The sequence below is a fragment of the Fundulus heteroclitus genome, chromosome 23 (assembly GCF_011125445.2).
Source record: "Fundulus heteroclitus isolate FHET01 chromosome 23, MU-UCD_Fhet_4.1, whole genome shotgun sequence".
NCBI lineage: Eukaryota > Metazoa > Chordata > Actinopteri > Cyprinodontiformes > Fundulidae > Fundulus > Fundulus heteroclitus.
In genome coordinates, this window is record NC_046383.1 from 498,767 (window position 1) to 611,351 (window position 112,585).

The 112,585-nt window shown below is 37.3% G+C and overlaps 8 protein-coding genes and 1 long non-coding RNA gene across 9 annotated transcripts; all 9 read right to left on the reverse strand.

The window, feature by feature from the left end:
* Positions 1-7,104: 7,104 nt before the first annotated feature.
* LOC105924020 lies at positions 7,105-11,633 on the reverse strand. The gene is made up of 7 exons (XM_036127630.1): positions 11,396-11,633; positions 9,592-9,708; positions 8,339-8,487; positions 8,134-8,251; positions 7,891-8,016; positions 7,510-7,571; positions 7,105-7,402 (listed from the first exon to the last, which is right to left on the reverse strand). Exons 1-7 carry the CDS (start codon positions 11,631-11,633, stop codon positions 7,280-7,282), a joined length of 933 nt encoding a protein of 310 aa, XP_035983523.1. The 3' UTR covers positions 7,105-7,279.
* A 10,702-nt stretch (positions 11,634-22,335) lies between these two features.
* Positions 22,336-24,979, reverse strand: LOC118557337. The gene is made up of 6 exons (XM_036127234.1): positions 24,955-24,979; positions 24,475-24,798; positions 23,330-23,677; positions 23,110-23,235; positions 22,631-22,686; positions 22,336-22,551 (listed from the first exon to the last, which is right to left on the reverse strand). The coding sequence occupies exons 2-6, from the start codon at positions 24,584-24,586 to the stop codon at positions 22,435-22,437; spliced, it is 759 nt and encodes a 252-aa protein (XP_035983127.1). The 5' UTR covers positions 24,587-24,798; positions 24,955-24,979; the 3' UTR covers positions 22,336-22,434.
* Positions 24,980-28,767: 3,788 nt separating this feature from the next.
* Positions 28,768-35,582, reverse strand: LOC118557500. The gene is made up of 6 exons (XM_036127631.1): positions 35,477-35,582; positions 35,043-35,369; positions 33,710-34,054; positions 33,491-33,616; positions 29,648-29,783; positions 28,768-28,993 (listed from the first exon to the last, which is right to left on the reverse strand). The coding sequence occupies exons 1-6, from the start codon at positions 35,580-35,582 to the stop codon at positions 28,768-28,770; spliced, it is 1,266 nt and encodes a 421-aa protein (XP_035983524.1).
* A 3,781-nt stretch (positions 35,583-39,363) lies between these two features.
* On the reverse strand, positions 39,364-41,372 carry LOC118557501. The gene is made up of 6 exons (XM_036127632.1): positions 41,347-41,372; positions 40,886-41,212; positions 40,010-40,360; positions 39,709-39,834; positions 39,588-39,631; positions 39,364-39,480 (listed from the first exon to the last, which is right to left on the reverse strand). The coding sequence occupies exons 2-6, from the start codon at positions 41,163-41,165 to the stop codon at positions 39,364-39,366; spliced, it is 918 nt and encodes a 305-aa protein (XP_035983525.1). The 5' UTR covers positions 41,166-41,212; positions 41,347-41,372.
* A 7,382-nt stretch (positions 41,373-48,754) lies between these two features.
* On the reverse strand, positions 48,755-51,565 carry LOC118557502. The gene is made up of 6 exons (XM_036127633.1): positions 51,460-51,565; positions 51,002-51,328; positions 49,592-49,942; positions 49,371-49,496; positions 48,953-49,014; positions 48,755-48,873 (listed from the first exon to the last, which is right to left on the reverse strand). The coding sequence occupies exons 1-6, from the start codon at positions 51,563-51,565 to the stop codon at positions 48,757-48,759; spliced, it is 1,089 nt and encodes a 362-aa protein (XP_035983526.1). The 3' UTR covers positions 48,755-48,756.
* Positions 51,566-59,945: 8,380 nt separating this feature from the next.
* On the reverse strand, positions 59,946-63,006 carry LOC118557339. The gene is made up of 6 exons (XM_036127236.1): positions 62,964-63,006; positions 62,533-62,859; positions 61,290-61,634; positions 61,069-61,194; positions 60,491-60,546; positions 59,946-60,411 (listed from the first exon to the last, which is right to left on the reverse strand). The coding sequence occupies exons 1-6, from the start codon at positions 63,004-63,006 to the stop codon at positions 60,295-60,297; spliced, it is 1,014 nt and encodes a 337-aa protein (XP_035983129.1). The 3' UTR covers positions 59,946-60,294.
* Positions 63,007-68,106: 5,100 nt separating this feature from the next.
* LOC118557503 lies at positions 68,107-71,198 on the reverse strand. The gene is made up of 6 exons (XM_036127634.1): positions 71,156-71,198; positions 70,666-70,992; positions 69,180-69,527; positions 68,960-69,085; positions 68,368-68,429; positions 68,107-68,288 (listed from the first exon to the last, which is right to left on the reverse strand). Exons 1-6 carry the CDS (start codon positions 71,196-71,198, stop codon positions 68,172-68,174), a joined length of 1,023 nt encoding a protein of 340 aa, XP_035983527.1. The 3' UTR covers positions 68,107-68,171.
* Positions 71,199-107,066: 35,868 nt separating this feature from the next.
* Positions 107,067-107,589, reverse strand: LOC118557347. The gene is made up of 3 exons (XR_004927822.1): positions 107,557-107,589; positions 107,428-107,465; positions 107,067-107,321 (listed from the first exon to the last, which is right to left on the reverse strand). It is a non-coding gene; the product is annotated as an uncharacterized LOC118557347 (long non-coding RNA).
* A 13-nt stretch (positions 107,590-107,602) lies between these two features.
* LOC118557505 lies at positions 107,603-108,736 on the reverse strand (the record flags this gene model as incomplete). Its single annotated transcript, XM_036127635.1, has 4 exons — positions 108,658-108,736; positions 108,226-108,555; positions 107,777-108,124; positions 107,603-107,679 (listed from the first exon to the last, which is right to left on the reverse strand). Coding segments are annotated over exons 1-4 (798 nt in total), but the record flags the coding sequence as incomplete, so codon positions are not given.
* Between the last annotated feature and the right edge of the window lie 3,849 nt (positions 108,737-112,585).

The following is a 112,585-nucleotide window of genomic DNA, read 5'->3' on the forward strand; positions in this document are numbered from 1 at the left end:
ATGGAATGTGCATGGAGCTAGCAACATAGAGAAAAAGTTTAACATTTTTAACCAGCTTAAAAGATTAAAGGCAGATATTGTCTTATTACAAGAAATTCATAAATCAGCAACAACTATGAATGATCTTAACTCACCTGAGTACACTTTGTTTTCTTCCTGCTGTAACTCTAGACAAAGAGTAACAATTGTAATCCACAAAACATTAGTTTCATTCATACATAGTCAGGGTTTGTTTATCGATGAACTCAGGACGCACACACGGAACTAAAAGTTTGAGTATTTATTGAAGGAAGTATGCTGGGTGGTGAGTGATGAAGACCGGAGGTTCAGGACTGCAGAAGGTCAGGGATGTAGATGATGGCAGGAGCTGACGACCCGAAGTGAAAGAGAGTCACGACTTTCCAGGCAGCCGGGAATGCTCAGAACTGCTCGGCTAGCAGGCCCCGTAGCCACAACAGGTTAGCAGTTCGTTGGAGACACCAGGGCACAGAGCTGAGCTTCTCCAGGGCGGCTAGTCAGGTTAGCAGAACTTGGGAGACACCAGGGCACAGAGCTGAGCTTCTCCAGGGCGGCTAGTCAGGTTAGCAGAACTTGGGAGACACCAGGGCACAGAGCTGAGCTTCTCCAGGGCAGCTAGTCAGGTTAGCAGAACCTTGGAGACACCAGGACACAGAGCAGAACTTCTCCAGGGACAAACAGCAGAGTATCAGTCTAGAGAAACTGGCAGGACTAACCTTAAACAAGAAAAACAATTCTTCTGAGGCAAAACCGGGGACTGGCATGGAGAGGTGTGGAATGATGACGGCCCAGTGCTGAACTGAAGGCAGAGGGAGGTTTAAATAGAGCACTTCACAGGTGGAACAAGGGTCTGGCTAATTGACTGGTAAATTGTTAACAGGTGTGACTGACTGCTGAGGAGGTGAAGTGAAGATGACAGAAAATAACTGATGACAATGAAAACTAACAATAAATAAAGTCAAACCTAACCCACATGAGATGAAAAAATGAAAATAACAGAAAAATGAAGTTAAACCAGAACTCAACCATGACATATATATATATATATATATATATATATATATATATATATATATATATATATATATATATATATATATATATATTTTATATATATATATATTTTATATATATATATATATATATATATATATATATATATATATATATATATATATATATATATATAAAACCTGGGGGCAAATTTGTAATAGTAAAAGTATTTATTCATAACCAAAATTTATTTATTGCCAGTACACGGCCTAAATATGGATGACCCCTCATTTATTCATAAACTATTCCATATACTTTCAAAACAACTGGATTTCTCTCTATTTTTAGGTGGGGACTTCAACTTTGGTCTAAATGAAAAAATAGACAGATTGAATACAACAGGGACTCAGCACAGTTGGCACTCATTAAATGTAGTCAAACTATACATGAGTCATTATGGTCTTTGCGATGCATGGTGATCTCTTCATAATAACAATAAGAAATATACTTTCTTTTCAAATGACCATCATTTCTACTCTCATTTGGACTATTTCTAAATCAGCAGCTATGCCATGGTTTACACAGTTATGTGATTTTATATGTGTTTGTTTAGTTACATTATGCCTGCTTTCCTTTGTTGCTCTCTCTCGCCCCCTGTTGCTACTAGCTCTCTCTCTCCTCAGTTTCTCTCCCAGCTCCTTCTCCACACCTGGGGCCCATTCTTCGTACGTTGCTTAAAACATCCGAGATCAAATGACACATCCAAGAAGACTTCATCCGGCTAATCATGATCCAGCTAATTGGGTTCTTCAAACACACCTGTTGTTTATGATTAGTATGGCTGGATTGAGTTATCTGAGATAACTGTGCGTTAATGCGTTTGTTTAAAAGGGGAAATGTATCGATAGTAGAAACAATGATCAGCAACGCTGCTATTGGCTGTTCAGCATGGCCAAAGAACACCAACAGTTTTTCTCCCAAGCAGAAGAAGAGCTTTTAATGGAAGGTTATGCCGAATTTGAACAACAGGGAACACCTCAAAATCTGTTAAAGCCAGGAGAGAGGGCTGGCAAAAAGTAGCAGACAAATTATTGCGTAAATACTGTCCATGGTAGATGTTTCTATCACTTTCTAGATTATGAATTTTTGCATTTTAATAATTTCATATTTACTTTGTTCTTTTATATCAGAGCCTCCACGGGACCCACTAGAACATGGGGACAAGTAAAAGTGAAATACAAAAATATTCTACAAAATGGTAGCCTTTAATTATTATACTTTATTTTAAAAAGGCACTTGTTTTGTCAAGAGATCCAAATTTCAGTGTTCATTCCTTAAACACTGAAAGCAAAGGACGCGTGCAAACTGGGAATTTTAACAAAAAAAAATTCCTTATCTATAGAAAATTAAGTTTTTCCTTTTCCAAGTCATACACAGTTTACACGGTAAAACTGTATTGCTCTATGTCTAGATAATCCATCCATAGTTTTTTCTAATACAATATGCGGCTCGACAGGAAGCAAGCCTTTCAAAGTAAAACTAAACTTCACAATAAAATGGCCTGAACAAATCTTCTTACTGAATATGATAAAATAAAGCAAACCATTATACAAATAACTTAAATATTTTCTATTTATGGCTCTAACACAACTTTTTCCTCTTTGAAAAACACTGTTAAATGATGTGCTTGTCTGTTTATAACAGCCACCAAGAAAAATATCTCTACAATTACACTGTGGCGCTGCGCTAAAGGATCCTGTCTTTTGCACAATACGCGATTAATTCGAATAACTCTGCAAATTATTCTTGCACCTTCCGCAATGGGTTGCTGTTGTAAAAATGGACAAGACATGGTTACGACAGACTACCCTATCTCCTCCGCTTATACAGCTGCGATCTAATCCTGTTTACATGATTAAGCTGCTCGAGAGCAGTTTAAGCCTGCTCGAGAGCAGGCTTAAGCTGGCGCCCATGTTGCTATGACAGCAAGTCCAAGATGAGGTTCGAAGAACCAAACGATCCAAGATCATGCCAAATCTTCAACAATCAAATACAGCTAACTGAGTTGGCGACTTACGAAGAACGGGCCCCAGTGCTTAATTTACGAATCTTCCCCTGCCTTTGTTCCTGTTCCTCTCCTCACAGTATTTAAGCTCCTCTCGTTTCTCCACTCACTGCTGGTTTCCCTGTTCTGCTTTGCTCCGCACTGCTTCACCTGTTTCAACTGCACTACCTCCTGTTACTACTCCTGTACCCACTGCTGCTGCCTGCCACCTTGCCTCATCGCTTCCCCGTGTTCCACCCCAGGTTTACGTTTTGGTTTTTTGCTCCTGAGTTCTCCCGTGTTTTTGTAAGTTTTTGGATTTTGTTCATTAAATTCTCTCATAACCACTCCCTGCCTTGGTGTCTGCGTTTAAGTCCAATCACCAACCTCACCTCCAAATATGACAAGCTAGCTGTTGTCTGACATTTCAGACCCTGTGATATGTTGTGCAATCAAGCCATGCGGAAAAATCAGTCTGAGTCATAAGCAAAGAAATATGAGACTTTTACAGGCATCAAGGAACTGTCCCCCTCAGAAATGTGCCATTGCTATGAAGCCAAGCAACACCACTACTTCCTCTTTGCCAGTGGACCCTCGAGGAGAGAGGAGTCCATGCTGGGGAGACCAGCCACTGATGTGGGCCACATGGGGCTCAGAGACTCTCAAGCATCTACAGGGTCGACCAAACTAAGTAATCTGCTTTCTGATAAACCGACAGTGTAACTCAACAGCCAACTGTCCTGGAGACGGTCTGCTTGTAACCTTTCTCAGCTGTTGCAGGAAAGCTGAGTCAAGGCAGAGCGGTCTCCTCTCCTGTGGCCAGGCCAAGCTAAGAGGAAGGCTGAACTTAAGTCACCCGCTGCAACCTGAACAGGCCCTCACAAGAGGCCGCTACGCCAGGAAAGCCGAGCAGAGGTCCACAGCCTGGATGCACAACCTCCACAGAGCTGTGCACAACTTGCCCAGGACTGGTTTCCCAAACGACACCTGTCTTCACATTTCGGGCTAGCCACCTATTGCTGCTCAGACAACCAGCCTTCACCCTGCTTCAACTGTTTCCAACTGGATGCCCCAAAGTGAACCGAACTGACACAGAGCCACAGACTGGTTTGGCAGAGTTATGCAGGGAAACTCAACTGGTTTATTTAAACTAGTTTTACTGTTTTGCTTTAAGGTTTGACTTAGTAAATAATAATAATAAATTTAAATTAATTGATCTCACAATGGAGAAATTCACTTCTGCATCTTAACCCATCCCCTTGGGGAGCAGTGGGCTGCCACTGTGCGGCGCCTGGGGAGCAATCAGGAGTTAAGGGTCTTGCTCAGGGACCCAGAGTGCAGGCAGTGGGGATCGAACTGGGACCTTCTCAGAGTGCAAGCGCACTGCTCTAACCACTAGGCCAACACTCACCCAGGAGCTTACAGGATAGCTCCTGCATGCTTTTTTGAAACCATGCAATGCTGGTGATGTAGTGTGAGTCCATAAGGGTTTTATATATTCATGGGATAATGATGTTTGTGCTTTCCGGTTCACTCATTACGACTAAATGGAGCTTAAGGTCTTTTTAAATTAGTGGCACATAACGTTATAATGTTACTACTATACCCCGAGTCAAAGCAACTACAGTTCCTTTTAAACATATGTTTTGTGTTCGTCTCGCTCCGCCATCGTTCAATACTATTAATACCACATTAATATGGAACCTTAATACCGACTTAATGGTGTTCTGTATAACTTTAGGATTCGACCCCTAGCTTCCCAGAGGAATAATTGCATTAATAAATAATAAAATATCCTAAATGTTACTAATTTTACTCAGCAAATTATTCTTTAAAATGTTATTTTCTCAAATAATGTTTTGTTTAACTCAGGATTTTCATTGTGAATGGGTTGAAACGGATACCAAATGTTGTTCTAAATTAGTTAAGCTAATTTGATCTCAATCCATATTCCTTAAGATGAACTTTGGTTCATTAACTTTGATCTGCAGTGAACCAGGACTCACTGAATCATCCTGATGGTGGTGATCAACCATTTGATTTTGTCTTTGTGTTTCTTTTGTGTGTACATAGTTCCTTAGCTTCTTTTAATCTTACTTTTGCTTAGTAGATTGTTTCCCCTGGGCCTCGGGTCTCTGGGCCCATGGCTGGATCCACTCTGGCGTAAATGTCTGCCAGTGGATTCAGCTGCTTACTTATTCACTTCTATACAGAATAAACCCTATCATTAGCTTTAGCAGTCACTCTCTACATCTCGTATTAAATAATACTGTGTATTTTTTAGTGACGTTATCAAGAATTTGGTTTCTTGTACCTGTGACACCTTATCATTTGGTTTTGCTTTTCTTTTAATATCTCTTACTGCAGGTGTAGTAGCAGACTCTCAGGATGTTATCTTGTACCCTCTTCTTCCTCTGCTCTATTTCTGTCAACCTTTTTTCAGTTTTATCCATTTCTGTGTCCACTGATCTTGAAATGATCCCAAAATTAAGGTTTTCGCATATATATATATATATATATATATATATATATATATATATATATATATATATATATATCAAGCACAGCACTATAGTGAAAGCTTGTGAGAGAAAATTGGTTGGGCTCTCTTTCACACTAAGACAGCAATTGTTAGTGCTACACAGCCTGACAGAACATGTTTTGGTCATGAAATCCCCAGAGGATGTTATCTCTGCTCTGTTTTCTCTAAGTCACTTGTTGGTCGAGGTGAATGATAATTCACACTGAGCCTGGTTCTGCTGGAGGTTTTCCTTCCTGTTAAATGGGAAGTTTTTCTCTCCACTGTCGCTTCATGCACGCTTAGTATGAGGGATTGCTGTAAAGCCATCGACAAGGCAGACGACTTTCCACTGTGGCTCTGCGATCTTTCAGGAGGTGTGAATGCTGCTTGTCAAGACTCAATGCAATCTGCTGGGTTTCTTAAGATAGGAACATTTTTGACCAATCTGTATGATTTGATTAAATTCGATTTTGTAAATTCCCTTGTGATGACTTGTATTGTGTTAAGTGTGGTGGAGTGAATCTTATCTCTGTGGATGGAGTATGTGGGATGAAAGCTGTATGCCTGACCTGTTAAATGCTTAATAAACAAATTGCAGAATGGCTTAAATGATTGGAAATTATTTATACAACCATAGCACAAAAAACACAGATCTGTATAGATAGGAAATAGAGAAATCAAACTTGTGTGTGCTTGTTACATGTTTATTCAGTTTTGTGGATCTTTATGTTAAATGTGTGGGTTGATGGTCTATAAAACATGTTTGTCTGTGTGAGTAAATTGTGTGCTGTTATTGTTGTGAGAAGGATTGACGCCACAAATTCGAACAGAGTTCCTTAATGCCGGAAATAAGCGGCTTTGACATACATACAATTTCTGAGGTTGCCTGGCTGGATAGCTGAAAGATTTAGATAAAATTTAAAAAAGGTGGAATTTGTCTTTTAAACAAGGCTGAGCCAGATCAGTTGTCATCTGAAAAATTCACTCCATTTTACATTAGTTCTACAGTTGGGTACAAAAATTAAATTGGCTTTTCATGAACCTCCCTGCTTTAGAATTTTACAACATTTTGCATATTTAGATATTTATTCTGGGAATCACACTCTAATATTGCAATAGTGTGCTTTTACTAAGCAGAGGGAAAGCAAGAATGTGGCAGCTACACGAGAAGTGACTCTAGCAGTCAGACTGAGCCTGGAAGTTTTAAACATGACATGTTGTAATCAGATTTGATGTAAAACATTGTTTAATATGGTAGCTGGTATCTCTATGTATTTAATTTGTATCATAAAAGATACACTTTATGAGGCTTATGTGTTATCAAAGCTAATTAGATAAATAAAGATATCTCATAAAGATGTTTAGACACACTTCTAATTAGCCATTATTATATCAGCTTTTAAACAAAATATAATCACAACTGCCTTCATTTTATTTTTAATATTCAGTGGTTCTAAAAAAACAACAACAAATGTCATAATCTTTCATTTTAAACAGATTTTTTTGAACAAAATATCCATCTGGGAAATGTTTTCAATGATTACAGAATAAAACCAAGAAACTTTACATTCTTTTAAAACACTTATAAGACTATAGACATATTTTTCTTTATTTTTCAACACAACAAATAAAACATCAACATCTTATTCACTCCCACTGTGAGCTAATGGTGCAGGAAAAGATTCCAAGAAGATATTAAGAATTTAGAGGTTAATTTGGGAATACACACTTTCTTCATTCTTTGTCGTTCTTTTAGCCTTTCCTCTTGTGTTTTTAGCTCCAGAGAAATGTAAAGCAGCATAGTTAAGGTCAGTGTCCTCTTCCTTCTGTGAAATAAATGAAAGGCTTATCAAAAACCTTGTTACTGAATCAGTTTGCCGAGTAATGTTTTAATATATTCCAACAGTTAATTTGGTTTTGTAATTTTACTTACAGTAAACACTGCAGACTGACTGAAGGTAGCTTGTTTTGCTTGAGAAAATGAAGCCTCTTTCCCTGAGTATCGGCAGAAAAGACAAAAGGTTACGTATAAAATTTTACATTTTAAAGAGCATCCACAGTTAAATTCATGAGCTGAATATAAGAATTTTAACATTGAAAGCTAAGCAGCTAAGTATGTTAAAATTCTTAGATTCTGCTATTACATTTCTGTTAAATTATATTCCGATGTGATAACTCAAGACTGGGAGTGAGAATATGTTAAAGCGTACGTTCAACACAAAGTAATAAATGTTTGTCCAAACACACTATTAGAAAATTTTAATAAAGAAATGCATTTAAAATTTGATTCTAACATGAATTGTTTTGCACTTACCTTTAAGGAGTTTACATAATGATCTTGGGGTTTGGCAGCAGATGAAAGTGATATTTATAATCACAGAAATGACCAAACAGGTAATTGTTATCACCAGTTCAATAAATTTAGACTCCCATGTAGACTCTGTAATTAAAAGATAAAAAAAAGACCATGTCAAATTTTCTGAGAAAAGAGAAATCATGGTACATCAAATTGTATTATCTGTTCAGATTAATATTATATTTAAACATAAAATCATACCAACATCCACTTTTGTTCCATTCCCAAATATTATGTTTCCAAATATGGCCACAGCGCAGTAGTAAGTCCCAGCATCAGATGTGTTGATCGTCTTAGAGAATTTACAAACGCACCTCTGCTGAGAGTCCACTGTCTCTTCACATTTGTTCTGTCCCTTTCCATCGGTATAGATAATACCAGGAGGAGATTTATCTCTGGCTCTTACCCAGAACAAATTCAGATGTCCTGAACATGTCTTATTGTCAGCGTCAGAGAGGACCAAACACTGAAGAGTCAACAAATCCCCTACATGGACTGGATCTCGTATCGCTGGCCTCTGAATAACTGTGTAGTTTGAAGTTCCAACAGTGTTTCCTGTGCAATAAAATTCTTAGTTAAACATGTTTAATAAATATAAGCATTATTAAACTTATAAGAAGGTTTTATAGATCTAATCCAGTTAGATAATGTGGGTTACCATTATGACTGATACCTTCATATCTGGTTAGACTAAGCGTTTTTTTAAAACACAGATTTGTCTGTGGAGACAGTGCCGCAGGAGTTGACTACATAGTAGCTCACTACCATCAGCATTTGAACGAATCATCACACTTGACAAAGCGCCGTACAAGTAAAGATCATATATCATTTCAAAAGGTTGAGTGTTCCTTATTAAATTGACTTATTTTTAATTAACTTTCGATTAGAAATCCTTCCATTAAATTAGCTAATTTTAAAAATTAGGTTTTATAATTTATTACTGACTGAAGTTAACTTTATAAAAATTAGACCTCTGATTTAAAGTAAAAAAAAAAATTGCCATAGGCATAATCTCTAAACCATGAAGGTTATTTCCAGTCCGAAGAAACACACTGCTCAAAAAAAAAAAAACTATAAAATTTAATTTACCTGTTGTGCAAATAATTGTCAGTTAAACTGTATTCTCAACATGATTTAAAATAAAATGTTCACACATACATTCAAAGTGTTGTGATGGACGTCTACATTTAATTATCACGGCTGTCTTCTCACATTGGTATTTATTTCTGCAAAACTCAACAAAAGGCTTCTGATTAATCTCATCCATCTGCCCTGTTGTCAGTTCCTCTCTGGCAGATCAGGGTGGTCTATTAAGACCTGCTAAACGGTTTATATACTGTTGCTATGCATTGCCTGAACTCTTGATTAATCCCTGTGCCACCATACAACAGTTTTACGTTTCAAAGTTTTGCTATTTGTTTAGTTCTTTTTTCTCCCTCAATAGTTTTATTTTGTACTTTTGTGAAGTGAATAATTTCTAGCAATTCACCCAAGATTTGAAAGAATAATATTTGTGACAAAATGTGTGTTTGAAATAATAAGTGTACTGGATTATTTATTAATATGTTGTTCTGTATTATATATATAATACCAAATCAAACAAAAAAATACGCTTTGTAAGGATTTTCCTTGCTGTAATAATTCTAAGAAATAAATTACCTTTTATAAGCAAATAGGTCCCTCGCCAAGTGTTCTTGTTCCAGGTAATGAGAGCACAGTGATATGTGCCTTCATCTTCTTGAATCGTCTTCCAAATGGTCAGATTGCTAAACCTCCCTTTGTATGTGACGTTTAATCTTGAGGCCAAATATTTAGATCCAAAACTAGGCTTTTCATTTTCTAATAACTTCACAATTATTTTCAGCGAATTTCCTGTAGTTTGTTTGTACCAGTGGAGTTCATCACTGGTCTTTTCATCACTTTCTAAGGAACATTTCATAGTTGCAGTGTCTCCAAGCTGAACGATTGTCACTGGAACCAATGTATCTGCATTATAAAGAACAACAAATGTTATTCAGAAAAGACAAACAAGATATAACCCAAAGAAATAAGTAAAATTTGAGAATAAACCTTATTTTCACAAAAGCGCAAAAGTAATTTTCGTTGTATATAAAACTTACATCCTTGGTGCAGGAGAAGCAGTGTGAGCCATAAAGGAGACATCTTTAAACTGTTTTCAATGAAACACTTGCTTTTTATTATTTTTTTTTCCAGTGACAGACGGAGGCGTGGTTACCAGATTCTCTGATTGGTTATCTCAAAATGTGTGATCAAAGAGCATTTCCTGCTGCAGACGTTTTTTTTGTTTTAAAGGGGCAGTTCTTGTAGCCATAGTCTAACAATAACCAATAACCTTTTTAAAGATCTCATCTTACAGAAAATAATCGTTCTAAAAGATGATCATGTTGATGCCAATTAGTATAACAATAAATTAAATTGTATTACTTTAAGTGTGCTCTGTTTAAGTTCAACTTAGATATGGAAATCTTTTTTTAAGCACATAATTGGCAGTAACCCCAGGGTACTTGTATCTGGTGATGTAAAAACGAATTTATTATTTTTATCATTTAATTACGCAGAAGTAACATTCTAATGATTTAATTTAGCTTTCTACTTTTTTCAGACATCGTCTGCAACTCCAGAATGTTGTTGAAGGTATAAATGCAGGTATTCATCAGAAATCCTTTTAAATCAAAGAGTGTGACACAAATGCAACAGTAAATCATGCTTGGTTTATGGCATCCTAAAGCGATGTCTCAAAAGGCTGTGAACTCCAAATTCCCCCCTTGTCTTATTTGCTTTTTTGTTACTTTCACAAGTGCTTGATTTATGCATGTAAATAGTTTTTTTTTATAATTCATGCAGGGAATATTTCAAAATATATGGACACCTCATTGAAAAAGTAGAAGAGGAAAGTAAAAACAAGAAAAAAAGGAGAAAAGGTGAAAGAAAGAGGAGATAAAAGGGAGAGAATGATAAAACGTCTTCAGTCTGCTTCATCACCTGCAAAGAGAGATGTAAAAAGAACAGCACAACCAACGGATATAGCAAAACAGATACAATAAAGTAACACTTTGATACCATCGCTGAAGTGTATGTAGTATTATTTAATTCGATATGTGTAATGTGGTAGCTGATGACAAAAATACGGGCTTTCTTTGTGGAAGTGAATCTCTAAATACCTGGAACCCAGCACCTGTAATTGTGAAGTTTATCCAAAAGAATAATGCTCAATAGTGGTTGTGAAGAGCAAAAGACCCACCCCTCCCCACCCCAGAGCACCGACGCAGGCGTCGGGGGACCCAAAACCCGAGACCCGAACCGGACAAGTAAACAGAAAAAAAAAAAAAGAAAAGACATACACAGTCTCATTCACACCTTCCCACCCTAGTGGCCCCACTCGAAATGCACAGACTCTTAAAAAAAAAACAACGGTTTACACACATTCACATATACCACTCACATCCAATAATCCTTGGTCCGGGCACCGGCACCCCAAAGGGGGTACCAGGCCCCCGGACCCAGTAGGTGAACCCTGAAGTCCAGATGGGGGTCGGGGGTCGGTGTAACCACCACAATCCAATCCATCTGGTTCCTGCTTCGATCCCAAAGCCCCCATCCCCGTACCCAGAACAGACGACCCCCAGCACAAGCCCCCCGGGAACGGGGCCAACATGACCGGTACGGGCCACCCCGTACATTTTGTGCATCATAGTAAACATTTTCCATTTCCTGTAAGCTGCTCTTAACATCTTCTTGTTGGTTTTAAATTTTTATAATTGGTTGCAGGAGTCAATAAAAGTTTTATGGTCCTGTTTGCACTTTTATAACCACTGTGATAAAACATTGCAATCTCCACTGTAATCATCATAAATCATGTTCTCTGGAGTGTGCCCAATCTATCTCCCTGGTATGTCCTGTTTTAAGAAAGACTGAAAATGTTAGCAAATCTCTTGCTTTGAACTGTAGTGTGAACAACAGCAGTAAATGATATCTTTGGATTTACAGAACACAATGTTATATAAGATTTAATTAATAATAAGAAAATGAAATGTGGAGTGAAAGTATAAATTAAATATATAATTGTTTAATGTGTCTTACTGCTCTTTTATTCACATGTATTGTCACCTAATGCTGTTGTAAAGTAGATGCTGTTCAGATAAACATTAGTACAACTTAGTACACCGCAGGTTTGATAAAATGGTCCCCCACATTGGTTGGTAAGTGGTGTATTGGATGTGGCTTTGTAGCTTATCTGAGACATTCACCATTCAGAAAAACTGCCATCACACTACCTTACAGTTACAATATCCAAAAATCCCTCTTATGTGCGTCTAAAGAAGAAGAAATAAAACAATATTTTGACTTACATCTTTGAAGAATGTGTTTGCTTGTTTGTGTGTATTATTCAAGGTTTGAGCATATACAGTATTTTGCATAAGAAGGATGGGGATAGGCTATTTTTTAAATAATTGCACTTATTTTACCAATTGTCTTATTTAATTTATGTGTTATATATTTAAAGGCACAATAAGTAAGATATTTACTGTAAAATTCTAAATCATTCTCATTTATCACCTGGGATGGAAGTAACATTTTCTATAAACAATCGGTCCTCTCTCAAACAATGTCTTAGTGAGGATTTTCTCTTTTCAAACCTACCGGTATGGTCTGGAATGACTTTGGTGCAGTGTGTAGCCTGTGTTCACTTCCTGGTTCCTTGGGATCCCACAAAAGGGTGCAGCATTTGGTATTTTATGTTGACAAAAAGAGCAGCAGCTTGCAAACATGGCAGCCAATAGGAGAAGTGGACCAGAAACAGAACAGAATACAAAACTGGCTAGCAAAAGAGTAAGTAACTATGTTAATAACTAACTATGGTGTTATTTGAGTAGTACTTGCACTAATACTTTAGCAATGGTGAGGAATTTGTCACACTCAAGAAGCTGAATTTTGTCATAAAATGCATGGCACTATGACTAAACTAGTGTACAGATTCTGTAAGTTACAGTACCAGATGCATAGTAAAGCAGTGCTAGTGTGTTATTTATCGAAATGCATGGCAGAGAACCAATAGTGTTATTGGGTGGTAAAGTTTTTTTCTATTAATATCAACCCAAAAAGTGCATGCAATGTTTTATGCACTCTTAAGATCACATAAACTAAACCCCATCATGGTTTCTTTTGATGTGAGCCAAATGGTAGAGTGTGGTAGTGGAAAAAAACAAAGGTTTAATGATAAGAAACTTGTTAAACAAGGTCAAGGAACAACTGGTGGAAAAAAAAACACAGGTGGTGAAAACAACAGGGTCATGACAGCTAAACATCATCCAGAAAAGCCACGGCGAGGCAGATTTATTTATATAATACATTTCAGTAACAAGGCTTGAAAGTGCTGTACATGAACAGAACATAAGAAAAGAAAACATATATAATAAGTACAGGAAAGTACATAATAAAACCAGCAGGTCAGGATAAGCTGAACAACAGACTTTATAGTTTAATTAACTTCAAAAGTTTGAATTGAACGTTAACATTTAAAGGCAACTCTAAAGAAATAGGTTTTTAGCCTTGATTTAAAGAAAACGCTGGGTTTCAGCACTTTTAGTACGAGTGGAGCATATTAAAGGTATACTATGCAACCGGGGTTGATTTTCCAGCGAGGCTCCCCTCAGAGGGCGAAAGTAAAAGTGCACTGTCGTAAAGATGCTCAGCTGTTCTGGCTTCTCCGTCAAGCCAGGCGCTGTTGTTTTGAGCTTAGCAGACAGGCGAACGCAACGAAAAGTGGAAAAAACGGCAGTACAAACAATGACTAACACAGTGAAAGTATGAACATCAGGCTTCCCGCAGCCTTGGCGAGGCGGTGGCCGCGGCCGCCGCCTCGCCAGTTTTATTATTATTATTATTATTATTATTATTATTATTATTATTATTATTATTATTTTATGTTGGCGAGACGCTACCGCCACCGCCTTGCCAAGCCGCGGCAGCCGCCACCGCCGCCGCCGCGGTAGCGTCTCGCCAACATAAAAAAAATAAATAAATAAATAAATAATAATAATAATAATAATAATAATAATAATAATAATAATAATAATAAAACTTGATATGCTTGCATGTTTATTTGACGTTAACACGCGGTTCTTTGTTGTTGCGCATATAGTGAATGGCAGGGCAAAAACACATGGAGTTCTCGCCGTAAAGCGAGAGTTCTGAGCCTGTGTGTGCGGGCCGAGAGCTCTTGCAATTGCATGTGCGGTATTTCCCCCACAGACCACCAGGGCGGCCGAGAAAACCTTTGTTCAACCTGAAATGACTCATTTAATCGTCCAAAACGGTATGGAACACATTAATTAACTGAAAAATGTTGCATAGTATGCCTTTAACTGAATGCAGCTTCTCCATGTTTAGCTCTTGTTCTGTGTATGCAGACTACACTTGACTACACTTGAGACCTAAGTAGTCTGGAGGGTTGATACACAGATAGGTTTGTAATGTATTTTGTTGCTAAGCCATTAGGTGAATTATAGACTAGGAAGTATTTTAAAGTCTATTTTGTGAGATGCAGGGAGCCAGTGTAAGGCAAGGTAAGGCAAGTTTATTTATTTAGCACTTTTCAGTAACGATTCAAAGTGCTGTAATTGAACAGAAAAACGTTACATAGGGACATATTACATAGGAAAAGAAAAAAACATTACAGTAACAAAGAAATAAGCTAAATACATTTTTAACTAGAGTTCTTTCATACATTAACAAACATACAGAAAGCATAAAATCACAGTACTTAAAACGTCAAAAAGCTAATATCTGCTGTAGCTATTAGTTTCACAACGTACACTTGGTCCACAAGTGTTAATCAAACTAGCATGCTGAGCTTGACAGTGCAATGGCTAGATCCTGATTTTGAGCTAAACTATTACATGCGCATTTGAAAGCATGTTTGAAAGCTGGAAAATCTCCAAGGAAAAGGTCCATGTTGTCATCAGGGACAATGCACGCAGCATGGCTAAAGCTACGTCAGAGTTTGGTGTGCCTAGTTTGCCCTGCATGGCACACACTTTTCAGCTGGCAGTGAATGGAAAGGCCCTGTCTCAACGCAACATAGCAGACGCAGTTGCTGTGGGGAGGCGAGTGGTTGGACACTTCAAACACTCACCACTTGCATGCAGTCGTTTTGAGAACATACAAAAATAACTAAACATGCCGGTGAAAAGGCTGCAACAGGACATGGCTACCAGGTGGAATTTTACATGTTGCAAAGCCTGATAAAGCAAAAAAGGTACCCAAGTGCATATGTTGCTGATTATGAGCTCCCAGCAACATTGACTGCAACTCAGTGGGGAATTTTAGAAAAGATGACCTCTACTGGAACCCTTTGAACAACTTACCAAAAACATCAGCTTTCCAGCCACTGCTGCAGATGTCATTCCCGCTGTGATGTCCCTCAATCAGCTGCTGGCCATGGTTAATGAAACAGACAAAGGTGTGCAAACAGCCAAGTGCACTCTAATGGAACTAAAGTGAAAGTTCAACTGAAGAAACTCTGCTTACTTCCATCCAATTGGAGGCCGGTCCGCTTCTGTCACATCCAATCTGCTCCGGGCCACACCTCCACGAAGTCCAATCAGCATCCAGCGTTCTACTTAAAAACTGCTCCATATCATCCCTCAGCCTGCTTCTCAGCAATTGCGAGAAGACTGATCATGTCGGACTTCGATTCGGATGACCCTCAACCCACCTCCATCCCCTTCTCCACCATAGTAGCAAGCTCTACCAGGCTTCGTCAATGCACCTTCATCCTCGTTCCTAACAGACTGCTGTTCCTCCTGGACTCTCCGGAGTTTTTCCGCAACTCCCTCGGTCCGGCAGAGACCGCCATGTTGAGCCCGGTTCTGCCAGAGGTTTCTTCCCAAAGGGGAGTTTTTCCTCTCCACAGTCGCTTCACGCTTGCTTAGCATGGACAGCTCTCAATCTAAGTTATCCTAGCGGGACCAGCTAAAGCTATCGCCTCTCAACCAACTCTTGGACTACCTACTTTATCTATCTCCACTCCACCACCAGTTTCAGACCCGGGGGAAATATCCCTACTCTCATACATCTGTTTTGTATATTAAAATATAAATCAACATTCATGTTTCCTGCCGAGGTCTGAGTGCCAAACTGAATTTGTATCAATAAAACTCTTCTAATTGATTCCCTTTTTCTCTGTGAGTTTTTCAGATTGAAAAAGAAGCTGTTTGCAATCGCTTTAACGGTGTGTGAGATGAACCACTGTATGTCATTGCAACAATGGTTGATGCTTGATACAAAGAACGTTATTTTGACTCTTGCAAGAAGGGGGATGTCAGGACTATGCTGCAGTGTGTTGTGGATGAAATGGTTGGTGGGGGTATTGATCAACAGGAAGAGGCTGCTGATGCAACCCAAGCCAGGAGGATGTGAACCCACTATCAAAGAAGGTCAGAAATGAGAGCCTGCAGGACAGGTACCAAGAAATCCTCACAGAGAATGATGTTGTACAACAAGCTGCAACAGGTGTAACTGCTTCACAGGTGAGTTAACAATTTATAAACAATTAAGTAAAAAGGGAAACAAATAATTATATTATTATTTACTTCCAGTAAATGTAAAGTGAACATTTGGGTGTATTTTGAATGTTTACAGAATTCCATTTTTTGTCATATAAACTAGTAAATATAAAATAAATATTCTGGTGTGCTTTGAAGGTTAACAGAAATCTGTTTTTGCTTTCATTTTTTGTCAAGTGCAGACATACTTGGCAGAGATACACCACCCTGAATACAGCAAGCCCATTGATGTACTGGAATTCCAACAGAACCCGCTTCCCTGTTCTGGCCTGTGTTGCACATTGTGACAATGATGCTGATTTTCATCCAGAAAAACCTTCCTCTCGCACATTGGTACAACGGTATAACTTAAAGGCAAAGAGCCCAAAGAAGGACTGTCTTAATACTCATTTGTTGCGCTTCATAGGAAGGACTGTTTACTTAAGTTTTTTTCTAGAAAAAAGAACATTTCATCCATCCATTCTTATGGATCTTATCCGGATCAGGTTGCAGGGGTAGCAGCTTCAGGAGGGAGGCCCAGACATCCCTCTCCCCAGCCCGGAACACCTTACCACCAAATTAAGCTGTTTTTATTTGTGGTGCTGTCATGATTGGTCTTTGGATAAACCCAAACACAGCACGCACACACAGAGTTGGTTTAAGAGAGTTTATTGCAGACGGTGGATGATGATGATGACATGAACCAGAGTCAGTTACCGGACGGAGTTGTAGGGTGCAGGAGCTGACTGACAGGAACGGAGCAGAGAGACTGTCCAGAAAACAGAGGAGTTAGCTGCTGCAGAACCGGGAGTGAAGCCAGAGACCATGAAGACAGGAACGGAGGTACAGAGTCCAGCAGCGCAGCAAACAGGAACATAACAGGACAGAGGGGAACCAAGACAGGAGGACAGGAATGGACAGGCGTGGTGTTGGTTTGACTGAATACGAGCTGGCGACAAGGAACAGACTGAGGTGAGCTTATGTAGGGGTGTGAACAGGTGGAACCAATCATTAGATGATTGCAGCCTAACAGGTGCTTCCAATCACAGCTGCGCACAGACAGGAGGAGGCAGGAACTGCTAAGAGTGCAGCCTTCAGGCTGCATCCTGACAGGTGCCTTTTTAACATGCCTGTTCTTTTTTTATATATACAAGGCAGGATGAGCCCAGTTTACACTTTACAATAACAGGTAATGGGCTAAGGACTCTGACTTTGCACTTTAATGTTTTGTACCTTAATGTAGAGGTTTTGATTTAATCAGCGATCCTACACTTTACTTCATTTTTGTTTACTTTTAATTCTGTGCAACACAGCTGTACTGGAGAGGTAATTTATTTTTATTTTTTGCTATTTGTGAAGAAAACAGATGTATCTCTTGTTTGAATAGGCATTGTCAGGTTAAGCTCAGAAAGAGCACATTCCAAAATGTTGTTTGAGACAGAGTGTTGAAAATAAATGTTAAATTTTTGATTTACCTGAAGTTGAAATGCTGTTCTTATCTTCTACAATGGTAGTTATTTGTGGAATATACAGCATCTAGTGGGGTGTCATTGTGAACAATATACTCATTCGCCATACATACTTTTTCTTACTCAGGGTCAAAGATAAGCAGGTGTTTATCTCCAGAAGAAGATTTGAATGAAGCAGATCAAAATGTATAATATTCGTGACCAACTTTGCATTTTGTATAACCCTATACTGGATTAGTTGTTAAATATATTATTATATAATATACACATAGTTACCTTTCATCAATAATTGGGTCCGTTGCCAACTGTTCTTGCTCCAGTTGAATCTTCTTGAGTCATCTTCTAAATGTTCCAATTGCTAAATTTCTCTTCAATCTTAAGGCAAAAAATCCAGATTCATAAGTAGGCTTGCTATTTTCCAACAGAATAATAATTAGTTTCAGCGGTTTTCCTGCACTTTGTAGCAGTGGAGTTCATCACTGTTTTTTTTATTTTTTATAACACGTAACATTTCAAAGTTGCAGTCTCTTCGACCTAAATCATGGTTAGTGGAACCAACATAACTGCATTATAATGAACAAAAAAATTTGTTAATATGTTATTTAGAAAAGGCAAAAAAAGGCAACTTAAAGAAATAAGTTAAATTTGAGAATAAATCATGTTTTCCAAAAAGCACAAAAGATATGTTTGTTGTATGTATTGTATACTTGGTTTGGGAGAAACAGTGAGAGCCATAACAGAGTGATCTTTTAACAGGTTTAACAGGTTCAATGAAACACTTGTTTAAGCTTTATCTGTGAAAGAAAGACGCGTGGTTACTGGACCCGCTGATTGGTTTTCTCAAAATGTGTGATCAAAGGGCATTTCCTGCTACAGAGGTAGCTCTCTTCTAGGGGGGTAGTTCTTGTACTCATAGTTTAATAACTAATACATTTTTAAAAGCTCTCATCTTATAGAAAATAATCATTGTAAAAGTCTGTTATGTTGATACCAATTAGTATTACAATAATTCAGATTGTATTGTTTTAATCAGGCCCTGTTTTGTTAATTATTTTGCTTAAACACATAATTAGAAATAACACCAGGGTACCTGTGTGTAGCAAAGTAAAAGCTAATTTATTTATTTAGCTAATATATAATATAATTTTAGTTAATTCAATGTAGCTTTTTAAGTAATTTTACACGTCCTGTGCAATTTGTCAGAAAACCCTTTAAATCCATATATACATACATACATTTTCTTACACACTTCTCCCTCATATGGGCGCGAGGGGTGCTGGTGCCTATCTCCACCTATCAATGGGCAAGAGGCGGGGTACACTCTGGACAGGTCGCCAGTCAATCGCAGGGCAACCTTTAAAATCAAAACGTGCAAAATAAATTTAACAGCAAAACATGGCTGGATTACATCATCCAGAAGTGATGTCTCAAAAGGCTGTAAAGACCTAAACTACCCCTTAAATTGCTTTTACCTTTTAGAAGGTGCAGACGCTGAGGATAATAAAGATCACATTAAGCAAGCTCCTCTCCAAAAGACGGAAGACGTTTTATTGGACATCATAGTATACATTTCTCCTTTCCTGTAAGCTGCTCTCAATTTCTTCTTGTATATTTTAAATATATGTACAATTAATTAAAGTCTTGACACTCCTATGTGTGTTTTTATGAGCATTGTGATAAAACACTTCAGTCTCTACGTTCTCTGCAGTGTGCCCGATCCAACTCACTGGTATATTCTGTTTTAAGAAAGCTTGAAATCTTGCAAATCACTTGCTTTGAACTCCAGTGTGGTCAAGAATTCTAAAAAAGTTAAATAGTACATATTATTTTAAATTATTTCAATTTGTACATATTATTTCAAATTATTTATTACTTCAAAAATTCTAGCAAACAAAGCTTTACAACTCCCAAGCTCAGTCACCTGGGTTTTTCCTTGAGGAAACTAAAATGATAGCCTTGGATTTAAAGAATCAGAATCAACTTTATTCGGCAAGTTTGTGGGTACAAACCACAAATTTACTTGAGGGTCCAACGCTTGCATCATTCAACTTGGTATACCACATTAGTTGGTATATGGTGTATATTGGATGTGGTTTTAGCTTCCACGAGACATGCCCCAAAACGACAAGTATATTCATCAAACAATCTTACCCCGTATATTACAGTATCTAAAAATGCTTCTTATGTGCGTCTAAACAAGAAATGAAAGGGTATTTTGTCAATAATTAAGACTTACATCTTTGAAGATTACGTGTGTACTTGTACTTGCAGCTGAGTGAGAACATGTTTTGCATATTTTACTAGTAAAGTGAGGACTTTGACCTTTTTCGGTCCTCACTTTTTTATGGGGGCTAGGGGATAGGTTTAGAACTAAAGTGTCAATTAGGTTTAGGTTAGGGTTGGGTATACAGTGGCAATGGTTAGGCTTAGGGTTCACGAGAGAGCTTGCTGTGGTCCTGCATGGGGGAAGCTGTGACAGACAAGATCAACATTAGCCTGCCCACTGTTTAAAGTTCTCTCACAAACTTTTTAGAGCTATTTCAGTCCAAACAAGGACCATAGAAGCTGTGGTAAACCAATTGCAACATGTTATTGAAGTTAGCTCTGCATTTTCCTGTGGAAATATTGACTTCAGTCAATATCAAACAAGGAAGAAGTTATCAGTGTGAAGCAGCCAATCAGGTGTCAGGATCTCCATAATCCCGCCCACTGAGTTTGATGGGTGAAGGTGACAGTTTAAATGATTTCAAGATAAGTCTGCTGCTCAACACCATAAAATAAATACCTCCAGAGTGAAATAATTAAATGTATATTAAAATATCATTGAAACAAAAATTACCATTGTTTAATGTCATAATTTAAAAGGCATATTAAATTATTTAATAGCACTTTTAAATATTTCATTTTACATGTCATAATTTAATTGCACACCCAATGATTCAATGGAAAATGTAATGGTACATTTTTTTATTATAGTTTACACTGCATTATTTATTTTTACATTTCATTATTTCATGGTATATTTACATTTTATTTATTTCATGACACATTTATTTATTAAATATTCTCCTCTTTAACCCTCCATAGCTCTGCAGTATGTGAAGATGGTTAAAGGTTTTCTTTAGTCTAAACCCTGAGCTGACGAGATTATCCTGAATTTGTGCTCAAAATAACATGCTTAAATCTAATTACATTTACTTCAACAATTAGAAACTCCATTTTAAGATAGACATGTGGAATCCAAAAAAATGTCAAGTTGTTGAAAAACATAATCAATCATTATGTATATTGTTTTTATTTGCTGAAAAGTTACATTCCTCCCCCTGTACTGAGGGCTTTGGCGGGCTTGCGTTTAAGTAAACCAATTAGATTACTCCTGAAAAAGGATGTGTTGGGATCTCCAAATCCTTCCTTTGAAAGTAAAATTCTAAGCTCAGCTTCTTAGCTTCAAATGTTTCAACTGAAGCTGGATGACTGGAGAAGATTTGCAGTGGTCCCTTTAGTCCAAATACCTGTGCTGAGGTGGATCCAAAATCAAAAGACAGCATATAGATCCTATTATGTTTAAATTCTAGAAGTACAATTGTTATACTTGAGTCATTTACATGTGTTTTATAGTAAGTTTATGTTTATTGTGATCATGTGTTGTAACTGAGTCTCTGTATGCTGCAAGTCTTGCCCAGCTATCTCTTGTAAAAGGGATCTTTTGATCTCAATGGGACAAACATGGTTAAATAAAGACTTTTATTATTATTATTATTATTTCTTATTATTAAAAATAATAAAAGTCATAATTATTGTTATTATTATTATCCATCCATCCATCTTCTGATACGCTTATCCCTCATGGGGTTGCGAGGGGTGCTGGTGCCTACCTCCAACTGTCAATGGGGAGAAGTGGGGTTCACCCTGGACAGAATGCCAGTCTGTCGCAGGGCAACAGAGAGACAAACAGGACAAACAATCATTCACGCACACACTCACACCTAAGGAGAATTTAGAGAGACCAATTAACCTAACATTATTATTATTATCATTATTTTTATTATCATTATAATAATAATAATAATTATTATTATTATTATTATTATTAGTAGTAGTAGTAGTAGTAGTAGTAGAAGTTTGAGAGCAGGGTGCTTGTATACTGAAGGTTCTGTGTTTGAGTCCCACAGACTCCGTTCAGGGTTGCCGTTCAGGGTCCTTGAGCAAGACCCGTAGTCCCAGAATACTCCCCAGACACCACATAGTGGCAGCCCACTGCCACCTAAGGGTTGTCTTAAATGCAGAGGACAAATTTCATTGCAATGTTGAACTGACTAAGATAATTACAAAAACAGAAGTTAGTCTTTAAGGGTTTATTCTAAAAGTAAAAAAGTTTATCAGATTAAAACAAAATTTTAATCCAAAATGTATGCTTTCATTTTCAGTGGTTAGCTCCTTAACCCATCCCACACCTGAGTACAGTTTCAGATTTTAATATGGGAGTACACACTGTCCTCCGCTGCATTCATTTTCTTCCCTCTTCTAGCTTTTCCAGCAGACAAGTGCAGCGCAGCATAGTTTAGATCCTGCCCATCTTCATTCTGCACAGTACATAAAATGTTCATTACATTGTATACTGATCAGAGTCAACCATTCACCTGAGTTTATAACTTTACTTACAGTATTATTATCTTGCTGACTGAAGTTCATCCTTCTTTCTTGTGACGAGGTGCCTTCTATTATTAAATATAAAGAGAGAAACAACAATAGCATGTGCTTCATGTAACTTTGCATCTGAATTTTCACACCTATTTGCACTTGTTAAATCTTTTTGCACAAAGATTTAAATGGTATAAACGTAAACCACATGTTTGTTTTGGTATATAGCATGTATTAAAATTTGCTCTGCTTTTTGCAGATAATTAACCTGTTGTAAAGTATTATTTGGAATAAATGTTTGGCAACACAAAGTGGTCAGTGGTCAGGCTTTTGTAGTTGTATTAACCACTTTCAAGTTAAACGGAAAATTGTATTTATCTACTATCAAAAATCCTTATATAGCACAGTTTCAGTCTCGGTATGTAAAGATTAAACCATCGACTAAGGGTAAAATTTCTAGTATTTTTCTAAATTCACTAATTTTAGTGAGAAACACCCACCTTCAGAATCTTTGCATGATGCTCTTGGAGTTTTTAAACACATGAAAACAATATTTATGATCAGAGATATAATCAAACAGGATACAGTTATCACTAATACAGGAAGTTCAGCATCTGCTGTTGGCTCTGTGAAGAAAAGACAAAATTAGCTAAAAACTTTGTTTCTGCAAAACATTAGGTTTGTAAATGTATTTTATCAGTGATAAACATAAAATCATACCAGCTTCAAGCTTGGTTCCATTTCCAAATAAAATCTCTCCACATGCGGCCACGGCACAGTAGTAAGTCCCAGCATCAGAGGAGCTGACGTTCTTAGAGAAGTTATATACACATCTAGTCTGATCAGTTTTCTTCTGACATCTGTCCGTTTTGTTCCCATCAATGAAGATGATATCTGTGTCAGAGTTATTTGATCTGAACCAGAAGACACTGATATCTTCTGAACACTTCTTGCTGTATAAGTCCGAGAGGACAGAACACTGTAGAGTCACATAATCCTTTGCACGTAGGGAATCTGAAGCCGTCAAACTCTGAACGACTCTGTAGTTTGATTTTCCAACATTGTGTCCTGCAAATTATTGTGCCAAATGTTAGGAGATTTTATGTTAGAAAAAATACAATGTCATTACTCAACTTCTTTTAAAATTTGCATTGGCGATGTTTAAAATGTATGAATTTTAGGAATCACTAATGAGGTAGCATATATAAGGTACTTGTTGAAAAAGGTACAGACATTCACAGAAAACTTTCCAAAAAACTTTCCAAAGAATGTAGGTACTCTCTCAAGGACCAAGCGCTCCAAAAACAAACAAATACAATAGATTGTATCAAATTTAAATTTCTGACCTTTCTTTTCTTTCTTTGCTGTCTTCTGAAAGATACTGCAATTCCAATCAAATATTCAAAAAAAGCTAAAAGAGCTAGTTCTTAGCGTATCCAATTACAGTGAAGTTTTATTACTCCAAATCTCAGTGAAATATTTATTTTCTCTGGCTAGAGTGAAATATGGAAGGTGTGTTTTGCCAAATTTAACATTTATAACAACACTTTATTATATGCACATTTTTCATTTTACCGTCTCAAAATCTGCTACAGATTACGTTTTAATTTTAAATATGAATGCCATTGGTTTTTGTAAAGTTGAATAAATGAACTGGCATGTGACAACAAAAATTTTTTTTTGCATTCTAAAGCAAACATAAAACTATTAATGTTTCTTACTTTATTTTAGCAGTGCAAAAAATAATAACTGACCCCAATTGCTATATGTAAATATAAATATTTCTTAAAATCCCTTTCGAAATTTGCAGTTCTATGAAGCTTTTCATATAAAAGCTAAATATCTAAACATGTGAAAGACATTACCTCGTATTAACAAGTAGGTGCCTTGCCAAACATTTTCATTCCAGTCGGTGAGAGCACAGTGATACATTCCTTCATCTTCTTGTATGGTTTTCAAAATGGTCAGGTTGCTCATCTTGTCAGTACGTACAATTTTAATTCTTGAGTCAGAATAACCTGGTCCATACGTGGGGTTCGTACTCACAAATGTTCCAACAAGTTCAAGAGTATTTCCCACAGTTTGCCTGTACCAGAAGAGTTTACCACGTCTGTATCCACCATCTTGCAAATCACATGTAAGGGTTGCTTCTTCACCAAGAGGAACTGTGATCACTGGAACCAAAGCACCTGCATGAGATCAAACAGGAGAAAGTGAACAAATTTGTAGGTTTATGAAGAGCACCCCACACTGTGAAGTAAAAAGGAAATGTTAGCATGAGCAGGCACAAATCTGGTAGACATGCAAACACTTAAATTACACAGTTAAATTAATGGGTAACTCACATCCTTGATCAAGGAGAAAAAGCAAGATCAACAACAGGATCATTTTGAGACTGTTTTCACGTGAGCACTTGTTCACATTTAAGTAGGATGTGGTGTTCTGATTCATGGCGTCTGATTGGCTGTCTCAAAATACACCACCCTGGAACGTCTCTGCAACTCTAGCATTTCCCCTGTTTAGATATATTCAATTAAATTTGAATTTTTAGGTAATTTTTATGTTACACAATTATCATATGATTGTATATAATTGTCATCATATTTTATACAGTTATTTCATGCAACTTCATCTTATGGAAAAATGCTGAGAATGAAGGTAGAGATAGGTAGACTCAACGTGATAAAACAGGTTTGATTTAGTACACATTTTAATACAAATTTATCTGCACATGAACAACACAACAGGGGAAATGTGGGGTTTAACATAGCCCAAGAACAACCTTAGTGTCAATGTTTTAGTTATACAACTTGAATTTTGTTTTATTACAAATACTAAATTGTTATAATGCAAGACAAGTTTAACTGTATATTACAGTTCAGTGACAAGAATACTCAAAGTGCTGTACATTAATTGAATATAAGGAAGGAAAAACTGAGAAAACTGCATTGCAGTGATAAAGTCAATGCAGGTAAAGAAAAGTTGGATTACAAACTTAAACAATATTTAATTTAAGTTTAAATATATTCAAAATCAGTGGTCTTTCAAAGAGCCTGGATGCTTTTAAGCTCATACTTAGTCCTTAACATGAAATCGAACATTGGTTTTGTTATGTTAAAAGTTTTTTTTAATTTAACGGAGTGGGTAGGCAAACCTCTGCAGGAGTCTGTCAAGCCTGAGAGAAGACAAACAGACAGGGCTGGGGCTTAAAGCAGGTCTGCAAGGCAGGCTTAATGGCTAACAGGCAGACAGAAATAAGTTAATGTGATTTGTAGACCACAACATTGAGGGCATTTTAGAACACAACTTTGTCTTTGAACAGGTTGAATTTTACTTATTGAACTGCCATTTTTTTCTGCTGACATACATTGAGAAATCCCACTGTTAAAATAGATTATTAATAGAAATTGAGCTTAACAGTCTACTTCTCAGCATAAATGAAAATACAAGAACTGTCTGCTTGAAAGTTACTTTTCACACATACTTACAAATTATTGTTGTGATGGACGTCGATATTTATTTATCACAGCTGCCCTCCTATATTGTCATGTATTTCTGCAAAACTCCACAGCAAGTTTATGATTAATCTCTGTAATGATTTGTTTGGAGAAAACCCGACAGCATTCGCTTTAAAAGGTTTTATTTACGGACGAGGCAGGCAGACAGAAACAGAACAGAGTCCAGGCTAGACCAGGCAGACTGAGCTGCAAAGAGCAGACACTGGCGGAGGGCAGGTCTGAGGAGGGAAGGCAGAGCTCCAGCAGCAGTTTTGACGGAGTGGTATGAGCAGCAAGTCCAGTCCAGGTCCGGGTAGCTGGCAGGGCCCCAAAAGCACCAGAGAGTTCGTCAGGCTCAGCTACTCACGGACAGGCAGGTTCTGGGTCCAGAAACCAATCAGGCAGGTTTTAGGCAGTCAAACAGAAATCAGACTGGGATCAGGCAGGCTCGGAAACAGAGAACAGAGAAACAGATAGGCTTGAAAAACTGAGGTGGAGATGAGCAGGTGTGCTGAGTTGAGGATTAGATCAGCACCAGTGCTGAGACACAGACCCCCCCCAAGGGCGGATTCCAGACGCCCTTCAATGTCTTCGGGAGTCCAAAGCACAAAAGCAATCCAGACCGGGTGGGTGGAGGTAGGCTATGGACGGAGGGCCAGAGTCAAAACAGAAAACAACCCAGACAGGGCCGCCGGAGGGGGGCCTAGGGCGGAGGGAATGAGTCCAAAAATGTCCAACCAAAAAAAAAAATCTAAACCAAAAACAACCCCAACAGGGTGAACTAAATCTGTGGGAACATCCCGGGTAACGTCTCAGGATGTCCAGCGGGTGTCCCGGAGGACGGCCCCGGCGAATCAGGCAGTCTGGCGGGCGGCGACAGAGCAGGACCCTTGGAGACCGGCAACTGACTAAAGATGGCGTCTGGCTATAGGCCATTGATGGCACCTGGCTAAGCGGTGCCAGACTACAAACCTCAAAGGATGCCAGACCACAGGCAAAAAAACATGCGGAGCTACAGGGTTTAGGAGGCGCTGAGCTACAGGCTACAGAGGGTGCCAAATGTAATTAATAATAAACTAATAAAATGTGCAAAGTCATAATTAAATACATAACCATTTAGTGTGTCTTACTGCTCTCCTATTTAAAAGTGCTGGCACCTAATGCTGTTGTAAAGTAGGCAAATACCTCAATTCTCCTGCAAAATGAACTTTACATTTAAAACAATGTTGTTTCTTCCCAAAATTGTATTTTGTTTTCAAATGAAACACACAAACCTTCATATGATTAGACATTCATAAGATCCAGTTGAACACTGATGAGCTCAATGTAAAACGCTATGATGAATGTCCTCTTCTTACGCTCACTCCTCTGGCTCTGCCTCTGTTTCCAAAGTTGCCATCCATTGCTCCATTGCACCTGTTGCCCTTTTATGCTAAAGCTCTGATTGCCAAATGGAAAACTGTGTGACGGGTGTTTGCTCTTGTGATGAGTCAGTGTGCATATTTGAATGGCTGTGTGTTCCTTGCGAAAACTGAATATTTTCTGCATGAAACTTGTGCCAAAAGCAGGGAATTGTGTGTAGTGTTTTGGAAAAAGCGTGTTGCAGGAAAAAGCGTGTTTTAGAACTGCAATTTGAGTGTAAAGCAGGAATTGTGCTTGTGGTTCAGCAGAAATGGTTCAGGGGGTTGGTGAATGAGTTACATGTTGTGGTCATTTTGTCTCGAGTACCAGAATTTCTGTGTAAACAATTGAGAAAAATGGTCCACCAAGTTATTTGGTATGTGGTACCATTTCTTTCTTCTATCAAAGTATCCTTTGGGTATCCGGTAAATGTTCCCTAAGGCTGCTGGTTTTGGTCCTGAAATGGTTGATAGTCAACTCTCCCTAGTGGCCTGGAGCCATTCGTTATGCGGAGCTAGTTTGCAGCTTTTCTTAACTTGCAGTTGTTTTTGCTACTTGCAGCATTTTGCCTTAGCATGTGTTTGGTTTGTCAACATTATTTGTGTTTGCAGCATGGTGGCAGTTTGTGTGTCTAATTTCTGTGATGGCAGTGTTTCTCTTTTGCTGCATTGTTCCATTGCCGGTGCTTTATGTGTTGGTATGTTAGCATCAATTTTGTGTTTTAAGTACTTTTTGTGTTTGCAGCGCATTTATATAAATGCAGTGCATTTGCACCTCTCGGCCAGTGTTGGAATGTAGCAAATACAGTACAGTGGGGGAAATAAGTATTTGACCCCTTGCTGATTTTGCAGGTTTGCCCACTTACAAAGAATGTAACAATCTATCATTTTAATCATATGTACATTCTAACAGTGAGAGACAGAATCCCAAAGAAAATTCCAGAATAATTCCAGAATAATTTATAAAAAGTGATAACCATCTGATGAGGAAAAACAAGTATTTGACCCCCTGGTCAAACAGCATGTTAATATTTTGTAGAAAAGCCATTATTGGCCAGCACAGATGTCAAACGGTTTTTATAGTTGGTGACAAGGTTTGTGCACATTTCGGCAGGAATGTTGGCCTACTCCTCCCTGCAGACAGCCTCCAAAACACTCAGGTTTCGAGGTTGTCGCCTGGCAACTCGAATTTTAAGCTCCCTCCAAAGATTTTCAATTGGATTCAGGTCTGGAGACTCCAGAACCTTGATGTGCTTCTTCTTCAGCCACCACCATGCTTGACGGTGGGAATGGTGTTCTTTGGGTTGTACTCAGTGTTCTTTGCCCTCCAAACACGACGAGTTGAGTTGAGGCCAAAAAGTTCTATTTTGGTCTCATCTGACCACATCACCTTCTTCAAGGCCTCTTCTGAGTCGTCCAGGTGGTAAATGGCGAACTTCATGCGGGCCTGTACATGTTTCTTCTGGAGCAGGGGGACCTTGCGTGAGCTGCAAGATTTCAATCCATGTCGGCGTAGTGTGTTACCAACCGTTTCTTTTGTAACTGTGGTCCCAGCTGCCTTCAGTTGATTCATCAGTTCCCCCCTTGTGGTTTTCGGATGATTCCTCACCATTTGCATGATCAGGGACACCCCACGAGGCGAGATCTTGTGTGGAGGCCCAGACCGAGGGAGGTTGGCGGTGGTGTGTGATAGAGTTAAGTTTAATAACCCCTTAGGGTTAGGGTGTGTTTGTTTCTTCTAGAAAGAAACAAACACAAGTTTTGACTCTTCTTAAAGAAAGAGGGCAGAAGGGCCAGAAAAGTGAGGCTTGTTCCATCACAGTCTCGGCTCCCATCTGCGCTGGTTACCTCTGCCTCTTTGCCTTTATTATCAGACATCAAAGAAGGGGCAGGAGGAGTCACACAGAAGTCTGTTCACACCATGGTTAAGAAACAAAAGGCAAGGGGGTTTTACAACATAGGGTTGGCACACAAAGAGGTGTAGGATTAACATATACAGTAAGACATTCCTTGTCTGGGAGAAACATCTGTTTCTTCCTGTGTGAAGTTAAAACAGTAGAACATTCCTTAATAAAAAGAAAATGATTACATTCATATTTCTTTAACAGTGTGGTGATTCTTCCATTTCCTGATAACTGCACCGACAGTTGATTTTTTTCTCTCCAAGTTGCTTTCCGATTCTCTTGTAGCCCATCCCAGCCTTGTGCAGATCAACAATCTTGTCCCTGATGTCCGTAGAAAGCTCTTTGGTCTTGCCCATGGTGGTGATGTTGGATGCTGGTTGTTTGGGTGTAGACAGGTGTCTTTTCTACAGGTAACGAGGTGAGGCAGGTGTATTTGATGTAGATAATTGGTTGTATTTGGGGCTGACAGACTAACTGGCTTGTAGGAGCCAGAATACTTGCTGTTTGGTAGGGGGTCATATACTTGTTTTTCCTCATCAGATGGTTATCAATTTTTATAAATTCATACGATGTGAATTTCTGGAATTTTCTTTGGGATTCTGTCTCTCACTGTTAGAATGTACATATGATTGAAATTATAGATTGTTGCATTGTTTGTAAGTGGGCAAACCTGCAAAATCAGCAAGGGGTCAAATACTTATTTCCCCCACTGTAAAAAAAACATCAACAAAAAACTAAAACCTCAAACACCTCAGGATCATGACAGAAACACTCTTAAGGAACTATTGAAAGACAATAAAATTGAAAACAATTATTTTATGTTTTTTGTATTTCTTGAATCTGTCACTCAGTCACCAGTCAATTGCTCTAGATCAGCTCCACCTGTTGTCACTAACTGGTAAACTCAGCTCACATATGCATCTGTCTACTTATACCTGCTTCAGCCATCTGTCTACTTATACCTGCTTCAGCCAACTCATCCCTGCCAGAACGTTTCTTCTCTTCCAGTGTGATGTACCTTGCCTCTACCAGATCTTGTGTGCTCAACCAGATGGACTCTTCAGATAAAAGTTGTTTGTGTCTGCTTACTGCAGTTCTACATGTTCCTTGTGAGTTCCAGCTGTTTGTTCTGTCCGTTCTGGTGGTTCCCCGGTCCACATCGCCTGTTCTTGTCTTTCACTACCTGCATCCTCTGGTCTCCTGGTCATCCCTGCCTGCCTGTATCATTAGCCATAATGCATCTGTTCAAGTCTGGTTCTGCTTGTCTGCCTCATCCCCTCACAATAAACCTTTTAAAGAAACATAACTGTGTCTGGCTGAATATCGGGTTCACCTGCATCATTGATTACAGGCAAACTATAAAGTAACACAGAAAAGCTAAAATACATAAAACTTAGCAATTAACAGCCAAAGAATGGTCTTATTTAGCTAAAAGTCTGTTTAAAAAGAAAAGTTGGCATCTGCATATCAAAGGGGCAAATAAAACTAGGCAGTAAAGTGACAAAGACAGGGTATTCCATTATTTGCTACTAATTGGAAAACAAGTCTGTAGTTTTCAAGCTGATCAGAATGTAATAGCTAAAAATATTTGCTGCGTTGCTCTGAATCACATGGAAATGGATAAATGCTTTCTTCTTTAGTGTTAAACCCCACCCACCAGAAGATTATCCTGACTTTGTGCTCAAAATAACATGCTTAAATCTAACTATGTTTACTTCAGCAATTACAAACTCCACTTAAAATGTAACCAAATGTAAAGGAATAACTCCACCCCCAGACACATTTTGAACATCATTGAGTTGGAGCATTTTTCACCCTCTTCATCACTGGAGTTTAAGGGGGCCCAGCGGGGCTCTGCTTAGCAGCACACTGTCTGGTAGATATATAACTAAATGCTGTGCTATGGTGATGAAACTGAAAGCATGTACCATTTCAATCAATAGGAAAATTCAACTGCAACAGGCACCCTTCAATCCTAAAAGGGCGGCACTAAGATAATTTTAAGACAAATATTGAAAAACTAAACACGTTTATACAAAGATGTAAAAAAAAAAAAAGAACTGTAACATTAAAGTTGCACCTTTAAGTCCAGTTTATACAGTTGGTCTGCAGAAAAGTTTTGATTTTGGGGTGAGTTACAATTTATACACAGAATTCACAGAAATGTAAATATTTTTGAAAAACAATAATTATTAATATAATGCTTACTTAAATAGTTTGTAATTGTTGAAAAGGGCTGGGTCTTAATTAAATAATTAAATGTGTTGGAATCTCCAAATCCTGCCTTTGCAAGATGCAAAAATCAACAATTTCCTCTTATAGATGGTACAGCTGGAACTGTCTCTCAGAGTGTAACTGTTTATATCCTATGCATAGCCATTGGCTAAGCTTATACTGCAAATAACTGTAATCTCTTTCATTCTCCTGACTTGAAAACCGGCTCTGAGCTTATCTGTTTAACTGTGTTTATATACTAGACTCAACCACTTATGGAGCTCCTGAAGACGTGGTTTGATTACTTCTTTTTTCACTTTTTGTATTGTCTCTGCATGGATCCTTGTTCCTGTCATTAGTTTAGTTTTCTGTTCAGTATTTATGTTATTAATGTATTCTTGTATCTATTAGATTAGTTGATTTATTAGTCAGCTTCTGTTAATTATTTTTAGTAGTTCAGTTACATGTTTATTTTCCGCTTGTTTTTCGTTAGTTTAATCAGTTCAGCCGTTGGCAGTTGTCAGGTCCTCTGTGCTGTGCTTCTCGTTCCTGTCATCCTTGTTATTTCGTAAGCCTTCTCTATTTAATAAATCATTTATTTATCATTCAATATTCAACTCCGAAGCTCTTGTTAGTTCTTCGGTCCGATGTCTACAAACTTGACACCTCTCTATAGAACTTATTCCTAGATCGGTTCTGTGTTTGTTTTGTGTCTGTTGTGTCTTCTCAAACCCTCAGTCACTTGTGAGATTGCCGTTCATACTGAACCCGGTTCTGCTTATTTCTTTCAAACACTGCATGCTTGGTATGAGGGATTGCTGTAAATTCATCATCACATTGTAAGCGACTGTCCACTGTGGCAATTTTCTCTTTAATGAGGAGGGAATGCTGTAAGTCAATGACTTGATGCAATATGTTTGGTTATCTTAGATACACTTTAACCAATCTGGCTGTATGATATGATTAAATTGGCTTTGTAAAAAAGCCTTAACAAGATGTATTGTGGTTTTATTCTGAAAGTAAAGAAAACAAAACAGATTTTCTAATCCAAATTTATTTACTCTCATTTTTTAGTGGTTTGCTCTTTAACCCATCCCACACATGAGTACAGTTTCAGAGTTTAATATGGGAATACACACTGTCCTCCGTCACATAAATTTTTTTTCCTCTTCTAGCTTTTCCATCAGAGAAGTGTAATGCTGCATAGTTCAGATCCCGCCCATCTTCATTCTGCACAGCAAAAAAAATGTTTGTTGCATTGCATACTAGACAGAGTCAACCATTCACCTGAATTTATAACTTTACTTACAGAATGACCATCTTGATGACTCAAGTTCATCCTTCTTTCTTGTGAAGAGGTGCCTTCTAGTATTAAATATAAAGAGAGAAACAAGAATAGCATGTGCTTTATCTGATTTTGCTACTTCATTTTCATACCCATTTGCACTAAAATTTTAAAGATTTAAAAGAAATTAACAAACCACATGTTTGTTTTAGTATATAGTATATACAAAAAAATTGCTCTTGTTTTTGCAGGTGATTGAACTGTTATAAAATTGTTATTTGGAAAAAATGTTTGGCAATACAAGGGGGTCAAGGGAATATAAGTGCTATAGAGGGCTTTTTCAGTCTGAAAAAATTGCAAATAATTTTTACATACGTTCAAAAATCCTTCAAACATACGATTTATTTTCTCAGCCTGTGGAATGCTTTTCCCATGTTCTTTTAAACAGCCACACAGTAATAAATGCGCCTTTGGTTATTTCAGTCTCAGTATGCCGATATTATGACATCGACTTAGAGTATCAGATAACTAATATTTCTAGTAGATTTCTCAATCTCCAAAATTCAATGAGAAACACTTACCTTCAGATTGTTTGCATGCTGCTCTTGGAGTTTTGAAACAGATGAAAACAATATTTATGATCAGTGATATAATCAAACAAGATACAGTTATCACTAGTACAGGAAATTCAGCATCTGCTGTTGGCTCTGCGGAGCAAAGACAAAATTAGCCAAAAATCAAATTTTCTGCAAAACATTAGATTTGTAAATGTATTTTTTCAGTGATAAACAAAATCATACCAGCTTCTAGCTTGGTTCCATTTCCAAATAAAATCTGTCCACATGCGGCCACGGCACAGTAGTAAGTCCCAGCATCAGAGGAGCTGATGTTCTTAGAGAAGTTATATACACATCTAGTCTGATAATCTGTTTTCTTCTGACATCTGTCCGTTTTGTTTCCATCAACGAAGATGATATCTGTGTCAGAGTTATTTGACATGAACCAGAAGATACCATCTTCTGAACATGTCCTGTCAAAGTTTGAGAGGACTGAACACTGTAGAGTCACATATTCCTCTGCACGCAGGGAATCTGAAGTCGTCAAGCTCTGAACGACTCTGTAGTTTGATGTCCCCACAGTGTTTCCTGCAGATTATTGTACAACATTTTAGAAGATCTTTGTGTTGGAAAATGCAGTTTAAACACTTGATTTATTTTAGAACTGTAAGAGAGGCTTGGAGACATTTAAAATGTATGAATTTTAAGGATCACACTAATAAGGCAGGGTAGTGACATCTGTGTGTGTTAAAAGAAAAGTAAGTATCAATTAGTTTTCAAAAGGGCAGATTAATATTAGGAAAAAAAACAACTTTGATGAATGACATTTGTTAAGTGAACCTATGAAAAAGTGACGGACAGACATTCACACAACACTTCGTTTTTGTTGAGTTTTTTTAAAAATATAGTTCAAATCAGTCCTTATTTAAAATAATAAGTTATCTAGAAACCCAAAAGTACCAGTAAATTTGAAAGGCTAAAAAGTATTATTTTTTGCTTAGCCTCCTAAGGACTACAATTAATAAATGGGCACAGGGCCCATTTATTTAAGCATCTAGGTCTCTCAAGGTCCAATCGCTCCAAAAAGAAAGAATAAAATGTATAAAATTATTATCTTCTGAGATAATGCAGTTCCGATTAGTGTTTAAACAGTTTAAAAAGCTGTATTTTAGTCTTTAGCATATCCAATTACACTCAAAGTAAAGGTTTTGCTATTCCAAACCTCAGTGAAATATGTTTTGCAATGGCTAGTTTTATGTTTTATTTTTGCGAGAATTCACAAAAACACTTTATTATATGCATATTTTTTATTTTATTTGTCTCAAAATTCTTCTTCTAGAATTTACATTTACATTTTAAATATGAATGTAATGGGCTTTTGTAAAGTTGAGAAAACAAACTGACATGTGACAACAATGCTATTTTACTTCATTCTAAAGTGGACATAAGTCGTTATTTTTCTTAGTTTACTTTAGCATTACAGGAATAAATATAACTGATCACTGAAAATCATTTTTGAAATGTGTACTGGTAGTTCTATAAAGCTTTTCGTAAAATGGTTTTGAAAAGCCATTACCTTTTATTAACAAGTAGGTGCCATGCCAAACAGTTTGGGTCCAGTCGGTGAAAGCACAGTGATACATTCCTTCATCTTCTTGAACTGTTTTTAAAATGGTCAGGTTGCTCATTGTTTCAGTATGTGAAATTTTCATTCTTGAGTCAGTATAGCGTGGTCCGTACGTGGGGTTTGCATAATTCATAAATGTTACAACTAGTTCCAGAGTGTCTCCAATAGTTTGCCTGTACCAGAAAAGTTCACCACTTCCATATTTATCATGTGGTAAATCACATGTAAATGTTGTTGCTTCACCAAGATGAACTGTGATCACTGGAACCGAAGCACCTGCATTAGAGGGAAAAGGAAGAAAATGGTAAACAATTTAGGTAAAGGAAGAACATTGTGGTGTAAGAGGAAAATAGATAAAACAGTTAAATTACTGGGTAACTCACATCCTCGATGAAGGAGAAGAAGTGTGACCCACAACAGGATCATCTTAAGACTGTCCTCGTTTGAGCACTTGTTCACCTTTAAGTAGGACATGGTGTTCTGATTCATGGCGTCTGATTGGTTGTCTCAAAATACACCACCCGGGGCTTCTCTGCTACACTAGCATTTCCCTAATTTAGATGTCTTTCACTAAATGGCATTATTTAAGTAACTATGATGTTACACAATTATCAAATCATTGTTTATAATATTCATAATGTTATTATATTTCATACATTTTCCTCTCATGCAAACGCTCTGAGACTAAAGGTACAGACAAAATAGGTTTGATTTAACATGCACAGAAATACAAATTTAATTGCACACCAACACACCAGGGGCATGTTGCCCAAGAAGAATATTAGTGTAAATGTTTTAATTAAGTTATCACAATTTTGTTTTCTGAGTTAATAAAAAAAATTTAATAAGGCAAGGTTATTTGAGTACCATATTTTAGTGACAATACAATTTAAAGTGCTGTACAAAGTACAACATAAGAAAAGAAAAACAGAAAACATCTTTGGTGTGACGTAATCAATGCAGGTAAAGAAAACGAGTAATGTTTCAAGTAACATTTTAAATAAATTTAAAACGGTGCTTTTTCAAACCTGGATGCTTTTCAGCTCATATTTAGTCCTTGATATAAAATCAGACATTGCTTTTAGGCCTATATATTAATGCACCACAAAATCAGAATAATTTTGTGTTTAAACCCCTTAAGTCCAGAGGGTTTCAGGGGCAATTTTCCCCTTAAATTAAAAATATGATTTAAATAAAGTACACCTCCAAAATCATAAAGATTGTAAATGTAAATGTTAGTTTTTCTATTACTCAAAGCCATTAAAGAATATTTTTCAGGTTGAACACTACTGCAAATGTCACCATGTCACCTATAAATGTCAGATTTATAGGTGATTAAACAAAGAAAAATAATTTGAGCCTCTTCTAAATTTTATCCTAAACAAACACTGCAACACACCATGAAAACCCCTCAGAAAAATCTAAGAGAAGCCCCAGACTTTATAGATCAACATCTTGACAATAACAGCAAAAGAATCTGGACTAAATCAGTTGAAGCATATTTGTTCCACAAAGGTTTTATTGAGTAGTGTGCCAGGCGGACATGTGTTTTGACATAGTTGTGCCAAAATGGGCCAAAACTGTGCCCATTTTGTGTTGTTCTCCCCATAAAAGGGAATCTGATCAGATAAAAATGCAGATTTCCATCGTAGGACACCTTCTGCATATGACAAAGCCTTTGGTCATAAGATTTACCCTGTGTTTCATCAAAATGTACCGTTGTGCACAGCGTTATATAAATAAAATTAATACAAAATGAGATGAATTGTAGAATTGTGTCTCCAAACAGAGGTATGTTATTGAAAACAAGAATTATCAATCCTAATTTGACAAAAACATAAACGTAGGTACAAGTGGCTCAGTGCCAGGGTCACCTGGACTGTGCCACATGTCCTTGTTGTCATCAGACAGTGGTGTAGCCTGACTAACTTGCTTTGAAGCTATTTTCCCTCATTTTGTTGGTCTGGATAAGCTTCTCCTTTGTCTTGGGGCAGACGGAACCTTGAGCTTCCCAGGTCTTGAGACAGATCTTAGCTGCCAGGAAGGTTCTTGATATGACTCATCTTCTTCACAACTGTCACTGTAAAACCAGTAACCCTAACTCTAAACCCACCCTAACCCCACCTGTGGACGTTGGGCCCTCATACCACCCTCATGGAGTCTGTTTCTAAATGTTTGAGCAGTCACATGCACATTTGTGGCCTGCTAGAGATCATTGTGTAGGGATCTGGCAGTGCTCCTCCTGTTCCTCCTTGCACAAAGTGGAGGTAGCAGTCTTGCTGTAGCGTTGCCCTCCTACGGCCTCATCCACGTCTCCTGATGTTCTGGCCTTTCTTCTGGTAGCACTTCCATGCTCTCGACACTACGCTGACAGACACAGCAAACCTTCTTGCCACAGCTCGCGTTGATGTGCCATCTTGGATGAGCTGCACTACCTGAGTCACTTGTGTGGGTTACAGACTCCGTCTCATGCTACCACTAAAGTGAAAGCATCGCCAGCATTTAAAAGTGGCCAAAACATCAGCCAGAAAGCAGAGGAACTGAGAAGTGGTTTGTGGTCACCACCCGCAGAACCACTCCTTTATTGGGGTGTCTTGCTAATGGCCTCTAGTTTCCACCTGTTGTCTATTCCATTTGCACAACCACAGGTGAAATTGATTGTCAGTCAGTGTTGCTTCTTAAGTGGACAATTTGATTTCACAGAATTGATAAAAAATGTGCCCCTCCAGGTGGAAGTAGCCCCATCAGATGTGGTGGAGCAGCAGCCTGCTGCTGCCAGTGAGGAGGCGGGGATCCAGCCAGGCTGGAGTATCTGCCACGGTGGGGGAGTCTGGTGAGGCTCTCATCTTGTTCTGGTTATATCCAGATGGGTATTTTTATGGTTATTAACCTACACGCCTAGAATGCATAAGGAAGGACCATCATTGATGTATATGTGTTTTTTACATCATGTCTGCAGTTTCTCTCATGGGTTTACTTTGCGACTTTTAACCCCACCCCTGAAAAAGGCCTCTTTGGGAGCAGTTCCAGTCTAACATCAGCCGTATCGAAAAGAGGCAAAAGTTAGTCTGGCTGGCCAGACTATGGATGATCCACTCGGATTCAATTGCACACTTCCATCAACTTCCACCTGCCTGCCCACCCTCGAACGCTCACTACTGCTTGGAAGCCTTCCAGCCTTCAGGCCACAGCCACTTCATTGCAATGGACAAGTAATCTATTGTAACTGATGCTGTACTAAGCCGGCAATTGTGAAAAAATATGCAAAAACATATTTGTATTTTCTGTCAAACAAACTGCTTTACTATTGCTGCAAAAATTGGCAACTTTAAAGATTAGCATTTCCAAACAAAATAAGTATTATTTTAAAGATGTATCTCTAGTGTCAGGAAATAAAACATTTATTTATGTATTTATTTACTTAATGTACTTTGGAGTAGTATTGACTTATAAGTAAAAAGGAATCAAAAAGGTTTCTGGTGTTAATACCTATAGTATGAAGAAGGGGTATGATTAAATAACTTTCCCTTCTTCAGTTCCCTTTTCATGTCTGAAAATGTGTATGACTAAATCGTACATTTAATATGATTAATTCATATATCATTAATTATTCATCTTTGCATGTATTATATTTATAATTTTTCTGACTATTCTCAAAAAGACAAGCATTAACACAAAGAGATACAATAAAATAACCATAAAAGCAAAGAGATAAAATATGTCAGAGTTTTGAATTGAAATATATATTTATAGCTGATTAATTGATGAAATATTGGAATGTCTTCTTTTTATGTCTTGCATTTAATGTTACACACATTTTAATTTGGCCCGGTGTTTTATTGCTTAATTTATTAATGAATATATTCTTAATTAAGGCCAGATTGGTTCTTCATAATTCTGACACTAACCCTGGATCTTTTTAATAACAGGCTGAGGTGTGGTGATCCAGACAGTCAAATGCATCTGCTTGGTTACCATCAAAGGGCATTTCCTGTTTGTACAATGAACTTCTGTTTTGGGAGTTGTGTTTTTAAGCATCCAAAACACCAAATATTCAAATTACTGAATAAAGTTAAGAATATTGTGTGTATACAACACAAGCTTGATTTCAGTAATGTTCATATCAACAAAATGAAAATATGTCTATATTAAGTAAGAGCAATTGGTAATCATGTTTATTAAAAGTGTTCCAATACATTTAATGCACATTATAATATATAGTTCAAAACAGCCGTGAATTGAATCAACACCAAGGTTGAAGAAGATTTTCTTAAAGGCCAAAGGCTTTAACTGCAGCAAACATCATCTTTCTCTCTGCTGGTTTCTTGTTGTCAATTTTCATCATGGTGAAGATGGCAGCAGAATACATCGCTCTGTCTTCATCCCTCTGAGGAGATCAGTTGAAAAATAATGAGGCAAATAAGAATTGATGAAACTCATTTGTTACTTAAAAATGCAATAATACATCTGACAAGAGAACCCTTTATACTTTACCTGTTGCCTGTTCTGACCACAGTTTCCCTGCACCTTACCAGACTCTGGATTTAAAAAAATAGACAAATAAAGATGTAATAATTTACTATAAGCAAAGTACAAGAAAAGCATTTTAAATTACCTTGACAATGTCCACATTTGATCCCATTGATGGAGCTCATGAGGACAGCCATACCAATCAGACTTATGACTAAGACTGCAGAAAGTGAATAAATAACTTTGATGGGCTCCGGTGACCAGGATAACCCTGGAACATTATAAAAGAAAAAACAATAAACATCAGATGTAAAAAACATTTTTAGTCACGTTTGGATTGGCTAAAATCTGACTAAGGGATTTTAGTTGGAATTCTAATAGCTAAGATTACATCTTTATTCAATCGCATACTAAAAATATATAATTATATCATTTGATATATTTACCATGAATTCCCAGGTTAGTTCCATTTCCAAATAGAATCTCTCCACATGTGGCCACAGCACAATAATATGTCCCAGCATCAGAGGAGCTGATCTTCTTAGTGAAGTTAAATACACTTCTGGTCTGATCAATTGTCTTCTGATATTTTTCCGTTTTGTTTCCATCAATGTAGATGATATCTGTGTCAGGCGTATTTGATCTGAACCAGAAGACACTGATATCACCTGAACAAGTCTTGCTCTCAAAGTTTGAGAGGACCGAACATTGTAGAGTGACATATTCCACTGGATGGAGGGAATCTGATACCGTGGAGCTCTGAACTACTCTGTAGTTTGATGTTCCCACGTTGTTTCCTGTAGATACAAAATGTTAGAAATTGCAATTTAAACATTTTACTTTGCATTAGAATTGTAAGTGAGGCTTTGAGACGTTTAAAATGTATAAATTTTAAATATTTTTAAGAAAGTTTACATACTGTTGCTATGCCTTACCTGAACTCTTGGTTAATCCCTGTGCCATCAAACAACAGTTTTACATTTCAATGTTTTACAATTTGTTTAGTTCTTTTTGCTTACTCGATAGTTTTATTTTGTGTTTTGTACTTTTGTGAAGTGAATCAATTCTAGCAAATCACCCAGCAATCCATTCATTCTCAACACACATGCATTCGTACTCTGGGTCGAAGTTTAGCTGGTGTTTATATCAAGGGGAAGATTTGAAAGAATAATATTTGTGACAAAATTTGTGTTTGAAATAATAATTGTACTGGAATTATTTATTGACATATTGTTCTGTATTATATACATAATACCAAATCAAACAAAAAATACACTTTGTAAGGATTTTCCTTGCTGTAATAATTCTAAGAAATAAATTACCTTTTATAAGCAAATAGGTCCCTCGCCAAGTGTTCTTGTTCCAGTTAATGAGAGCACAGTGATATATGCCTTCATCTTCTTGAGTCGTCTTCCAAATGGTCAGATTGCTAAACCTCCCTTTGTATGTGACGTTTAATCTTGAGGCCAAAAATTCAGATCCAAAACTAGGCTTTTCATTTTCTAATAACTTCACAATTATTTTCAGCGAATTTCCTGTAGTTTGTTTGTACCAGTGGAGTTCATCACTGGTCTTTTCATCACTTTCTAAGGAACATTTCATAGTTGCAGTGTCTCCAAGCTGAACGATTGTCACTGGAACCAACGTATCTGCATTATAAAGAACAACAAATGTTATTCAGAAAAGACAAACAAGATATAACCCAAAGAAATAAGTAAAATCTGAGAATAAACCTTATTTTCACAAAAGCGCAAAAGTCATTTTCATTGTATATAAAACTTACATCCTTGGTGCAGGAGAAGCAGTATGAGCCATAACAGAGTCATCTTTAAACTGTTTTCAATGAAACACTTGCTTTTTATTAGTTTTTTTCCAGTGACAGACGGAGGCGTGGTTACCAGATTCTCTGATTGGTTATCTCAAAATGTGTGATCAAAGAGTATTTCCTGCTGCAGAGGGGTTTTTTTTGTTTTAAAGGGGCAGTTCTTGTAGCCATAGTCTAACAATAACCAATAACCTTTTTAAAGATCTTACAGAAAATAATCGTTCTAAAAGATGTTCATGTTGATGCCAATTGGTATAACAATCAATTAAATTGTATTACTTTAAGTGGGCTCTGTTTAAGTTCAACTTAGATATGGAATTTTTTAGCACATAATTGGCAATAACCCCAGGGTACTTGTATCTGGTGATGTAAAAACTAATTTATTATTTTTATCATTTATTTACGCAGAAGTAACATTCTAATAATTTAATTTAGCTTTCTGCTTTCTAAACAAATAAAATAGATTCTATCAAATTTAAGTTTCTGACCTTTATTTACTTTCTTTGCTGTCTTCTGAAAGATACTGCAATTCCAATTAAATATTTAACACAAGCTAAAAGAGCTAGTTCTTAGTGTATCCAGTTACAGTGAAGTTTTACAACTCCAAATCTCAACTGAAATATTTATTTTCTCTGGCTAGAGTGAAATGTGGAAGTTGTGTTATTTTGTCAACGTTACAGTTTATAACAACACTTTATTATATGCACATTTTTCATTTTCTCTGTCTCAAAATCTGCTAGAGATTACGTTTTCATTTAAAATATGAATGCCATTGTTTTTTGTAAAGTTGAATAAATCAACTGGCATGTGACAACAAAAAATATTTTTTTCATTCTAAAACGAACATAAAACTATTAATGTTTCTTACTTTATTTTAGCAGTGCAAAAATTAATAACTGTATATAACTTATATATACCAAATACCCATTTGGTATATATAAATATAAATATTTCCGAAAATTTATTTTGAAATTTGCAGTTCTATGAAGCTTTTCATATAAAAGCTAAATATCTAATCATGTGAAAGACATTACCTCTTATTAACAAGGAGGTGCCATGCCAAATATTTTCATTCCAGTCAGTGAGAACACAGTGATAGATACATTCCTTCATCTTCTTGTACGGTTTTTAAAATGGTCAGGTTGCTCATCTTGTCAGTACATACAATTTTAATTCTTGAGTCAGAATAATCTGGTCCGTACGTAGGGTCTGTACTCACAAATGTTCCAACAAGTTTGAGAGTATTTCGAATATGCACTGTTCTGGTGCAGTATGCCTGCAGTATGCCTGCACCAGAAAAGTTTACCACATCTGTATCTAGCATCATGCAAATCACATGTAAGGGTTACAGCTTCATCAAGGTGAACTGTGATCACTGAAACCAAAGTGCTTCAAATTTGTAGGTATATGAAGAGCACCCCACACTGTGAAGTAAGAAGGAAATGTTAGCATGAGCAGGCACAAATCTGGTAGACATGCAAACACTTAAATTACACAGTTGAATTAATGTGTAACTCACATCCTTGATCAAGGAGAAAAAGCAAGATCAACAACAGGATCATTTTCACACTGTTTTCATGTGAGCACTTGTTCACATTTAAGTAGGATGTGGTGTTCTGATTCATGGCATCTGATTGGCTGTCTCAGAATACATCACCCTGAAGCTTCTTTGCTACACTGGCATTTCCCCTGTTTAGATGTATTCAATTAAATTTGAATTTTTAGGTAATTCTTATGTTACACAATTATCATATTATTGTATATAATATTTATAATATTGTATGCAGTTATTTCATGCAACTTCATCTTGTGAAAAAATGCTGAGAATAAAGGTAGAGATAGGTAGAGACGACATGGTAAAATAGGTTTGATTTATTGCACATTTTAATACAAATTTATCTGCACATGCTTTATCTGCAATGCAAGACAAGTTAAAATGTATAGCACAGTTCAGTGACAAGACTACTCAAAGTGCTGTACATGAATTGAATATAAGGAAGGACAAACTTAGAAAACTGCATTGCAGTGGCATTGTCAATGCAGGTAAAAAAAAAATTGGACTATAAACTTAAACAAACAATTTTTCATTTAAGTTTAAATAAATTCAAAAACAGTGGTCTTTCAAAGAACCTGGATGCTTTTAGTTTCATAGTTAGTCCTTAACATGAAATCAAACGTTGGTTTTGGGCCTATATTTTAATGCGACCGAAAATCTGAGAACCTGATATTCATCTGGACACGATATTGCGTTTTAAAAGGTTTTTAATTACTTATATCAACTATAAGTACTTATATCAACTAAAAAGGTCCTTCGGTGCTGTAGCACTATCAGAAACCTGACTCAACTCTGAAAAGGGAGCAGATTTCCCTCTGAGGGTTTAAGAGTTAAATTATTTAAACAGAAAGAATAAAAAAGGACAGACCGGCGACCTGTCCAGGGTGTACCCCGCCTCTCGCCCAGTGAACGCTGGAGATAGGCACCAGAAACCCCCGCGACCCCATGAGGGATTAAGCAGGTCAGAAAATGGATGGATGGATGAATTAAAAAGGGGGAGGTGTAGCTTTGTACATAAATAATGTAGTCAAATACAAGGTTGTAGAAAATATGTCAATGTCAATAGATGATGTAATGGAATGCATTACTATTGAGATTCAGCTTAAGGAGCAGAAAAATATCATCATTAGCTAGACGTACAGAGCACCATCACCTGGCACTAAAGTTTAGAAATTACATGAAAACAATATTTCCTAAGATTTACCAAAAGGTCATTTTCATCTGTGATGACTTTAAAATAGATGTGTTGTATTCCAACAAGGTTAAAAGGACAGAAGAGTTTATTGATACCCTGCACAGTTTAGGGTGACATCCACATATTACAAAACCAAGCAGAATAGTGACACACAGTTCAACTCTGATTGATATATTTATGGAAAATAAGTTCAAGAGTGGACTTCTTATAAATGCTATCAGCGACCATCTGCCAAGCTGTGTGATCCTTGAAGGGGTCTGCAGAAAAGTAAATGAGGGCACTAACATTATATAAAAAAGTATGTCAGAATGTTTTTTAATGTCATTAAAAAACATAAGTAAATAAACAAAACATTAAAGGAATATGGAAAGCATTATAGAGCTTGATGATAGATAATTCCTCTAAAACTACCCACTCTGAATATGTTGTATATAATGACAAAACCCTGAATGAAATGGCTGAGATAGTGAATGAATTTCCATCCATCCATCCATCGTCTTCCGCTTATTCGGGGTCGAGTCGCAGGGGTAGCAGCTTCAGTAGGGAGGGCCAGATGTGGTTTTCGTCTTGGCCGTGGAACACTGGACCAGCTCTACACCCTCAGCAGGATCCTGGAGGGGGCATGGGAGTTTGCCCAACCAGTCTACATGTGTTTTGTGGATCTGGAGAAGGCATTCGACCGTGTCCCCCGAGGGGTCCTGTGGGGGGGGGTACTCCGGGAGTATGGAGTACCGGGCCCTTTAATAAGGGCTGTCAAGTCTCTGTATGACCGGTGTCAGAGTCTGGTCCGCATTGCCGGCAGTAAGTCGGACTTGTTTCCGGTGAGAGTTGGACTCCACCAAGGTTGCCCTTTGTCATCAATTCTGTTCATACCTTTTATGGACAGAATTTCTAGGCACAGCCAAGGTGTTTAGGGGATCCGTTTTGGTGGCCTTAGGATTGCGTCTCTGCTATTCGCGGATCACGTGGTTTTATTGGCTTAATCAGGGCGTGATCTACAGCTCTCACCAGAGCGGTTCGCAGCCGAGTGAGAAGCGGCCGGGATGAGAATCAGTGCCTCCAAATCCGAGACCATGGTCTTGAACCTAAAAAGGTTAGAGTGCCTTCTCCGGGTTGGGGAGGATGTGCTGCCCTTAATGGAGAAGTTTGAGTGCCTTGGGGTTTTCTTCACTAATGGAAGGGAATATGGAGCGGGAGATCAATAGGCAAATTGGTGCTGCGTCTGCTGTGAAGCGGACGCTGTACAGGTCCGTTGTGGTGAAGAAAGAGCTGAGCCAAAAGGCAAAGTTCTCGATTTACCGGTCGATCTACGTTCCTACCCTCATCTATGGTCATGAGCTTTGGGTCGTGACCGAAAGAACGAGATCCCGGATACAAGCGGCTGAAATGAGTTTTCTCTGTAGTGTGTCTGGGCTCTCCCTTAGAGATAGGGTGAGGAGCTCAGTCATCCGGGGAGGACTCAGAGTAGAGCCGCTGCTCCTCCACGTCGAGAGGAGCCAGTTGAGGTGGCTCGGGCATCTGGTTAGGATATCTCCTGCAGTTGTGGGGTGTTTTTAAAGGGCTTCTGACAAAGCTCCTTTTCTCTGCTGCTTCTGCAAGATCTCAATACAGACTGTACCTGGAAAATGAAAGTAAAAAAGAGTATGCAACACAGGATGTGAAGAGGAAGGCAGCAGAGGAGGAGCTGTTGGACCTAAAAACCCAGCATCAGGTACTATGCAGTGGGAAGAAGTAAACTTATTCTCTTAGAGCTCATTCTTCATCCCACCTGTTTCCCCCTCCCTGTCCATGGTAGATACATAAGTACTATGCTATCCATCACTCCCCCAAAATAGGCTGCTGCTCAATTTTATGTTGGCAGTAAAAATATTGTAGGGGTAGGAAAATAGGTAGTAAATTCAACTCTGGAATTCCTGTATAAACCCAGTCAATGTTCTTTTGATAATTTTCTACGAAGCATTTCCAAGTTGCAGTGTCTAATAACTAATCTTTTTTTTTACAAACCATCATCTTATGGAAAATAATTCTAAAAGTCTGTAATGTTGATACCGATTAGTATAACAATATTTTAGATTGTATTGTTTCAACTGTATTGTTTAATTAATAATACGGCAATAAAATGTGCAAAGTCAAAATTAAATACATAACTGTTTTGTGTGTCTTACTGGTCTCCTATTCAAAGGTGCTGCCACCTAATGCTGTTTTAAAGCGGATGCTGTTCAGGTAGGCAGCCTGACAACTTACAGCACCAAAGGTTTGATTAAATGGTCCACCACATTCTTCTATCCAAGTCTCCTTTGGATATCCCATTAATGTTTACTAAAGCCAGTGGGTCTGGTCCCGAAATGGTTGGTGGTCAACTCCCCCTAGGTGTCTGGAGCCCTTCCGTTATGTGGGGCTCGGGCTGCAGTCAGGACGAGGGAAGGTGACTTGTTGAAACATAGGGACAAATACGACACTGGGTGGTTTAGTCATGGAACAGTCTTTTGAGGTGGAGGATTTTTCACCCCCCTCGTCACTGCTGGGCTCGAGTTCGAGCCACTGGCTAAATTTAGGTCCAGTTCCACTGGCTTGTAATAGACTGCACCGCACAGCTCTGCTCACTTTCAAGTGTTCCAGGAGCAATTGTTTTTCTTTCAGGGCCAGCGCGGGTTTCTGCAGGTCTGCTGAGGAGTAAAGCCAATGCGAGCCGACTCGAGAGGAGTTTTGAGTGAACGCAGTTCACTTCAGTGACTGGGTCCAAGGCAAGGAGAAAATAGAAGGTTTTTTCCGAGGCAGTCCAGAAAAACTGAAGAGTGATGACATTAATAAAGAACACAATGAACAGAGTCAGTCATACCAAAATATTATTTTATTATTTTCAAACCATGACTTACGCCAGAAGGGTAAAAGAAAAAGAAAACTGAAACTTCAGCTTTCTATACCCAGACGAGCAGTATCAGATCCGTGGATTTATCAAGACTTTCTCTAATTTGACACTGAAACCTGTTATGTTTTGTCCCGGAAATGTCCATCCATCCACCTCATGTGGTACAAGGCAGCGGCTGTATGCCTTTTCCTGCTGCCGGCTCATCTTTCTGTATAAAGCACCAGGGATATGGTGAGGAAAGCATTTACCGTTTCAACCAATAGGAAAATTCAACTGCAGTAGCCACCCTTCAATCCTAAAAGGGCAGCACTAAGATGGTTTTAAGACAGATATTGAAGAATTAAACAAGTTTATACAAAGATGTAAAAAAGGAATAGTAACATTAAAGTTGCACCCTTAGGTCCAGTTTATACCGATGATCTGCAGAAAAAATTTTTTTTAGGGTGAGTTGCATTTTAAACACAGACGTATGGAATCCACAGAAATGTCAAATGTGTGAAAAGCATAATTATTAATATAATGATTACTTGAATTGTTTGTAATTGTTAAAAAGGGCTAGAGCTTAATTAAATAATTGTGATTACTCTTTAAAAGAAAAGAAAGCATGTTTTGGTATCTCTAAATCCTGCCTTTGAAAGCAAAATTCTAAGCTGACCTATTTTTGTAGCTGAAAATGGTAACTAGTATCTGAACTAAACTTCAATGACTGGAGAAGAAGACAATGACCCAATTTGTCGATATAAAATACAAGATATAAAAATCAACAACTTCCTTTTATAGATGGTACAGCTGAAACTGTCTCTCAGAGTGTAACTCTTTTCCTATCCTATGCTTAGCTATTGGCTTACCTTTTACTGCAAATAACTTTAATCTCTTTCATTCTCCTCACCTGAAAATTGGCTCCGAGCTTATCTATTTAACTGTGTTTCTATACTAGACTCAACCACTTATGGACCTAGTTGGCCATTATCCTCTGCAGGATCCCCACAGGTTTGATTACTTCTTGTATATCCCTGGGGATCCTGCAGTCTATTTACGTTTTGCACCTTTATATTGTCTCTGCATGGATCCTTCTTTATGTCATTAGTTTAGTTTTCTGTTCAGTATTTATGTTATTAGTGTATTATTGTATCTATTAGATTCAGTTCCTTTTTTTAGTCAGTTTCTGTTCATTATTTCAGTAGTTCAGTTAGATGTTAATTTTCCGCTTGTTTTTCGTTAGTTTAATCAGTTCAGCCGTTGTCAGTTGTCAGGTCCTCTGTGCTGTACTCCTGGTTCCTGTCATCCTTGTTATTTTGTAAGCCTTCTTCATTTAATAAATAATTCATTCATCATTGAATATTTGATTGCCCGATGTCTACAAACTTGACACCCCTCTATAGAAAGTATTCCTAGATCGGTTCTGTGTTTGTTTTGTTTCTCTGCTGTGTCTTCTCAAACCCCCAGTCAGCTGTGGCCGATGGCCGTTCATACTGAGCCTGCTTCTGCTTGTTTTAAGATCCTTAGCCCCAGAATGATCCCAGGGCTCTGCACAGTGCCAGCCCATTGGTCCCTAAGGGATGTGTTAAATGCAGAGGATATATTTCATTGGAATTCATGTTGCAATGATAAATAAAGATAAATATAAAAACAAACAATGGCCTTTAAGGGTTTATTCTGAAAGTAAAGAAAACAAAAACAGATTTTTAATCCAAAATTTATTTACTCTCATTTTCAGTGGTTAAATCTTTAAAACATATATGTACAGTTTCAAGGTTTAATATAGGAATACACACTGTCCTCCTTCACGTTAATTTTTTTCCCTCTTCTAGCTTTACCAGCTGAGAAGTGTAATGCTGCATAGTTCAGATCCTTCCCGTTTTCATTCTGCACAGTAAATAAAATGTTTGTTATATTGCATACTAGTCAGAGTCAACCATTCACCTGAATTTATAACTTTACTTACAGTATGATCATCTTGCTGACTCAAGTTCATACTTATTTCTTGTGAAGAGGTGCCTTCTATTGCTAAATATAAAGAGAAACAAAAATAGCAGGTGCTTCATTTGCCTTTGATCTTTATTTTCACACCCATTTGCACTTTTAAAGAATTAAAAGAATATATGTACTATAGAGGGCTTTTGCAGTCTTATTGACCAGTTTCGTGGTATACTGCAAATCATATTTACCTATGTTAAAAAATCCTTTGATTGCACAATTTATTTTCTCAGCATGTTCTTTTAAACAGTCACACACAGCAATAAATATTCAATTGGTTGTTTTCAATATCAGTATGCAGAGATTATAACATTGACTTAGGGTAGCAGATAACTAATATTTCTGGTAGATTTCTCAATCTCCAAAATTCTGTGAGAAACACTTACCTTCAGATTGTTTGCATGCTGCTCTTGGAGTTTTGAAACAGATGAAAACAATATTTATGATCAGTGATATAATCAAACAAGATATAGTTATCACTTGTACAGGAATTTCACCATCTGCTGTTGACTCTGTGAAGCAAAGACAAAATTTGCCAAAAATCATTGTTTCTGCAAAACATTAGGTTTGTAAATGTATTTTTTCAGTGATAAACATAAAATCATACCAGCTTCTAGCTTGGTTGCATTTCCAAATAAAATCTCTCCACATGTGGCCACGGCACAGTAGTAAGTCCCAGCATCAGAGGAGCTGATGTCCTTTGAGAAGTTATATACACATCTAGTCTGATAGTCTGTTTTCTTCTGACATCTGTCTGTCTTGTTCCCATCAATGAACATTATATGTGGGTCAGGTGTATTTGATCTGAACCAGAAGACACTGAGATCTTCTGAACACGTTGTCCTGTCAAAGTCCGAGAGGACAGAACACTGTAGAGTCACATATTCCTCTGCACGTACGGAATCTGAAGCCGTCAAGCTCTGAACGACTCTGTAGTTTAATGTTCCCACAGTGTTTCCTGTAGATTATTGCACAACATTTTAGAATTTTGTTAGAAAATGCTATTTAAACGCTTAACTGCTTTTAGAATTGTAAGAGAGGCTTGGAGACATTTAAAATGTATGCATTATATGAATCACTCTAATAAGGTAAGGTAGTTACACTTGTGTGCGTCAAAAGGAAAGCAACAGTGAATTAGTTTTCAAACTGGCTGATATGTGTTAATATTAGAAAACAAAGTGTCCAATTCTCACTAACATCTAGGACAGTTTGAACTTACTGCCATCTCTTTTGTCAAGGTCCACTCATCTTAAAGTTTGTCAGATAGGTCTTATTATTTAATGTATGTTAAATTAAGCACTTTATTGAATTACATCTTTAAGTGAACCTATTAAATGTTACTAACAGACATTCACACAACGTCCATTTTTATGGCTTTTAAAAACAATCCAAATTATTAAATGGTACAGGGCATACAAAGCATGTAAAAACTCTCTTAAGGAACAATCTTTCCTCAAAACAAAACAAAAACAAAAAAAAAAAACAGAATAGAAGCTAGAAGTTTCTGGCATTTCTTTATTGTCTTCTGAAAGATATTGTAGTTCCAGTTAGATGTTCAATACCGGATGAAAAAGTTAGTTGTTAGCATATCCATTTACACTGAAAATAAAAGCTTTGCTACTCCAAGTCTTGGTGATTTTCTTTCCATGGCTAGTGCAAAATGTAGAAAATGCATCGTTTTATTAACATTACAATTTACAACACTTTATGTTATAAATTTTTTAAATATTTTCTTTGTCTCTAAATATTTTTAAGATAACATTTTCATCTTAAATGGGAATGCCATGGGTTTTTGTAGGTTTTAGTTGAGAAAATCAACTGCCATATGATAACGATGCCATTTTTCTTTAATCTAAAGTGGACATAAAACTTCTCGTCTTTTCTTAGTTTACTTTAGAATTGCAGAATTAAATATAACTAATCCCAATTCCTATATCTACAAAACATTCTTAGAAATGTTCAGTATTACAATGCTTGTCATATAAAATCTAAGTATCTAATTAGTGAAAGACATTACCTTTTATTAACAAGTAGGTGCCACGCCAAACAGTTTGGCTCCAGTCGGGAAAAGCACAGTGATACATTCCTTCATCTTCTTGAACTGTTTTTAAAATGGTCAGGTTGCTCATTTTGTCAGTAACTACAATTGTCATTCTTGAGTCAGAATAACTTGGTCCGTAATTGAGGTTTGCATACTTCCAAAATGTTCCAATTAGTTCCAGAGTATGTCCCACGGTTTGCCTGTACCATAAAAGTTTACCACCTCTATATTCATCACTGGGCAAATCACATGTAACTGTTGTTGCTTCACCAACGTGAACTGTGATCACTGGCACCAAAGCATCTGCATTAGACAGAAAAAAGAGGAACATATTAAACAATTGTGTAAGTAAAGGAAGAGCAGTCTACACTGTGAAGTAAGAGGAACATGTTACAAAAACTGAAATAACACAGTTAGATTAATGGGTAACTCACATCCTTGATGAAGGAGAAAAAGCAAAACCAACAACAGGATCATTTTGAGACTGTCATCCTGTGAGCACTTGTTCACATTTAAGTAGGACGTGGTGTTCTGATTCATGTGTCTGATTGGTTGTCTCAAAATATATCACCCTGGGGCTTCTCTGCTACGCTAGCATTTCTCTGATTTAGATGTCTTTGAATTCAATTTAAATTTTTTGTCATAGTTTGAGTTCCTGCCTTAGTTTTAATTTCTGTTTTTAGGTTATTGTTTTCTATTTTAGCTTGTGTCCTGTTTCAGTCTTGGTTTGAGTTCCATCTTAGGTTGGGTCTTGTAATTTATTTTGTGTTTCAGATTGGTTCTTGAACTGTTTTAGTTTAACCTGTTTTCACATGGTAGTTGTTCAGTTCCACCTCCAGCCACATCCCTGATCAGCTCCACTTAGTCTGGTAATTAGTTTGATTCCTTTCACCTGCTCACTCCCCTACTTATGCCTGCCTCTGTTCCTTGCACTCTGCCCGATCATTGTGTTTGTGTTTCCTGCCTGGGGTAAGTCTGATCCTGTCTGCCTGTACCCAACCTGATTCTGTTAGTTTTTACCTGGATTATTTGACCTGTTCTGCTCTTTTTGTTAATAGACCAGCCTGACTTCTGACCAGTTTATTTTAGGTTGTTGGCTGTGGACTGTTTAAGTTTTTTGGACACTGCCTCTTTGCTTTTTGGCTTGGTGCCCTCTTTTGGTTTTTTGCTTTGTTAATAAATCACCTTTTTATTACAACCTTTTGCTTGTCTGGCTGAATTCAGGGTCCTCTGTTTCTGATTCTTGACATTTTTAGGTAATTCTTATTTTAATTCTCATCGTATACAATATTTATAATATTCTACGCAGTTATTTCATGCAACTTTATCTTGTGGAAAACTGCTGAGAGTAAAGGTAGAGATAGGTAAACACGTGATAAAACAGGTTTGATTTATTACACACTTGAGTACAAATTTATTTGCACATGAACAACACACCAAGGGAAATGTGGGGTTTAACACATAGCCCCAGAACAATCTTTGTGTCAGTGTTTTAGTTAAGCAATCTGAATTTTGTTTTCTGACCTATGAAACAAAATGTTGACAACAAACTGAAATGGGGGAATGCTATTAACACTTTAAATTGATTAAAAAAAAAATGAGATTAAACAGTCTCAATGTTCTCAGGTTCATATTTTGTTTTTAACATAAAATTTTAACTTTTCAGGCTTATATTGTAATGTGCCGGATAATCACTGAACGGCATATTTATCTCAACACTGTTCTGCAATTTAAAAGGTTTATTTAAATTAATCAAGCCCTGGTGCAGGAAGGCAAACCTCTGCAGGAATCTACCGATCCCGAAAGCAGAAAGGCAGACAGGGTTGAGGCTTGAAGCCGGTCTGCAAGGCAGGCTTGATGCTAATGTGGTTTGTAGGTCACAAAATTGAGAGCATTTTCAAGCGCAAATTTGTCTTTCAACAGTTTGAGTGCTAATTATTGAATTGCAATGTTTTCTGCTAACATGCACTCAGAAGTCCCTCCATTAAAATAGGGGTCACCAACATGGTGCCTGTGGGCACCAAGTAGCCCCCCCGAGGACCACATGTGGTGCCCATGAGTCTGTCCTACAAAAAAGCATAATCCACCAGTGTGCTGCATGTAAAAGTTTATTTTATTCCATCACTCTTCCTGTTTATTCACATTTGCATTTATATAGATTTAAAAAGGACAATATGTAAAGCAAAAGATTTGCTTTTTTTACATAAATTTAAGGGGACCTCTGAATTTTCTAGTTCAAAGGTCAGTACTGGTAGCCCTTCGTATGACACAACACCAATGATGTAGCTCTCAGTTTCAAAAAGGTTGATGACCCCTGGTTTATATCCTGTAGCTATGCATTACCTGAACTGTTTACAAATTCACTGGAAAACAATTTATTAACCAATGGAGGTCTGAATTTGGAGCCACACACTAGAAAAAATGCTACAGGCGGATCCAACTTTGATTAAATGTCCTTAAAATAAGTCAAAATGAGGTTCAGTAGCCTGTATTACCTCCCTGCAACGCCTGGGCATGCTCCCGATGAGGTGGCAGATGATCTTCTGAGGGATCTCCTTCCAGACTTGAACTAACGCAACCACCAACTCCTGGACAGTCTGGTGCAACGTGGTGTTGGTGGATGGAGCAGGACATGATGTCCCAGATGTGCTCAATTGGATTCAGGTCTGGGGAGCAGACGGCCCAGTCCATAGCATCAATGCCTTCATCTTGCAGGAACTGCTGACACACTCCAGCCACATGGAGTCTAGCATTTAGGAGGAACCCAGGGCCAACCGCACCAGCATCTGGTCTCACAATGGGTCCGAGGATCTCATCTCTGTACCTAAGGGCAGTCAGACTACCTCTGGCGAGCACATGGAGGGCTGTGTGGCCTCCCAAAGAAATGCCACCCCACACCATTAATAACCGAGTACCAAACAAGTCATGCTGGAGGATGTTGCAGGCAGCAGAACATTCTGTTTTCATCTGTGAAGAGCACAGGGCGCCAGTGGCGAATTTCTGTTCTCTGGCAAATGCCAAACATCCTGCAAGTGTTGGCCTGTATGCACAGGCCCTACACATATGTGGATGTCAGGCACTCATACCACCCTCATGGAGTCTGTTTCTGATTGTATGAGAAGACACATGTACATTTGTGGCCTGCTGGAGGTAATTTTGCAGGGCTCTGGCAGTGCTCCTCCTGTTCCACCTTGCACAAAGTGGAGGTAGCGGTCCTCCTGCTGCGTTGTTACCCTCCTCCATGTCTCCTGATGTGCTGGTCTGTCTCCTGGTGGCACCTCCATGCTCTGGACACTAAGCTGACAGACACAACAAACCGTTTTGCCACAGCTCGCATTGATGTGCCATCCTGGATGAGCTGCACTCCCTGAGCCTCTTGTGTGTTGTAGACTCAGTCTCATGCTACCACTAGAGTGAAACCGCCGGCTTCACTCTAGTGGTATATATATATATATATATATATATATATATATATATATATATATATATATATATATATATATATATATATATATATATATCAGTGACGTGCGGTAGGGTTCATAGCTGGTGAGGCACTGATGTCATCAGAGTCAGATTTACAAATATATACACTCTACAGAGTAGACTCATTGGAAAGTGCTGAAGAAGACTGATTGAGCCAAATCAAATCACCAAGAGACATGGAAAAAATATTGTTTCTTTGATGAAAAAAAATAAAACTAAATTATTTGTCATTTGATGGGTAAGTTTATGAGTTATGATGGATTTCTGCATTTGTAACACATTTAAAAACTATAACCCACATTACGCACATTTCATTACAAAAACAAAACATGAATAATTATCGCTGTCTTACCTCTACTTAGAAATGAAGTTCAGCTGCGCTCTTTCTGAACATAAATATTGGTCACTTTCCGGTAAAAGTTCTCTTTATCTTCTTCAGATTTAAAAGTCTCTCAGTCTCAATGGAGATCACTGCCAGGGAGGAAAGCTCTCCTTGATCAGTCCTGTTCCAGCTGTATGTTCAGAGTCTTTTTAGTGCTTTACTTGTTTAGCAAAACTCGCTAATAAAACATCCATAACTTGCTGTCACTCTACAGTTTTGGGATCTGGAATGGTGCTTCTTGAGCGCCCCCTGCCTAGAGGCCAAGGAACTGCCAGCCTCACCTACAACCAGTTCTTTGCCTTTTATGATCGCCCAGCAGCATGAAAACATGTTACCTGCACACAGTTTGATGACCAAAACACAATATGTAATTCACATAGGCCTACATAAAATTATAGAAAATCAGTTCATAACTGTTTGAACAATTGAATTTATGATCTAGTGACAGGAAGATGCATCACAGAATGGAAGTCAGCGCAGTTAACATGGGATTGCAAAATCCCAGGGGAGGCCAAGCTCGCTGCGGCCTCACTAGCTTCGCTATCAAACGCCACCAAGGATTTACATGAAAAATAGCGAAAGGTCTGCGATTTTAAATACAATATGATCAAAAAATTAGGAAATTAGATAAAACGATACTTATTACAAATGACTGAGTGAATCAAAATTTATATTATGTTATTATATATTTTCTTTCTTTCCATAATGACAAGTGAGGCCTGGCCTCACTTGCCTCCCCTGACTGCACGTCACTGATATATATATATATATATATATATATATATATATATATATATATATATATATATATATATATATATATATATATATATAATATATATATAGAGAGAGAGAGAGAGAGAGAGAGAGAGAGAGAGAGAGAGAGAGAGAGAGAGAGAGATAGATAGATAGATAGATAGATAGATAGATAGATATACACTGCTCAAAAAAAGGCTTGACAGAAGCAAGGCTGCAGAGTATCATATGCTTGTGCTGAGTGTCATTGCACAAAATGTAAATAGTTTAATGTAAATGAAAATTTAACTATGTACATATCTCTCAGTTCTTCCTTAGCAGGGTCCCTACTGTGACATAAAACATAGTATACTGTACAGCTCATAAAAAATTCTAAGATTTGTGTCTATTTCATGTTAAATCAGTTGTATGTAAAGTAAGTGATGTAAAAGAAAGTATTGCTGTAATTTGATTATTTTAGTAAGCCAGGCGTACTTGGACAGGCGTAATACTGGTGTAGCCTCAGTTTGCACGTTTGATTTTTCAGGCTCTCTTCTCATCTTATTTTGAAATTTTAGCAACCGGAAGTCTGTCAGTGGGTAAATATGGGTGCATATTTGTACTGGTAAGGTACCAATACTCGGTACCTGGGAATACATACCGGTACTTAATGGTTCCTATTTTCAGTACTTTGGCATGTTTATGTAGTAATAAATGTCAGTTTATTAATACATTCTCTAAATATTTTAATTTAACATATTTATTTCTCAAAAGATAATCTTGTTTAGAAATACAAATGAACGTTATTAAATAATTTATTAATCTTATACAAAACCTGGAAAATAATAAAAGCAATTTAATAATAAAACAGTTATCAGAACCAGTTATCGGAACCAGGCGAATAAGGGATTGAAGCTGTGTATGAATAAAATTCAGGGAATTGTTTTTGTGCAACAGTTTCAGACAAGAAAAAACATATTAAAAACATATTTTATCTCTCTTTGTAAATCAGGGCAGCATACATTTACAATGAGGGTAGAAGCTTTCCTCTTTGCTTTCTTTGCTCTGACTCCAGGTGAGTTTCAGAACGAGGCAGATGTCTGTCTGGGAGACAGTGCTTGGGGAAACTTGTTGAAGTGCTTGGCTGTCCTAAGACAATAACTCCAGTACGGTTGTTATTTTCACGGTAAGTTAATTCAGAAGAAGTCGCTAGATTTTTCGCTGGTAGCTTTTTTGAAAAATGGTCACTGGATTGGTCTGAAAAGTCGGTAAATATGCAAGAAATTCACAAAAATGGCAGCAGTCACTAGATGTTTCCTCAGATTACAAGCATTCCCACGGCTGGGCTTGTACTTTGCCTCACAAATATTGCAGCAATCTGAATCTGCAGCAATTTTTGAAAATTTCTTTTTATCAGCCATGCTTTGTTGACTGGACCAGTAGCTACTGACGTCATTATGCTTTTGTGCGTGCAATGCTGTGTTCATGTTCAGCATGGAATATCGCCCACTCTTCTTCTCCCTCAATGTCACAGTGATGTGTTTATGTACTGAAACATGGTACTGTTTAAATTTTACATGAATCGGTACCTGGTGTCGACGGGACTCGGCTGGTACCCATCCCTAGTCAGCTCAGATTGAAAAAGGAAAAAACAGATTTTAAAGTACAACTTTGCGCATAAACTTTGTTTTCAAAAAAGTGCAAAAGTGATGTTTGTTATATATATCACACTTAATTACTTGGTGCATGAAAAGCAGTATGAAGCAAAGCAGAGTCATCTAACTGGTTTTTTTTTGTGCATATTCCTTTTTTTTTACCAGACTTGCTGATTGGTTAACTCAAAATGTGTGATTAAAGGGCATTTCCTGCTACAGAGGTTGTTATATTCTAGGGAAGAAATTTGTGTACCCATAGTCCAACAATGACTACGATAATGTTTTTTTTTACAAGATCTAATCTTATAAACAAACAGGGAGGGCGGAGTGCAGGTTTCCTCACTACCACTAATTAGTGACAATATGTATTGTGCTGCTTGGAGCTAACGATGGAAGCAGATCATCAGGGCCAGAGCAGGCATGAACAAAACACACACAGAGCTGTAGCATTACAATATCCAGTGAGTGTCATCATGTGGTCCAATAATTATTGGCTAAATTATTAACAAATAAGGTAAATATGTGTCACGATCTGGGCTTTTTGTTTATGTTTTTGGTCTGTTTCCCTCCATTCTCTACTCCACTCTCATCAGCCATCTTGATTGGTTCCACCTGTTGCAGTAATCAGACTCAATGCAGCTCATCTGTCACTCCACCAACTCATACCTGCCCTCCACAGACACTCACTCCCAGAACGTCTTGTTTGCACAGCCTATATGCCTCTCCCAGGTCTTGTGTGCTCAGCTTGCCGGACCTTGGGCTTCTGCAAATAACCTGCCCTCAGTGAAAAGGGTTTTCCAGTTTCTGTGTGCTAGTCAAAACCGCTCTGTGTTCCTGTGTGGTTCTGCTGTTAGCTCTGCCCTTTCTGGTGAGCCATTGGCCTGTGATTATGTTCATATCTGGACAGTTTCCACATGCCCATTCTCCACGACCACCAGTTATCTTTATTTGTTCCAACCTGCCATCACCATCGTCAGCCTGTTCAAACATCTCCGGTCTACACTGCCATTTCCTGTCTGTCATCTACTCCATCTTTTTTAATAAACTTTTAAAACGTACTCTGTGTCTGGTTTGAATATCAGGTTCACCATTTCACTCATTACAAATAAGATCCAGCAACTTTGACCATTCAGCATCACATAGTGAGTTCTTCAGGTTTAACTCACTTGCTTAGAGGTTGTGTCTCATCCATAGTCCAAAAGTCTTTAATGACCCTAAACTCCATTTCTTTGTACCTGAGGTATATCTGATATATAAAAAAAGGGCTTTTCTGTTTAAGCCTCTAGAAGTTAGAATAAAAACTTTCAGACTGATTTCAATGCAGTGATGCACAACCTCGAGTGATGCAAGTTCTTTTCATGGAAAATATAAATAAAAACTTTTCTGCATAGCTCTGTAACATGTGGAGAAGGTCAAATGCTTTCTTCCTTAAACAACTACAATTACTCCAGTAAATTAAATAAATCATGCGCTGCCATCTCAAAATCCTACCACTCTAAACAAAATTCTAATCTTGGCTACTTCCTTAGCTGAAAATGGAAACAGTTACCTAGTTGAAACAGATACTTGTTTCAACCCTAGTTTAAAACAAGTATCTGTTTCAACTAGGGTTAAAGAACTGGAGAAGTTTTCCAGGTGTCACTGTAATCCAAATAGCTTTGTTGAGGTGGATTCGAAATGTAAAGAAAGAGTATGAACAAAATATTTTCTTTATCTCACTGATGTCCGTAAAATACAATAACAAAAATGGTAAAAAAATACTTGGTGATAATCACATTTTAAAAAAGTTATCTTTATTTAAATAGCATATTTCACAGATAGAAATCACAGAGAAAGTCAGAAATGAAGTATAAACAGGAATAGCAGGTAAAATTAAAAAACACAATGGCCAAAATGAAAGAAAACAAATGCAAAATTTAAAAATCAACAACTTTATCTGTAAGAAGTTGTCTGGCCTCGTCTCTCAGAGTCCATACCTTTCTTTCCTATGCATAGCTTTTGGTTGAGCATTTACTGTAACTATATGTCTGTGCTCTTTTTCATCCTCTTGACCAAAAACTGGCTTAGAGCTTTTCTGTTTAACTGTGTTTCTTTTCTAGACTTGACCACCGATGAAGCTTTTATCTTCTTTAACATAGAAAGTATTCCTTGGATCAGTGCTTCTGTGTTCTTTTTGTGTGTATGCTGTCTTCTCAAACCCCAGTCATTCATGGTAGATGGCCGTTCATACTGAGCCTGGTTCTGCTTGCTTCTTCCTGTTAAAGTTTTTTTTCCCCTCTCCACTGCATGCTCAGCATGACAGACTGCTGCAAAGTCAACGACACATTGCAAGTGACTTCACACTGTCGCTAGGCACGCTTGTAGTAGGAATGAATACTGCAAGTCAATGACTCCATGCAAAATGCTGGGTTTACTTAGAAAATCTTTTAACCAATCTGTCTGTATGATTTGATTTGATTTTTTTCAATTCAATTCAATTTTATTTATATAGCGCCAATTCATGAAACATGTCAAATCAAGGCACTTTACAAAGTCAAATTCAACCATATTGTACAGAATTGGGTCAGATTATACAGATTGGTCAAAAATTTCCTATATAAGGGAACCCAGTTGATTGCATCAAAGTCCCGACAAGCATTTCCTTTTCAAAGTGCCTTGAGAGGACAAGTAATTGTGAATGGACTCTATACTGTAAAAATAAGTTTGCAGAGGCTACAAGGCTATAGCTTTGAATCCCACAAACTGACACTCAGGGTCCCTGAGCAAGCCCCAGAATGCTCTCAGGGCGTTTAGTGGCAACCCACTACTACCTAAGGGATGGGTTAAATGCCGAGGACACATTTCATCGGAATCTATGTTGTAATGACAAATGAAGCTAATTATAAGAACAGAAGCTTATTTTTAAGGGTTTATTCTGAAAGTAAATATAACAAAAACAAATGTTTTTTAATCAAAAATCTATTTACTTTCATTTTCAGTGCTAAACTAAAACATCCCACACAAGTACAGATTCAATGTTTAATATGGGAATACACACTGTCCTCAGTCAAATTATTTTTTTTTCCTCTTCTAGCTTTTCCATCAGAGAAGTGTAATGCTGCATAGTTCAGATCCCAACCATCTTCATTCTGCACAGTAAATAAAAAGTTTGTTACATTGCATACTGGTCAGAGTCAACCATTGACCTGAGTTTATAACTTTACTTACAGTATGATCATCTTGCTGGCTCAAGTTCATCCTTCTTTCTTGTGACGAGGTGCCTTCTATTATTAAATATAAAGAGAGAAACAAGGATAGCATGTGCTTCGTCTGATTTTGTATCTTAATTTTATACCCATTTACACTTGTTAAAACTTTTTGCACAAAGATTTAAAAGGAATTAACATAAACCACGTTTGTTTTAGTTTATAGTATATACTAAAAGTTGCGCTTCTTTTTGCAGGTGATTGAACTGTTATAAAATTGTTATTTGGAAAAAATGTTTGGCAATGCAAGGGGGTCAAGGGAATATAAGTGCTATAGAGGGCTTTTGCAGTCTTATTAACCAGTTTAGTTGTAAACTGCAAATCATATTTGCATACGTTCAAAAATCCTTCGATATTTATTTTCTCAGCCTGTGGTATGCTTTCCCCATGTTCTTTTAAACAGTCACAAACACAACAATAAATGCACCACTGGTTATTTCAGTCTCAGTATGCCGATATTATAACATCGACTTAGAGTACCAGATAACTAATATTTCTGGTAGATTTCTCAATCTCCAAAATTCTGTGAGAAACACTTACCTTTAGATTGTTTGCATGCTGCTCTTGGCGTTTTTAAACAGATGAAAACAATATTTATGATCAGAGAAATAATCAAACAGGATACAGTTATCACTAGTACTGGAAATTCAGCATCTGCTGTTGGCTCTGTGAAGCAAAGGCAAAATTAGCCAAAATAATTGTTTCTGCAAAACATTAGGTTTGTAAATATATTTTTCTCAGTGATAAACATAAAATCATACCAGCTTCTAGCTTGGTTCCATTTCCAAATAAAATCTCTCCACATGCGGCCACAGCACAGTAGTAAGTCCCAGCATCAGAGGAGCTGATGTTCTTAGAGAAGTTATATACACATCTAGTTTGATAATCTGTTTTCTTCTGACATCTGTCCGTTTTGTTCACATCAATGAAGATGATTTCTGGGTCAGATGTATTTGATCTAAACCAGAACATACTATCTCCTGAACATGTCCTGTCAAGGTTTGAGAGGACTGAACACTGTAGAGTCACATATTCCTCTGCACGCAGGGAATCTGAAGCCGTCAAGCTCTGAACGACTCTGTAGTTTGATGTCCCCACAGTGTTTCCTGCAGATTATTGGACAACATTTTAGAAGATCTTTGTGTTGGAAAATGCAGTTTAAACACTTGATTTATTTTAGAATTGTAAGAGAGACTTGGAGACGTTTAAAATGTATGAATTTTAAGGATCACACTAATAAGGTAGGGTGGTGAAATCTGTGTACGTTAGAAGAAAAGTAAGTATCAAAAGTTATCTAGAATTCCTAAATCACCAGTAAGTCTGAAAGGCTAAAAATTATAATTTTTTTACTTAGCCTTTTGAGGACTACAATTAATAAATGGACACAGGGCTTCCCAAAGCGTCTAGGTCTGTCAAGGTCCAATCGCTCCAAGAAGAAAGGATAAAATGTATAAAATTCAAGATTCTGATTTTGCTTTCTTCGTTGTCTTCTGAAAGATAATACAGTTCCAATTACTTATTCAACACCACATAAAAAATATGTTTTTTAGTTTTTAGCATATCCAGTTACACTCAAAGTAAAGGTTTTGCTATTCCAAATCTCAGTTAAATATGTTTTGCAATGGCTATTGTGAAATTTGGAATTAGTGTTTTATTTTTGGTAGAATTCACAAAAACTCTTTATTATATACACATTTTTATTTTCTATATCTCAAAATTATTATTCTAGAATTTACATCTTAAATATGAATGCAATGGGCTTTTGCAAAGTTTAGAAAACAAACTGACATGTGGCAACAATGCTATTTTCCTTCATTCTAAAGTGGACATAAGTCATTATGTTTCCTAGTTTAGTTTAGCATTGTAGGAATAAATATAACTGATCTCAATTGCTATATCTTCTTGTTTTAAATGTGTCTTAAAATCATTTGTGAAATGTGTACCAGTAGATCTATAAAACTTTCCATAAAAATCTTGAATATTTAAACACGTGAAAGCCATTACCTTTTATTAACAAGTAGGTGCCCTGCCAAACAGTTTGGCTCCAGTCGGTGAAAGCACAGTGATACATTCCTTCATCTTCTTGAACTGTTTTTAAAATGGTCAGGTTGCTCATTTTTTTAGTATGTGAAATTTTCATTCTTGAGTCAGTATAGCGTGGTCCGTACGTGGGGTTTGTATAACTCACAGATGTTACAACTAGTTCCAGAGTGTCTCCAATAGTTTGCCTGTACCAGAAAAGTGCGCCATTTCCATATTTATCCTCTGGTAAATCACATGTAAATGTTGTTGCTTCACCAAGATGAACTGTGATCACTGGAACCAAAGCACCTGCATTAGAGGGAAAAGGAAGAAAATGGTTAACAATTTTAGGTAAAGGAAGAACATTGTGGTGTAAGAGGAAAATAAATAAAACAAATTACTGGGTAACTCACATCCTTGATGAAGGAGAAGAAGTGTGACCCACAACAGAATCATTTTAAGACTGTCTTCGTTTGAGCACTTGTTCACATTTAAGTAGGACGTGGTGTTCTGATTCATGGCGTCTGATTGGTTGTCTCAAAATACACCACCCTGGGGCTTCTCTCCTACACTAGCATTTCCCTAATTTAGATGTCTTTCATTAAATTAGATTATTTACGTAACTATTACGCTACACAATTGTCAAATCATTGTTTATAATATTCATAATGTTATTATATTTCATACTTTTCCTCTCATGCAAAAACTCTGAGAATAAAGGTACAGACAAAGTGGTAAAATAGGTTTAATTTAACATGCACAGTAATACAAATTTAATTGCACACCAACACATCAGTGTGCAACACAAAATGCTTTACATAGTACAACATAAGAAAAGGAAAAACAGAAAACGTCTATGTTATGTTTGCCATTTTAGAGGGAACACTGTAGTTAAAATGTTTGTGACTGCTTTGCTGTAGTTTCTTTTCAACCTATGGACCGTTTCTTTGGCAAAAAATACTGGCAGAATTCATTCTGTTTGCAGGCGTGAGGACTGGAGGATGGGCTCTTGAAGGGAAGGAGAATGTTGTGCCGCTGTACTCAGACATTGGACTGAAAATGGACAATGGCAGGAATATGACTTTGGCATCAGACAACCTTCGACAACAAACACAGATGAGTTCTGCAGACACGACTTCATGCAATATTGTTTAGAATTCCATCCACACTGTGGCATAATTATTAATGCACCAGAAAATCAGAGAACGCAATATAGAGCTGAAAATCACTTTGTGTTTTAACCGCTTAAGTCACCTGAATTTAAATATGTGATTTAAATCAAGTTCCAAAGTCAAAAAGTGGAGATGTAAATTTTTGTTTTTGTATGACACAAAGGCATTAAAGAATATTTTTCAGGTGGAACACTACTGCAAATGTCATCATGTATGACATGTAGGTGATTAAACAAAAAAAATCTAAGGTTTTGAGCCTTGTATAATTTTTATCCCATAGAAACACTGCAACACACCATGGCAGCCCCTTAGAAAATATAAGAGAAGCCTCAGACTTTATAGATCAACATCTTGACTATAATGGCAACAAATCTGGACTGCATCAGTTGAAGCTTATTTGTTCCACAAAGGTTTTAGTGGGTAGTGTGCCTGGCTGACATGTGATTTTGGCACAGTTGTGCCAAAATTGCCCAAAACCCATAAAAAGGGGTTCTGGTCAGATAAAAGTGCAGATTTCCATTGTAAGACACCTTCTGCATATGACAAAGCCTTTGGTCATAAGAGTTACCCTGTGTTTCATCGAAATATACCATTATGCACAGCATAATGTCAATCAAATGAATATAAAATAAGACAAATTGTAGAATTTTGTCTCCAAACAGAGTTAACTTTTATTGAAAACAAGAATTATTAATCCTAAACTGTCTTAAAATGTACCTTTGTGGCCAAAGAATGTAGATCTGCAGCCTACCATCCAGCATTCTTGAATCTGATCACAGATTTCAGAAGGAGATGGTATTCCTTCCCTTGAAAGTCGACTAAAAGTGGCTAACGTTTCGTTTTTTCCCCCAAGGAGACAAAGCAGGCTGCAGACTAAAAGACAGAGCAACACAAGGACAAATCAACCTCCCACAGGACAACCCAAGGGAAACTTTCCCTTTTCTTTTTTGTCTAGGCAAGATTATTATCTAGGTTTAGATGAACAGTTTAGGATCGTAATTGTGTCGTTTGTATATGTTTTCTCCACACAGCAATGAGCCAAAGGTGCATTCACACCAAATTGCATTGGTCGCTTGAGATTATGTCCCTCTCTCTTGCAACAATCTATGGCAACAACATGTTGACAACACAGCCAATTTCCCCCAGCCCACTACACCACGTCATCAAATAGGAGAAGCATCTATCTATAGAGTTAAAGGTAAATTTTGCCTTATATATGGCACCTTTGCATAGTGGATCAACAACAACAGTCTTTGCATTCTGGGTACTGATTTTTTTACTGTTCTTTATCCATCTTTCTCTTCCTCTCCTATCTTTTCCTACACACAAAGGCCCCTCCTGAGTTTATGACCCATTGTTCCAAGTTGGTGCCAGTTCCAGAGTAGAAGCTTATTTGACTTATATGGCTTTGTTGTTGTGATCAGCAACTGGTCTCTGCTGCTGACTGAGCCCATTGGCCAATACTTAGCTTAAACATTGATATTGAAAAACTGTGGTTAAAAAAACTGACAATGACTCCTTCATCCTGTTAGCTTTTGTTAAAAAGCTGAATTATGTTTTTTCTTTAACCTTAGAGATGTTTTGCTTTTTAACCAATTTTGTAAATGCTTATAAATGATAAAGGGTTATCCTCTTCTGTCTTTTTTTTGTTTTCCTCTGGATGTAACATTCTGCAGCCTTAGAGAAACTTCATCTCTTTCAGCAAGACGAGGCTTCCTGTGGTTCTGCACAGCTCTCTGTCAGCTGATTATGGTCATTTACTTTGGACACTATTTTCCTGTTTCTAGAGATGTTTTTAACAGGGCCAACAAACCATGAACACAAACGCTTTGACAGTTTACATTATTTAGCTTTTTTTATTGTGTTAAAGAGTCCAAGTTCTTTAGCTGAGGTCCAAATCAGATTGTTAGGCCAAATAACATAAGTATTTATGTAAGTAAGAAGCAGTCTGTGAATAATTGGAAAAAATAGATAAATAAAAATCCAATTAAAATGTTGAGTAGGCCTATAGAGTAATCAGAATCAGAATCAGACATACTTTAATAATCCCAGAGGGAAATTACTTTTGTTACATACTCCAGATGTACACACATTTTTATATATATATTTACAACATTCCACACAAGGTAATATAATATATACATATATAAGTCAATATATATATATATATATATATATATATATATATATATATATATATATATATATATATTTATATAGTATATACATATGTATAACTACAGATCCAAGTAAAGTGGTAGTGACTTGTGCAAGGACAGTGCAAAGAATGCACGGTCGTCAGAGTGTCCAGTTCCTCCCCCACAACATCCCCCGCCCTCCTGATCAGTTTGTTTAGTCTGTTGTTGTCGGCAGCCCTCAACCCACTGCCCCAGCATGTGACAGCAAAGAAGATCGTGCTGGCAACAACGGACTCATAAAACATCCTCAGCAGCGTCCCACAGACGTTAAAGGACGTCAGCGTCCTCAGGAAGAAGAGTCGGCTTTGGCCCTTTTTGTAGAGCGCCTCTGTGTTCCTGGTCCAGTCAAGCTTGTTGTTAAAGTACACTCCAAGGTACTTATACTCCTCCACAGTGTCCACAGGGACTCCCTGGATGGAAACAGGGGTCACAGGTGTTTTTGTCCTCCTCAGATCCACTATTAGCTCCTTAGTCTTTGTCACGTTGAGCTGCAGATGGTTCAGCTCAGTCCAAGTGACAAAGTTGCCCACCACAGTCCTATATTCACTCTCATCACCCTTTTCAATGCAGCCAACTATTGCTGAGTCATTAGAAAACTTCTGAAGGTGGCAGGACTCAGTGCAGTAGTTAAAGTCTGAGGTGAAAAGGGTGAAGAGGAAGGGGGAGACGACAGTCCCCTGAGGGGCCCCAGTGTTGCTGACCACCCTGTCAGACACACAGTTCTGTAGGCGTACATACTGTGGTCTGCCCGTCAGGTATTCAACAATCCAGGACACGATGGGGGCCTCCACCTGCATCGCCGTCATCTTCTCACCAAGTAGGGCCGGACGGATGGGGTTGAAGGCACTGGAGAAATCAAAGAACATGATTCTCACAGTGGTTGCTGGCTTGTCTATATGAGTGTAGACTCTGTTTAGCAGGAAGATGATGCTGTCCTCAACACCCAGGCGGGGCTGGTAGGCGAACTGTAGTGGATCAGTGAAGGGCCTGACCATGGGCATCAGCTGCTCCAGGACTGGCCTCTCAAAGGTCTTCATGATATGGGACGTCAGCGCCACCGGTCTGTAGTCCTGGGGGCCGCTGGGACGCAGCGTCTTTGGCACAGGAATGAGGCACGACGTCTTCCACAGCATGGGGACTCTCTGGAGGTGCATGCTCAGGCTAAAGGCTAGGCTAAGTACTCCACAGCGCTGGTAGGCACAAGCTTTGAGCACCCTGAGGAATACACCTTCGGGGCCTGCAGCTTTGCCGGAGTGGAGTCTGGTTAGCTGTCTTGTCACCAGGTCAGGAGTGAAGGACACTGTAGTGATAACAGTAGGGGGAGGGGGGAGGTCCTCAGGTTGTGGAGGACGTGATGTGAAGCAGGGGGGAGGGGTGGAGTCGGTGGATGTGGATTGAGGTGGTGAGGAGCAGACAGGGGGTCTTTAAGGAGGAGGAGTGGGGGAAATCAATGTTACAACTTACTTTTTTGCATAATCTGACTGATATTGTTTTAAATTTAGAAAGCAGTCATCTTTAAAATGATGATAGCAGAGAAATGGAAGTGTGCCAACTTCCCGATTGACTTTGAAGTCCACACGTTTTGTCTGAATGAATTTCGTCCATAAACAGGCTCTAAGTGTGTCCTTTGGCCACTCATACAATCTTCCATCTTCATGGGAATAGTGCATAGAGACACAACGAGGCATCTTGTAAAAAAGCCGTGAAAGCGAAATAACTTTTTCGATTTAGTACTTAGACAGTATAGCAGGTGCCAATTTCCGGATTGGTGACTCATGATCTGGCGTCACTAGCGAGATCACTTTGGAACCATGGATGTTGCGAACGGTAAATACGTGTGATGCGGGTAGGAGACCAAAAAAAATTATTGGAAGTAATAAATAGCTATGTGGACGTGATCTGTGAGAAAAATCTCGCTGATCTGCCACTTCAATGATTTAGTTCTTTATGACCAGATAAAAGTCACAAAAAAATTCAGAGAGTGAGTCTAAACAGGAAACGTTGATAAATTAAAAAAAGGACAATGACCAAATTAAAGGAGATAAATGCAAGATTTCAGGGTTAAGTTTTACCAGCACTCTTGCTATTGTAGTTTCCTGGTCCAAATACTTAATTACAGTTTTGTTTTGCAAAAGGTAACAAAACAAGCTTGTTTTTAAGGGTTTATTTAAAAATGACAAAACAAAAAATGTTTAATGCAAAATTTATTCATTCGCATTTTCAGTGGTCAGATCTTGAAAACATCCCAAATTTAGAGTTTAATATGGGAATACACGCCGTCCTCCGACTCATTAATTTTTTTTCCTCTTCTAGCTTTACCACCAGTCAAGTGCAGTGCAGCATAGTTAAGATCCTGGCCATCTTCATTCTGTACAGTGAAAAAAAATATTATTACATTGCATACCGATCAGAGTCAACCATTGACTTGAGTTTAAAACTTTACTTACAGAATGATCATCTTGCTGGCTCAAGTTCATCCTTCTTTCTTGTGAAGAGGCACTTTCTACTACTAAATATAAAGAGAGAATGAAGAATAGCATGTGCTTTATCAGACTTAGCGTTTTCATATTGTCATCTATGTATATATATAAATATATATATATATATATATATATATATATATATATATATATATATATGGTTAATGTTAAGTGCATTAAGATATTGGTGCATATCTTAATATATATATATATATATATATATATATATATATATATATATATATATATATATATATATATGGTTAATGTTAAGTGCATTAAGATATTGGTGCACATAGATGACAATATGAAATTTTTTTTATATATATATATATATATATAGATATATAGATATATATATATATATATATATAAATGATTTTATAACTGTTTTTTTTGTCTGCTTGTAGTTTACTTTTATCAGACATACAAAGCAAATAATGTATCAGACGTTATTTCAGTCTTAGTATGCAGAGATTATATTATCGACTTAGAGTACCAAACAATTAAAGCTTCTGGTAATTTTCTAAATCTGCAAAATTCAGTGAGAAATAGTTACCTTCAGATTGTTTACATGTTGCTCTTGGAGTTTTGAAACAGATGAAAACAGTATTTATGATCAGTGAAATGATTAAACAGGATACAGATATCCCTAGTACAGGGAATTCAGCGTCTGCTGTTGGCTCTGTGAAGCAAAGACAAAATTAGCCAAAAATCATTGTTTTTGGAAAACATTACGTTCACAAATATAATCTTCAGTGCTAAACATAAAATCATACCAGCTTTTAACTTGGTTCCATTTCCAAACAGAATCTCTCCACATGTGGCCACGGCACAATAATATGTCCCAGCATCAGAGGAGCTGATGGTCTTAGAGAAGTTATATACGCATCTAGTGTGATCAATTTTCTTCTGACATTTTTCCATTTTGTTTCCTTCAATGTAGATGATATCTGTGTCAGAGTTATTTGATCTGAACCAGAAGACACTAAGATCCCCTGAACACGTCTTGCTCTCGAAGTCTGAGAGGACCGAACACTGTAGAGTCACATATTCCACTGGATGGAGAGAATTTGATACCGTGGAGCTCTGAACTACTCTGTAGTTTGATGTTCCCACAGTGTTTCCTGTAGAATTTGTAAAGAAAAAAAAAAAAGTTAGAAAATGCAATTTAAACATTTGACTTCTTTTGGAATTGTAAGAGAGGCTTGGAGACATTTAAAATGTAAAACTTTTAAGGATCACACTAAGGTAGGGTAGTAACTCTTTTGTGTATTAAAAGAAAATAACTATCAATTAGTTTTCAAACTAGCAGATGTGTGTTAACATTAGGAAAAAAAACAAAAAAATAATCTTAAAAGACATCTGATTCTTGCTAGGACCTAAAACAGTTTGAGCTCACATTTGTAAAGATTTGTGTCTTAAAGTTTGATAGGTCTCAAGATATCATGTCTTTTAAATAAAGCCCTTCATCAAATGACATTTGGTATGTGATCCTATGAAATACTTACCAACAGACACTTGCCCTTTAAAAAAATATAGTCAAAATCTCTCATCATTTAAAATACTTTATGTATGAACCCCAAAACATTATTCAGTTTGAAAGGGTAAAATTTAGTTTTTACTCAGGCTCCTGAGGACTAGAATTATTAAATGGGTATATGGCATCTCTCAAGGACCAATTTCTTCAAAAAGAAAGAATAAAAAAGAAAAGAATACAATAAAATCTATTACATTTTAATTTCTGACTTTTCTTCTTCTGCCGTCTTCTGGAAGAAACTACCATTCAAATAATATATTCAACACCAGAGAAATAAACCAGTTTGTAATTTTCAGACATTGAAATTTAACTCAAAATAAAAGTTTTGCTACTCTAAATCATAGCTCAATATTTTATCCCCTGGCTACAGCAAGATATAAGTGTGTTGTTTTACTCACACTACATTTTACAAAAAAACTTTTTTATGTGCAAGAAAAACATTTCTTGATTTTGTCTTCAAGATTACATTTACACCTTAATATGCATGTAATGAGTTGCAACAGAAAGCATATTTTTTGACTGAATAAATCATACTTAAAAAAAAAGATATTTTTCTTTATACTAAAGTGGACATAAAACTGTTCTTTTCCTTAGCATTGAAGAAATAAACATAACTGATGCCAATTTGTGTATGTCCCTGTATTTTAAAAAAAACATCTTAAAATCCCTTTTGAAATGTGCCGTTCTTTTCATAAAAAAGCCGGATATCTAAAGAAAGACAGTACCTTTAATTAACAAGTAGGTGCCATGCCAAATATTTTGGCTCCAGTCGATGAAAGCACAGTGATACATTCCTTCATCTTCGTGAGCTGCTTTTAAAATTGTTAGGTTGCTCGTTTTGTCACTATGTGAATAGTTCATTCTTGAGTCAGAATAAGCTGGTCCGTACGTAGGATTTGCATGATTCACAAATGTTACAACTAGTTCCAGAGTATCTCCCACAGTTTGTCTGTACCAGGAAAGTTTACCACTTCTATCTTTATTATCAGGCAAATCACATGCAAGTGTTGCTGCTTCACCAAGTTCAACTGTGATCATTGGAAGCAAAGCACCTGCATTTGACAAAAAAATAAGAAAATGGTAAACAATTGTGTCAGTAAAGGAAGTGCATCTAATACTATGAAAAAAGAAGGGGAAAATGTTAGCATTAGCAGGTACAAATCTGATAGACGTGCAAACACTGAAATCAGAAATTTAAAACACTGTGTAACTCACATCCTTTATGAAGGAGAAGAAGTGTGATCCAGAGCCTGATCATTTTGAGACTGTCTTTGTTTGAGCACTTGTTCATATTTAAGTAGGAGGTGGTCTTTTGATTTAAGGTATCTGATTGGTTGTCTCAAAGTATACCAATTTGGGGCTTTCCAGCTATACGAGCATTTCTCCAATTTAGATATTTTTTCATAAAATTAGATAGTTTTAAGGAAATTATTATGCAATGCAGAGTTCAAATTACTGTATACAATATTCATGATGTTGTATGCAATTATTACCTACAACTTAATTTTGAGCAAAAATGCAAAAAAAATAAAGCTAGAGACAGGTAGAGACAAAGCGGTAAAAAAAGGTTTGATTTCTTACACACTTTCATTCAAATTTATTTCCACATGAACAACACATCAGGAGCTCTGTGGGGTTGAATTATTGCTCAAGAACAATCTTAGTGTCTATGTTTTAGTTAAACAATTTAGTTTTTTTACCCAACACAAAATCAGAATAAAACAATGTATGTTTTTCTTATTGTTTCTTCATTCTAAATCAGTTTTTCAATGTTATTATACACAGAAGGCCATGCTTAAAAGAGAAAGTCAATCACATTCTAATACTTTAATCTGTTATTTTATATTCTGTATTATAATGAAACCATCCCTCCTTCATCCATCTGTCAATACAGCCACTTCTTGCCTCTATCTACTTGTTCTTATACAAATAAGAAGGGAAATCAGTAGCATTATACAGCATAAGTTTTCATTCATTTCTACTGAAAACTCCAGTGTTAAGTGGCTCTCATTTGTGAAGGATTTTTCTTTTGGTAACTATTTACTTCTTTTTTTCAGTCAGCTTTCTGTTGTTCTTATATAGAAATGTTTTTGACAGTACAAGTTCCAGGTCAAATAACTTAATTTACTTTTACTCTGACATTAGATTTGATAAAATATGTAAAATTATATATTGTCAGGCTTTTCCCTTCAAAGGTGGTGGAGTCTGAGAGTTCTCAGACTGTTTTTAGCATGCACGGAAGTGAAGAGGAGAGATTGCAATGGTTATTGTTCATTGTGGCAGCATTTCTGGGTCATGTATTCAGGAACAACAGTGTTAGCTTATCCATGGTTTGCTCAACCTTACGGGTAAAAAAAAGCAAGCACCATACTAGAGCACGACTCTCATACAGAAAGGTATGGCTTCTTTGAACTATGCACACTGAAGTTGTGCATATATGCTGTTTGCTGGGGGAACAAAGGAAGTGGTAAGTTCTTCAGGTTTAAGTTCCAATGGAAAATGTGTTCGTCAAACAATAATATGTGTCAAAAAAAACCTTAGCAGTGTAACAATGTAAAGGGAGGCATAAAAATGGGGGAGCAGTGGCACATAGGTTTTGCAAAGTTCAAAGCAGTTACAATTAAATATTATTTATATATCAGTGTCATCATTTTTGTTATTTCTTTGACTCTTACCGGGCAACAAACACAGAGTTAGAAATAAAGTTTAAATGACTTATTCAAAATAAGTGGTAGAAAAGGAAAAATGTCAAGGCATAAGGAAGGCACTGGTCATGAACTTAGGAGAGAATCAGAGCCTGATTAGTAGAGGGAAGCTGAAGAGTGCAATGATTAAGATTCAGTGTGAGTGGCTTGTGGCTGGCAGAGGAGGATGAGTCCAGAAGACAAGTTAGCTGCGGCTGGCAGACGGTGGTGTTGGTTGTGCTTATTTATTCTTTTTGTCTTCACAGGTGAATTATCCAAAATGGAGGAGGATGCATGCGTGCAGAAAACCACCACCTCTACTTTAAACTCCCTTTTGGATAACGTCTGCTCACCCTATCTGTAAGGCTGAGCCTGGCCGCTCTCAGGAGGAAACATATTGATGCTGCTTGTGTCAGGGATCTTGTTCTTTTGGTGGTGATCCATATCTCATGACCATAGGTGATTGTTGGATCATAGATGGACAGGTAAATCAAGAGCTTTGCGTTTTTGCTCTGCTCTTTCTTCACCTCACCAGACCAGAGAGCATGGCCCTCATTACCACAGATGCAGCCCCAATACCTTTGTGCATCTCCTGCTCCACCCCACCGTCATTTATGAACAAGAAAACAATATTCTTAACAGGCAGACTCATCTCTGTGACTATGCTTTGAGATACCATCCAGCTATAGCTATCGGTCAGAGCCTCCTCTTCACGGTTGAAAGTAAGTTTTCCCAGGGAGGCTGAGACGTGTGATCCCTGAATAGTTGGAACAATCTCCGTTTCTCTTTCTAAAAAAATGTAACTACCACCCCATGCTGCCACTCCAGTGGTGTTATCCCAGTCTTCCATGCCACATTGAAGAGGTGTGTCAACCATGGCAGCCCTGGCCAAGATAAAGCCCATGCTTACTAAGAAGCCCTTGGAGACAGTAATCCACACCTTTGTGACTAAACATCGAGATTACTGTGACACATTTTATTTTGGTGTTGGTGAGTCTTTAGTTATTCATCTGCAGATGGTGCAGAATGCTGCTGCACATCTTTTAACAAACACACAAATCTGAGTGTTTGTTAACTAACCCAACTATTTTAGGATCCATCTTAAAATAATGTTATTTTTTAAGTCTTTGCCTTGCTCCACTGTACATCTTAGAGCTTTTACAGTCCTACATGCCACCTTGTTTTCTTAGGTCAACTGACCTTTTGCTGTTGTCAGTACTTGGAGGCAGGCACAAATTCAAGGGATTGGGCCTAATCTCTGGAATTATCATCTGACATATGATTGTTGCATCCACAGAGATGTGTACAGGCTGTGCATGCGTGCATACGTGTGTCTCTATGTGTTTACCAATCTTTATACACAATCTGCAGCTTGATCCTCATCATGATCAAAAAGAGAGGTATTTAGAGAAGTGGATTTCCAGATGGAGATGCCAGACAATTCTCTCACTTATTGTGGTACTTAGGCCTCCATGTCTTCTACTTCTTGTTCCTCAATCTATACGCTTACCTCTCACGCTCTGCTCTCACAGGATGAAATCTTCAGCTGAGTCGCTCTTAAGCCCCTCTGCTCATCTTCCTGTGAAGGTTTCAGAAAAACTTACCGCTTACCTCCTTCAATTTCTCTCTCCTTGGATGACCCACTCGGATTCAACCGCTCACCTCCATCAACTTCCACCTGCTTGTCCACCCTCCAACGCTCACGACTGGCACCAGACATAATCAAGCAGCTTCTCAAACATACCTCAGCCTTCCATGTCATTTCAATGGACAGGTAATCTGTTGTAACTGACAACAGTCTGGAATAATGAAAAAAGATGTGAAAACACGTTTTATTTTCTGTTAAACAGACTGCTGTGCTGAGAAAAAACAAAGAATACCATGCTGAGGAAAATTGTTTGTCTTGTAAAAGGGTTGGGTTACAACCAACGCTTAGAATTTTGTCACCTTTGATCTATTGTATTAAAGGTGTATGCACTTTATGTTCATAAGCCACTCTTGGGAGTGTTGTGTGCACTTTAGCAGATGGCTGAAACAGTCCTTGCACAACTGAAACTGTACTCCAATAAATTCTGTGTGAAAGGAGCTGTGTGGTGATAGGATTCTCATAAATGACCCTGCACAGTTTTTTAAAACTCATTAAGCCACAGAAACAACACTAGACTCATGGGAGTTAATCATTCTGTGATAATTTATGTTAAAAAGGTTTTTCTTTATATTTGTGTTAGTTGTTAGTTTCAGAAATGTGTTACACATTTATTTATGTAATTACTTTGGTCAACAATTTTGTCCAAACTAACAGGCCACTATTTTGCCATTACTTAAGAATTTTACCAGTCTTTGAAGTTTTTGGTATGAAAACATTTGTGGAAGAAATGTGAATGTGTAAAAATTATTCTGAAGTCATAAATAGAATAAAAAAACAAACAAAAATACCCATGATGATCACACATTCATACATGATACGCAGATCAGTAGGCAATCTGGGGTTAAGTTGTCTACCGACAACCCACAGCCCTCGTTATTTCACTCCCAAGTTCCCTTTTTTACCCCTCTTCAAAGTTGCGTCTGAGAGCAACTTCTTTTGGTGTAGTCTCTTTAAACCTAAAGGAGGCACTTAACACCCCCAGCACCACCTTCTAGGTCGCAGAGTGTTCCACTTCCTCCCGTTTGGCCATTTTTGTACAACGCTGGGTGATGGTGTAATGAACAACAGAACATTTAAAATTTTTCAATTGCAGTTTTGGCATTCGTCAGCTTGGACTACAAAATTGATCCAAGAAATAAAAATGGCTTTCGCAAAATTGGTTAGCCAGACGTCCAGGGCGTTGTTTAACAGTTCCGCACATACTGGGATGTAATTCAATAAACAAAATAGAAAACAGGGAAAACTGAATGTCTTGTATAATATAACCAGATTGGAACAGAAGGATATCAATGGAGCTCCTGGACAAACTACATTCAGATTTTCTGCATTGCTAGAGACTACAAGTACACAAAAAAATTATTTAAGGGCTACAAAAAAGTGTATTTTGCATGATGTGTCCCCTTCAAGTAATTCAGTTCAAGAAGTGAAACTCACATGACATAATATAGATTTATTATACAACGAGTTACATATTTTAATTGTTTATTTGTTTTTTTCTATTATTATAAAAAATATAACCCTAAATTGTTATTGGTTAAAGAACATAAAAGGACTAATAAAAAAACATCTCCAAAAGAGAAATATTGGCCTGATGGAAAGACTGTCAATGCACTCTACATTAAAAGCACTCACTTCCTGGTCATGGCTGCTTTTCATCATGGCAATGAGGTAATCAGTCAATGATTCTGCTGAGGTGTTAGAAAGAACAGACATCGTTAATAGTGGTCTTCGATTCTTTATCATTTTGAGTCTGATGTCTCTCTTGACAGTATACCACAGATTCTCTCTGGGGTTTAGGTCAGGTGAGTCTGCTAAGTCCTGCTGGAAAATGAAATCAGCAATATCATTGAGCTTTCCAGAAAAAGTTAATTAATCAAGAAATTTGTAAAATTTCATTAAAGATGGCTGCACTGACTTTACTTTTGAGAAAACACACTGAACCAACAACAGCAGAACAACAACATGGCTTCCAAAATCATCATTTTAGAGTCTCTAAAAGTAGAATGGGAGGCAGATCCTTTAGCTATCAGGCTCCTCTCCTGTGGAACCAACTCCCAGTTTTGGTCCGTGAGGCAGACACCCTGTCTACTTTTAAGACTAGGCTTAAAACTTTTCTTTTTGACAAAAATTATAACTAGTGACTCATGTTACTCTCAGCTACCTTTATAGTTTTACTGCTATAGGCTTAGGTTACTGGAGTATATCAGGATCTAATTTTCTCACTATATTGAGTTCTACTGTTCTTCAATTATGCATTATGTGTTGTCATTTCTGCTTTAACTTTCTGTTCTCTCTCTTTTCTCTTCATAGTAGGTAGACCTGGTCTGGCGTTCTGTTAACTGTGACATCATCCAGAGAAGACGGCTCACCCGCTACTACCATCTAATGTAGAACAGATTACTAGATCAATGTGTGCTTCTGTGCTTTTTGTTTCTCTTGTTGTGTCTCTGTTCTGTCTTCTGTAACCCCAGTCGGTCGAGGCAGATGACCGTTCATACTGAGCCCGGTTCTGCCGGAGGTTTTTTTTCCCCGTTAATGGGTGGTTTTTCTTCCCACTGTCGCTTCATGCTTGCTCAGTATGAGGGATTGCAGCAAAGCCATGTACAATGCAGATGACTCTTCCTGTGGCTCTACGGTTCCCCAGGAGTGAAAGCTGCTTGTCGGGACTTTGATGCAATCAACTGGTTTCCTTATATAGGACATTTTTGACCAATCTGTATAATCTGACCCAATCTGTATAATATGATTGAACTTGACTTTGTAAAGTGCCTTGAGATGACATGTTTCATGATTTGGCGCTATATAAATAAAATTGAATTGAATTGAATTGAATCACTGCATGGGTCACCAACATGGTGCCCGTGGGGACCAAGCACTGAGCTATATAATGCACTGGAGTGCTGATTTTGCCGAAAAACTGAAGTCATTGGCCGTCATCTTGCTACTCCCTACTCTCACAGAATCCCATAGGATTTGGTTGCAACAACAAGCAGTTTTCTGGCTGTGTGAAAACGTTTCACAGGTAATTTTACAGTCAGTGGATGTACTAAAACTATCAACTACTGGGAAATTAGGTGCTGAAATATTTTACATGTTATTCATATTAAATATATATATGTATATATAAGTATGTGTATATGTATATATGTATATATATGTATACATATATGTACATATATGTTTTTGTAGCCTATATTGCTATTTATTTTTAAATGTTATATATATATATATTTAAATAAATAAAATGCAAAATATTTCAGCACATTACTTTCTCAGTACTTGATAGTTTTAGAACATAACATAAAAGTATATGGCATTTGACATTTTAAAAGTTTTAAGCCCCCCCCCCCCCCCCCCCCGAACGTGACAAAATCCTTGTTATTCGATGTTGTAGCGCACATATTTCCTAGTTACTGGGGGAAAATAGGGAGTACCAATATGGCGGCCGGTGGCTTCAAAGCGACTCGTTCTAACAGCGGGCGATTAGCACTCCAGTGTATTATATAGCTCAGTGGTACCAAGTAGCCCTCGAGGACCACATGTGGTGCTCACGTGCCTGTTCTAAAAACAACACAATCCACCAGTGAGCTGTATCCAAAACTTTATTTTATTCCGTTACTCTTCCTGTTTAATCATATGGAGGACCAAGTCTTCCAGATCTAAAAATAAATACAGAAATAAATAAATGCTCAATAAATAAATAAGGCAGAAATGCATACAGAAATGTAAAAAGGACAGGCAGAAATGTAAAAGCGACAGGCAGAAATAAATAGCATCACAGAAATATATAGGGTAAAAAAATACTAAGGAAGAATAAAACAGACAAAAATATTATAACATGCACAAAAATAAATACTTAAAAAAAATAAGTAATTAATAAATAAAGTTGAAGATTATAACGCACAATAAATAAATAAGGTAATTATTACAAAGGCGAATAAAAGAATAAGCTAATTAAAAGAGATATATACATTTATGTCTCACTGTATAATTTAATTTCTACCTACATTTATTAATTTGGTGGCAATTAATTGTATGCTTATTTATTTATTGCGCATTTATTTATTTCTGTATTTATTTTTAGATCTGGAAGACTTGGTCCTCCATATAATCACACCTACTTTTATATTGATTTAAAAACAACTATCTATAACAACACCATAAAGTATCTCTCAGTTTCAAAAAGGTTGGTGAGTCCTACATCACTGACCTTGAAAAACTCCACACTGCACCTTGAGCTACTTGGATTGTGGTGCTCTTCACGTTTCCTCCAGCTTCTATGAACATTATTTTTAGCATTATTTTTAACATTATTAAAGTCCTGTCCCTTTTCTCCTTAGGTCTGGTAAGAATTATGATGCCTCTGTCTCAGGAATAGTTTCACAAAAAGAATCAAACAGATGTTGCCCATGTCCTAGATACATCCATGTATGAATGCACTTAAACCCCTAACTCTGGTTAATGTTCACGTCTTGTGGTTTCTCTAAACTTTTGAATGAGGTTGGCTTCAGTATCATATCAACATTGGGGTTATCCCAGCTGCTTTTGGGCCTTTTTATCTCACTTTCCGTTACATTTACCTTTCCATTAATACTCTTGGATGTGGCACTTTGTGTACAACCAGCACTTATAGCAATGGTCTTTTTTAGACTAGCTTACACTACTTTGGTATGTGTCAAAGACTGTTTGTCTGCTAACTGCCAGTGGTCCCTAACTGTTGAACTACAGTCTAAATCCAGACCAGTCCTATCTGGACCCTGTCGAACTACTGGATGTTTGTAAAATCATTGAGTTTTAGGTTGCATGCTATTCCTGCCTTTACCAAAAGTTGTTTTTCAGCTGCTGAGATTGATGGCAGACTGACGTCACCAGTTCATTTAACAATTGCTCAATTACGCATCTACAAATATACATGTATTTTGATTTCAGTCTTTATCTGTCGTATTTTATCTCTTTGCTTTAATGCGTGTTATTTTTCAAACCACCTCACTTTCAAGCATATGATATTTTAATTAATTTTCCCGGTGTGTATTTATTAAAAGTATAGGCTATAGTATGCAGGTAATAAGTGTCTGCATTTAGATTTGCCTAGGCATATGGGATTGTGAACATGTAAGTTTATGTGTACAGTATATTGATATATTTGTTTACTTAATGGACAATGGAGTAGTATTGACTCATTAGTAAAGTAGGAATCAGAAGTTTTTCTTCTGGTGTTAAGGACTATAGAAAGAAAAAGGGGTATGATTAAATAAGTTTACCTTCTTCTTTCCTCTTTTCATGTCTGAAATGGGGTATGATTAAATTATACATTTAATTTGATTAATTCATATAACATTTATGATATATAATGTTTGCATGTATTATACTGTTACGGCCACTGGCCTCTTGAGACTGTGCAGGCTTCTATTAATTATGCAGATTCCAGGGAGAACACCTTCCTGATTGGCTGCCAAGGAGCTGCGACTGCATTGGACCAGCAGAGGACTGCCATGCCAATCAGGCCGCTGATGAGGCCCACCTGCACCATATAAAAGACTCTTGGACTTGTTCCTTCAGGGGAAGACAGTTAGTAGGAAGCTACTTGTGAAGTTGTCTTTTTTACCGCCTTTGCTGTTTGTTGCATTGGGTTGTTTAAACCACTTGTGCTTGCTTTGGTCTTTAAGCTGTTTTTGTTTTGGTTGAGGCTTGACCTTGTTGTTGCTCATGTTTGGGAGGTTTTGTGGCTCCCTTTGTGTGTCCTTCTATTTTCTCTATTAGTCCTCTTGTGTGGTTTGAGTTATCTTTAACCTGACCTGTTGAACCTTATGTATTTTCTTTTGTATTCAACATCCCTAAAAGTATTAGCCCTTTTCTTTGGTTCTGTTAATTGAGTTAAGAGTATTGTTTTGGTTATTGTAAAACCCTTCCTCTGTAAATAAACCCTTTCACATGCCACTCCGCTTCTCTGGACAGAGTTTTATGTTACCTCCTCTGAACCCCTAGACAGAGGGGGTGTAACATATACTTATAATCTTGCTGGATGGTCTGAAAAAGACAAGCATAAACGCAAAGAGATAAAATAGAATAACAAGCACAAAAGCAAAGAGATAAAATGTGCCAGAGATTTAAATAGAAATATATATTTGCAGCTGATTAATTAATACATTTTTAAACGTCTTACTTGCATTTAATGTTACACAAATTTAAAAAATCTACTTTTTGGCCCTGATTTTATTGCTTAATTTATTTCTGTATGTATTCTTAATTATGGCAGGATTGGTTCTCCATAATTCTGACACTAACCCTGGATCTTCTTAGTAACAGAGTGAGTTGTGGTGATCCAGACAGTCAAATGCATCTGTTTGGTTACAATCAAAGGGTATTTCCTTTTTGTACAATGAGCTTCTGTTTTGGGAGTTGTGTTTTTAAGCATCCAAATCCCCAAATATTCAAATTACTGAATAAAGTTGATGATATTGTGTGTATACAATACAAGCTTGATTTCAGTAATGTTCATATCAACAAAATGAAAACATGTCTATATTAAGTAAAAGCGATTGGTAATCATATTTATTAAAAGTGTTCCAATACATTTAATGCACGTTGTAATATATAGTTCAACACAGCCATGAATTGCATCAATTAGCACCAAGGTTGAAGAACATTTTCTTAAAGGCCAAAGGCTTTTACTGCAGTAAACATCATCTTTCTCTCTGCTGATTTCTTGTTGTCAGTTTTCATCATGGTAAAGATGACAGCAGAATACATCGCTCTGTCTTCATGCTTCTGAGGAGATCAGTTGAAAAATAATATGGCAAAAAAGAATTGATGAAACTCATTTGTTACTTAAAAATGCATCACAACATCTGATAAGAAAACCCCTTATATTTTACCTGTTGCCTGTTCTGACCACAGTTTCCCTGCACCTGACCGGACTCTGGATTTAAAAAAATAGACAAATAAAAATGCAATAGTCTACCATAAGTAAAGTACAAAAAAAAATTTTTAATTACCTTGACAATGTCCACATTTGATCCCATTGATGGAGCTTACGAGGACAGCCATACCAATCAGACTTATGACTAAGACTGCAGAAAGTGAATAAATAACTTTGATGGACTCCTGTGACCAAGTGGATCCTGGAACGTTATAAAAGAAAAAAACAATAAACATCACATGTGATTTTTTTTTAATGATGTCTGGATTGGCTAAAATATGGATAAGGGATTTTAGTTGGAATGCTAATAGGTAAGATTACATCTGTATTTAATCACGCACTGAAACTATTTAATTATTTAATTTTATGTATTTACCATGAATTCCCAGGTTAGTTCCATTTCCAAACAGAATCTCTCCACATGTGGCCACAGCACAATAATATGTCCCAGCATCAGAGGAGCTGATGTTCTTAGAGAAGTTGTATAAACATCTAGTCTGATCAGTTTTCTTCTGACATTTTTCCATTTTGTTTCCTTCAATGTAGATGATATCTGTGTCAGACGTATTTGATCTGAACCAGAAGACACTGAGATCACCTAAACAAGTCTTGCTCCCAATGTCTGAGAGGACCGAACACTGTAGAGTCACATACTCCACTGGATGGAGGGAATCTGATACCGTGTAGCTCTGAACTACTCTGTAGTTTGATGTTCCCATGGCGTTTCCTGCAGATTTTGTAAAAAAATTATAAAAAAAAAAATGCATTTTCAACATTAAACTTCTTTTAGAATTGAAGGAGAGGCTTGGAGACATTTAAAATGTACAAAATTTAAAGATCACACTATTAAGGTAGGGTAGTAACTCTTATGTATTAACTATCAATTAGTTTTCGAACTGGCAGATGTGTGATAACATTAGGAAAAAACAAAATATTATATATGGCATCTGATTCTCTCTAACACCTAAGACAGTTGGAGTTCACTTTTTTTCAACATTCTTGTCCTAAAGTTTGATGGATAGGTCTCAATATATCATGTCTGTTAAATAAAGCTATTCATCAATTGACATTTGATATGTGAATCTATGAAAAACTTACCAACAGACACTCACACATTACTCCTGTTTTCTTGCCTTTAACAAATATAGTTATAATCCATCATTACTTAAAATTATTTATCTATGAAACCCAAAACACTATTCAGTTTGAGAGGGTAAAATTTAGTTTTTACTTGGGCTCCTGAGGACTAGAATTATTAAATGGGCATACGGCATATCTCAAGGACCAATTTCTTAAAAAAGAGAAAATAAAAAAGAAAAGAATAGAATAGAATGTATAACATTTTAGTTTCTGAATTTTGTTTCTCTGCCGTCTTCTGGAAGAAACTACAGTTCCAATAATATATTCAACACAAAAAAAAAAAAAAACAGTTTGTAATTTTCGTACATTGAAATGTGACACAAAATAAAAAAAATTCTACTCCAAATTTCAGTTAAATGTTTTTTCTGGCTACTGCAAGATATAAGTGTGTTGTTTTACTCACACTACATTTTAAAAAAACACTTTATGTGCAAGAAATATTTCTTGATTTTGTCTTCAAGATTACATTTACACCTTAATATGCATGTAATGAGTTGCAACAGAAAGCATATATTTTTTGACTGAATAAATCATACTTAAAAAATATTTTTTTCTTTATACTAAAGTGGACATAAAACTGTTCTTTTCCTTAGTTTACGTTAGCATTGAAGAAATAAACATAACTGATGCCAATTTTTGTGTCCCTGTATTTTAAAAACAAACATCTTAAACTCCCTATTTGAAATGTGCAGTTCTTTTCATAAAAAAGCCAAATATCTAAAGAAAGACGGTACCTTTTATTAACAAGTAGGTGCCATGCCAAATATTTTGGCTCCAGTCGATGAAAGCACAGTGATACATTCCTTCATCTTCGTGTGCTGCTTTTAAAATTGTCAGGTTGCTCAATTTGTCACTATGTGAATAGTTCATTCTTGAGTCAGAATAAGCTGGTCCGTACGTAGGATTTGCATGATTCACAAATGTTACAACTAGTTCCAGAGTATCTCCCACAGTTTGCCTGTACCAGGAAAGTTTACCACCTCTATCTTTATTATCAGGCAAATCACATGCAAGTGTTGCTGCTTCACCAAGTTCAACTGTGATCATTGGAAGCAAAGCACCTGCATTTGACAGAGAAATAAGAAAATGGTAAACAATTGTGTCAGTAAAGGAATTGCCTCTAATACTGTGAAAAAAGAAGGGGAAAATGTTAGCATGAGCAGGTACAAATCTGATAGACGTGCAAACACTGAAATAAGAAATTTAAATCACTGTGTAACTCACATCCTTGATGAAGGAGAAGAAGTGTGATCCAGAGCCTGATCATTTTGAGACTGTCTTTGTTTGAGCACTTGTTCATATTTAAGTAGGAGGTGGTCTTTTGATTTATGGTATCTGATTGGTTGCTCAAGAACAATATTAGTGTCAATGTTAATTAATGTTTAATTAATGTTTTAGTTAAACAATTTTGTTTTCTTACCCAACACAAAATTAGAATGAAAGTTTTCATTCATTTCTACTGACAACTCATTTGTAAATGATTTTCCTTTTGGTAACTATTTACTTCATTTTTTTTAAGTGAGCTTTCTGTTGTTCTTATTTAGAAATGTTTTTGACAGTACAAGTTCCAGGTGAAATTACTGTTACTTTACTTTTACTCTGACATTAGATTTGATAAAATATGTAAAATTATAGATGTTCAGGCTTTTCCCTTCAAAGGTGGTGGAGTTTGAGAGTTCTCAGACTGTTTTTAGCATGCACGGAAGTGAAGAGGAGAGATTGCAATGGTTATTGTTCATTGTGGCAGCATTTCTGGGTCATGTATTCAGTAACAACAGTGTTAGCTTTTCCATGGTTTGCTCAACCTTACGAGTAAAAAAAAAAAAAAGAAGCAAGCACCATACTAGAGCACGACTCTCATACAGAAGGGTATGGCTTCTTTGAACTATGCACACTGAAGTTGTGCATACATGTTGTTTGCTGGGGGAACAAAGGAAGTGGTAATTTCTTCAGGTTTAAGTTCCAATGGAAAATGTGTTGGTCAAATAATAGTATGTGTCAAATAAAAGCATTAGCAGTGTAACAATGTAAAGGGAGGCATAAAAATGGGGGAGCAGTGGCACATATATTTTGCAAAGTTCAATGCAGTTACAATTAAATATTATTTATATATATCAGTGTCATCATTTTTGTTATTTCTTTGACTCTGAACAGAGCAACAAACACAGAGTCAGAAATAAAGTTTAAATGACTTATGCAAAATAAGTGGTAGAAAAGGAAAAATGTCTAGGCAAAAGAAAGGCGCTGGTCATGAACTTAGGAAAGAATCAGAGCCTGATTAGTAGAGGGAAGCTGAAGAGTGCAATGATTAAGATTCAGTATGAGTAGCTTGTGGCTGGCAGAAGAGGATGAGTCCAGAAGACAAGATAGCTGCGGCTGGCAGACGGTGGTGTTGGTTGTGCTTATTTATTCTCGTTGTCTTCACAGGTGGGTTATCCGGGTGGAGAAGGATGCACGCGTGCAGAAAACTCCATCTCGGATAACGTCTCCTCACCCTATCTGTAAGGCTGAGCCTGGCCACTCTCAGGAGGAAACATATTTATGCTGCTTGTGTCAGGGATCTTGTTCTTTTGGTGGTGATCCATATCTCATGACCATAGGTGATTGTCAGATCATAGATGGACAAGTAAATCAAGAGCTTTGCTTTTTTGCTCTGCTCTTTCTTCACCTCAACAGACCAGAGAGCATGGCCCTTATTACTACAGATGCAGCCCCAATACCTTTGTGCATCTCCTGCTCCACCCCACCGTCATTTATAAACAAGAAAACAATATTCTTAACAGGCAGACTCATCTCTGTGACTATGGCTTGAAATATCATCCAGCTATAGCTATCGGTCAGAGCCTCCTCTCCATGGTTGAAAGTAAGAGACGTGTGATCCCTGAATAGTTGGAACAATCTCCGTTTCTCTGTCTAAAAAAATGTAACTACCACCCCATGCTGCCACTCCAGTGGTGTTATCCCAGTCCTCCATGCCACATTGAAGAGGTGTGTCAACCATGGCAGCCCTGGCCAAGTTAAAGCCTTTCTAAGAAGCCCTTGGAGACAGTAATCCACACCTTTGTGACTAAACATCTAGATTACTGTAACACATTTTATTTTGGTGTTGGTAAGTATTTAATCATCCATCTGCAGATGGTGCACAATGCTGCTGCACATCTTTTAACAAACACACAAATTTGAATTTGTTTAACTGGTTTTAAGTTCACTGGTTGCACAACTATTTTAGGATCCATCTTAAAATAATTTTATTTTTTAAGTCTTTGCCTTGCTCCACTGTACATCTTTGCTGAGTCGCTCCTAAGTCCCTCTGTTCATCTTCCTGTAAAGGTTTCAGAAAAACTTACCGCTCTTTTCCCTCTGAAGAGTTTCATCACACCTCCTTCAATTTCTCTCTCCTTGGATGACACACTCGGAATCAACCGCTCACTTCCATCAACTTCCACCTGCCTGTCCATCCTCCAATGCTCACGACTGGCACCAGACATAATCAAGCAGCTTCTCAAACACACCTCAGCCTTCCAGACAGGGCCTCAATGAACATGTCCTATCAATGGACAGGTAATCTGTTGTAACTAAGTCTGGAATAATGAAAAAAGATGTGAAAACACGTTTTATTTTCTGTTAAACAGACTGCTGTGCTGAGAAAAAACAAAGAAAACCATGCTTAGGAAAATTGTTTGTCCTGTAAAAGGGTTGGGTTACAACCAATGTTTAGAATTTTTTCACCTTTGATCTTTTGTATTAAAGCTGTATGCACTTTATGTTCATAAGCCACTCTTCGGAGTGTTGTGTGCACTTTAGCAGATGGCTGAAACAGTCCTTGCACAACTGAAACTGTACTCCAATAAATTCTGTGTGAAAGGAGCTGTGTGGTGATAGGATTCTCATAAATGACCCTGCACAGTTTTTTAAAACTCATCAAGCCACAGAAACAACACTAGACTCCTGGGAGTTAATCATTCTGTGATAATTTATGTTAAAAAGGTTTTTCTTTATATTTGTGTTAGTTGTTAGTTTAAGAAATGTGTTACACATTTATTTATGTTATTACTTTGGTCAACAATTTTGTCCAAACTTACAGGCCACTATCTTGCCATTACTTAAGAATTTTACCAGTCTTTGAAGTTTTTGGTATGAAAACGTTTGTGGAAGAAATGTGAATGTGTAAAAATGATTCTGAAGTCATAAATAGAATAAAACGGCAAACAAAAACACTGATGATGAACACATATTCATACATTATACGCAGATCAGTAAGATATCTGGGTTTAAGTTGTCTACCGACAACCCACAGCCCTCGTTATTTCACTTCCAAGTTCCCTTTTTTACCCCTCTTCAAAGTTGCGTCTGAGAGTAACTTCTTTTGGTGTAGTCTCTTTAAACCTAAAGGAGGCACTTAACACCCCCACCACCACCTTCTAGGTCGCAGAGTGTTCCACTTCCTCCCGTTTGGCCATTTTTGTACAACGCTGGGTGATGGTGTAATGAACAACAGAAAATTTTAAATTTTTCAATTGCAGTTTTGGCATTCGTCAGCTTGGACTACAAAATCGATCCAAGAAATAAAAATGGCTTTCGCAGAATTGGTTAGCCAGACGTCCAAGGGCCTTGTTTTACAGTTGCGCACATACTGAGATGTAATTCAATAAACAAAATAGAAAACAGGGAAAACTGAATGTCTTGTATAATATAACCGGATTGGAACAGAAATATATCTATGCAGCTCCTGGACAAACTACATTCAGGTTTTCTGCATTGCTAGAGACTCCAAGTATACAAAAAAATGTATTTAAGGGCTAAAAAAAGTGTATTTTGCATGCTGTTTCCCCTTCAAGTAATTCAGTTCAAGAAGTGAAACTCATATGACATAATATAGATTTATTATACAACGAGTTACATATTTTAATTGTTTTTTTTATTATTATTATTATAAAAAATATAACCCTAAATTGTTATTGGTTAAAGACCATAAAAAGACTAATAAAAAAACATCTCCAAAAGAGAAATATTGGCCTGCTGGAAAGACTGTCAATGCACTCTACATTATAGGCACTCACTACCTGGCAGTGTTGTAGTACTCGAGTTCGAGACTCGAACTCGAGTCCGAGTCATTAGCTAAATTTAGAGACTCGTGACTTGACTTGGACTTGAGCACTGATGACTCGAACTTGGACTCGGACTCCTACATTCAGATCATTCTGACTCGAAAATTGAGAAAAAGACTCAACTTTTTTTATATCATTAGGCTATCATTTTAATATGTCATTAGAATATTATTTGGTGTATGATTTTAATATCTAAATTATTAGTGCAATGTGGTGGAGTGTGGATTTTTTTTAGTTTAAAAACATGTAGGCTATGCTTACTTTAGTGCGGAACTTGGACTCGACTTGATCAATAAGGACTCGACTCGACTTTTAGATTAGCTTACATTACTTTGGTATGTGTGAAAGACTGTCTGTCTGCTAACAGCCAGTGGTCCCTAACTGTTGAACTACAGTCCAAATCCAGACCAGTCCAACTACTGGATGTTTGTAAAATCTGCAAGGAAAAGAACTTGCATTCTATTCCTGCCTTTACCAAACGGTGTTTTTCAGCTGCTGAGATTGATGGCAGACTGACGTCACCAGTTCATTCAACAATTGCTCAATTAATCAAATAAACATGTATTTTGATTTCAATCTGTCGTATTTTATCTCTTTGCTTTAATGCTGATTTTTCAAACCACTGACTTTCAAGCATATGATATTTTAACTCATTTTCTCTGTGTGTATTTATTACAAGTATAGGCTATAGTATGTAGGTAATAAGTGTAAAATTAGCCTAGGCATATGGGATTGTGAACATGTAAGTTTGTGTGTACAGTATATTGATATATTTGTTTACTTAATTGAATTTGGAGTAGTATTAACTCAAAAGTAAAGTAGGAATCAGAAGGTTTTCTGGTGTTACGGACTATAGGAAGAAGAAGGGGTATGATTAAAGAAGTTTACCTTCTTCATTCCCTTTTCATGTCTGAAAAGGGGCATGAGTAAATTATACATTTAATTTGATTAATTCATATATCATCAATTATACATAATGTTTGCATGTATTATACTTATATTCTTGCTGGATGGTCTGAAAAAGACAAGCATGAATGACTAACCCTGGATCTTTTTAATAACAGGCTGAGGTGTGGTGATCCAGACAGTTAAATGCATCTGCTTGGTTACCATCAAAGGGCATTTCCTGTTTGTACAATGAGCTTCTGTTTTGGGAGTTGTGTCTTTGTGTCCAAATATTCAAATTAATGAATAAAGTTGATGATATTGTGTGAATACAACACAAGCTTGATTTAAGTAATGTCCATATCAACAAAATGAAAATGTGTCTATATTAAGTAAGAGCAATTGGTAATCATGTTTATCACAAGTGTTCCAATACATTTAATGTACATTGTAATATATAGTTCAACACAACCGTGAATTGGATCAATCAGCACCAAGGTTGAAGAACATTTTCTTAAAGGCCAAAGGCTTTTACTGCAGCAAACATCATCTTTCTCTCTGCTGATTTCTTTGCTTCAGTGTTGTCAGTTCTCATCATGGTGAAGATGGCGGTAGAATACATCGTTCTGTCTTCATCCACCTGAGGAGATCAGTTGAAAAATAATAAGGCAAAAAAGGACAGATGAAACTCATTTGTTACTTAAAAATGCATCAATACATCAGATAAGAGAACCCCTTATACTTTACCCGTTGCCTGTTCTGACCACAGTTTTCCTGCACCTTACCAGACTCTGGATTTAAAAAATAGACAAGTAAAGATGCAATAGTTTACCATATGTAAAGTACAAGAAAAGCATTTTGAGTTACCTTGACAATGTCCACATTTGATCCCATTGATGGAGCTTACGAGAACAACCATACCAATCAGACTTATGGCTAAGACTGCAGAAAGTGAATAAATAACTTTGATGGGCTCCGGTGACCTTACGCTGGATCCTGGAACATTATAAAAGAAAAAACAATAAACATCACATGTGAAACAATATTTAGTGATGTCTGGCTACGGCGTTTTAGTTAGAATTCTAAAAGCTAAGAATATATCTTTATTCAATCACATACTAAAAATATTTCATGATATAATTTGATGTATTTACCATGAATACACAGGTTAGTTCCATTTCCAAATAGAATCTCTCCACATGCGGCCACAGCACAATAATAAGTCCCAGCATCAGAGGAGCTGATGGTCTTAGAGAAGTTATATAAACATCTAGTCTGATAGTTGATCTTCTTCTGACATCTGTCCGTTTTGTTCCCATCAACATAGATGATATTTGGGTCAGACTCATCTGATCTGAACCAGAAGACACTGAGATCTCCTGAACAAGTCTTGCTGTCAAAATCCGAGAGGACTGAACACCGTAGAGTCACATATTCCTCTGGATGGAGGGAATCTGAAGCCATCAAGCTCTGAACAACTCTGTAGTTTGATGTCCCCACAGTGTTTCCTGCAGATTAATGTACAAAATGTTAGAAGATTTTTGTATTGGAAAATGCAGATTAAACAGTTGATTTATTTTAGAATTGTAACAGAGACTTGGAGACGTTTAAAATGTATGAATTTTAAGGATCACACTAAAAAGGCAGGGTAGTGACATCTGTATGCGTTAAAAGAAAATAAACTATCAATTGGTTTCCGAAATGGCAAATATATATTAATATTAGGAAACAACAAAAAATATCTGTTAAATTAAGCACTTTACGGAATAATATTTGTTAAGTGAACCTATTGAACAGTGACCAACAGACATTCACACAAATTAGTTTTTTGGCTTTTTAAGAAATACAATTTAAATCAATCATTATTTAAAAATAAGTTATCTAGAAATCCTAAAGCACCAGTAAATTTGAAAGGCTTTTTTTTTTTTACTTAGCCTCCTGAGGCCTACAATTAATAAATGGGCACAAGCCTTCCCAAAGCGTCTAGGTCTGTCAAGGTCCAATCGCTCCAAGAAGAAAGAATAAAATGTATACAATTTAAGATTCTGATTTTGCTTTCTTAGTTGTCTTCTGAAAGATAATGCAGTTCCAATTATTTATTCAACACCAGATAAAAAAGCTCCGGTTACTCTCAAAATAATGGTTTTGCTATTCTCAATTAAATATGTTTTGCAATGGTAAGTGTGACATTTGGAATTTGTGTTGTTTTATTTTTGCTAGAATTCACAAAAACACTTCATTATATGCACATTTTTATTTTCTTTGTTGAAAATTTTTCTTCAATAAATTACATTTACATCTGAAATATGAATGCAATGGGCTTTTGTAAAGTTGAGAAAATAAACTGCCATGTGACAACTATGCCATTTTTCTTTATTCTAAAGTGGACATAAGTCATTATTTTTTTTAGTTTACTTTAGCATTGCAGGAATAATTGCTATATCTTCTTGTATTAAACAAATTTTAATATCATTTTTTACATGTGTAGTTCCATAAAGCTTTCCATAATCAAACCCTGAATATTTAAACATTTAAAAGCCATTACCTTTTATTAACAAGTAGATGCCATGCCAAAAAGTTTGGCTCCAGTCGGTGAAAGCACAGTGATACATTCCTTCATCTTCTTGAACTGTTTTTAAAATGGTCAGGTTGCTTATTTTGTTAGTATGTGAAATTTTCATTCTTGAGTCAGTATAGCGTGGTCCGTACGTGGGGTTTGTATAACTCACAGATGTTACAACTAATTCCAGAGTGTCTCCAATAGTTTGCCTGTACCAGAAAAGTGCGCCATTTCCATATTTATCATGTGGTAAATCACATGTAAATGTTGTTGCTTCACCAAGATGAACTGTGATCACTGGAACCAAGGCACCTGCATCAGAGGAAAAAGGAAGAAAATGGTAAACAATTGTAGGTAAAGAAAGAACACTGAAGTAAGAGGAAAATGTAAGCATGAGCAGGCACAAATCTGGTAGACATCCAAACACTTAAATAAAAAAATTAAATTAATGGGTAACTCACATCCTTGATGAAGGAGAAGAAGTGTGGCCCACAACAGGATCATTTTAAGACTGTCTTCGCTTGAGCACTTGTTCACCTTTAAGTAGGACGTGGTGTTCTGATTCATGGCGTCTGATTGGTTGTCTCAAAATACACTACCCTGGGGCTTCTCTGCTACACTAGCATTTCCCCAGTTTAGATGTCTTTCACTAAATTAGATTGTTTAGGTAACAATAATGTTACACAATAGTCATATCATTGTTTATAATATTCATAATGTTATATACAAATATTTCATACATTTAAATCTCATGCAAAAATTGAGACTAAAGGCAGACAAAAAGTGGTAAAATAGGTTTGATTTAATGTGCACTTAAATACAATTTTATTTGCACACCAACCCATCGGGGGCACGTTGCCCAAGAAGAATATTAGTGTAAATGTTTCAATTAAATTATCACAATTTTGTTTTATGAGCTTATAAAAAATGAATAAGGCAAGGCAAGGTTAATTGAGTACCATATTTTAGTGACAAGACAATTCAAAGTGCTGTGCATAAATACAACATAAGAAAAGAAAAACCGAGAAAACTGCATTGCAGTGGCATAATCAATGCAGGTAAAGAAAAGGAGTGATGTTTCAAGTAACATTTTGAATAGATTCAAAATAGTGGTTTGTAAAACCTGGATGTTTTTCAGCTCATATTTAGTTCTTGACATAAAATAAAATGTTGCTCTTAGGCTTATATATTAATGCACCAGAAAATCAGAAAACCCAATATTCAGCTAAAATCCTTTTATGTTTTAACCCTTTTATAAGGAAAAGGGAAGAGTTAGGTTTCTTAGACTAAGATGTTTACAAACTGAAAAAAATTATGGGAAAAGTTAGAAAACACTTTTGATTAGGATTATGTGCACCAGTTCTTTATTATTTTTATTGTGTTGTCATGTTTTGTTATTGAACCCGAACACAACCACAACAGAGTTAAGTTTTAACAGTTTATTGAAATGTGTGGATAGTGGAGGAAGAACCAAGAGTCTGTACTGAGCTTAGGCAGGAGGATGGTGAAGGCAGGAACTGGCAAGCAGGTTGGAACCAGAGCACGGAGGCAGCAGAACCAGAAGCACAGCAGAATGGAGACTTGGAACCAGGCTTGACCAGCAGCACGACAGAATGGAGACTTGGAACCAGAACTACAGCAGGCTGGCGGAGAATGGAGGAACTACGGACTGGATGAGGTGAGCAGTAGAAACAGAGGTAAGCAGGAAAACAGAACGAACCGACGAGGAATGACTGAATGCAGTGAGCATAAATAGTGAGACTGACAGGTGTGCTGAATACTGGCTAGTTAGTAGCTGACAGGTGTGGAGGATTACTGAACCCGAGACTGGAGCATATGGAAGGTGGAAAGTGTCTGAGTCTGCAGTAGAGTGCACAGTGTCTGAGTGGTGCAGTAGACAGGCTGAATCATGACATGTGTGTTTTATTGTGGTGTTGCTTTTTAGCCTTTTACCCAACGTGAAAAATTTTAAAATAGCTTCTTTAGATTTTAATGGAGCTAGGGAAGCTGCAGAGAATGGAAGAGGGAATCTTTTTTTAGCCATGGCACCTCCCAGGGTTCTGGGGTGGGGCTCCTCTTTTCCAAGGCTTTCACCCCAAACTCTTAATGTACAAAATATATTTTTTATCGTTATTAACCTAAACGCCTAGAATGCATAAGGAAGGACCATCATCGATATATATGCCTTTTTTACATCTTGTCTGCAGTTTCTCTGATGGGTTTACTTTGCGACTTTTAACCCCACCCCAGAAAAAGCCCTCTTTGGGAGCAGTTCCAGTCTAACATCAGCCGTATCGAAAAGTGGCAAAAGTTAGTCTGGCTGGCCAGACTATGGATGATCCACTCGGATTCAATTGCACACTTCCATCAACTTCCACCTGCCTGCCCACCCTCCAACGCTCACTACTGCTTAACATCAACACCAGACCTCAACCAGCTCTTCAAAAGCCCCTCAGCCTTCCAGCCACATCCTTGCAATGGTCAGGTAATCTATCGTAAGTGATGCTGTACTACTGATGCCTGCAATAGACCCCTTGCATCTGACGTCACAGTCACGTGATCGGGGGTGCGCGCCTCCATCTTGGTGGGCACGCTAGCCTGACAGCCCGTCTACTACATGACAAAACGGGTGATTTAGAGCGTACTTTTAGTTAGTTTATTTTTGGAATCTAAGCAATGCCTACGACTTGTTGTGCTCCTGGTTGCACAGAGAGGCATTCCAAATCGTTGGATGTACGTTTCTGTCGTTTACCAAAGAATGAGGAAAGAAGAAAGAAATGGATATTTTCAATGAAAAGAGCGCAGGCAGACACTCCCAATGGACTGGGGGAGCCATCATATTACGAGAGAATTTGCAGTCTACACTTCATCTCCGGTAAATACAACTTAATTCTGCTCTAGTCATTGTTCTACTTAAATAGCGACGGAGGGGAGGTGGCGATCACTACACGGGCCGGAGCAGCGGCCCGTGTAGCGATCTCTACAGCAGCCGCCGCTGTCTGCTGCTTCAGACAGCGGCGGCTGCTGTAGCGGCTGCTGTAGCGATCAGTGCGTGATTTATTCAATCACGCACTGAAAGTATTTCATTATATCAATTTAAATATTTACCATGAAGTCGCACGTTAGTTCCATTTCCAAACAGAATCTCTCCACATGTGGCCACAGCACAATAGTATGTCCCAGCATCAGAGGAGCTGATGGTCTTAGAGAAGTTATATACACATCTAGGGTGATCAATTTTCTTCTGACATTTTTCCGCTTTGTTTCCTTCAATGTAGATGATATCTGTGTCAGACGTATTTGATCTGAACCAGAAGACACTGAGATCTCCTGAACAAGTCTTGCTCTCAAAGTCAGAGAGGACCGAACACTGTAGAGTCACATACTCAACTGGATGGAGGGAATCTGATACCGTGGAGCTCTGAACTACTCTGTAGTTTGATGTCCCCACATTGTTTCCTGCCGATACAAAATGTTAGAAATTGCAGTTTAAACATTTTACTTCTTTTAGAATTGTGTGAGGCTTTGAGACGTTTAAAATGTGCGAATTTTAAGAATCACACTAATATTGGGTATTATCACTTGTGTGTGTGTGTGTTTGTGTGTGTGTGTGTGAAAAGAGAAGTAACTATTGCTTTTCAAACAGACAGATGTGTGTTAACATTAGGAAACCACAAAAAATAGCTCATATTTCCTCCGATTCAAACTGACACTAAGACAGTTTGAGCTCGTTGCTGTCTCCTTTTTGAAGGTTTGTGTGTATCAAAGTTTGTCAGGTGATAAGTCTTATTATCTAAAGTATATTAAACAAGGCGCTTTATTGAATTACATTTGTTATGTTAAACTGTATTTAAAAAGAAAAAAGACAGACAAGCAAACCTTATATTTTTAATAAAAATCCTGCTCAAATCAGACATTATTTAGAATATTATATTATCTACAAACCTCAGAATACTATTTAAGTTGAAAGGCTAAAAAATTGTTTTTACTTGGGTTCCTGGGGACTATAATTATTACATGAGCGCAGTGTTTTTAAAGCATTAAAGTTTTCTCTCAATGACCAGTCTCTCCAAAAAGAGAAAATAAAACAGTTCAAATGGACTTCAATTAAGTTATCTGACAATATTTGGAAGACACTACGGTTCCAATTACATATTCAACACCAGAAATCTGAGCTGGTTTTTAGTTTTTAGCATAGCCAATTACAATCAAAAAAGGTTTTGCTACTCCAAATCTCAGATATTTTTTTTAGTTTTTTCCTGGCTACCAAAAAATGTGAAATGGGAGGTTTTTTTACGACCACTAGATGTATTTAGAGGTTTGTATCTATATCTGTTTCTATATTTACTCAAACTAGACTTTACAGAAACACTTTACTGTATTATACGCAGGAAATATATTTTGTTGTCTTCCAGATTACTTTTTCCACCTTAAATATAAATGTAATGTGTTACAATGCAAAGTGTATTTGTTTGGTTAAACAAATCATACTGGCCTGTGACTGAACGCAAACATAAATGGTATTTTCAGTCATTCTAAAGTGGATAAAAACTGTTCACTATTCTTAGTGTACCTTAGCATTCCAGAAAAAACATAACTGATTCTTATTAGCAAATATTCTTGTACTTAAATGTTGTATTCTTGTAATGACATGTGCAGTTTTTGTAAAGCTTTCGATAAAAAGATGAATATTTAAGCATGTGAAATACATTACCTTTTATTAACAAGTAGGTGCCATGCCAAACATTTTCATTCCAGTCAGTGAAAGCACAGTGATACATTCCTTCGTCATCTTGAACGGTTTTTAAAATGGTCAGGTTGCTTTATTCTTGAGTCAGAATAACCTGGTCCATACGTGGGGTTCGTACTCACAAATGTTCCAACTAGTTCCAGAGTATTTCCCACAGTTTGCCTGTACCAGAACAGTTTACCACGTCTGAATCCACCATCATGCAAATCACATGTAAGGGTTACTGCTTCACCAAGATGAACTGTGATCACTGGAACCAAAGCACCTGCATTAGATAAAAAAGGAGAAAGTGAATAAATTTGTAGATATATGAAGAGCACCCCACACTGTGGAGTAAGAAGGAAATGTTAGCATGAGCAGGCACTAATCTGGTAGACAGGTAAACACTTAAATTACACTGTTAAATTAATGGGTAACTCACATCCTTGATGAAGGAGAAGAAGTGTGGCCCACAACAGGATCATTTTGAGACTGTCTTTGTTTGGGCACTTGTTCACATTTAAGTAGGACGTGGTGTTCTGAGTCATGGCATCTGATTGGTTGTGTCAGAATTTCCCAGCCTGGGGCTTCTCTTCTACACAACTATTTCCCCAATTTAAATGTTTTTTCATTAAATTAGAATTGTTAACATAATAATGTTGCACAATATTCAAATCCTTGTACAAAATATTTATGTTATATGCAGTTATTTCATGCAACTTCATATTGTGCAAAAATGCTAAGAATAAAGGTAGCGATAGGTAGAGACGACGTGATAAAATAGGTTTGATTTATTACACACCTTAATGCAAATATGACCAACACATGGAAAAACTCTGAAAAATGCAAAAAACTTAGAGCTAGGGTCGCCGATTTTTCCGGAGGTTTCCCCAAGTCTCTTTTTTAATAACTCCACAAAAGCAAGTCCGTTTTATCTTGCTCTTCTGCTCTTCGGGGAGATCGTGTGAAAAATAATCTCCCAAATCCACTCTGGTCTTACTTCTCTCTACTAAATCCTTCTTATTATTATTCTCATTAAGATAAACGTGGGTTGCTTTTTGTGACTCTCAGCCATGTTCAAAGTCTACGGTGAGAGCAGCGGAGCAGTTACCTGACTCCGCCAGATAGATTTGCTCCGCATATCCATCTGGAAACCTTCCGTTGAAGTAATTTTGGGAAGGGGCGAAAATACTGGTTAGCTGATTGGCCTATGTTGGTGATAGACGGGCCAAATGAACCAATCAGATTCGTCGTCGCTCGTAACAGAGCGACGACGAAAACACAACCACAAGCCAAGCTACTCTTGCTGCTGCAGGTAAAGGCTCGTTAGCTCAGCAAAGAAATACTCTGTAATTCCGATTAAACTTGCTCGATAGCCACGCTAACGCTAGTTTCATCGGCTGAAGCCGCCATGCTGTTAAGACTGAACTGACGCGCTTCCCGTTGCGTCACACCTCAACCCGCCTCAAAGCCAACGCTGATTGGACGTTCGTTTGGTGAACGGCTCCAAATTTTCTTCAACGGAGAGTATCCAGACTGATCTGCGAGTGAAACCTTGAAAGCTCGCGAGATCAGGATGGTCTCACGAGGCTAGCGGAGCAGACCCAGCTGCTCAAACTGATTACAGGGAGGGGGGGGGGAGCACACTTTTTCAAAAAACATTTTATATGCTTCAGGCTGAACAGTGCCTCTGTGACTACTCCTACAGTGCTAAGAAAGAAATTCTCAATAAAATCCCAAAATCTAAAAGAACTAACAAAAAGCAATAGCATAGTCAGTGTTGTCAAATTAGGCAGGTTTCCATCCAATCAGGCTTCTTTCGAACACATTGAGCTGGAACCAAAATAGCTTACGGGCAGGTTATAAACATTTGTTGGGCTTTCAGAAAGAATTACTAACAAAATATTTCAAAATAGTTGTGGATGTCTGGCAGAAAACTAAACATTTTAATAAAATGCCATCTCCTTGAACTCATTTTACTGGTCAATTTATTTTTAAAATTAGTTGAATCTGTTAAATCTGAAATCATCAATGAATAATAGTTATAATGAATAATATTCATTATTTAATAGTTATAATAAAACAAAGAAAAGAATAATGGTTAATCAAGTGTCACTATGAAATTGTATCGGTCAATGTAAACACTCCAAGAGGGGTTGAGTTCTGCTGATCAACTTAAAAATATTTCATGGCTGCGTGAAAGAGAAATGTTTGATTGAGCTATATTCTGTAAGAGAATCTAAGTTTATATTAAGGTAGATTTCCAACTCATGTTGGTAAGCTATTAATATGTTATTTTCCGGTTGATACATCATGATTGTTAAAGTGATCTTGTGTGTTATTTGGTTGTCTGATTGTACTTTTTGTGTGGAGCCTGTATGCATGAAGTTTTTTTTCTTTGCTTCAGCGCAGTTGTGTGCTAATGGCATTGTACTGATCTCGGCACTGATGCTGGTCTGATCAGTTATTTTGCACTCCTGCTCAGCTCCACCCCGCCTGCAATCAGCTTTCACCGGTTCCACCTGTTTTCACCACCATATGACCAGCTTTCGGACCAGCCATCAGTTCCAGAGTGTCTCTAGCCATCCCCATAATATCCGTCCAGCGTTCTGATTCTGTCTGCCTGCCTGCCTGTTATCCAACATGTTCTGCTTTTGATACCGAGGCTGCCTGTTCCGTCTGATTCTGCCTGCCAACCTGGACTGCCTGCTTGTGTGCCCGACCCTCTCCGTTCGTGAGTAACTAAGTCTGTCAAACCCCAGTGATTCTCTGAACTCAGCCTGTTTTGGACCCAGACTGGACATCGACCTCGTTTCTGGATTCTCCTTTTTGGATTGTTCTCTGGACCTCGGCCTGGAATTACGTTCTTGGAAAGCCCTTTAAGTCCCGCCAGCCTGCCTGTCAGTCAGTCTACATGCCTGTAGCTTTGAAAGCCTGAAGCTCCTTGAGTCTGCCCCAGTCCACCCTCACTACCCGACTCTCAACAGTTCTCGGACTCAACAAAGGTTAGTGATCGACCCCCAATACTTGTGTGTCAATCTAAGTTACCAGATCACTAACCAGCTGTCTCTGCCTCCAGGAGTTCCCGTCTCAAACGCAGACGATAGTTCCGCGGGATGCCGAGCTTCTGCTCCTAATAAACAGCTTTTAATTGTCACTGACTTGTCTTGGTTGTGTACTGGGTCCTAACTCTGATTATTACAGGCATGTTCTGATGTGTTTAATACTTCTGCGCTTTTAACATGAGAAAGTTTGAGATTTGGGCTTGTTTTTTTCTTTTAAGTTTGGCAGGTTTTATGCTGGGTTTGGGCTGGAAACTAACAGTGATATACGGCAACCTGTAGTGCTGTTTCTTGACTCAAAAGTCAAGCATAAGCATACACACTGATAAACATGAGCGCAGGTGTCAGCTGAACACTGACTGAAGTAAAAATTCATACTAGAAGAGGTTCTGTAATTACAGCAGCCAGGGAGCACTAGGACCAGAACAAAGAAGAGTTCCCTTCTGCCTGCAAGTAACCAATGATTCTTCAATTCTGCAGAGTTTTATTCCCTGGTTCTGCTCCTTGTGCTCCTAGCTGTCGTAGCCTGAATGTTTACTCCAGTGATGACTTCTATGCTGACATTTCAAACAGAAATTAACAGCGCTGCTTCCAGCTCGCTCTCGTTTGCTGTGTTGTCACTTATTGTAATTGTTTGGTAATAAGACTGAATATTCATCCCACACTACCGACACCAATGGTGACCACAGCAAGGCTATAAATGTATGACTCAGTGACCTGCCCCTCTCCAACTGTAATTGGCTTGCATGTAGCCTTCAGTCGTTGATTTGATTGGTTGAACTGTATGATTGACAAATCAAAGTTAGTACTACTAGAACGTTGGCCACTCCGAGGTAAAAAAAAAACAGCCTCCAGTCCAGGGCGGGCACAGCTGGCTCAGCGCCTGGTCATGCCACGGGTCTGAACAAGGAAAGTGCACACACACTGGCGTTATGTGAGCATGTCAGAATGTTGGGCATGTTGGAAAACCAATAGATAAGGCAATACCCCCAGAAGTTGAGGGACTTAGAGGGGTGAGTATATAAAGTCTATGGGTGAGAGAGCAGGAATGAAACTCTAACAAATACATGCCCTCCTGACCAAACAGCAAGGATCGGTCGGAGTTTTTAGAAGCATGCAGCTCCCACAGAGAAGGATTTTTTAAACCTACTTTTTGTAAATGTTAAATGCATTGACTACTTTCAGAATGGAAGGACAGTGTTACCCAGTATAACAAAAAGTGTTTCTGAACAGGATGGTAGTAGTAAGATTAGATAAGAAATACAATTAGAGTCACACTGTGGTGTTAATGACTGTCTGGTTAACAGGCTGTTGCTCAAAGCTCACTGGTTAGCGGCTCCTACCTTACCCTAGGTAAAAGGCTATTGCTTTTTAGCTGCTCATAGTTTACCCATTAACCTGCTGGGTAAACCTAGACACACAGTCACCCAAAAACACATCTCAGAGCTTTCTTGTGGTTTGGAGCCAAGGTGTTGAAATGACATGCCTCATTTTATTAGATATTTCATTAGATATTATCAAAGCTCTCAACTCTCACGCATTGATCGTGTGACACACGCATCTCATCAATTGCACATGTTCACACACAATACTTACAAAATCTCACTCTTACAATAAAAATCTCACTCTCAAAATGCACACACGTACAGACTCTTTCGGTCAAGGCGGAACAAATCTGTTTTCCGCACGTCCTGGAGTACAGGGAACACGGCTACAAGAACCAGTCAAACAGTTTCCCCCTTAGTCTGTGTTGCTTGTGAATTAAATGGTAAGTCGTGATGTTTTAATTTTTTTTAAATTATTGAAATTGCCTAATGAATTCAGAAAACAATCTGTAGCCATTACTTTGCTACTTTATTGAATGATTTGTGCATACACTATCGTGTGAATCTTGTTGTACCACAGTGTTCAGTATTGCAGATTTCTTTATTAATGAAAACTCAGTTTAAATGTATTGTTTCCTTTAAGGTGTCAGGGACAAGGAAAAGCCAGCCATCAGCTTTCTAAAAAGGCCAGTATAGACGAGGCAACAGAGAATGTGAATGCAAACTGTAACACAAATATGTCAACAATGGAGAAGAAAGCAACTGATACAGTAAGAGAGGAGGTGAACGAGGAAAGAGCAGATGAGAGTGAGGTTGAGAAAAGAACAAATGAGACGGAAAATGTGCAAAGATCAAGTGAGGCAGAAGATGAGGAGGGACCAACTGAGACATTAAATACACAAAAATCAGAACATTTTATGGGCCAGCCACCAACCAATGTAAATTTAAAAAGTAATGAAAAGTAAAATGGCTGTTTATTACTGCAGGGGCTAACAGCTCCTTTTACTGGTGCAGTATTTGCAGACAGGAAAACATAGGCGCCCATGAAGGTGTTACTGATGTCAGCAGACATATACAAAGTAAAAGGCATCAGGCAAAGGAACAAGCACTTCAGACAACCAGCCCAATAGCACAGTATCATGCCCCATCTGTTCGATGCATGACAGCACAAGAAGCAAAGGTACATGATAGATATAAATAGCATAATTAGCATTGGTTAATTGTAGTTTGTCTAGCTAACTGAGTTACCCTTTCATGAGAAGGATGATGGTGGAAAAAATCCATGTAATGGAGCTGGGACCTGACAAGCCCAAAATAAATTTAACGCAGCAAACCGAGGAAAAAGATAAATCCTACAACCGGACTTTTAGCAGGAGTTGGTTCCAGCGTAAGTCGTGGCTGAGAGCCTGTGGGACAGCTAATGCAATTTTTTTTTTCCCTGTATTCTTTTTGAAAGTGACCAGAGTGATTTGACGTGGACACAGTCTGGACAGACAGACTTTAAACACCTCTCTGAACGCATTAAGAAACATGAAAGATCAAGAGTTCATAATTCATGATAATTCATAATAACAATGATTAATAATACTAATAATATTAATAATTGCTACTAATAATAATAATTATTATAATTATTCATAAAAAACTGCTGATTCTGAGAAGGGAATTAAATTCTTATTGTGGAATTGTAGTAATTTTCCTACTTTTAATTTGAATTCATGTACTGGGTTAGGCAGGGAAATCTATTGGCCAAGATATTTTTTCACCAGCCGCCACTGCCTCTCAGGCATGTGCAAACTAACACCGCTGTTGTACTAAAACTGTCACGAACCAGAGACAGAGGGACCCAGTATTCAACCAAACAAGCAGAGGTTAGGTTAAAGATAATTTATTAACAAAATGCAAAAGCCAAAAACGGGGATCAAGACAAAAATGGGAAGACAAATGGGAAGACTGCATCCAATAACCAAAAATAACAAAAAGGCAGTCACAGACAAAACTATATGCAAAAACAGGGGACAGGCTAACTCAAATATCCAGAGGCAAACAGGGTCAGAAGAACAGGTAAACAGAGAGCATTGAAATCTGAACTTGACTCACCAACTGGGCACAGAAAAAACAATGATGTGGCAGATTGCAGGGGGCAGAGGCAGGTATAAGTAAGGGAGTGATCAGGTGAATGGAGTGAAACTAATTACTGACATGGGTGGAGCTAATCGGGAACAGGGAAGTGCTTGGGAGTAAACTGAAGCCGATTGGATGGTGACTGGTGAAGGGGAGTGACAGGAAGACAAAAGAATGCTGGCAGGTGAACTGAACTTAGACTGGTGACAGAAATGGTCTGAGCAGGCCGGATAAACTTATAACCTAAAACAAAATCAAACACTAAGACAGAACCTAAAATAGAAACTGAACTTAAGGCAGGAGAGTGAAGAAATTGATCCAATACAAACAAAAACTATAACACATTTCAATAACATGGCTAGGCCTGGAGTGAAGTTTGACTTGCATTCTGCAGCTGTTTAGTCCGGTCACAAGCTACTTCAAATCACTAAGTAGGCTACATTATTATCGATGCAAAAATACTCTGTACTAGTTAGACTAAAATTTTTACGTAAACAACCTGTTGTCCTTTCTCACAGATGGCAAACAACTTAGATTTTGCAGGCTTGTGAAAATGTTCTAAAATCCCATGACTGAAGTTTACCTTCTGTTCTATCAAGCTACTCTGCCATCGTTTACTATGTTGAACCTTTTGCTACAGAGGGAGCAGTCATCAATATTTATTTTGGTAAGATAGCTTTGAATTTGGCAGCGATGATTAACAATTCCACTCCAATTGAGTTAATAGACATCCCTATACCATATCCTGCAGCATTTGACATTGAAGGTTTTTGGGGGACCGTGTCATCACTTAAGAATATGGTAAGTAATGTGCGGGTATACATGTACCTAACATTAGGTTATTAAACCTAAATAAGATCTTACTAATTAGGAATTATTGGTTTTCTTTTTTTTTTTTTCCAATGGTGACTGGTATGGACAGATTTAAATGGCTGTCCAACATTACCCGACTTGTTCTTGTACTTCCCCACTCCAGTGCTGATACAGAGAGAGTTTTTTCTACGGTTGGGATGAACAAGACAAAGACCAGGAACAGCTTGGCACTGGATGGCACCTTATCCTCAATAATGACTGTCAAAATTGCTGGACTTCAGCCCACATGTTTTAAATGGGAGCCCCCAACAACTGTGATTAAAAAAGCAAAAACAACACAATTCATAGAGATGTATAAAAGACACACACACACACACACACACACACAGTAACTTATGTTGTTTGGGTATATGATTTAAGGGGTTGTGTCTGTTCATTTTGTTATAAAACAATGTTATTAAAGAAGTTAGAAAATATATTAAGATAGTCCATTTATTAATTATTTAAAATGGTGACCGTGTTGTCACTGATAAAAATTTCAGTTATATACAGTTTTTTTCTGATTCAACAACTCCTTTTTCACCTTTTAACAAACATAAAACATCCTAACCCCCCCCCCCCCCCAACAACAACCAGAATCTCACTCTCAACTTTCCTCAAAAGTTGAGAGGTATGGATATTACCATTTAATCTCAAAAGTGTGGTTATTCTTCATTGTCCACACAAACACCCAAGGATCACGATAGTAGGTAGATAATTTATAGGCTCATTCACATTAACTGAAAGGTTGAAGTGTTTTGTTTAATAATTCCACACAAATATTGTATAAATAACAGTTTTTGGGCTTATTTTGTGTAAAGGGAATTCTGTCTCAAGGCTTATCCTTTTCTGGTTTACTCTCTGATAATACAGTTACATCTATGTTGATTTTTGGTTAATCATTATTATTTATTGCTATTGCTATTTATAAGTCTTCATAAATACTTTTTAATTAACCATCATAATTGCCCAACAACAGGTTGCTCCATTTCAGGGTAAAAATGCACCATACTCATCTCCACTCACATACAGAGAGGTATGGCTTCTTTGAACGTTGCACATTGCAGTTGTATTTATCTGTTGTTTGCTGGGTGACCAAAGGAAGTGGTAAGTCTTCAGGTTGAAAGTTTAAATACAAAACATGTTTGTCAAAGAACAGCATTAGTTGTATTTTCAACAATAAAAAGGAAAAAGAAAAAAGTGGGCATATTAGCTCATGGCCTTTGCAAATTTAAAGGTATTGCGCAACTCATAAAACAGCTTTAGACTTCAGAGGCTCTGTCAAAGCTCACAGAAATCTATAATAAAATTGAATTGTTTGGATGTAGAATAGCATGCATGATTCCATCTAACCCCACATACCGACATACATGCACAAAGCTCTGCAATGAATTACTGTTGGCTGGTAGTAAGCTGGGTTTCTCATAGTCAAACCTTTTCTACCTGACCAACACCCCTCCATTCCCACACAGCCCCGGCAGTCACCACAGGCCCACAAAAAAACTCATAGATGTGACCGTTGAATATTTAAGCTCTAACTAAAGCAACACTCTTAACTTTACTCACTAATCTACTTAATTTATGTGAAACACTGAGAGCAAAGTCCGACTAGTGTTTCTATACTGATAGCTCACAACAGAACAACATTCACACCACCCAAACTTACTCTAGTATAAATTTACTTCCAATACCTAAGCTATATTCACTTCTTGAGTTGAGAATAGGAGAGTCAACATGAAAAATGTCTCAAGATGAATCTTGGGAATGGGAAATTGGTTTTAATCTAGATTTGGAGAATATTTAAGGTAGAGACCAGCATGAAGCCACATAGAAGTCAAACGTTTAAAAGGGCACATATGTAACACTCATCAGGCCATCGCCCCTCACTGTTGAAAAAATACAACTTTAGATTTACACAGAAAATATTAAATGAAATGGAAGTATTGAAATATTGAGTCAAAATTAGAGAGAACACGTGTGATAAGTACCTTTTATTTTATAATTTATATTTGCTGCGTCACTGACCTTTACAGCAAAAACAGACCAAAACAAGTTTTACTAACCATAGATGGTCTTCTGAAACTAAATTCCTTTCACCCATTTGGGTAAAAGGATTTTTTGGTTCAAGTGGCCTTTATCCTTTAACAGCTGGACAGATAGAAGGGGGGGGAGAGAAGGAGAAGAGATGCTCTACATGGCTCTAAGCCAGGATTTGAACTTGGGACCACTGCGTTGAAGACTGTAGCCTTCATTTGTAGTGCATCTGTGTACTTGAGCCACTTTTTGACCCCAATAATCCAATCATATGGTTTCTTTGTTACATCCTCCTGTCTTTTAGCATTTGGCAAAAAATATATTTAAAACGTCAGGAATATCAAAGCATTTCTAGAAAAATACTCGTCTTGCTCTAAATACTTCTTACTGCCCCAGAACCTCTTGAAACTAAGTTCATCTGTTTGCTAACCTAAGGTTCTGACAGCTCATCTGACAGTAAGCACAGATGTCTCACTTAGTTTAATCAACAAACTCCTTTGCGTGCATCTTCTCTCACTGCTGCTAAATATATTGAAATACTCCAGTCAGTGGTTAATTAATCTACATTTTTACGCAAATTGCTAATCAAATAAAAGCATAGTGGAATGCAGAGTCAGCAAATACATTCCTCAAATATGTAATTGAAGCAGCACCCTCTCTTTATTCATGATTGTAGGAGCCAATTTTATAATTATGTATTACCCAAAAAATGAGAAAATTGTTTGTTTGGATTTCTATTTATACTACTTTATACTAGAACCTAGTTACCAGAACCTAGATAACCTAGGTTTTTAGATTTTATTTTACACATTCTGACATTTTCCTCAAATAGATAATTCACCTCTAGTAATTCCAGAAAATAATCAATTATTTCCATTTGTGAGCACAGCTGTGAATGCATCAGAATCTTTGAGACCAATGAATTGTTTTCACAAGAAGCAGATGAAAAATTCATATTAAGACCAGGTTTGCGGCTAAAGCATAACATGAAAACTGTGCACACGGCTCATGGAAATGTACAGTGTGTCAATGTTTAAGACACAGCAGATGCACATATTCACACTTTATAAGGTCAAGTAGACGAAACTCACAATATTTTAAAAGTCTAAAATTTATTTTTCATTCCCCTAATTGATAGCCTTGGATTATATTTACAGACACATACTAATTATAAGGTCAATGTTAACAATGAAAAAATACAACATGAAAAACATATTTCAACCGCAGTCTTTATGTACTGCCGCCTATGTTTTCTGCATTTTGGATACCAACACTTACTGAGGGCGAATATCCTCTTTATATTCAGTCTTTTTGACATGTGTGTGTGAATGGTAGCTGCAAATAGAGTCCAGATATTTTTTTTAAAACATTTATCAGAAATTATCTGCAGTAGTTTTTTTTAAAGAAGCCAGAGACACCTATTTATTAGAAAATCCTACATTACCATAGATTTTTGTTATTCATCATCCTGAAAATGATAAATACCAGTTAATGATTAATTGACTTAACTGTATTCTGATAGAGCTATAACAGGACAAAAAACAACAAATTTGAACGTATTGAAACAATGTATTTAACAAGATTTTTAATAGAACAAAGACATTGGCAAAAAAATTAAAGTGTGCATCTACATGCATTTCCATAAAGTGAGTCTTTAAACTTTTAAAGATTTTGAATCTTTCTGTAAAATAGTAATCATCCAACTGTGAAGATATTATGAATTTAAACCCAAATGGACTGTGCCGCTCACAACAAAACATTTTGTATTCCTTTTAAAATATTTGTTGAAAAAAGCTATACAGGAAAACAAAATCAGCACAATAAGACACAATACACAAAATATATAATAAAACATCCATTTAACTAAAAGAAATTAAGAAGCCGCAAATTAGATTTGCATGCACGCTGCTCTTTGATAAATCTAATTTTTACCTAAAGAAATATACATTTAAAAAATATATTACACAATAGCTATGGCAAAATTCAAGATAGCACAAAAACAGACAAGAAAACTGTATAATGAATGCAGGTTAATAAACAGTAAAAGAAATACATGATTTTTTAATATTAAGACAACTGGTTCAGATGGTACAAGGCAAGCCTCTGAACAAGTTCCACTCACCATTTTCCAGAGTTCATACAAAAACAAAAACCACCCTCAGCTGCGGAATCTAAGGCATTTTTACTGAATCCTGAAATCCTTGATGCGTGTGTAGGTCGTCTCCTCATGTGTCACTTTTACTTTTCTTCTTTCTGCTTTTCCACCTTTGCTCCTGGTGAAGGTTTGGGCACAATAAACTAAAGAGTTTTCCTGGAAAAGTATTTAAAGTAAAAAATATGCATAAGGCATGGGAAAGCAGATGTTAATTTATATGCAAGCAGCAAACAAAAGGTATGTTTTCAATATTTCAATGTACCTGTTCCTTCTGCTGAGCACCATGTCCTGTGACAGCATCTGTTTATTACAAGACCAAATATCCCATAAAAAGTATAAAATCTGTGATTTGCTTCCATGAAACACCTCAACACTGATGTATGAAACCTACCATTGCAAAAATGATGGGTTTTCTTCTTCAAGATGTAAATAAGGCACATGATGACAACTAGACATGCAGCCACAACCACACATAAGAGTAGAAGTATCTTGGACTTCCAAAGATTCGATTGCTCTAGAAAAATGAAGCATAAATGCTAATATTAAAATTTATTATGAAATGTTCCTTAAATGTTTGAGACATTTTTAATCCATTCCAGCTGAGTACATACCTTGAACATCCAGTTTAGTTCCATTTCCAAAAATGATCTCTTCATTTGTGGCCACGGCGCAGTAGAAAGTCCCAGTGTCAGAGGAACTGACATTCTTCGAGAAGCTGTAGACACATTTAGGTGCCTCAAGACTCCTCACACATTCTTTTCCACTTTTTCCATCAACATCAATAACACTGGGATGTGACTCATCTGATCCAGCTCTGAACCAGAAGACCCTGTGATCACTTGGACATTCTGTCCCCTTGCAGTCAAATAAAACTGAACACTGTAGAGTCACTGGGTCTCCTGGGTAGAGGGGATCAGAAAGAGGCACCTGTGTTGAAGCAGAGATGCCTGCTTGTTGTCCTGGAAAATACAACAAAAATCAAATAAAACACATGTCACAAGATTACCAAATAGAAAATCGCCTTGGAATATTTATTTAAATACAGAAATATTTTACATACCTTTGACCTTTAAAAAAGTTCCATTCACAAATACCAGCTTTAGGTTTTCAACTTTAATGCAGTAGTAAAGCCCAGTGTCATTCCACTGAGCTTCTTTAATATGCAGAATAAATGTTCCTTTCTCCTGTTTTGATGTAAAGTGACGATTTCTGGTAATCCTGTCATAATCAAGGGTTATTGTTTGTCCAAGGTATTCAGGCCAGTTTCCAGAAGTGAATCTGATCCAAAACATATTTTGGGACTTATGGGTCGGTGGACGAGAACACGTCAGTGTCACATTTTGCCCCACACCAATTGTTTTTGTAATAAAGTTGTGACCATTTGTGAAACCTAAAAAAGTCAAAGAAGCAATTGACAAGAATAAAATCAACGAAACACAAAATAATCTTACAGTTTTGATATCTGTGTTTGCATTGCATTGTCTGTACTTACTTTCTTCCCTGAGGAGCAGTAGTATACTAAATATGATCAACATTTCTTTTTAATGATCAAACGGCTGCACAAAAAGAGGAGCACAACATGGATGCATCAGTCTAATATAATGTTGAAAAGTGGGAGGGAGCAATGTTGAAAGAATCTGATTGGCCTTTTCTAAACTCTTACTGCCACCACAGTGGAAATTACGTCAACCATGTTTCCAACTGAAACATAGAAAACAACACCTACATCAAGTATTTATTTTGTGGTGTTTTGACATGGTGATGGTCTTATTAAAAACAAAATTTTATTCTAAGAGCTTTGAACCAAATTACAGAGGGCTTTACTTCTTTATTTGTCTTAACCGTATCCCTATGTGCATAAATATTCTCACCTATATTAACTATAGGTGAGAGGTGGAAGGGTGCTCACCTCACAAAAACTTTCATGCAAAGATATTAAAAAACAGGAAAGTTTACTTGGTATGGACATTTTGAAGCTTATAGCTTCATTTTGCTCTGGATTTATTTTCAATTTAGGAAAATATAATGATAGAGATGATTAGACTACAAAGCTGTAATTCAACGATGACATACTATTCTACCCACTGTTATGGGAAACAGTGGCAATATATGACATCTGGGCAGTTGCCCAGGGCAGCAGTAAAAAGGGGCCCAATAAAGCACCAAGTAATAAAACGCAATTATCTGAACATGTCTTCTGTTGCTTTTATGCATGTGTAGTCTATACAGCGTTGGCAACCCTTTTGTTGTGATGCCACCCCCAGTATTTATTGCATTTTAATTGATTTGGGTGTAGAAGGAGGAGGGGCTCGCCCCTGGTGTCATTTATGTAAGTATTGCCACTGATGGAGACTGGTAAATTAAATCAAGATTTTTTTTTTAAATACATCATTAGCACTGTTGACTGCAAGAAGGTGTTCTTTCCAAGTACTCTGGTTTCCAACAACAGACCAAAAATTTTGCATGCTAGGTTAATGGACCACTCCAAATTGCTTTTAGGTTTGTGTTTAAGTGTGCCTGCATAGTTGTCTGTTCTGTATGCCTTTGTTTTTGCTGTAAAATAGACTAGTGACCTGTCCAGGCTGCCCTCTGCCTCTTGTTTTTGATTACTGTGGATAGGAACCAGCATGCAAGTCTGTCAGAATGAAGTGAATATAGACAACATATAATCAAATGCTTAACAAGACACTTTTTTATTTGCAATCTAGACTTTTTTAGATTGACTGGTCTTGAGATTTCAGTCATAATTAATACAGAATACACAAACACACTTAAAAAATTTATAAAATGACAGGGATTAATATTCCAAACATCACACAGCATAATGTTCATGCTTATTTACACATCAGATGGCAACATAAAGCAAGTCATTTTAGCTCCTGCCTAAACTTCATTAATCTAGAGCAAGGTTTTTCTTGTCATTACATTTTTTTTAAATAAGATTTTTGACAAATATCAACACCCCAAAGAAGGAAGTGTATCCATTGTCGTTTTGCAATGTTTTTTTTTTCTTTTCTTCCAATATTCTTTAACTTTATTTAATTGATTCAACATATTGTTTGATTAAAGAGCATGCACAATATGACTTGTTCTGGAAATATTTTCCTGTTATTCATTTATTTATTTAATTTGATCATTTGAGTTATCTTTCTTTGATTTGACATCTGTTGATTGTGTTAAATAAATAATAGTGAATAGTTCAATGGATAATTTAAAACACACAACTGTATAAAAGAATCAACGCTTGAAGGAAATGGCTTAACAATATCACGTATGATCACACTTTTTTTCTTGTGATCATAGTACCTTGCAAAAGCATTCACATTCCAAACCGTGATTTAAATATTTTAATCTTACTCTTTGCCAACGTTGGACTTTTCAAATTAATGCCTTTTTGCACCATAAACATGGTGGAACATTCTTCTGCACACTTTTTTAAAAACTGTTTTTCCTCCTGCACTGTACAATCTTATCATTGCTGCACTTTATATTGTAATGTTGTTTTATTTCAATTGCAATCTCATTACATTGTTGTAAGCTGTAGGCAATGACATTTCGTGTTGTATGCACTCTGTAGATAAGATAAGATAAGCTTTATTGATCTCACAGTGGAGAAATTCACTTGTCCCATCGGCTCAATAGTCAAAAGTCAGAAGAAGGTGTCAAAGTAGGTAAGTAGAATCAGTTAGATACAGTTATACAGCTATATACAATATACAATTCTGTACACTCCTATGTATAAATATGTTATTGCACATATGTTAATATACAGTACAAAATTACAATAAAGTTTGTCTAAGTCTAAGTGATGATCTGCACAAAATGTTCTAAGTTGGTGATGTGAAATGACAAAAATGTTTATAAAAGAATTAACAAAGCAAAAATTAAAAACAAAAAAATGAGTATGTGTTGGTTTTTCCTTTCACTCAGTACACCTATTTCGGCTCCACCCCACCTGCAATCAACCTTCACCGGCTTCACCTGGTTCTACCTCCTTATAAACCACCGTCAAACAAACCACCAGGGCCAGATCGTCTCATGCCAACAACCTGAGTTCCTTCCAGCGTTTTCTGATGGCCTGTTTCTGTTACCCGACCATGACCCGTTTTTTAATGACCTGTTTCTCGCCTGAACCTGTGTTACCGAGCCTGCCTGACCCTTTTAGACTTAGACTTAGACAACTTTATTTATCATTTTGTATGCGCAAAGTGCGTACAGAACGAAATTTCATTTGCATACAGCTTGAAAAATCCCAGTAAATTGCAGTAAATTTCAGGATAAGGTGCAGCAGTGATTTATGTAAACAATTGAAATGTAAACAATGTAAACAATGCAGGGGAAATAGACAGTGTGCGATTCACAGTGTACAGGTGAGTATTATTAAAACCGTGCAATATACGAATGTGGTACAGAGTCCATTTTGTGGCTTCAGCAGTTTAGAGTACATTTGTGGCTTCAGCAGTTCAGAGTCCATTTTGTGGCTTCAGCAGTTTAGAGTCCATTTTGTGGCTTCAGCAGTTCAACAGTCTGATGGCATATGTGCAATGTGCAATATGCAAATGTGGTACAGAGTTCATTTTGTGGCTTCAGCAGTTCAGCAGTCTGAAGCATATGTGCAAATGTGTAAATGTGCAGATATACAAATGTGATACAGTGTCCATTTGTGGCTTCAGCAGTTCAGAGTCCATTTTGTGGCTTCAGCAGTTCAACAGTCTGATGGCATATGTGCAATGTGCAATATGCAAATGTGGTACAGAGTCTTTTTTGCGGCCTCAGCAGTTCAGAGTCCCTTTTGTGGCTTCAGCAGTTTCGGCAGTTTAACAGTCTGATGGCAACAGGGAAAAAGCTTTTGCAGAACCTGGTGGACCTGCTGCGGATGCTGCGGAACCTCTTCCCAGAAGGCAGTAGGGAGAACAGTCCATGGTGGGGGTGTGAGGGGTCCCCGATGATGTTACGGGCTCGGGACATACAGCGCTGTGATGAGATCTCCTTGATGGAGGGAACCCCGCACGTTCACGAACCCTGGATTGGACCTGCACCTGCCTTTGGATTTCCTCTTTTGGAACGCTGTGTGGACGTGTGCTGGAGATTACCCCAGGACCTTCTCTGGATCACACCAGGGGAGTCCCCAGCGTATCATCAGCCCGGCTGCTGCTCCACGGCTCACGCTCCACGGACCCAGTCCGCAGCCGGACCTCCAGCTCTCAACAGGTTAGTGATTCAGCTTCACTCCATCTCGACCATTCCCCTCTTTATACTGATCACTAACCCGATTTTGTCTATCACAGGAGGTTATCGGCTTGTGAGTGAGCTGCACGTCACCAGCAGCACACTAAGTTGCTAAATGAAGAGCCTGTTAAACTTTCCACTGACCTGTTCTGAGTTGATTCCTGGGTCCGTTTCCCCGTACATTACAGTAT

Excerpts from the sequence above, each read along its gene's own strand:
- LOC105924020 (XM_036127630.1), bottom strand. The coding sequence starts at position 11,633 with ATGTACGGGGTGGCCCGTACCGGTCATGTTGGCCCCGTTCCCGGGGGG. Across the intron at positions 9,709-11,395 it reads CGGACCAAGGATTATTGGAT|GGAGGTTTAGCAATCTGACC; the intron begins GTGAGTGGTATA and ends TCACATACAAAG. Across the intron at positions 8,488-9,591 it reads GACCTATTTGCTTATAAAAG|GAAACACTGTTGGAACTTCA; the intron begins GTAATTTATTTC and ends TTTATTGCACAG.
- LOC118557337 (XM_036127234.1), bottom strand. The coding sequence starts at position 24,586 with ATGAGCAACCTGACCATTTTGAAAACCATACAAGAAGATGAAGGAATG. Across the intron at positions 23,678-24,474 it reads CACCTACTTGTTAATACGAG|GACACAATGTTGGAAAATCA; the intron begins GTAATGTCTTTC and ends AATAATTTGCAG. Across the intron at positions 22,687-23,109 it reads ATCATGCAAAGATTCTGAAG|AAGGCACCTCGTCACAAGAA; the intron begins GTGGGTGTTTCT and ends ATTTAATAATAG.
- LOC118557500 (XM_036127631.1), bottom strand. The coding sequence starts at position 35,582 with ATGAATCAGAACACCATGTCCTACTTAAAGGTGAACAAGTGCTCAAAC. Across the intron at positions 34,055-35,042 it reads CACCTACTTGTTAATAAAAG|GAAACACTGTGGGGACATCA; the intron begins GTAATGGCTTTT and ends AATAATCTGCAG. Across the intron at positions 29,784-33,490 it reads AGCATGCAAACAATCTGAAG|CATCCAACATCACCACCATG; the intron begins GTAAGTGTTTCT and ends CCAAACAACCAG.
- LOC118557501 (XM_036127632.1), bottom strand. The coding sequence starts at position 41,165 with ATGAAATGTTCCTTAGAAAGTGATGAAAAGACCAGTGATGAACTCCAC. Across the intron at positions 40,361-40,885 it reads GACCTATTTGCTTATAAAAG|GAAACAACGTGGGAACATCA; the intron begins GTAATTTATTTC and ends TTGTATCTACAG. Across the intron at positions 39,632-39,708 it reads CAAATGTGGACATTGTCAAG|AGTCTGGTAAGGTGCAGGGA; the intron begins GTAATTTAAAAT and ends TTTTAAATCCAG.
- LOC118557502 (XM_036127633.1), bottom strand. The coding sequence starts at position 51,565 with ATGAATCAGAACACCACGTCCTACTTAAATGTGAACAAGTGCTCACAG. Across the intron at positions 51,329-51,459 it reads TTTTCTCCTTCATCAAGGAT|ATGCTTTGGTGCCAGTGATC; the intron begins GTGAGTTACCCA and ends TGTCTAATGCAG. Across the intron at positions 49,015-49,370 it reads AGCATGCAAACAATCTGAAG|CAATAGAAGGCACCTCTTCA; the intron begins GTAAGTGTTTCT and ends CTTTATATTTAG.
- LOC118557339 (XM_036127236.1), bottom strand. The coding sequence starts at position 63,006 with ATGATTCTGTTGTGGGTCACACTTCTTCTCCTTCATCAAGGAT. Across the intron at positions 62,860-62,963 it reads TCTTCTCCTTCATCAAGGAT|GTGCTTTGGTTCCAGTGATC; the intron begins GTGAGTTACCCA and ends CCTCTAATGCAG. Across the intron at positions 60,547-61,068 it reads AGCATGCAAACAATCTAAAG|AAGGCACCTCGTCACAAGAA; the intron begins GTAAGTGTTTCT and ends ATTTAATAATAG.
- LOC118557503 (XM_036127634.1), bottom strand. The coding sequence starts at position 71,198 with ATGATCAGGCTCTGGATCACACTTCTTCTCCTTCATAAAGGAT. Across the intron at positions 70,993-71,155 it reads TCTTCTCCTTCATAAAGGAT|GTGCTTTGCTTCCAATGATC; the intron begins GTGAGTTACACA and ends TGTCAAATGCAG. Across the intron at positions 69,528-70,665 it reads CACCTACTTGTTAATTAAAG|GAAACACTGTGGGAACATCA; the intron begins GTACTGTCTTTC and ends CAAATTCTACAG.